Source organism: Nicotiana tomentosiformis, chromosome 2, assembly GCF_000390325.3.
Source record: "Nicotiana tomentosiformis chromosome 2, ASM39032v3, whole genome shotgun sequence".
In the NCBI taxonomy this organism is placed as follows: Eukaryota; Viridiplantae; Streptophyta; class Magnoliopsida; order Solanales; family Solanaceae; genus Nicotiana; species Nicotiana tomentosiformis.
The window spans coordinates 76,946,589-77,079,934 of NC_090813.1; the positions used below are offsets into that span (position 1 = coordinate 76,946,589).

General features: G+C 35.7%; 7 protein-coding genes, 1 long non-coding RNA gene and 1 pseudogene across 14 annotated transcripts; 8 read left to right on the plus strand and 1 right to left on the minus strand.

Annotated features, from left to right (window-relative positions):
• Window positions 1-1,804: 1,804 nt before the first annotated feature.
• On the plus strand, window positions 1,805-10,483 carry LOC104090084 (protein STRUBBELIG-RECEPTOR FAMILY 3). Of its 3 annotated transcripts, XM_018769037.3 has the most exons (17): window positions 1,808-2,017; window positions 2,449-2,627; window positions 2,843-2,972; window positions 3,063-3,134; window positions 3,261-3,326; window positions 3,434-3,505; window positions 3,593-3,664; window positions 3,763-3,834; window positions 4,274-4,339; window positions 4,448-4,513; window positions 5,367-5,743; window positions 5,848-6,233; window positions 6,633-6,904; window positions 7,122-7,260; window positions 7,780-7,901; window positions 8,009-8,165; window positions 10,068-10,483. In XM_018769037.3, the coding sequence occupies exons 2-17, from the start codon at window positions 2,528-2,530 to the stop codon at window positions 10,128-10,130; spliced, it is 2,232 nt and encodes a 743-aa protein (XP_018624553.1). In that variant the 5' UTR covers window positions 1,808-2,017; window positions 2,449-2,527; the 3' UTR covers window positions 10,131-10,483. The 3 variants fall into 3 exon arrangements, with proteins under 3 accessions (XP_018624571.1, XP_070051713.1, XP_018624553.1); XM_018769055.3 differs by lacking the exons at window positions 8,009-8,165; window positions 10,068-10,483 and having other exon boundaries at window positions 1,805-2,017; window positions 7,753-7,886; XM_070195612.1 differs by lacking the exons at window positions 7,780-7,901; window positions 8,009-8,165; window positions 10,068-10,483 and adding an exon at window positions 7,366-7,740 and having other exon boundaries at window positions 1,805-2,017; window positions 7,122-7,298.
• A 1,467-nt stretch (window positions 10,484-11,950) lies between these two features.
• LOC104089740 (E3 ubiquitin-protein ligase JMJ24) lies at window positions 11,951-25,732 on the plus strand. 2 transcript variants are annotated; one of them, XM_009594735.4, is made up of 14 exons: window positions 11,951-12,105; window positions 13,423-14,017; window positions 14,354-14,493; window positions 14,568-14,667; window positions 14,778-14,910; window positions 15,001-15,055; window positions 15,171-15,849; window positions 16,041-16,370; window positions 16,774-17,199; window positions 17,300-17,372; window positions 17,787-17,872; window positions 24,632-24,751; window positions 24,831-24,901; window positions 25,310-25,732. In XM_009594735.4, the coding sequence occupies exons 2-14, from the start codon at window positions 13,484-13,486 to the stop codon at window positions 25,407-25,409; spliced, it is 2,847 nt and encodes a 948-aa protein (XP_009593030.1). In that variant the 5' UTR covers window positions 11,951-12,105; window positions 13,423-13,483; the 3' UTR covers window positions 25,410-25,732. The 2 variants fall into 2 exon arrangements, with proteins under 2 accessions (XP_009593030.1, XP_009593098.1); XM_009594803.4 differs by lacking the exon at window positions 11,951-12,105 and adding an exon at window positions 12,112-12,192.
• A 5,507-nt stretch (window positions 25,733-31,239) lies between these two features.
• LOC104089957 (katanin p80 WD40 repeat-containing subunit B1 homolog KTN80.1) lies at window positions 31,240-43,780 on the plus strand. 3 transcript variants are annotated; one of them, XM_009595006.4, is made up of 18 exons: window positions 31,241-31,969; window positions 32,360-32,490; window positions 33,631-33,748; window positions 34,321-34,547; window positions 34,625-34,727; window positions 35,414-35,484; window positions 36,337-36,411; window positions 36,497-36,640; window positions 36,779-36,956; window positions 38,091-38,606; window positions 39,141-39,197; window positions 39,310-40,187; window positions 40,855-40,980; window positions 41,164-41,238; window positions 41,336-41,448; window positions 42,427-42,543; window positions 42,658-42,726; window positions 43,344-43,780. In XM_009595006.4, exons 1-18 carry the CDS (start codon window positions 31,945-31,947, stop codon window positions 43,402-43,404), a joined length of 3,084 nt encoding a protein of 1,027 aa, XP_009593301.1. In that variant the 5' UTR covers window positions 31,241-31,944; the 3' UTR covers window positions 43,405-43,780. The 3 variants fall into 3 exon arrangements, with proteins under 3 accessions (XP_070051714.1, XP_009593301.1, XP_009593363.1); XM_070195613.1 differs by lacking the exon at window positions 42,658-42,726 and having other exon boundaries at window positions 31,240-31,969; XM_009595068.3 differs by lacking the exon at window positions 31,241-31,969 and having other exon boundaries at window positions 34,316-34,547.
• Window positions 43,781-44,654: 874 nt separating this feature from the next.
• LOC104089556 (uncharacterized) lies at window positions 44,655-45,301 on the minus strand. The gene is made up of 2 exons (XR_684776.4): window positions 45,166-45,301; window positions 44,655-45,086 (listed from the first exon to the last, which is right to left on the minus strand). It is a non-coding gene; the product is annotated as an uncharacterized lncRNA (long non-coding RNA).
• Window positions 45,084-48,902, plus strand: LOC104089613 (uncharacterized). The gene is made up of 4 exons (XM_009594588.3): window positions 45,084-45,610; window positions 46,741-46,790; window positions 47,054-47,131; window positions 47,624-48,902. Exons 1-4 carry the CDS (start codon window positions 45,449-45,451, stop codon window positions 48,819-48,821), a joined length of 1,488 nt encoding a protein of 495 aa, XP_009592883.1. The 5' UTR covers window positions 45,084-45,448; the 3' UTR covers window positions 48,822-48,902.
• A 1,670-nt stretch (window positions 48,903-50,572) lies between these two features.
• On the plus strand, window positions 50,573-50,745 carry LOC117275623 (U2 spliceosomal RNA; annotated as a pseudogene).
• Window positions 50,746-105,279: 54,534 nt separating this feature from the next.
• On the plus strand, window positions 105,280-113,145 carry LOC104098641 (uncharacterized). Of its 2 annotated transcripts, none has more exons than XM_033656764.2 (16): window positions 105,280-105,301; window positions 107,320-107,418; window positions 107,516-107,623; window positions 107,857-107,892; window positions 108,195-108,311; window positions 108,490-108,573; window positions 108,679-108,797; window positions 109,236-109,337; window positions 109,947-110,063; window positions 110,220-110,285; window positions 110,560-110,626; window positions 111,230-111,283; window positions 112,093-112,182; window positions 112,360-112,386; window positions 112,505-112,531; window positions 112,706-113,145. In XM_033656764.2, exons 2-16 carry the CDS (start codon window positions 107,374-107,376, stop codon window positions 112,859-112,861), a joined length of 1,215 nt encoding a protein of 404 aa, XP_033512655.1. In that variant the 5' UTR covers window positions 105,280-105,301; window positions 107,320-107,373; the 3' UTR covers window positions 112,862-113,145. The 2 variants fall into 2 exon arrangements, with proteins under 2 accessions (XP_033512655.1, XP_009603719.1); XM_009605424.4 differs by lacking the exon at window positions 105,280-105,301 and adding an exon at window positions 105,308-105,591.
• Window positions 113,146-115,846: 2,701 nt separating this feature from the next.
• On the plus strand, window positions 115,847-116,785 carry LOC138905107 (uncharacterized). The gene is made up of 2 exons (XM_070193609.1): window positions 115,847-115,953; window positions 116,248-116,785. The coding sequence occupies exons 1-2, from the start codon at window positions 115,847-115,849 to the stop codon at window positions 116,783-116,785; spliced, it is 645 nt and encodes a 214-aa protein (XP_070049710.1).
• A 7,153-nt stretch (window positions 116,786-123,938) lies between these two features.
• LOC104098639 (secretory carrier-associated membrane protein 2-like) lies at window positions 123,939-130,544 on the plus strand. Its single transcript, XM_009605423.4, has 13 exons — window positions 123,939-124,272; window positions 125,406-125,471; window positions 125,960-126,070; window positions 126,166-126,228; window positions 127,076-127,109; window positions 127,546-127,668; window positions 128,777-128,839; window positions 128,926-129,019; window positions 129,310-129,355; window positions 129,557-129,624; window positions 129,836-129,884; window positions 129,998-130,063; window positions 130,158-130,544. The coding sequence occupies exons 1-13, from the start codon at window positions 124,213-124,215 to the stop codon at window positions 130,242-130,244; spliced, it is 930 nt and encodes a 309-aa protein (XP_009603718.1). The 5' UTR covers window positions 123,939-124,212; the 3' UTR covers window positions 130,245-130,544.
• Window positions 130,545-133,346: the final 2,802 nt, after the last annotated feature.

Consider the following 133,346-nt stretch of genomic DNA (forward strand, 5'->3'; position numbering starts at 1 on the left):
TTGTTTGGGTTAAAAAGAAAAAACACTTCCATGCCTGGTGAAATTGACGAGTTCACGTTACTTGTCACTGGTCACCATTTTTAACCATCAGATTCGACCTTAAAGTTTTGCCTTTTTTTTGTTTGAAAACTAGATATTTCAAAAATTATTTAGGCATAATTACATTTAGGCTGCAAAAAGTAAATAAATATAGAACATTTTACTATCAAAATTGACGTAGGACAGTTACGTACTTCATTCTGTTTTCTTGGAATGCTTGCAATTCTTCTATTCAAACGCTAGTGTAAGGGGAAAAAGACACTATTTGTGCCTACCAAATTTACTCCCTAATACGTAAGATATTAGTATAAATTTTGTTTCCAATTAAGCATAGCGATAGCCCGTTTGGCCGAGCTTTTAAAATCTAACTTATTTTGAAAAGTGATTTTTTAAAAGTGTTTATTTAAAAAAAGTATTTTATTTGACTAGAGTAATTGCTTTAGTGGTAAGCACCCTCTACTTCCAACCAAGATATTGTGAGTTCGAGTCACCCAAGAGTAAGGTGGGTAGTTCTTGGAGGGAGCAGAGGCTGCCCAACCCTAAAGCAAGTGAAGCACTTGCTTTAGGCTCCAAAGATTTAAGGGCCCCAAAATTACTAGTATTCTCTCTCTATATAGTAGTATATTATTTATATAATTATCTTTTATTTTTGATAAATTTATTTCTTTATTGTCATATTAATTTTTAATAACTCAATTTTTTCCTCTAATTAATATAACTAAAATAGTTTTCTGACAATCTTATTTTACTTTTTTACTTAAATATTTCTCTATTCATTAGTTGGTCACATAACTATCTATAATAATCTAACTTATTATTTATTTTCCTTACATAAATTACACTCTCTCCGTCCCAATTTATATGAAAGTGTTTGGCTGGACATGGATTTTATGAAATAAAGGAAGACTTTTGAAACTTGTAATCTTAAATAAATCATAGAAGTTTTTGGGCTAGAAATCATCTCATTAATGGTAAAAAGAAAAATCTAAAGTTGAATTGTTACCAAATATAGAAAGGGTCTTACTAAAACAAAGGAGTCACTTATGTTTTCTGGGTTCTCCCATTTCAGTTGTGATGCAATCAACGTTAAATTCATTTAATTTTCTTTATTTTATAAAACTAAGTTCTCATTTTTTTAATTCTACATCCTCACTTGTCTTGATATTCATTAAATTATATATATATATATATATATATATATATATATATATATATATATATATATATATATATATATATATATATATGCCTCTTATTAAGATTTTGCTTTAGGCCTCCGATGAGGTTGGGTCGCCCCTGGGAGGGAGGGAGGGAGCCGATGGTATATCGAAAATAGCCTCTCTACCTGGGTAAAGTCTGCGTACACACTACCCTCCCCAAACCCCACTAGTGGAATTATACTTGGTTATTGTTGTTTGTTGTATTTTATTTGACTAATTAATTTTAAAATATTTTTAAGCAATAATTAGTATTTGATCAAGCTTTTAAAAAGTATTTTTTTTAAAAAAAAATATTTAAAAGAAAAGTATTTTAGGAAAAAATTACTTTTTTCTACTTATAAAAAATTACTTCTATTCAAAAATATTTTCTTACCTTCTAAAAGTCTGATCCGACATATTGTTTTTAGAAAACAAAATATTTGTGACAAAAAAAATAAATAGCCAAACAGATTACTAGTCGGACTCATAGTGGGGCCATTGTAGAAACCCACCAGCACAACCATATAAGAGTATAAGTTATTTTCTACACAGCACCCAACGGTACAGTCGGTATAAGTTCAAATCAAATTATGGAAATTCTTGACGAACTTTAACGTTCTCTTAGGAAAAATTGTATATTTGGTTCCCTACATTAAAGGGATTAAACTAGGACTCTACTATGTACCAAACACAAAACAAGTTTTATCATATGAAAGAAGATATACTCAAACCTTAAAGCAGTGTTTATCTTTGTCCAGTTGGGAGACACAAAAGTAAAGGTAAAACACACATCCCAACTTTTCTTGTCTGTAATCAACTGTTTTGAAGTACTGCTTCTGTCTTGTGGCTGTGAGTTCTTCACTACTTCAAATTTACCAATTTTTACTCGTTTCTTTTAATACTGTTTTTTTTTTCTTCATAAAGTTTGAATCTTTTTGTATTGAAAGATGTGTTCTTTTCATGCCTTTTGAACTTCTCCATCACGGGTCTTCAGTATTCGACCGTCTTGCTTTTTTGATACTACTCTTTTTGCAGGTTTTTGTTTCGTATGTTTTTTTTTTTTTTTTATTTTTATTTTTATTTATATATATTTCTCTAACACTGTTTTTCTGCATTCTCTTTTTAAAGTATAGTTTTGAGTTATTGGTTCTTTTGGTTGTTGGAAGTCTTCTAATTTCTTTTGAAGTGAAGATTTTTGTGGGTTTTACAGAGGTTTAGCAAAGGTTTGAAGGGGAAAGGACAGAGGAAGAGGAAGCAGAAAATTTGAGTTCTTGGAGTTTCCACTACTGATGATTGGTTACATGATGCGTGGAATATATGTGAAGATTTTGTTGGTATTTGCAATTTTTGCTGTTCAAGATTGCAAAGGGTTTACTGATCCTCGTGATGGTAATAATAATTTCTCAGTGTTTTGAATTTTGTATACTTCAACTAATGGTTATGATGTGTGTGTGTGTTGTGTGGTAATGTCTCAATAATTTGAATTTGTTACTATCATTTATGTCATATTTTTGTGAAGTCACGGTTGGAATTTTTATGTAAAAAGAAAAAGGATAAGAAAGAAATTAGGTGAAGTTCATGATTTTTTTTTTCTTGCTCTGCAGTTTTTGCTATAAATAGTTTGTATACAAGTCTGGGCTACCCATTGCTTCCTGGATGGGTGCCATATGGATTAGACCCTTGTGGTGATAAGTGGCATGGTGTACTTTGTGTCAACTCCAATGTAACTGCAATGTAAGAATTCTCTCTCTTTTTCCTTTCTTGTGTTTCTCTCATGGTTATATGACAGTTTATGATAGATTTCCTTTTTTTCCTTTTTGGCAGAGTGCTAAATGATTCAAATTTGGGAGGTGAACTAAGTGAGGGCATAGGAAGCTTTGCTTCAATCATACAAATGTTGGTGCCTTGTTTATCTTTATGGATGCAATGATTTAATTCATGAATTTCACCTTGTCATGCTTTTCTGGCTTTAGCTAATTCCTATGTGTTAAATGTCTACACTTTGTGTGTTGATAAAATCAGAGATCTCAGTAACAACCATATTGGTGGCAGTATACCATCCAATTTGCCTGTTACCGTCAAGACCTTGTAAGTTGTTAAGCTTTGTCCTTGCCAAGCTTTTTCATCAGTTTATAGGTTATTAGCCCAACCTATATCCACATTTTTATCCTATTATGGTATTTGTGTATATATAGGTCTGTCTCAGGTAACCAGCTTACTGGGAGCATTCCAGACACCCTATCCTCGTTAGGGCAATTATCGGACTTGTAAGTTTTATTTACTTGACTTGTGTTGATATTCTTTTTTTAATGACCATATTTCTGTTTTCAGTACAATTATTTCTTTCCATGTAGGTCACTGAACAACAATCATCTTAGTGGAGTTATTCCAGATGCCTTTCAGCAGCTTAAGACTTTGATTAATATGTAGACATACTTCTTTTAGCTTTTAACCTTTTTCGCTAGTGATGAAGTTCCATTTTCAGTGCTGTTTATATTTATCCCTTCATGTTCTTATTCTGCAGGGACTTATCTGGGAACAGTTTAAGTGGTCAGCTGCCTCCTTCGATGGGGAATTTGTCGTCACTTACTACCTTGTATGTATTTCTCCTTGTTGGTATGATAATCAGGGGAAACTACTTTTCTGGGGAGTGCTATCTTCTTTGAGACACTGAATAGAAGTTCAAATATGTCCTTAATTCCTTCAGAAGTTGAACAAAAGTTTCGCTCGTACATATTTTAAAATGAGAAGTTTTATAAAGGTAAATATAGTTTGTGTTGCATATGGAACTATTGTATGGTTCTGCTGAGTGTTGGTTCGTCCAGATGTCTTTCTTGTGAAGAGGCTAAAGGATTGATATTGAAAAATGCTTTGCAACTGGTTGATTTTGTCTAGTATCTCAATTTGCAACCACTAAAATTAATAAACTTGAATGGTATCAGGATGTTAACTAATTGCTGAACTGAACTTGTGAATGTAGTATTGATTGTGAATTTTATACTCCAGTTTTGAGTATTATGTTTGGCTATTTGCAGACACTTGCAGAACAATCAGCTTTCTGGGATCCTGGATGTTTTGCAAGATCTTGCTCTAACAGATTTGTAATCTTCTCGACTAATAGTTTTTCCATCATTATGGATAATGCTTTTAACAATGTCATCATCTGCTCAATGTTGTGCTTATAATTTGGTCTCGTTCTTGTTCTGCAGAAACATAGAGAATAATTTGTTCTCTGGGCCAATACCAGCAAAATTGTTGAGCATCCCCACCTTCAGGTAAAACCTAGAAATTTTGGCCGTATTTATTGAGTTTTCTTTTAAACTGATTGAAATTCATTTCATTCAGTCTTCAAGTTCTGAATATGAACTGGAGTATCTTATTTCTCTTTGTTTTTATTTGGCTTCATCTCTCTGTATTTTATCCAAAAAATTTGAAGTTTCTTTGGCTAGAGATTGCACTATTTAGATCTGAAGAGATTTAATGTAGCTGTGCTTGTAATAGATTTTTCTGGGCGGCCGGTATAACTGCTGTTTCTCATGAACTGACAATTAGACCAAGAGTAGTTAGATTAAATAAATTGGCACAGTTGCTGGAAAAGGGGTAAAAGTAGCAAACTTGAAGATATGACATGCAAAGATATTACTGATATGCATGGTCTTTTTGATGAAGACTGCATGCATGTACCACCTGATGAATCACTCTTTAATCAATCAATCAACTACCTGCAATCCTAAATTAATTAGGGACGGCTGTAGTAATCGTCTTTATTCATTCTACTTTATGCATCATCCTGTAAATCACTCATAACTTTAGCTAAATTCTATTTTCTGCGAGAATGATCATAGATTGGTGGTGTTTGCCGTGGAAACTCTTTAGTTTTTTTAAAGACCTTTTTGATAAAACTAACAGTCTTGATCAATTTGATTGGTTAGATTGAGCTTAGAATGGCTGAATTATCAACATGGCACATTTCTTGATAGACTAGCCTTAGTCATGGCTTTAATAGTCAGTTGGTGCACTTTAGGGGAAGCCAATTAGGTTAGCTTTTTTCTTGTTTCATGAAAAGTTCTTTTTGCATACTTATTAAATGTGGTTACCTTACATGGTGAAATCTTTGTTTTTGGTCAGACGTGCAGGCAACCCCTTTAACACTACTATCATCCCTTCGCCCGTGATATCGCCTTCTCCAGCACCATTTGCGGTGCTTTCTCCAGATGTAGCCCCTTCACTGCCATCTACTGTACCATCGGGCCAAGGATTACAACACTCTGGAAGGCAAAAAAGTAGTAATTCAACCAAACACGTCAAATTTATTGCTATAGCCGGATTACTTACCCTTGTCATACTTGGATTGGGTGTTTGCCTTTTGATGTCACGATATTTAAAAAGAAGAAGACAGGCCCAAAAAGAAGCCAAGAGGCATCATGCATATGCATATAGTTCACCCAAGGGCACCCCTAAACATGATCAATCCGTGCAAAAACCTTATTATGATGCAGAAAAAGGTAAATAGTACATTTGTGTACTTTCTTCTTATGGATTTCTGTTTATCATTGCTTACTTATTGTTCTTAATGGCATTGTGATGACAATATGGATATGTCCAAAAGAAGCAGGTCTGAGGCCAGGGACTGGAAATGGGAAAGCTCAGGGTAGGAACATCTCACTGAATACTTCAGAGGCTGTGCAACATAAAGGCATGAAGAGTACAACATCATATACAGACAATGATCTCGATTCGGAGATGGAGTCGACCATATCTGATATTCTTCCACCACCGCCACCACCTTTTCTTTCAGCTCTTTCTGCTGAGAGGATGGTTGTAAATCCAATTTTGCCCCCAATTACATCAGACAGACATGCTAAGAAGAATGTAAATTCTGCAGAGTTCTTCACCATTGCCTCTCTTCAGCAGTATACAAATAGCTTTTCTCAAGATAATCTTATTGGAGGAGGCATGCTTGGCACAGTCTACAGAGCCGAGTCTCCCAAAAAAGTAAGCATCTTTATGTTTCACCAGCTTCACATCAGTAGATACTGTGTGACGTCTTCAGTTTCATTTCACCTTTTTAAGGTGGAAATTACTCGTTATTTGTATTAAAAGCATGGTTTTTGGTGGTAGACATTTCTATTTACATTGTACTGAAGATGTTTGATTGGCCCGTATTCGTTTGATTCGAGTTCTGCATAGTAGTAGTAGTCCAACCTTGTAGATGGCAACAGTTTCTTTTTGTAGACTGTAGATATACCTAACACGCCTCTTTATGTTCTGAATTAGTTTCCTGCTTTCCCATTACCTACTTGTATTCCTCATGTTTGTGTAACCTATTTAGTTTCTGTCACAACCAAGAAGGAGCTGACATTTAGCTATTTCTTGATGTTCTTTATTTGTTAGCTTTTGGCGGTCAAGAAACTGGATACGGCTGTGACCAGGCGTCAAAGTGATCAAGAATTTGTTGAGATGGTGTCCAATATATCTAGACTTAAGCATGAAAACATTGTCAAACTTGTGGGTTACTGTTCGGAGCATGGGCAAAGGCTACTTGTCTATGAGTACTGTAGAAATGGTACTCTCCACGAAGCATTGCACTTAGATGATGAGATCCACAGAAAACTTTCCTGGAGTACTCGTGTACGCATTGCACTTCAAGCAGCAAGAGCACTAGAGTAAGTATGAAAAAATACTGAATGATACTAGCTTTTAAGCGCTTGTAACTTGTTTTAATGATGTGTAGATATCGATTCTGCTGGTCAAGTGCCTGTTAACTCACCTCTGCTTGTTTCCGGCTTAAATCTTTGCTGTCACACAATTTATTCCTGTAGCACAATCCTTAGCTTGTAATCATTTAGGGATTGAGTTGCTTCTTGCTGTTTCAATGAAAAGGTACTTGCACGAAGTTTGTCACCCACCTATTGTCCACCAGAACTTCAAGTCCGCTAATGTTCTCCTCGATGATGAGCTTGCTGTGCGTATGTCAGATTGTGGTTTGGCACCTCTGATGTCATCTGATTCTACAACACAGGTGATCCATAAGTTAACATTTCTGATGATTAGTTGATTGTTTGAAAATAGAATCTGGAATCCAATTTCACATCTTCCCACAAAATAGAAACAATTATAACTGGAGATTCTAAAATAGAATCTGGAATCCAATTTCACATCTTCCCACAAAATAGAAACAATTATAACTGGAGATTCTTGGTACTTATTCTGAATTCATAATGGGCATGTTAGCCTTTTGGTATGTGATCTTCATTTAACTTGTAGTCACTTCTTATTAACTTTTTTAGAAACTACATTCTTCACTTCCTGGTTTCAACCAGCCGCCCCATTAATATGAAATTTTGGTGCTAAAGCATGAATTTAGCTCCTAAAAGTTGGTGCAATCTGTTAGAAAAGATTATCTGCTGCTAATTCGATGGCTTAAAATGAAAGGACAAGATCTGGTGTTTCTGCTAATTTTAGTTGGAAACAAAAGCTGACCATCTTATAATTTATTTGTGGATGAATAAAGTGTTGATGACTTCAGTGTAACTTTTAGTTGCAAGGATGCGGCTATGGTGCTCCTGAACTTGAACTGGGAAGCTATTCTTGTCAGAGTGATGTTTATAGCTTTGGAGTTATTATGCTAGAGCTTCTCACGGGAAGAAAATCTTACGACAGGTAAAGTTTGTTTCGACAAATGTATTTGAAAACTTTTTGTTATTGTTGAAACTGCATATACAATAATACACGTATTGACTTTGAGCTCATTAAAATATGATTTCCAGGTCCCGTCCTAGAGGGGAGCAGTTGCTAGTTCGATGGGCTATTCCACGGCTGCATGATATAGATTCACTATCTAGAATGGTTGATCCTTCCCTAAATGGTTCTTATCCATCGAAGTCTTTGTCTCGGTTTGCTGACATAATTTCCTTGTGTATTCAGGTTAGTTTCTTCTTATATAGGTTTTTCTTGTCCCTTTGATGAAGTGTTAACATTTTACTTACAGTGTTGAGTTCTGTGTGAGAGAAACTTTACTGGTTACTGTTCATAAAATGAATAAGAGGCTCTGATCCAGTTAAATTTCAGGGTTTTGATAAATCAGGGGCCAAGTATAGCAGTAGATTACTGACTCTGTTTTGGATTCAATTAATAAGAGGCTCTGATCCAGTTAAATTTCAGGGTTTTGATAAATCAGGGGCTAAGTATAGCAGTAGATCACTGACTCTGTTTTGGATTCAATTAATAAGAGGCTTTGATCCAGTTAAATTTCAGGGTTTTGATAAATCAGGGGCTAAGTATATCAGTAGATCACTGTCTCTGTTTTGGATTCAGTTACTTCGACGTAGACTGCATATAACTATGAGGAATGGTTTATAGAACACATTTTATTTTACCTGTAGCATTTTGCTCTCTTTTGGTTGATAGAATTATATGATTTGTCTAACATAAAGTTATGAAAGCAATAGTTAACTCCTTAATAATCAATAACCTTGGGAGAATGTTGTTTTTGATGTTAAAAAGTTATATGTTTGATTTCAATTTTTCCCTATTTGATTAAAACTTTTTAATAAATTGAAATTATGAATTTCTTACCAGAAACAATTTTTGGGAAGACTAACAAATATCCTCTCTTAATAAACAATCAACAAATATTTTCAGAAAGTGAATAATTTTAATTAATTATCTTAAAAATCATATACATAATTAATTGGAATTTTTTTTAGAATCCAGACCAAGCAGGCTAACCATTGAGATTCCTGATGTAATATGATGAACTTTGTTTAAAAGTTTTAATCAAATGGGGAAAAAATTGTTGATGTTACTAGCCCTACCGGCTTAGGTACTCCTGATGCTCTCAATGAGACGTCACTCCTATGTAATGTCACTAGTTAAGTATTAATAGTATTTCGTCTTTTAACCAAAAAAGAAATGATGAACTTTGTTTTCTGCTGAAGTGGTGCGATAACCATTATTGACAGTTTATGACTAATATATATAATATAATATAGCTGTATTTGTATTTCGTCCTGTCTTACTGATGTTGTAACTAGTCCAATGTGAAGGTGAAAGTGGGAAAGGTTTCAGTTTACGATCCCTGCATAGTATCCATTTTTTATTACTGAGATTGGTATAAGAGTGATGATATCCAAATTATAACTTGTATGGACCATTTTTACAAGGATATGTCCAAAAAGGTCATTGCTAATAGAAATTTCAGAGTGGTGATAGTTGTTTGGTTAATCCTAATAAATAGAAATCATTAGTTACTACAAAATTGTTGTTCTCCCAAGATATTTTAGTCCACTTTCTACTTGCTCGGCTTGTTTTCATGTTACCTGGTCAAGAGAATTGACAGAGCTACCTATAAGCCTTGAAGCCAATAAATTAGACCGAAGTCTAACAAAGCTGGCGCAGGAGTGATCAAAAGACCTATTATTTGTTTTCTGTTTTCTTATACCATTCAACTTCCTGTCTAGAATTCTGCAATTAATGAAATTCCTAGAGATGGGAAGTTAAGGAATTCCGTTTCTTCAATATTTCATGTTCCTTTCAGCTCAAAGTCCAACAAGAAAACAAGCTCTAATGTTGGAAGATCAGAACAAGGTCATTTGAGAGAAACCTCTTTCTAGTTAGTATTAGCTATTTAGGCTGAGTCAATCTTAAAATCAACTCAATCAAGGAAGAGGATATTCTTAAGCTATGCTAAAAGCTAAATTGCCACTATTTTTGGTAATAGGCTTAAAATTGCCATTTTGCTATAGCTAGAAAAACATAGTGAATGTCTGTGATTGAAGTTTTTCAAGCTGTCGGCTTTCGCTCATGTCCTTTCTCTTTGTTGGGCAGTCGGAACCTGAATTCAGGCCACCAATGTCCGAAATTGTGCAGAATCTCCTGCATATGATCTAAAGATGTCATCAAGGCAGCAATGCAGTGAAACTGCTCTAGTAGAGAAAACTAGCAATGCTGTTTCCGGCTAGTATCTTTTTAGCATCGAGGGATTTCAAGTAGTTCCCAAGGAGAAATCTTTACACTACATTTTCATTGTGTGCTAACATCAGTAATGTACTGTAAATAACACTATGCTGTTAAGTTGGTTTATGTGATTCTTTTTTACATCTCGATGAGAAAGAAGAAAAAAACGGTCATTCTTTTACCCTCGCCTTAGTGTAATCGAGGAGTTTGTAATCAGAAAGTTGTGCCTGTAGTTAATATATGGTGGTAACCGTATGTAATATATTTCCTGCAAATTCTTTCTTTAATATCTTGTAATCAGATTTCCTGCAAATTCTTTCTTTAATATCTTGTAATGACTCGAAGCACTTGTATTATTTACTGTGTAGCGGTTATCTCTGTTAGAATCTTAATAGATTCTATCTTTTTGTTTAATTTTCTGGGAAGGTGGTAAGTGGTAACAAGTTAAAAAGATGTAGTGAAAGAATTCCTTGGTGCAAGGCAGTGTTTTCAATTTTCCTGGTAACTTGGTTAATCTGTTGGAACTTGGAATGGTTAAATTATACTGAATTATAAAAAAGTTTGTATGAAACAGAGGTCATAACTAATATATCAAGAGCATTTTAGACAAGGTCATCATTCTGTGGTCGTTTAATGTAATTTTGGATCTCTTGCTAAATACTGCCTATTAAACAGTTCGTTATGTAAATAGCGTTAAATTGAACCCACTTTTATTTAGCGTTTTCCATGAGTGTTGTTTATTTCAAAATACGCATATTTCTCGGATAAAATGGTAAAAGACCATTTTTATATGCCTCTTTAATAGAGACTATCTTATATTCTGTTCTAATTATAATAAGGTATAAGCAACTAATGATTACCAAATCTTCTCAGCTTAATACTAGAACTATTCATCAGTTTCAAATGTCTACTTTTTGTGTCGAAGGTATTCATTTCCCTTAAAAGGAATTTTCAATGTATGATACTAATAATTTACTATAAGGAATTGTGTTTTCTCTCTCTCAATACTTCTGTGTTAAGGAATGTGGTGTGATGGTTGAGAAACCCTCCACACTTAATTGTAAGTCTCGGGTTTAAACTTTGGGAATGCAAATTTTTTAGTTGGCAACACCTTTCTTTCCTCAAAAATCAAGCGCTTATAAGATGGAAAAGGAGTGTATTTTTAATTTTCTCATTTTTAATTGTGTAAAATTAAAATAAATGAAAGAGTAATAAAAAGGCAGATTCAAATAAAGAATGTGAATCCTATTAGCATTGTGCAGAATGGAGAAATACTTTTAATTAGTGATTGGAAGATATGTGCTCATTTTCTGCTTAAGAATTTTAAAAGATTCACATTTTAGAGAACGTTAATTCTCATTTATAACAAACTCTATTAAATGGGTGACAAATCTTCTCTTTTGAACTTCATAAAAGTTATTATAAAGTTTTTCTCTTTACAACAGTTTGCTTCTTGGAGATTTAACTTTAATTTAGTTCAACTCACTTTGTTACACATTCCTTTTATTTAAAATAATAAACACTTCAACGGTGAAAAAAATTAATTAAGCAAATTTAAAAATTGTGCAGGCTCTCATACTATAAGGGTGTTTACTGCAATTATCAAGACTTCCAATATAAAATGGAATGAAGGAATATTTTTTGAAATTCGTTCTCGTATCATCAATAAATAAAATTTAATAATCTTTCAGAAGAGCCCAAATAAAATAATTTAGCCAAGCTAAGAAATTTGTTCCCTTTAACTTTTTTCTTTTCGGAAAAGGAAAAAAGAAAAATAAGGGACGAGAGAAGATGGAATATCAGCTGCAGTGCAGGACTTGTCACAGTAAGTCTTCCACGGCGTCGTTTTATTCTTCTCCTTCTCCTTCGCGTCTTCTGCAAATTACAGCTTCACCAATTACCCACCCAGGTTCTCTCTCTTAATTTCTCTCTCTACTTTTTTCTTCATTCACTGTTTACTCTTATTCATACTTCGTAGATAAATGTATAACAAGAGGTAGTTACTGATCTTCCTTTACTGTTAAAGAACTGTTATTTTTCACCCTAATTTTTTTTTTTTTTGATGAATTTTGAAACTTGACCCTCCATAATTCGCCGCTAATGTAAGGCTATTATGACTTTTTTCTGATTATAGCTGAAAATTGTCCCCGAATTTGCTTGCATGCTTTTTGTATTTAAAACAATCTCTGCCGCAGAATTTGGATTCTTTTGACATGATTTTTTTTGTTTCGTTTTACTGAGAGATGGATTTTTTCTGTTCTTTAATTTTAAATGGGCGAATTGAGCAGAATGCTTAAAGAGCATTGATATTACTTTGCAAGTATTAGTTTTCTGCAGGGAGGTGAAAAAGATTTTAAAAAAAAAAGGTTTTTTATAGAGGGAGAGAATCTATGTATTATCTTTCCCAATAATTGGCTAAGCTAAGAGAATTACTTTTTGAATTGGCTGAAGTCATTCCTCAACCCGGAGTATCTCATGAAATCTGTCCATGAAGATCAAGAGCTAGGTCGAATTTGAAAGGCGAGGAGAGATTGATCCCTTAAGTTTTATTCTTAACCATAGAATACGAATTGTGAACCAGGTTGCAATTTTTATTTTTTCTTGTTCTTTGTGATACTCTGAGATTAGTTTGGTGTTCTTATTTTGCTTTCTATGCGATGATTCTTTTTTTAGATGATACACTAGTGTATCCCTCATTATTACTAATCTATATTCTGAACGTTCTCTCATGTGAATGGGATTTAGAAAGACCCTGAATATCATGAGTTTTCATGTGAATTTAGCCCCTGAATATCATGAGTTTTCATGTGAATTTAGCTAAGTGCATAATACAATGGAAACAAAGGATCCATATAGGCAATACCAACTCATAGGGATTAGGGCTTAGTTGTTGTTACACTTACTTTAGGCTGGTGTTTGTCAGGAGTCTTTACATTGTTTATCCATGTAGGATAAGTGTGAGATTTATAGGAAGAAACTTAGGAGATCAAGATTGCATGTCATTCTTGTTCATCTATATAAAATATTAAGCAGCCTGAAGATGCACCCTACAGAACCTTGTGGTGCATATTTATGCATTATACTCGCTGCATTGTTGTAAATCTTTCTGTAAATTTTACTTAACTTTAATAAGCTTTTAGTACTTTTAAAGTTTTTGTGGTTTTCAAGTCCATGTAATTTGATTCCTCTTTCTGTTTTCCTGGCTACCTATCTTGTGAATGTTCAGGTTGTTCATCATATGGTTTTGGATGATAATTTAGCATCTTCACTTCATATTGCACATCTTGATGGATTATACACGATCATCCTCTGGGCCTGGTGAAGATAACATCGGGATTCCTGATGATTTGCGGTGTAAGAGGTCCGATGGGAAACAATGGAGATGCACTGCAATGTCTATGCCTGATAAGACTGTGTGTGAAAAGCACTACATACAGGCTAAGAAGAGGGCTGCAAATTCTGCAATGAGAGCCAACATGAAAAAAGGAAAGAGAAAATCATTGGATGAAAATGATGTATATTCAGAGAGTAAAAGTGATGATATGGATTTACCAGATGCGAACCAGAAAATTGAGGATTATTCTGGTGCAGTCTCTGGGAAGAGGCATAAGGAAAAGGTGTCAAAGAATCGGATGAGTTATTTATCTGAAACACCTCAAAGCAAGATGTTTTTAGTTCGCAGCATGAAGTCTGCTGATGATCTAGACATGGAAGGTATGCAGTATGATGAAAGCCATAGAGGTTACAGGACGCCACCCCCCTCTGGTATGGAGTCATCCAGAAGCAGATCGCAGAAGATGTTTGATTCAAGTCCTACGATGGTGAGTTTGAACTCATGGTTGAGTATCGCCGGGAATGAAGTTACTTTAGGAAGTGGACAATTGTATTTTAGTAAACCTGAGATTATTCTAGGACAATGTGATGCAGGGAAAGTTCATTAAGTAAAAAAATAATTCTAGTTAAGATAATAAATTGTGGTGATCTTTATGTAATCTGCACATTAAGCTTTATGTAGACATATCGCCTAGGATTCAATTAGAGTTTCTTAGACCTGAAATTTCATTAGCTTTCCAAGTATCATAAGTCAACAGTCCGTCATTGTTTTTTCTGGTTGTCTGTTGTATCCTCACTTGGGCTCCCTTAATTTTTGCCCCTAGGGAACTTCTGAAGCGAGCTCAGATTCTTCTGATAATACAGGGGGACAACGTTGTCACCAGTGTAGGCGGAACAATCAACAAGTAACTTGGTGCCTTAGATGTGATAGAAGAGGATACTGTGAAAGCTGCATCTCAACTTGGTGAGATTCACTAAAAAGAGTAACATGTCTAGTTTCTCCATTTCCTATGCAGTGACTACAGTGTTTAATGTCAGGTACTCCGACATGCCTGTTGAAGAGATACAGAGGATTTGTCCTGCGTGTCGTGGTAGTTGCAATTGTAAAGTGTGTTTGCGTGGAGGCAACTTGATAAAGGTATTTACCTATTAGGCTAAAAGAGCTTTACGGGAGGCATTCTATGGTTTTGCTTAATATTTATTAAGTATTGCTTTCTGATATGTGACTCATTATTGCTGTGAGCATAGGTTAGAATAAGGGAGATACCTGCACAAAACAAACTGCAGTTTCTCTATTCCCTTTTATCAGCAGTTCTTCCAGTAGTTAAGCACATTCATAATCAGCAGTGCTTTGAGGTAGAGTTGGAAAAAAAACTTCGAGGTATAAGTATGACCTTTGCATCTTTATTGAGGTATAGGGGGACTCCAAATTTGATAATGGTTGAACTATGAACTGAATTGTATTCTCCAGGAAATGGAATGGATCTCGGCCGGACCAAATTGAATGCAGATGAGCAAATGTGCTGGTAATATTTTCAAGTTAAAAAATGTTGCACTATTGCCCATTCCTGCTATTAGGAAATGCGCACTCTCAACCTCTTCTTGACAAAATATATATCACCAAGATGTTTCTGCTTGCAGTAATTTCTGCAGGATACCAATTATTGATTACCATAGACACTGCCCAAATTGCTCATATGACCTCTGCCTCAGCTGCTGCAAAGATATCAGAGATGCAACCGAGGTTATTCAGGAAGACAGGGGTAAGCAGTTCCCAGGAAGAGTTGATGGCAGAAAAGCCACGTCAAAGGAAGTGAAATTGTCAAACGTTCATCTAAATTTATTCACCAAGCTTTCTGATTGGAAAACAGATAGTAATGGCTACATACCATGTCCACCGAAGCAATATGGAGGCTGCAATTCCTCTGTCTTATCATTAAAGCGAATCTTTAAGATGAATTGGGTGGCTAAACTGGTGAAAAATGTAGAAGAAATGGTTAGTGGCTGTGAAGTATGTGATTCTGGTGATCTAGATAATATCTCTGAAGGGAAGTTGTTCCAGGCTGCTCATAGAGAGAATGGTGATGATAACTTTTTGTACCATCCATCTTCTGAAGATATTAGAAGTGAAGGGATTGAGAAATTCAGAAAGCAATGGAGCAGAGGTAAACCTGTTATCATCAAGGATGTTTATGATGTATCATCAATGTCAAACTGGGATCCAGTCGTAATATGGAGAGGAGTAAGGGAGACAACCGAGGAGAAAACAAAAGATGATAACAGAAATGTGAAGGCCATTGATTGCTTTGGTTGGAGTGAGGTTGGTACCAGTTGTCTCTAGCTTGCATTACTAGCTAGATCTAGTTTCAACTTGCTTTAGATTGGCATGAGGTTCATCTCCACTATCATATGTATGAAACAATTGTGTCCACTTTCAGCAGAAGTGGCCTGTTGATTTCCTTTTATCTTCGGCTGACCATACCACCGTATCTTGTACTTATTGTTTTACAGATTGATATTCAGCTTGGTCAGTTCATCAGAGGATACTCAGAGGGAAGAATTCATGAGAATGGTTGGCCAGAAATGCTCAAATTGAAAGATTGGCCTTCTCCTAGTGCTTCAGAAGAGTTTTTGTTATACCAGAGACCTGAGTTTATTAGTAAACTTCCTTTACTTGAATTCATCCACTCCAAGTGGGGTCTTCTAAATGTAGCTGCAAAATTGCCTCATTATTCCCTGCAGAATGATGTTGGTCCTAAGATTTTTATTTCTTATGGGATGTATGAAGAACTTGGTAGAGGTGACTCAGTGAACAATCTGCACATCAACATGCGTGACTTAGTGAGTACCATAATTTCCTTCTCATGCCATCCCTACTTCGATAAGATTGTTTCTTGTGGTTGTTTGAAGTCCATGCCACATGACATGCAAAGTAACTTGACTTCCACTATGAGGATGACGTGTACTCGTACTTGGAAATGCATCTGTGAATTAAATCTTCAAGATCATTTGTTTTTTCTCTGTAGTAAAAATTTTGAAGCTTGAGCTGTCAAGAAGAAATTTGATTGTTTAGTCAGTTTGATATGCCATTGATTTAATAATGGAACATTCCTGATCCTGGCCTTAATTTTTAAGTCTTCATGAACAAATATTAATTTGCACTTCTTCATTACATGGTCTTACAATACAAATCCTGATTTCAGCTGATAAATGATTTGGGTTGCTGTTTCTTCTCTGTAATTAGGTATTCCTTTTGGTCCATGTCAGTGAGGTCAAACTAAAAGGTTGGCAGAAGACAAAGATAGGAAAGATACAGAAAGCCTTTGCTGAATCTGATCACAGAGAATTTCCTGGTGCTGCGCTAAATGTCTCAAGCGAAGGAGATTTCTCCAAATTCTCACCTGGTGGAGATAAAGGGGATGATCATTATGCTGATACAGATTCAAATGCCAATAAAATGTTGGTCGACCAAGAGAGCAGAGCTTCTCAGATTGATGTAGATAACTTTAGTCATGAAGATCTGAATGGTTCCAATTTAAACAGCTCTGAGACGAGTCAGTCTGGGGCTCTTTGGGATGTCTTCCGCAGGCAGGATGTGCCGATGCTGATCGAGTATCTAAGATTTCATTGGAAGAAACATGGAGATTCAGACCGTGTAACAGATGATTCTGTACGTTTCTTCTCAAATGCAATAATTTGTCCAAGTACTTCTCTCTCTAGAATCTAGATATTGAGGTCATCGTATTTGCTTCCTACATTGTTGGTCTCAGGTGCCCAGTCCTCTCCACGATGGAATAGTATATTTGAATGAGCATCATAAGAGAAAGTTGAAAGAGATATTTGGTAAGAGTAATAATTTGTTATTAAAGTTGACAATGTGAGATTAAGATTTGTAATGCAATATGTCAGCCCTAGAAGATGTTTTCAAGCATCTTCATCATGTGCTGGCAATTTTGGGCTTACAGTATCTTCCCCTTGATATGCTTGCCTTGGAATTGTTTTTTTTTCTATCTTGATGAAAGTTTCCTTGAGTTCTTATTTTTGGGAACTGATTTGTTCTGCTTTTAGTTCTCAACTTGGGGATATTTAGTCAGGCCCTAAAACTGGACTCTGATATGCATATATTCTTCGAAACATCTAAATGCCTATCACTGATCTTAACATTTTCCTTCTCTGTCCTCTATTGTTTTTCTGTTGCTTGCTTCTATTTAATCTGTCACAAACTGATCCTTCGATTGAAACTCTGATTACTCTCAGGAATAGAGCCTTGGTCATTTGAACAGCAGTTAGGTGAAGCAATTTTCATTCCTGCTGGATGTCCTTTCCAAGTGAGGAATCTTCAGGTTAGTGGGCACGATGAATTTAAATAGTTGTCCTCATAAAAGAAACATGTTTATATATGTTAAATGAGGAACTTAGACCTTTTAAAAACACTCTCTACTCTACTGAGAAAGTAAGAAACTGCTCTCGGTGTACAATAAGCGTGCTTTGCTACTGTGCGCCTAGTCGGCAATGGGCAGAGGGAGACCAAAGAGGGTGCCGGGAAAGGCTCAAGCAACTCAACAGATGACGATGGAAGCTGTTAAACGTAGTGGGGGAGCAAACGAAGCAATTGCATCACTGGAACAATTGGGGGTTGCAAAGGAAGTTTGGCCACCATTGGTGCTTGGGGGGAGGAGATCCGAACCCCGACGAGTACTGGGGTGGAAGGAACAATGATCAGGAATCCCAATTCCGGCAAGAGTTTTGAAAATCAAATGGTAACTACTCGAACAGCGGCGCAGGTGACTAACTCAGGTATGATGAATCCGACTGCTACTACTTTAAATCTCGGCAGGCCAGCGAGCGATGTAGTCTCAGGCGCTCAGAGATGCTTAAATTTAGTGAAATCAGTGGATCGTAATCCTAGCTCTGGCGCGACCAAAGAGGGATCAAATCTGGTGATAACGAAACCTGTTGATGCCATTGTAATGCAAAATTCGGACAAAACAGAGGAGGAAGCACCTTTGGAGGCTCAAAGGGATAAAACCACAGATAATCCAACTGGAATGAAGGAATGGAAAACCATTTTTGCGGGTAATAGAATGGAGGCAAGGGGCATGAATTTGAGCTTTGTTGCCCCAGTTGTGAAGGATGAGGAGAAAATCATTGAACTAAACAAGGAGGAAATATAAAGAGAAAATGCTAAGTGGAGGCAAACGTTGATACTTAATGTGGTTGGTGATACCCCAACCATTTGAGCTCTTGAGAGGTTTATTTCAGCGCATTGGAACTTTGCCTCGAAACCAAAAGTGTTCTATCACAATGATGGGTACTTTGTAGTGAGATTCAATTGCATGGAAGACAGGGATGATGTACTTTACTCAGGTCCATACACAATCAGCAATAAGCCATTAATTATAAAACCATGGACAACTGAGTTCGATTTTCAGGCTGAAGTCCTACAAACTGTTCCAATATAGGCTAAACTCCCCAACCTTCCCCTAAGCTGTTGGGGAATGAATTCACTGAGCAGAATTAGAAGTGGGCTAGGGGTTCCTCTATATGCTGACGAATGCACAACAAAAGTGGAACGAATTTTGTATGCTAGGATCTTGGTTGAAATGGATGTTACCAGAGAACTACCAGCTATGATCAAAATGTTGGATCCAAATGAGAGGATATTTGAACAAGAAGTGGAGTATGATTGGGTACCAGCCTACTGTCTTCATTGCTTGCAGGTTGGCCATACTTGTAAACCAGCGTAAAAACATCCTCCAGCAATTGGTCCAAAGACAAGGAATACAAACCAAAAGCAAGCTTGGATAAAGAAGCCTGAGAAGCCTGCGGATACGCAGGTGGAAACTACAAAAGGTGATCAACTAGTACAAGTAGGAAAGTTAACCCAGGCCACAAAGGATTCCAATCCAGTAGGGAAACCAACAACAGATCAATGGCAACTTGCTAGGTGTGAACATCTGCTATGAAAGGAGTCCAGAATGTAGCTGAGCAGGTGGGGAATGTGTCAAATGGATTTAGTCCTCTTGGTGAGCATAATTCTCAGCACCTGGTGCATAACAGTTGTGATGAGAAGAACAGAGTTCAGAGTAGTTATAGTAAGGATCCTGGGGATTCAATCGCTCATTTTATCCCAATATGAATCTGGTAACTTGGAATGTGAGGGGCTTGAACAAGACCTATAAGCGAAAGGAGTTCAGGTCGTTTATGAAGAATAACAATGTAGTAATCATAGCTGTTCTTGAGCATAGAAAGAGCAAAATGCCGCTAAAACAATTGGAAAAATTGCTAGAGGCTGGGGCTGGTACCATAACTACAACTTTAGCAATAGAGGTAGAATCTTGATCCTATGGGATCCAAACTACATTAACTATCGTATGGTGAGTATGTCTGATCAATACATACATGGGGTGGTGACCATTCAGAGGCTGAATTTGATGTTCAATTTCACTGCCAATTGAGGACAGGAGAAAGATGTGGGATGATTTGAGATCACTGAACCATCTACAACTGGATCCCTAGTTAGTCATGGGTGATTTTAACACCATCCTACACATAGAGGATAGACAATGTGGAGCACCAGTTTAAGAGGTGGAAATAAGAGATTTTAATGATTACCTGGTGGATACTAGTATGAATGAAATGAGATACATTGGTAGGTGGTTTACATGGACAAATAGCCATGTATTCACTAAAATTGATAGGGCCTTAGTCAATGCTGAGTGGATGATCAGGTTCCCTCAAAATGAGGTTATTGTCATGGACCCAAATTGTTTTGATCATTCTCCTTTATGTATAAAACTGGATGAGGAAATCTTTCAGGGGCCAAGAACTTTTAGATTTCTAAATTGCATAGCTGAGCACAATGATTTCCTAAAAGTTGTTAATGATGCGTGGCAAATACCTATGAGAGGAGGTTGGATGAATAGCGTGTGGATGAGGCTGAAAGGTATGAAAGAGAGGCTGAAGCAGATCAATACAAAGGAATTCAGAGGGGTAGATATGAGAATCAAGACCTTGAGGCAGCAACTAACAGAGGTCCAAGCACAAATGAGTAGCCATGACCACAACCCAGCTTTCTTTGACTAGGAAAGAGATATCAAAAAACAACTGGAGAAGTGGGATAACATAGAGGAAAACATCTTTAGGCAGAAGTCACGGGTTCAGTGGTTAAAATTGGGGGATTCAAATAATGCTTTCTTCTTTGCAAACATGAAGAATAAGGTGACCCAAAATAAGATCAGGAATTTGATCAATGCAGATGGTGTTTTACTGCAGACTCAAGAAGCAATTACTGAGGAAATTACTACATTCTACAAAAGTTTATTGGGCTCAGCAACGCCTCACTTGCCAGCTATCAATCCAAGTGTTATGAAGGAAGGTAGTATCTTGGATAGACAGCACCAACTATATCTTATAGCACCAGTCACCAATGATGACGTGTTTCAAACTCTGAAGGGTATAAATGACCTAAAGGCACCGGGGTGCGATGGCTACAATGCTTTGTTCTTTAAAAGAGCTTGGCCAGTTGTTGGGAAGGACATTACTAAAGTTGTTTTAGAGTTCTTTTCATCAGGATGTATGCATGAACCTGTAAATTGCGCCATTACTCTCATACCTAAAGTAAAGAACCCTTCAAGAGTGTCGGAGTTCAGACCTATATATGATGTTGCACTATACTCTACAAGTTGATCTCGAAGATTTTAACCCACAGACTACAACAAGTCATGAATATGTTAGTTGATTCTAGCCCGTCTGCATTTGTGCCAGGAAGAGTAGGAAGAGTGATTACTGACAACATTATCATGAGTCACGAATTGGATAAGGGTACGGAAGGAAAGGAATCTCGCCTAGATGTATGTTGAAGATTGATACGAGGAAAGCATACGACTCGGTGGAATGGCCTTTTCTGGAGCAAATTCTTAACATCTTAAACTTTCCGTTATTGTTTGAGAGACGGATAATGGTATGTGTTAGTACTGTATCCTACTCAGTTATCATCAATGGTGTACCTACTGCCCCATTCCAAGCAAAGAAAGGACTCAGGCAAGGGGATCATCTATCCCCATTTCTATTTGTTTGGCTATGGAATATTTGAACAGGCGATTGAAGACACTGAGAAGGCAACCTGATTTTAATTTCCATCCGAAATGTGAGAAGCTGAATATAACCCATCTTGGGTTTGCAGATGATTTGTTGTTTTTCCGTAGAGGAGACCCTATATCTGTTAGAATGATGTTTGGCTGTTTTCAAGAGTTCTCCACAACCTCTGGTTTGTCTGTGAATGCCGAGAAAAGCTCCATTTATTTTGGAGGAGTATGTAGAGAAGATCAAACGGCCATCTTGCAGACCTTGGGGTTTTTACAAGGGGAGCTGCCTTTCAGGTATTTGGGGATCCCACCGAGTACTAAAAAGACTAATGTGATGCAATTCAAACCATTGTTGGACAGGATGGTGAGCAAAATCACATCATGGACTGCAAAATTCTTATCTTATGCCGGACGAGTGCAACTGATAAAATCTATATTATTTTCAATACAAATCTTCTGGTCGCAAGTTTTTGTCCTACCAAAGAAAGTCGTGCAATTGATTGAATCACTGTGTAGAAGGTTCCTATGGACTGGTGGGGCTGACATATCAAAGAAAGCATTAATTGCTTGGGACCGAATATGCTATCCAAAATCTGCTGGGGGTCTAGGACTACTTGATATATATGCTTGGAATAGAGCTACCATATACAAACATTTATGAAATGTGTGGGAAAAAGGACAAGCTTTGGATTCTATGAGTTCATGCCTACTATATCAAAACAAGATAGGATATGGGATGCAAAGGTTGATAAAGCTTCATGGGTGGTGAAAAAGATTTTGCATACAAAAACAGTATTTGAACAAGCTGGATATACTGAAAATTAGCTAACTCAAATGACTATTTTCTCCACAAAAGAAGTGTACTGCAAGATTAGGGGACTTCCAAAAAGTTGATTGGAAGAGACTAATTTGCAACAATCCTGGGTCGCCAAGGTGGGTGTTCATCCTTTACATTGATGTCCACATAAGACTACTCACCAAAGATAGAGCCGCGAAGTGGAGGCCTGTTGATGACTTGAAACGTCCTCTGTGCAATAATGAAGATGAATCTATTGATCACCTATTTTTCCACTGCCATTACTCTGCTACCATCTGGGACAGGATTTTGATGTGGCAAGGGATTGCTAGAAAGTCTATGGGGTGGAAGGAGGAGCTAGATTGGGCTGTGAGGTATGGGCAGGGGAAATCTACTGATGCAACTCTATATAGACCGACACTGGCTTGCTGTTTTATATTGTGTATGGCATGAGAGGAATATAAGACTGTTCCAGCACAAGTGGCGAACTGCTGAGATGCTGGTAAGGCAAGTTATCCAAGATGTTCATTGTAGAGGCGCGAGGGTACCTAGATTGAATAGGAGGTTGGATAGTCTGAGTTTTTACCCTTAGTGTTGGGTAATAGTTGTCTTAGCGTGTAGGTGATGTAGTGATGTTTGCTGGCTTGGGGCTGTATGTCCAAGTCTGCAGTTTGATTTTGATTTTGAGTTGTACATATTATACTTGGTAAACAAAATGTTATAGTTGTCAGAAACGGTACTTGTCAAAAGGCGGTAAGGAAGTGCTTATCAAAAGCAGAGTATCCCTACCTATTACTTGTTCCTGTTGCAAGCTCCTGTGAGCATCACAGAAAAGTTGGAGCGGCTTCAAAGGAATTTTCTTTGGGATGCGGCGGATGGAACTAGAAAGTTTCATCTAGTGAATTGGCAGACAGTCACTTCCCCAAAGAAGTGAGGTGGACTTGGAGTAAAAGATCTTAGGGTATTCAACAGAGCTTTGTTGGGGAAGTGACTGTGGAGTAGAAGAGCATGCTCTATGGAGGGAAGTCATCGTAGAAAAGTAGGATTCCACGGGAGGGGGTTGGAGGACCAAGGCAACCGCAACACCGTTCGGGTGTGGCATGTGGAGGTACATCATGAAGAACTGGGAAGCTTTCTATGGCAACATCACTTACAGGGTGGGAGATGGAAGGAGAATCAACTTTTGGAATCACAGGTGGTGTGGAGAGGATACTCTGAGGGTCTCTTTCCCCCACGTCTACAGAGTTTCAAACCAGAAGGAATTGATGGTGCAACAGATTCGCAAGGAGCATGAATGGGGTAGTATGAGACCTCTCTTTTAGAAGGAACATGCAAGATTGGGAGATTTCGGAGTTCCAAAATTTGTTGGCACTGCTATACGGGCAAGACATGCCCCATCCATCTTGCGATTCTTGGAGATGGGGGTTGTGTGGCGATGGTTTGTTCACCGTAAAGTCATTTTACCAGAGTATGTTGGCGAGAGAGGAGGCTACTTTTCCATACTCATCGATCTGGATTCCTAAGGCGCCCATGAAGGCGTGCTTTTTTGCATGACTAGCATCGAGGGGAGTGATCTTGACAGCTGAAAATCTGCGAAAGAGAGGAATTACATTTGTTAGTTGGCTACATGTGTAAAAGCTCAGGGGAAGAAGTTGATCATCTTCTGCTGCATTGCCCTGTGTCCTGGGGTTTGTGGAGGGCAATCTTGAATCTTTTTGGTGTTTAATGGGTGATGCCAAACACTGTAAAGGAAATGCTATATAGTTGAGCCGGTTTCCGTAGAAGAAGCAAGCAAAAGGCGTTGGAAGTTCGCCCCGTTAGCTCTCATGTGGATAGTCTGGGGAGAGAGAAATAGTAGAGTTTTTGAGGGGATTGAGTCTCCGTTTTCACATCTTAAGAATAGTCTTTTATCTTTGATCGCTTTTTGGTGCACACATATAGCCCCTACTTGTGTAGAAGATTGGGCGTCTTTTGTAAAGAATTATGTTCTGATGTAAATTCTCTACTTTTTGGTATACTTCTTGTATGCGGGAATTTTTTCTCCCTTTTGATTAATACAATTTACCTTATCAAAAAAAAAAATGTTTAGTTACAAAAAAAAAAAAAAAAAAAACACTCTACTAGAGCCATTGAAGAAACTGCATAAAGTACCTTCGTTAAGTGTGTGAGCTGATTGTCCTGCCTAATTGCATCTGATTCCTCTCCCCATTTTATTGCAGTCCACTGTTCAATTGGGCCTTGATTTTCTTTCTCCAGAAAGTTTAGGTGAGGCTGTTAGAATGGCTGAAGAAATCCGTGGCCTTCCTAATACTCATGATGCGAAGCTGCAAATGTTGGAGGTCTGAGTGATGATTCTTATTCTTTGCCTGCCTCAGCTCCCTTGGATTGGTATTAACTTTATTCTATCATTTCATACAGGTGGGGAAGATATCGCTCTATGCAGCAAGCTCAGCCATCAAAGAAGTTCAGAAGTTGGTTCTGGATCCTAAGTAAGCAGTTTCATGTGTTATTTTTTCTTTACAGCTTATCTTTCGATTTTCTTGTATAATAGGGATGTCTATGACAATTTTATCTAGAGGTTCTAGGTTGAGGTAGAAAAAACGATATTGACTTGTTTAATAAATCCTACTGCTGAGCTATGTGTCTATCATTGTTAATCTCGACTGCTTATACCATTTAGAGGCTTCTAAAGGCCTCTTTGGTTGAGTTCAACTGGAACGGCCAGATAAACTCCATCCATTAGAGTCCTTTCCTCAGTTGTTTGCTTTGCCTCTTCTGTTTTACTCGGAAAAAAGTTATAAAACCTAAACGGAAGGGGGAAAGACAAGGATTGTTATACTCTCTTTCCCATGAATCAGTTTTACTATAGCATTTCCTTTTGTAATTTTGTGGTGCAGAGTTGGTCCTGAGCTTGGATTTGAGGATCCCAATTTGACTGCATTGGTGTCAGAGAACCTGGAAAAGATGATTAAGAGACGTCAGGTAGCTTGCGTTTAAAGTGTTGCACAGAGGTTTCTATCTCTAAATTCTTATGTACAGAAGAGACAGCAAAACCCTTTAGGGGATGTGCATTGGAGTACTTGCTTTTGTTCTGCTAAATGCTAGCTTGCTCTCCGGGGATGTGCATTATAGTGTTCACATTTGTTATGCTATATTTTAGGTCGCTCTCGTGTTGTAGCTACTTTTATTTTCTGTCATATGAAAGAAGTCAAAAGCTCTGTATTTCAGTCTTGTAGTAAAAGTTATCAATAGATCTATTGTAATTGTAATGTCATATGAATGAGCTTTTATAGTCTATAACAACATCGATTCAAATGTCATTTTTTAATAGTTAGTATATGTTCAAAGTACAACAACATGCACCCTTGGTATGAAGCTTCTTTTGTTTTCATTTTATTTTCTTTTGTTATCTGTCTTTTTCATTCATGGGGGAGCAAAAATATATAATAAAAAGTCAGCTATGTTGGTTGCTTCTTGAACTTTGACAGGGACATAATTAGTATACTTGGTTGACAATAGTTTGGAAGGATTGGACGGGCGTAGGCTTGATGGTGAAAAGAAAACCACAGAAAAATAAAAAGATGTCCAGAGAAACTCTTAGTCTTATATTTCTGTATATTTGGATGAAAAACATGTCCAACTGAGAAACATTATCTTTAGGAAAAGCAAGTGTGTTGTTTGGAACATCTGAAGTTTAAGAAGGGAAATTCCTTTAATATTGTCAACAAATACACACTTCGTTTTCCTATCTTTAGTACCAAAAAGACCAAACGCAATCAATTCCTTGAGTAACTGCAAATGGTTTGGATTTTTATATCAAGATGATGACTTCTGTGTTTTTCTACCTCTCATTTCTTTGGTGCGTGTCATGTGCTTCAACTAAAAGAATACCAAGTTGGACTATCTGATGAATTTCAAGCGTCTGAAAATAACATTTTCTCTCTGAAACGCAAAAGAAAAAATTATCAAGTGAATATAAGTACTTATACATATCAAGATTGTCCTGCATTTCTTTCTAATCCAAGAAAAGATAGTGAGCAAATTCCCCCGTCTTGTCCAATGAAATACTCCTCCCATTACATTTTAATTGTCGCTTTAGCTCAAAAAATTTGTCCTAAAATAATTGCTACTTTATGATTTCAAGACTAAATTTGTTAGTTATTTCCAATTATACCCTTAATATTAAAGTAGTAGTAGTTCTTTTTAATATTGCTCCATTCTCAAAAAATATTTAATTGGGATAACTTAGTAAACTATATATTATATTTGTTATTTTTTCATTGAAGTCAAAAGAGTTAAAGCGACTCATAAAATAAGAGGGAGAGAGTAGTTTTTTTATTTAAACCGAACAGAATCGGGAAGAGAGTAGTTCACTGATCAAAAAGTAACACAAGCTATAATTTTGTGGCCTATTTACGTACACATTGCTTCCATTTTCTATGTTATTAACTAAACAAAGATGGGCGGGGTTGGGGGATTAAAAAGTGAAAAGAGTCATGTGGTCCAATATGGTACGAGAGTGGTATGTCGGTTGGCTTTTTTGACAGTCAACTGTCAATTGATCTCAGTCTCTTTGGAATTTATTCAATCATCTTAATAGTATTATATTTTACTATCTAGCTTTGTAATTTAATGTTGGACGTTTCCTTAATCAAAAAACAACAAAAGGAAAAAAGTTTTGGATGGCGGTGGATGAAAAAGGACAAGAACACATTTTTTGTGCTGCACATGAAGTACTCTTTGGTTATGTAATACCATTAAAAAAAAATTAAATTTCCTCGTGCAACTGTTGGAATTAATTCATTAATAAGTACTCAATTTAACTGTATTATAAAAGAAAAAAAGACTTTGTTACTCTAAGCACTGATAAGTTGTATGAATTGACAGAGCCATCAGATCATGGAACAAGGCACAATTTTAGCACATGAAAGATGGTTTTATGCTTTTTCAAAAAATTGAAAGGAAAAAGAAGAAAAAAGACACCTAGTATTGGATAAAGCTTATACCGTAACTGTCTTAGGTCTACCATATTTTTCTGTTTATTTCTTGTGGAACAATCACAAATATATATTTTTAACTATTGATTAATATGACCTAGTGGTTAATGAGGGGATAAAAATTATGAGAGACAAGAGCTTAGGGCATCTCCAACCCTTGCACCATCTTTTTACACCAAATGGTCCAAATTAATTCTAACCCATTACATTATTTTTTACACCAAAAAAGAATATCCTTTTTATATTCTTCTCTCTCTTCTATATTATTTTATTTTATTTTATTTAAATTTATTTTTTTATTTCATAAACAAATCCTTTCTTTTTTCCTTTTTACATATTCATCCCATATAACTCATATTCCTTTCTTATATAACCATTTAATATAAAGTTATTTTATACCATAAATTTCTAAATAATATAAATTTTAAGCAAATATTATATATTATACATATTACTGGATAATTCAAATAAAAATGAAATCATTGATAAGATATAGTTAAATAAATATTACATTATGATAAAATTTAGTTTAATTTCTACATAAATATTCAACTTTCAAGGTTAGTATGTTGCTCCCATAAATGCTCTATTAATGCATTACGAGGTGCAAAATGAGCATCTTTGTCCTAATTTTTTTGTGTCGAACTAAAAATTGTTCAAAATCGGTAATATTCATCTACTACCATTTCTACTGTTGGAGTTGAACCTTCCCAAGCGTCTTGAATTAGTGCATTAAGATCACGTTCATCCTCGATTATATGTCATGTTGTGCAGTATAATACATGTGGTTAATATATCATGTAGCCCTCCTTTTCTCCCAAACCATGACGACCATGCAATAATTGCAAGACGAGATTGCAAAACTCTGAATGCATGTTCAACATCTTTTCGACATGATTCTTGTTTCATTGCGAAATATTTCTTCTTTTGAGAACGTGGCTCACGAATAGTTTGCACAATAGTAGACCATTTTGGATGTATACCGTTAGCTAAATAATAACCCACATCATACATTCAATATTTTACTGATATTGGTGGATCTGGAAGCGACCTATCAGAGTACTAAATTATTGTTGTAAATTTCTAATCCCATTATGTTATTTAATATATTTTTAATTTTAACCTTGTCAGTCGCTACTGTATTAAATATTTATTTTTATATTATTTAATGAACATTATGTTATTTATAAATAACATATTATATTTTAGATTTGCAATTTTTATTTTTTTGATTGTTATATATTTTTATACAATTATAACTTATACTAAAATTAACTTATAATTTTATATAAAAATAATATATACAAAAATTAATTTATAAAAATTATGCACCAAAATTAAGATGTAAATTAATATTATAAATATATTACATAAAAAGTATATGTAATTACGAAATTTATAATATATTAAATTAAAAATATTATATAATAAAATATAATAATAAAATATGATGAATAGTAGTGGTGTTGATGAATAGCGTTACACCAAATTTGATGTAACACTATTCACATACCAAAATGGTGTACGAAATGTTGTTGGGTTGGAGTACCAAAATATCAAATCTTACACCAAAATAGCATTTGGCGTAAAAAATGATGTTGGGTTGGAGATGGTCTTAGAATTTTAATATAGACAAAAAAAATATAGTAGTAATTTCTTTCCAAAATATCTAAATTTTGGTGGACAAAAGTTATACCGGGCATGTACTAATAAAAAATAACAAATACCCTACGAAATAATTGCAGTGCGCAAAACTGACCTAAAAAACATTGATATGACAAAATGAAAAATAGAAAACATAATGGTAAGGGAACATGGCACATTGTTCACAGTGAAAAGCAATTCATTAAAAGGTAATACAATGAACATTCACAAACATGATGATCAACTATCATGAAACCTCCAAACAAGCAGGCAACAACACATTAGCTCAGATTTTGTTACAATCAATAATTGCTATACTTAAAAAAAGGTTACTACTGCAATTTCATCTAACTTTGAAATATTATTCTCAATCTTTTTTGTATTACAATTAAATGTTAGATCTACATTAAATCTCATCTATAATTTTGTTTGATATAATTCGTGCCGTAGAAAAGATCGAATTGTTCTTACATCTCTAATCTCTCCTACCAAATGATCATAACTCATATGTGTCAAACTTTTATACCAGTTGGTAATATCAAGAATTCATACTTTTGGAATTAAGTAGTTAAAATGAATTATTGTGTTTTAGAAATGCAGTCATAACTCATAAGTTAGTTTTGTTCCTTACTTCCTTTTACTTCAAGTCTAAGAGGTTTCAATGCCTCATACCTATTCTTACTTCTTAGCAAGTTATAATAATTGCACTAAGAATAGTTCACCCTCTCTATTGGCTATAACATTATGCATGGAAATCCCATAATTATTGTCCTAATGATGAAAACAATAGTGATGGTAAAAGTTTATTTCTTTAATTAGCCACATAACTAGTGAACCTACATTTTATTTTCTTTGACTATTAGAAATAACGATCATGTACTATTAAAATAACATTTTCAAAAAAGTTGGTAGATTATCACGATCTGGGATATTTGCAGATTATTTAACAATTAACCATTAATCTCGAGGCAACTATCTGTGAAAAAGAAGTCAAATGCATCAATGAATCATTATGGGGTTGACAATGACAGTTCACCACTTAATCCTCTTCCAATAAAGATGACATGAAAAAAATACGTAGTGCAATTACCAAACTCAGTAACTAATTTTATTTTTAATTGATAATTAAAGGTCACGATAACTTTTTAAATATTATTTTCTCTTGTTAGGAACATATATATGATTCGAATTATGTTCTAAGTCAGAAGTTTACAGCTAGTAGCTTATTGAAAAAATTGTAACCTTATATTTTTTAAGTATAGGTTTCAATTTTCTATCTTATTTTTTCTTTCCATTCTCATTTCTTGAATACCCTCATCTCATTAATTTTCACCTGATCTTTTTCTTCTCTTTCTCTTATCTCGAACTTCCTCATTTCATTTTTAAAAGAAATTAAAAAGAAAAACAATCAATTTAATTGATTATGAGTTTGTTGAATTGCCTCTATCTAAATGATGGATGAGTATTTTAATTAATTTTTAATTTATTACTCCATTAAAGTTGACTTGAAAGCTCAAAAATAATACTATTTTTTTTCCTGAAAAAGACAAAACTTAATTGAACATCTAATAGACATTACGTTGCTTTCTTAACAAAAACGAGGTCTTAAAGTACTTCTTCATCATTATTTAAACTCTCAAGTATTAAGAAAATCTCTGTTCCCTATATCATCGATCTTTAGAGGCACAAATTACGTATTTCTTATTTTGAAATATTGCCAATTTATTTATTTTCTTCTGGTAGGTAAAGGATGATATTGGAAGTTATAGTCTGCTAATTTAAATATTTATTCTTCTTAAAAGACTTCTATTTTATGCGTATATTTAATTATTTATATCCAGTGCATTCTATCTTTTAATCAAATATAAGTTTTTTTACACTAAAATGAAATTCCACCTACTATTTACGTGTTTCTACATTTTTCAAAATAATATTTTTGATATCAAAGACCAAAAACGATAAAGAAACGTTAAAAAGGGGACAAATGGTCCTTGACCACCAGAGCTGGTTTTTGTTAGTGGCTAGAATGTTTGGACAAGTCAATACAACTAACAATTTTTAATTCAAATTGAAAAACAAAGATTCTGCAATAATTGTATACCAGAAAATAATGTTAAATCACATGTCTTCCGGTTAAAAATGAGAATAAACAAATCTTAGTCTGAAAATTTTATCCAAACAGATCTAACAACTGGGTTTCGTTACATTTTTTTTTCTCTTCCTTTTTCTTAAATTCTTTTTGGGATGAGAGGGGATGGTAAATGGTATAGTAATTTACTTGTTGTATCACAACAACGGCATAATATTGACGATCTAACACAGATTGAAATTCAGAATTTACCAATCTCTGATTTTATAATATTTCTAAATATTTCTGCATTTATAATAAGAATAATTACTTTATATAAATTGTAATGATTGCGACTTCATTCTATATCAGCAAAATTTTGATGCTACCCAAACCCTCTCTTCCCTAAAATCCCAGGAAGAATTAATATAAATTTATAATTACAGAGAACAGTAAAAAACTAGGGGAGTAAATTAGTAAATCTGGAGTGACTGTTGTTTGAATCTTACCTTTATACTTTCGAGGAAAGAGAAGGGGTACCACAGAAGTTTGTAAAAACTAGTAGAGTATATTTTTTTGGCAATTCCTTTTTTCAGGTCCTCTTCTTTCTTCAAATCCTTGTGTGAATTTTCCCTTTCCCTTTTTAGCTGCTTTTCCTTTTCCCTCAGACAAATTGATTCCTAACTTTCTCTGTGGATTTTCCACTCACTTTTCCTTCCTCTCTGTCATCCACAACGGAACTCTTCTCTTCGCCGTCCACCGCTACGACGCCGTTTGTCGGTGCTCCAATCTCGTACCGACTTTTCCGATTTGCTGTACAGAAATGGCAAAACGTGGCTACAAATTGCGTATCCTTTTTGAAGTTTTCTTTTCGTTCTCCTTCTTTACTTAAATGCGGTTCAAATTTGAATCTTGCTTTGATGTTATAATTTTTATTTGATCTGAGATTATTATACAAAACTCTATAGTAAGTAGCTGAAAATTGAAGGAGGAATTTAGTAGTAACTTTTTTTTTTCTTCAAAATTTTGAATTTATTTGTGTATTAGTAAATTCTGTTTTTTTTTTTTTTTTTTGGTTTCCTATGCTTATTGATTGAGCTAATAGTTTTGTGTTGTAGGTGCATATTTTGAACTTCAATGTGTAAAATTTTTTCTTTTTTCTTTTAGTTTCAAGTATGTGGAGAAGTTTTTATTTTCGTACTCTGTTGTTTGTGATACTTGACTAATATGGAATATAGAGGAATTTGTGGCGCATTCGGGGAATGTAAACTGTTTAAGATTTGGGAAGAAGACACGTAGGCAGTTTCTCACTGGTGGAGATGATCAAACTGTGAATCTTTGGTCCATTGGTAAACCAACATCCACCGCCGTGAGTTCAAAAATTCCATCTTTTCTAGTTCACTTGCCTGAGAAATGTTGTTTTGCTTAATTGGGATATTTGAGTTTGCTTTAACAATGGGATCTTTCTTTTTCTATGAAATTTTAATTCAAATGCAAAATACAGTAAATGAGTGATCTATTGTGATTATGCCTTCTATGCTGGAAGAGCTACTGCTGCTTTTGCTGTTGAATCCTAGTCTAGCTAATTAGAATGAGTGATGATTGAGGAATCAAGTATAACGCGTGCAATTTGGATGGGAAGGGAACTGTTGAAATTGTTAGTGCTGCCATTTAGTTCTAAGTGAGGTGACATTACATTGTTCCTTTATTTGTGCCTTATAAGAGTCTTTACCAGTTGAGTTTTGAGCTGCCGCTTGAAAATGCCAGAGTCCTGTGGTTTCTTTTGAATGATCCGAAACAGGAAACATTGCATTTTTTCATTTGTTCGTCTTACTAATGTGTTGGTTACAACCTGTGCTATGAATGCAAATATAAAACATATCCCAGCAGAGGCAAAAAATACTTCTCCCTCCTTTCAGTTTATGTGGCAACATTTCTTACTTTGTCTGTTAAAACGGAATGACAACTTTCTAAATTTGTCAACAAATTAACTTCACTTCCCATCTTAGCCTTAATGGGAAGCTTTTATAGCCACACTAATGTTATGTAATGATTATGACCGCAAGTTTCAAATGTCTTAGAGCTACACAAATGTTATGGTATGCTTATGACCATTCAAGTCATCCTTTCTTTCTTAAACTCCGTGTTTATCCAAACTTTGCCACATAAATTGAAACATAGGGAGTAGGCGATTTCATCCCATTTTCCTAAGCCGAGGTGGTGAGTTGTTACCTGGTACCTTTGCTTGTGGGAGGTAGCAAGAACCCGGTGGAATAGCTGAGGTGCACGCAAACTAGCTCGGACACAACCCTCATTAAAAAAAGAACAAAAATATATGGAAACTGTAAACCTTTCGAGTGTCTTGGTAATTCATCTAACTATCAATGCATGAAATTATTTGTTGACTGACTGTGATGTTAAGGTGACTGCTACATGATCTTATTTTTATTTATTTTAATTCAGTTAGTTATCTGAGATTGATTAGGTCTGCCTTTGTACAATTGTGCAGAGCCTAAGTGGTCACACGAGTCCAGTAGAATCTGTAGCTTTTGACTCAGCAGAGGTTCTAGTGCTTGCTGGATCTTCATCAGGTGTAATAAAGCTATGGGATCTGGAAGAAACAAAAAGTAAGTTGATGTTTCTTTTTAACTCTATATTTTGTACTAGCTTTACTCTTAAGTGTTGCAGTGAATGTGCTCTAAATGTTTATTTGATGACTTTGATGTGTTATCCTCTAAGCATTTGGCCTACATATTAAGCACCTGCTAGACCTATAGTTATGAGAAAGCATTAACTAAAGTTGCCTTGGCTAGTTGGCCCAATGCTTTTGGTGTAAATGAGCCAAGCGTATGTCTTGACGGGAGTAAACGGCTAACAGCTTGTTGATTTGATTGCTTATGCAAGTAGAAAGCTAACTGCTTCACGATGGTATGCTGTACATTTAATTGCGATTAACACTTAGTGCATGGTCATGTATTTATGAACCAACTCGTATGGAACCGAAAGAGCATCTGTGTGGATCTTCAGTTTAGACAAGAAACTTGCTTTATGATTTCAGGATTGATATTAGTCATACTTAAATGAACGTATTCAAGCGTTGAATTATCTGCCTATTAACTAAAATATGTGATCCTATTTCTTAGATGAGCAAGTTATGTCTAGTTTGACTTCTAATCTGGTAAATGTTCTTGAAGTGTAGTGGTTCGCACTCTTAATGGACACAGATCGTATTGCACGGCTTGTGAATTCCATCCTTTTGGTGAATTTTTTGCATCTGGATCTATGGACACTAATCTTAAGTTATGGGATATAAGAAAGAAAGGGTGCATCCATACGTACAAAGGTCACACTCGAGGAATAAGTACCATTAGATTCTCTCCTGATGGCCGCTGGGTGGTTTCTGGTGGATTTGACAATGTTGTGAAGGTAATTCCTAAGTTGGCAAAAGATGTGACATTAGTAGACTCTTTTTTGCTAGAGTATTAACCTTTATTGTTAGTCAGGTATGGGACCTAACAGCTGGAAAGCTCTTGCATGATTTCAAGTCCCATGAAGGGCATGTTCGATCTATAGATTTCCATCCACTTGAGTTTCTTCTGGCAACAGGTACTTTTTTAAAATTCTGTGCCCGATCATAGATGGTTCCCTGAACAAATTTTTGTCTGGCTTTCTTCTTTCCATTACCTTTTTCTTTTGATGTAAATGATTCTCCTTACCTTTGTCCTTAACCTTTCTTTTGGTTTATTTCAAATTCCAGTTGTGTTTCTACATCTTCTAAAAATAGGATCCATTTTCATTACATTAGTGGTTAACATGCCGCTTAGTTTTATCGGCTTGCCAAAAGGCTCTGGGTTCTTGCCTTCCTTTGTCATAAATACTTGTACTTGCTTAACTTTTCGATTAGAAATGAGAATCTGGTCAATTTTAGATGAATAAAGGAATCACAGGAAGAAGGTGCGTGTTTAAGAAGCAATAGGGCTTGTTTCACTGTTACATTGGTCAGATTATGAGAATTTCAAAACAATTTGGGAAGTGGTGGTGTACTTGAGAGTTGAAAATGGTTATACCTATTTTTAAGCTCTCCATCTATTATAAGGAAAATGGTTGTAATGGTCCATTTATGGTGGTTTTTTTAAACCAGATCCATCATAAGATTGTATTGTTCAACCAGGATCAAATATTTTATTCTCAAATCTCAGTAAAGTTTTGTACCTAGTCTTTCTCCAAATAAAGATACTTTTTTTTCCAGCTCTTACCATGTGATCTTGTTTCAACACTTGAGTTGTTCTCAGGTTCTGCGGACCGTACTGTAAACTTTTGGGATTTGGAAACATTTGAATTGATTGGATCTACCAGACGTGAGGTATCTATGCCATTTTCTTTCAACTTTTTATTCTTTAAAAAAGAAAAATTTACACCTTGTGAAAACAAGATCTTGGAAGGTATTCCTAGTTGTGTGCTTGTTGGTTGTTAGATCATATCGAGATATTTGTCTACATTTCATGCTTTGAAGTAACTCTGACTACTTAGTACTTACCCCTAAAACTTATTTCCCTCTTGATGTTTGCCTTCTTGTTAGCTTTTCTGTTATGAGCTTGTATCAAAATGCTCATATAACTAAAATAAATATTCTTTTATTTTGCTGTTACAAACATGATTTAAAAGTTGCACCAGTAACTTGGTTATACTACATGAATTGATTGAAGCAGTTATTTAGTGAGCATAATTATGAGGTTCTTTCTTGGATAAGCATTATAGGATCTAAATGGTTATCTCATGCGAGTTTCTCTACCATGTCTCTCAGAGGATGATCGGAAGAGACTGTAGGGTACATAATGTCTTGGGATACCTACCTGGTAGAAATATTTCCTGCTGTCTTTGTGCCCCTTATGTTTCATTTTACTCTTGCATGCATTAGAAGGATAGGTGGGCTGAAGCCATTAGACTTGATTCCCCCTTCAAAATTTTATACTGGTCAATTGAATGTGGTGTTCTTCTCAGGTGTAGAACCAAGAATAACTGGCTATCTGAAAAAAAAATCTTATTCTCTTGCATGTATAATTTCTTTTCTGGGCATTATTGATATTGGTACATATTATTCTTTGTTATGAGACAGGACATTATGTTGCTTCCCAATATATTTGTTTTTATTATGTTAAAATTTAATCTACTCAGATACGTTATGTTTGTGGAAAGTTTTGACGTGCTCTTCTAGGCTGCAGGTGTACGATCAATGACCTTTCACCCTGATGGAAGGACTCTGTTCTGTGGACTGGATGATAGCTTGAAGGTTAATCTCCTGGCATTCTGCATTGCTCTAATTGTATTATTGAAACTAGCAATTCTGATGATTTTTGACCACCTTTGACCTGAAGGTTTATTCATGGGAGCCTGTAATTTGTCACGACTCCGTTGAAATGGGATGGTCAACTTTAAGTGATCTCTGCATACATGATGGGAAGCTTGTAGGTGGTGCCTATTACCAAAACTATGTTGGTGTTTGGGTTGCAGATATTTCGGTAATTACTTGATCACTGAAGCTTAAGTCAAACTTGTACATGGTTTCAGTTTTGGCTTACACTTGACCCTTATGTTTCAACATCAGTTTTCTCCATTGGTTTTACACTTTGTTTTACTTTTGTGCTCTTACCTGTCAGCTTATTGAGCCCTATGGAGCTGGTTTAACTCCAGAGAGACAAAGTAACTTGGAGCAGAAACAGGAACATGTGGAGTGTCGTCTAGAAAGAGTAGGAAGCAACAGAAGTTCTAATTCAAGTCTGCGCTGCACATCACCTGACATTGATTCCAAAGAAATAAAGAATATATATGTGGATAGTAAGTTGTTTTTACATCCTCCTCTCAAAAGCAAAAACAGACCATGAAAACTAAAAAGAAAATTAACAACCTGGCATTAAGGAACTCTAAAATTGTCATCTTCAAATGTGGAAATGGCATTAAGGAACACAGACCAATGACAATTGTTAATGGAAAGGAAATTATACCTTGACAGAACTTCCATTACTTAGATTATAAGCCTCAGGAAGCCTCTCATGCCAACTGCGTCTAACAGGCAGGTGATGACCCTCAGTTGTAAAAATGTAATTTTGATTAAGGAGAAACGAATCATCAAAAAGTGGATACAAATACTTGCACCTGCAGAAATCAGAAGAAAATTAAGCAGCCATAATTGCATGGACGATCATCACATTCGGAGGGAGACTTGATCAAACATCAGTCAGCTTCCATACTGCATATGTTATGCAAATAAGATGAAGATACAAAAGGCTTACGTTTCTGCCAGGAAGAAACTATGCTGATGGTCTTCTAATTGCATTGTAGTCACGTCCCTAATGCTGGCAAAGCCGCCTTTAATTCTTGTGTATGCATTCAGAGAATTTATTATTGATTCACCCACTTCCATGTACCGTGGATCTGTTAAGAGAAAAACTACTGTATTACTGAAAGTTTGAGAAAATACTGTCTTTATCACAAATTTTAGAAGCTAAACAATGGCTATTTTGAAGAAACCAAAATTATGACTAGGCAAAAAGAAGAGTCATACACCTTTGGTTGCTTGGTATAACTAAAATGTGGACAATCTTGTTCAAGTATAACCATACACATAGGGTGAAATAGAATGGTCTTGGGTAATTTATTACCTGAGATGTCTGTGTACTGATGGTTAGCTTGAATAAACTTGGTCATTAGGTTGAACCAACTTGTTCTGTCTTTTTAGGTTTAGTAGCTCTAACATGCCAATGTTGGGTAGTTAGAAGATCTGACCTTGCCACTGATGTACTCTTATATAGAAGGATTTTATGAATATCATCATAGTTCTTCATTAGTTGTTAAACTGCAACTTTTTATTGGATAACTTCTACTTCATCTGGTATCACAATTATCAATTTACTTGCCCACTATTAAATTAGCAGTTCTAATTTCTATGCATTTAAAAATTCCATATTGCAGGTGAAAATCCTGTAACCATAAAGAAAGTTACTTCTCATTCTCCAAAAGTGGCCCCCCCTTCAGATTATAAGGAAAACAAGAAACAGTCGAGCCAGAAGCTTAATTCTGCCAATGATTTACCTGCAAAAACTAATGGATTGGCAGTAAGTAAATCATTTATCGTCCCCAGTGTTGTGCCTCGTGATATTCCAGAGGCAAAGAACTTGGATACTTGTAGAAGGGAATCTATTACTGCAAACAGGGCAAGTGGTGGTATATCACAAAAGCCGTCTCACATAAAGCGCTTGTCCAACAACAAATTCGATATGGAGAAGATTTCTGTGACTCTTGAGTCTGAATCTGCTGACAAGTTGCCTTGTACAGTAGATTGTAAGAACGAATCAGATATTGATAGCAGGCGTATGACAGATAATAGTTCCAGGGAATGTTCTGAGGCAAAAGATTCAGCTGTCAAGCACGGTGGAGAAAAGCCAGAGAAAGTATCATTGCTATCACCGCCAAATAATCAGGAGAACCGTTAGTTCTAAAATGCTCTTTATTTGAATCGGCTTTTGAGCTCTATTGTTTGTTTCCATGTTGCACAGTGTTCTGCTTCTGCATTCTTCCTCTGTTATTCTTTTCTAGGGTTTCTGCTAATTTTGGATGCTGATTTTTACTCTAGTTGCAGGTTTCTTCATCTTGAAGGAAATAACAAAATTTAAAGTTTTAAACTATACATAATTCCAGTCTGGTCCGTGTTTAGAGATAAGATTGTCTTAATTTAATTATTTTATACCTGAGTAGTGATTTGATGTATGATGTTTTTTGAAAAATCATAATTAGCTTGCAAATCCTGCAGTCTGAATGATCATTGTTTGCTTTTGCCTGATACTTCGTAAGCCGCTGTGTCCACTTCCTGGTTTGGCGACATTTTAGTTCTCTAGCAATGGTTTAAAGTTGTAACTCTAAGTAATGCTTTAAAGTTTTGTATTTGGTCTTTCCCGTGCACATACAGATGCATAAGTTACAAGCATGACAACAAATATTGACTTTATTTCCATTATGTTTCAGGTAATGTGGCCTTGGAAGGCAGGAAAGAGTTAAATCCGGTTAAATTTGTGAATGGAGGTTGCTATCTGATAAAATTATGTTATAACAAAAGGAAATTTTAAAACATTCTTTTTTTTTTTGAAGTAAAAATTCAAAAGAATTCTAATCAATCCTTTGTTTAAAATGGCAGTGGCAGTAGTGCGAGGAAGGACACGCAGTTTGGTTGAGAGATTTGAGAAAAGAGAAGGGTTGAACATGGATGATATCCTTAAGCTAGATGCGGTGTCTCATTCTAAAACTGAGGAAGTAGAAATATCCCCTTTGGCACCTTCCTGTTGTAAAGATGAGGAACCAGAAACCTTTATCAAAAAAAAAGATGAGGAACCAGAAACAACCCCTTCGACAGCTTCTCGTTTTAAAGCAGAGGAAGCAACACGGCCTTTGCCTCCATCTCATTCTGGAATCGAGGAAGCAAATACATGTACTTTGCCAGCTTCTCAATATGAAGTTGAGGAATTAGAAGCATCCAATAAGCCAGATTCTAAGTTTAAATCTGAGGAAGTAAAAACAACCCATTTACCAGCTTCTCATGTTGAGAAGTTAGAAGCATCTCCTATGCCAGCTTCTCAGTTTGAATCTGAGGAAGTAAGAGCATCTCATTTACCAGTTTCTTGTTCCAAAGCTGAGGAATTTGAAGCTTCCCCTAAACCAGCTTCACAGGTTAAATCCGAGGATGTAAGAAAATCCCGTTTACCAGCTTCTCGTTCAAAAGCTGAGGAATTAGAAGCATCCCCTGTGCCATCTTCACAGATTAAACCTGAGAATGTAAGAAGATCCCGTTTGCCAGCTTCTCGTCCTAAAGCTGCGGAACTGGAAGCATCCCCAATGCCTGTTTCTAAGTTTAGAACCGGAGCAAGAACATCCCGTTTGTCAGCTTTTCGTTCAAAAACAGAGGAAGCTAAAACATCACGTTTATTAGCTTCTCGTTCTAAAGCTGAGGAAGCACAAACATTCCGCTTGTTGTCTTCTGGTTCTAATGCTGAGGAACCATTAACAGCCCCTTTGCTGGTATTGAGCTTGTGCCACCTATACTTGATTGTTTCTTACGTGGTTCTGTTTTGTGGATATGTTGATATTGCTTGGTTTATGTGTATCAGACATACCTTTATGTTCTAAGTAATGGTGCAAATGCTGATATACATGTCCTGCACTGTGCTAACTGCTAAGTAAATTGTGCAAGCCCAAAAAAAATCTTTAATAGCTAAAAGTGCTTGTTGATTTTGTGAACATAAGAAATTCTAGTTAGTGCAAGTAGAGAACTTAACAGATAATATACTTGTACAGTGTCTTAAAGAGTTACCGTTACAAAGAGTTAGTATATTTTCATTTTTTAAACTTTTTCTTCATGGTAGAACTCCACAAAACAATTCTTTGATTAAGCTTTGAATTGGATTATTTGGAAGCACGAACGATGTTTTAAATGAAGCTCTTTTTCTCATTTTCTCCATGTTTTAAATGAAGCTCTGCTTCCCAGCTTTGTTTCCCCTTCCATCTCGGAAGTTGAGACAGGGAAATGGAGGTGGAGTTAGGGTCAAAACTGATTTCACTTGTAACATTGACTGTATTGCAGCTTTCTCTTTCAATATTTCAATCTATATTTGGTAAACTAGATGATGGTTGGCCCGTGCAGCGATTACAACATTGGCCCAACTCTTTGTTTTTTGCATACATGCAGAATACAGATCAGCAGACTATTGCACAGTGTGAGTCAGCTCAGAATGATAATTTTGTTATTGAAGATCTTATGCAGAGCCATGATGTGCTACTAAGTTCGTTTAGATCTCGGCTGACAAAGCTGCAGGTAACATTTAGCTGATGATAGTTTGTAACTTGAGCTTCTGGTTACGCGTTTCAAAACAGTGTGGCATGCAGACTTCGTAGGAAATTTGAAGATCTTTCTGTTTGATACTTATGATATAGGAAATCTGTTTGTCATTTTGTAATGCTTGAAGCCTCTGACAAGTATAGTCTTTTAACCTCTCAGGTAGTTCGTCACTTTTGGGAACGGAATGACATTAGGGGTGCTATAAATGCCTTGAGGAAGTTGCCAGACCATTCCGTGAGCATTCATTGAAACTTCTCTGTCATGGCCTCTTCCCAAATATTATATTTGACAAATACTTTAACGTGTTTCTTAAATTTATATCCTGTTGCAGGTACAAGCCGATGTTGTTAGTGTCCTCGTAGATAAAATGGAGATTATCACATTGGATTTGTTTTCCTGCTTGCTGCCTGTACTGTTAACCTTACTTGATAGTAAGGTAGAAAGGTATGTAGTGATGCAGATTTAGTTGTTTGCTATGTATTAACTTATTTACCTCTTCAAAGTCATAATAGTTTACCTTCATACTCCCACTCTTGATTGTCGAAAATTGTGACATGTCGGCCTTTGCTTCCACTTTGACATTCCTTCAAATATTAACTAAAGTGCTGCTCTAATAATGACTACCTTATACGTGGTGATTATTTATTTCTTCATACCATCATCTAAGGGGTGACCAATCAAGCCATTTGTGGTTTTGTTTTTCTGGAAAATAACTTTATTGATTTTTTCCTCTCCATCTTGTGGAATTAAAAGTTTTATCAGATACGGAAATAAATAAATTTGGAAGGCTGGAACAAAAAAGAATGAGCAATGACATACAGGTCTTCTCAAACCTTGATATTTTATGTGGTTTTGTTATCAGTGTTTAATGTGGTTCTGAATAGGTCCAATTGAAGCTAAGAAGATAAAAGTGATTTTCTCAGATGGTTTAGTAGCTTTAATTGGGCCTTTTTGGCCATAAGAAATTTTTCATTTTTTCCATAAAATTTTCGCTTTTTTTTTCGAGATCAGTGTTTTGCCATGAAAATTTCAAAATTTTCACTTGAAGTTGAATTTTGGAAATTTTCCAAAATTTGAAAAACTCCAAAAAGCTGTTTTTCAAAATTCACTTCAAATCACTCAAAAACAACTCCAAATTATATTCATGTCCAAACACAACTCTAATTTTCAAATACCATTTTCACTTCAAAAAAATGTTTCACTTTTTTCGGGATTTCACAATTCTTATGTCCAAACGCCCACTAAGTTTCATGGTTTTGTCTATGTGGATGTGGTAGGGTTGCCTTACATTTATTTGATTTTATGGAATTCTACTGTTAACATTTTTCCCGATTTCACTGTTAAATTTCACAGTTCTCCCTTGTTTAAAAAAAAGTTCCTTCTTTACATGTTGAATGCTTCGTCCTTTTTGTCCTCCCACAGGCATGCAAATGTTTCCCTGGAGCTGCTGTTGAAACTTGTTGCAGTCTTTGGGCCGGTAGTTCGCTCAGCCATTTTAGCACCTCCATCTGTAGGGGTTGATCTTCATGCAGAAGAAAGGTAAGGTTGCTTAACTTGATTAGGCAGCTCACTTTTCATTTTTCTGCTTGGGTGATGGTAAATACAAACGACTTGCATGTCTGGTTGTCTCTAATTTCTTACACTCTAAAACAGAATCCAGTGCTGCAAACAGTGCTTCGTCTATCTCCAAGATATACAGAAAGTACTTCCAGCACTTATTAGGTAATTAAGAATCCACTTTTTACTTTTCATTATTATGATTACTATTATGATTTTATTTTATTGGTGGTCCAATTCAACCTCTCTGGATTTGGGATAGAGTTGCTAGATTTCAATTAGAATTTCTAAGTCAGAAAAATGACAAGTAGCGCCGCACTTTTTTTGAGAATCATCAATTTAAGTGTTGTAAGCAAGCTTCATATTCAATGATGCACAACAAACTTCAAACTAAGTAATGAACATCTTTAGGTTCTGGCTTCATTGGACAAGGGATATTATTAAAGAGGGTGGATTTCCAATCATTTTCATCTATCTTCAGTTTTGTACATTGAAAAATGTATACTTCCATCATGGAAGCTTACTGACCCGAGTCCTGAAGCTTCATGATGTGGTGTCTGAACATGTTTGGTTTGGAGGACAGGGGCCTAAGGCTTGATTTTCTAATCAATAGGTGTGCGTTGAACTTTTGAAATATTCAAGATTGATGCAACTTGTTGTCAATTAGAATTAGTTGATATCTTTACCTCCTTTTCTTACATATCTAAAGCAGCTAAAGCCCAGAGTCCTTGTGTCTTGATTTTGTTGGCTACTCAATTTTTGCTGACATTCTATTATTGTAGGAGAAGTGGTCTGTTGGCAAAAGGTGCATTACAATTAAATCTCCTACTTCAAGAATCGTAGTCCAGTTTAACAGAATGGAAGTTAGCTAAATAGATATTATCGAACTGATGGGCGCCTTTTGGACTCCTACAATTTTGTTCGTCGGATTTCCACGCTTGCTACCATTTTCAACAACCTTGTAATAGCGGAAAACAGGCAAGAAGGAGATGCAATGTCTGTCCTCTGCCACTGCAACTGGTTTGGGAGGCAACTGTAAAATTCTCGACATATAACCTTTTGGCGATGGCTGTCTTCTTTCAAATACGGCATGAACATATTTAAAGTTCCTGGCTGTATGTATCCATATGTAAGTTGTGTACATGTATCTGTAAACTGTAATAGTAAAAATTGGATGTATATTACATCATTTGATCAATGAAACATATGTTCATACGCCTTTTCTTCTCTTGCTATCGAAACTCAAAATATTGTATTTTGTTCTCAAGTTTACTATAGAGTTTCAGTTGCTATCGAAACTGGTGCAATATTAGAAGAAGAATTAAAGTTGCACAATTGAAATGGGAAGACACTAGACATCAATTGAAATGGACACCAAGCAAAAGGTCTCGGACATATAGAAGAAAATATAAATAGAAAGTACTTTCACAAACTTTAATCCCTTTGGCAAAATAGCGCAACAGAATCTGAGCTTAACTACAATTTTCCTTTGATCTTCTAAACATTTCAGATATTTTCTTGACTATTTTCCTAGATAAGTTTTGGAGAACCGTCTAAAATTTCGACAATGGTAGATCCAACAATGAGTTAGCGGGTTTGGCAGAATTCAGTGCTGTGGAATCAAAATATATGTGTATATCTGAGAGCTAAAAAAATCCGGAATTGCCCTTCTAGATCTGAAAGAAGTTAAAGAAGGCATTGGAGCATCAAATTACGCACCTTATTTGAAAGGTATTTTAATATTGACCCTAAAACGACCCAAGTCCAAACACAAAAGTATCACTGTAAACTAAGTTGGTTATCAATGTTTTTTTTTCCTTCATTTAAGTTTTACTCCGTCCCATTTGTGGGATTACACAGTATTGTTGGTGAAGTTGGTTACTCCGTATTATTATTTGTGCAGGAGTAATTAATTTATTTCTCTCCACAGATTAGACATATAAGTTTAAAGCTGTATATATATTTTTGGCATCATCGAATTATATTGATTTAGAATAACAAATTAATTTTTCTTAAATTTTTTAATAGGAACTTAAAAAATAAAATACTACGTATTAACTTACTATATAATCAGTTATATGGCACACTGTATATGTATGTAAAACTCAATCTCATTGGGCCATTAAATTCCAAATCACTCACATCATGACACGTGTAACACGACAATAGTCCATTCCACAAATGGATATACGTTATGGGGGACATACCTCATTTTTTAAACTTCAGGGATCATTTTAGTTTATAAAAATTAACACTTTGACCCCAAAAATAAAGAAAATGTCTTCCACTGTTCGTCCTGCAGAGGTGCAGAGCCTGAGAGAGGGAGAGAGATATTTCGATTTCAGGTAAACCAAAATTCTCGAGAAACAAACAGTAATCTCCATGTTTTTCTCTTCCAATAACAACCATTCTTCATCAATAATTTTCCTCCTTTTTCCTTTCTTTTCCATACTTCTTCACTTGAATTCCCTTATCTTCAACCTTCACAGAATTCCGTCAACCCCTTTTCTCTCGCTTTTTCTTCCCTAACCAAAATTACCACAAATTCTGAACACACAAAAAAGGAATTAAAAAACTGAACTTTTCAGAAATCAACCTTCTAACCTTGCATTTTACGTCCAGGAAACCACCTTTATTGGAAAAAAAGCATGATTTTCCATTATCTTCAACCCCCAAAAAGCAGCTTTTCCCCTCCTTTTTTTGTAATTTCCGGTGATATTTTGCCGCCGTGGTGGTTGTTACTAACGTGCGCCGGGTGCTGAGATTAGAGAAACTTGGTGTCAGGTCGGGTCGAGTCAAATTAGAAACTCTAAGGGTGGGACATTATTTTTGTCTAGAAATTATCTGAGCCGTACACGTGGAGGTTCTGGATTGTTTGAGCCGGTTAATGGAGGGGGAAATGGATGTGGGGCCCAGGAAGATGAATTGGGGTACGTGGGAAGAGCTTATACTCGGTGGCGCTGTTCGCCGACATGGGACGAGAGATTGGAACGTCGTCGCATCGGAGCTCCGTGCCCGGACTGTATATCCTTATTGCTTTACCCCCGAGGTTTACACTTATTTACGTTACGTGCCCCTATCACATTATGATAGCGACAACACTTCTTTTGTTTATATTTTGGTCTGTTCGTAATCTCCGCTTTTTTTTTCTTCTGTTATGGAAGAATTATTGTCCTTTGTCGGGTATTTGTTTTGTTTTCTTTTGTTGTGTATCTCCTTATCTATTTGATTTTGTGGGGCCTATCTCATAGGAATAATTAAATAGGATTAAATAATTAAATAAAAAAATATCAATTTAAACGAGACAACAACCTTAATTTTGAATTATGTCTGGTCCAGGGTGGATTTAGAGTTTTAAAATCTGTGCATCTTGACCACTTACACTCACTACATGCACCAAAGCAATAAGTAAATGACATGTTTTTTTGCACAAAGTTTATCACTTAATCATAATTAATTTACTATTTACAATGTACTCCTAGCTTAATTTATCATTGGCTATGTTAATATCATAGTTTGGCGCATGCATCGGGTCTGAGTAAATATTTCCCGTTGAGTATCACTCAATGCTACTACAAATCTTCTTTTGTAGCAGCAGTGGAAATTTCCTTGTAGGAAAACAATACTACGTTTTTGGATAAATAGTGAATTGTTTGGTTGTGTATTTGTGTCACTATCTGTCCTACTAAAATTGAGTAGATATAATTACATAAATATTGTTGATGTAGAGGGGTCGCCATTAGGAACCTAATTATGTGGCAGGAAGAATAGGTGGACCAGAATCTGAACTCTAAAGCTTTTGGTGTGTCATAATGGTGTTGGGGTAGCCTAAACTTTGTCTTTATTAGTTAATATGTGGCTGCCAAATAAAGAGGCGACCCCAATGAATATTGGGATCTTTTTAGTTTGTGGTTCAACACATTTTATATGTTTGTGATTCTTGGTTACTTTATGTTTTTGTTTCACTAACCAAAGATAAGGAAACCATGAAGTATAGTAACTTTTTCCCCCCATAATTTTAGTGCTTTTCTGACCTGTGACTAGCCAATGAATAGAACTGTAACAAAATCAACTTCACTGCATTTTCTCGACTTTGTGTTCTCCATTCCTAAGTTTTCCATACTTATCCATACTCTACGATATGCTGATATGATTCATTGACGAAAAACTTAACTACAGGCCTGCAGAACCAGGTACGAGGACTTACGTAAGCGCTACTCTGGCTGCAAGTGAGTCAACTTCTTCATCTTCATGAGCATATTAGTTTATTCATGAAACCGTTACCATCTCGACACATATGTGGAAGTTTTATATCCATCTTATGAGGTGTAAAATTTTTTGAGCTAATTTATCTTGTAAATGCACTACTAGCTTAATCCCTCGCCTTTTGGAATGGATTCGTGGTTTCTGTTAAGGTACTGATAATTGAGTGTAGTAGGATGTCATCCTTGCCGTAACCAATGTGCTTCTTGTTTAACTTTCTTTTGGCCAGTGCTTGGTTTGAAGAGTTACGAAAGCGACGAGTTGAAGAGCTGAAGCGGGAATTGGAGAGATCTGAAAGCTCCATTGGGTTAGTAAATATGCTGCTTCCTTGTTTTAAGTTGATAAGCAAATACTAGCTAATAAATCCTGGCATTTTGAAGTTCTTGGCCACACTGAATGCATTTCTATGGAGAAAATCTAAATAAAAAAATATTTGTGACCTCTGGTAATTATATTTTCTGCTCTCATACACCTCCTTCCCCACCCCCCACCCCCACAAAGCTCACTTTTCTCTGGCCCTAAATAAGAGAAAATAAATCTGGAAAAGTACGAGAAAGGAGAAAGAAGAAAGTATCAGGAAATGCGGAGTCATGTTATCTTGTGATGTTTGGCATAAACTTAGGCTCCATAAATGAATTCTGATGTTTTGTCACTTTTTTCTGCATCTGAATGGCATAAAACTCCTGTTCCATGAGCCAAATGGTTAATATATGTATGCAATGAGCAGTCTCTTGGTCCCATAATTTTCTGTTTCCTTAACACCGTGATTCCCATATTTTATCTCTATGCTCATTGTCAGATTTCTTGAGTCAAAGATTGAAAGCCTAAAGGCTGAGAGGGAACAATCTGATCAGATAGACTATGGGTTGAGTCGCACTGAATCTCCTGCTCCTCCGACAAAATCAGAAGATATTGAGTCTTTTGTGAAAGATGAAGCAAAAGATGGGCTGTCTGCTGGCAGCTTCACGCTTGATATTAGAACAAACCAGTCCCCTGAGTCTCAGGTTCCCACCATACCCCTGACAGATGTAAAGCTAGAACGTTCAGAGTCTTGTGAACGGGACAAAGTTCCAAGTACAAGCAAGGTGACAGAAGTTTCCAATGGAAATGGAGGGGCTGTAAGGAAGAGAAGAGGTAAGAGGAGAAGAAAAGACGCCGTTTGGGATGCCAAAGAAGGGAGCATTGAGGAGAGTGACAATGTATGTTCTACCAGTCTCGCCTCCACTTCTCACTGTAAAGAAGCATTAACCAGTTGTGAGCATAGTATTAGGCATTCTCCAGTAAACGATCATAGAGGAGGCTTATCTAGGTTTAGGAACGATGACTTGATGAGGATTTTCACTTCTATTACAGTGCATGAAGCTGCTATGGTCTTCAGGCATCGTCTTGATAGTCAGAAGAGAGCAAGATACAAGAAAATGATAAGGCGTCATATGGATATCGAGACAGTAAAATCAAGACTGGCCAGTTGGTCAATCAAAACACCAGGTGAACTCTTCAGAGATTTCCTTCTACTAGCCAATAATGCCATGGTATTTTACTCGAAGAGGACGAGAGAATACAAAGCAGCAATGGCTTTAAGAGACATTGTCACTAGGGCATATCGACAGCATTACAAAGGCTCTTACTACAAAGCTACATCTTCCCTCTTGCCCTTTCCAACAATTGGTAATCCACCTGGGAAGCCACGAAGTGTTCGCCCTCGCCCTTCTAAAGACAAACTTCAAGCCAAGTATGGCAACAATGTGAAAGACAATATTGCTGGAAAACTAGGAAGGCAGAATCATAGACCAGGTGATGCTGATTCTAAGGTACCATTGCAATCCTGGTTATCAGCTAAGAAGGGCTTCAAGAGGCCTGGAAAAATCAAGCGCGGACCGATTCTCGAGTCTGTTAATCCACAAGTTAAGGAATCCACACAACATAATATTAAGGTTAAAGAGGACCATCGAATTAAGCCTGTAACCAAAGAAAGGAAAAGGGCTCGGCAAAAGTGATTTGTAGTTTCCATAATCCTTAGTTACTTTATCCTCTCTCTTTTTTTTTTAATAGAAATTCCCTTCACTTTTTCATCTTTCTATTTTCTGTGACCATTTTGCGACCAGGCTTCATCTTGAAAGTGGAGAAATGCAGGTGTAATACTAATAAAGCTGTGATAATCAGCTTCAAATTAGTTTCCATGTAAGTACTATATTACTCATAAATCTGTAACTCGCCCAAAGTAATAATATTTATTTAAGGGTTAAAAATATATGTAAACAAAACATCAATCGATGAAAAAGGCTGGTTTAATGTGAGCTGCATCACTACCGTATGCCATCACAAGTGTGTGTCTAAAAAAAGATGAACAAATTTTTTTGCACACTTTTAAATAGGGACAATTTAAAAAGTGGCCTAAAAAGGGATATTGGTGTAAATCAGCCGCTCTGAAGGTAAATGGGCTTTTTGTGAAGCAAAATGTCCACTTGTCTTGTGTGTTGTGAACGGAAGCCCAATTGGTTTGGGAGTAAATTTGGGGGAGCTTTACACAAATAGCCGGCCATATTTACTGTTTACTTTTTTTAGCCATCTACATATATTATATATTATACATTCACCTGCTATTTTTAGTTTAAACGGTTAAGTGACGGCTATTTGGGTTAATTTTTCTAAATTAATTTGGAGGCACGGGCGATACCCATGTGTCCATGTGTGGCTTATTTGCTTGGACCTAAATTTATGTTTTGCGGCTTTCCTTTGCACAAGAAATCATGAGTACCTCTTTCAGTTTTTATTCTTCTACACAAACTTAGAATTGATGTTGTTGTTATTGGTACATTCTTTTACACAAAAAATCAGTAGTGAAACCTATCTTAATCGACTACTTTTTATAAGAAGGGGTAGCCAATGGGTGTAACCCTATTACATCCCCTTGTAATATGAGTCTCGAGTTGGTATAAGATATCAAATTTAACTTTTTTAAGAAAAGAATTTAAAGATTGATTGTTTTACATATTTGGAGTTTGAATTGTGCAAATTATGCAAATTTGACCAGATCCTGTGGTTTGCCTAATTAATAAGCGAGTGTAAAAAATATTAAAACTATATGATCAAAACCTTCTGCTGTGCGCCACTGTTAACAAGAATGTGATTTGTCATCAACAATCTAGTATTCACTATTTGATTTTCTCAATGAGATACGAATATAGGATCATGTTTCATTCTTTAAATCCAAACTCACGGATTGCAGTTCAAATTGTAACTTAGCTATTTAGGTTGTCCTTTCGAGACGAGTCCTCTTCATTGATTTACTATTTTGGCGTAGCAATTTGTTTCAATTTATGTGTCTTACTTTAACTAGAAACGAAGTTTAAGACTTTTAAATTTTGAGTTCTTAAATAAAAAATGTGTGTAATGTATAATATGGTCCTTGAATCTTGTAATCTTTAATATGTCATGTGGAAAGTTAGAATTAAAGATTAAATATAGAAAGATACATTTTTTTTATGGACTAAAAAGATAGTAAGACACATAAGTTTAAACGGATGGGGTATTATAGTAGACGTGGCACCAACTCTATGAACAAAACGTCACGAAATCACGTATCCTCATCAATAAACAAATAACTGCCACAACTGTGCCAATAGCCAAACACCTTAGGGCATAAATGATTAACGAATTGGTGAGAGAGACTATGGAATAAGATAGACACAAAAATAAAGGTTCCTTTAATTAATTAAATTAGTTCAATGGGGTCCACATGTCAAAGAAAACTAAAACTCTAGATCTGTTCTTATCAGTTTAATATCTAATATGTGGGTCATCGGCCCACACGATATTAACTCAATTGTTTAGGGGGAGAGTCCGTTAAGGTAGCTTGCTATCTGGGCTCTCGAGCGTCGCCTATGCGTTGCACTACAGCATGAGCCCAGCGCATCCCACAAAAAAAAAAAAAAAGATCTTTAATTTTGTGCAGAGTAAATTACGCTAACTACCCTTGTAATATTTACTCAATTTCAAATCCACCTCGTATATCTCTAAATTAAATATTTAACACCCCTATACAACAGTGTACTAACGTTTCGGGGATTATAAATCAGTTTTTTGTTAAAACTACTCAGATTAATTAAAAAAAACTAGGGATTGTTTTACATACAAAATCTAATCAGTTGAAAACTAATCCTAATGTAGACACCTGCCCTGCAAAAAATTATTTGTTTTACATACAAAATCTTTCCCTAGCCCTAGCCCCTAGGAGACTGCTGACAACACCAACTCTGAAATCTGAATGCCCTTTGTTTGCATTGGTTGTATCAAACAGTTGGAAAGAGTCAAATAGACAATATTGGCTATTAAATTATTGAAATTATTTTTCCTTTTTCTCAGTTTAACCATTTGATAAAGAAAATTTACTGGTTCCATTAAATTTAGGTGGAGTAGCTATTTTTGTGATCCGAATTGGGACATCTTCGTTATTTAACTGTTCTCATGAACGACCTCCCTTAGTTGATCCAACAGTTTCTTAGGAATTTTTATAGGGGTGCCACCAAATACATGAACAAAACATCATCAAATCTTTTTTTGTAACTAACTATTTATATTATCACTCAAAAAGATATTTACAATTCCGAAAATAAAAAACAAGCAGTTTGGACATTAAGTCCCAAACTTGCTGGACATCGATGCCAACACTCTACTGCTCCACAAACAACCTTTATGGATAGAAATTTAGTAACGATATGTGTCTATCTAGCCTATGCATTCTACGTGCTCTTTGATGTATCTCTCTTATCACTTGCTTTGTCACCTGATCAGCAGTTCTTTGTTGAGTCTTGAAGATCCTTGCATTCCTTTCTTGGCACAGGTGGTATACTCCACCAGCTAAAGTCATCCGATATCACTACTAGAAATTCGGTAAAAATTGATCACGGTCGACCGACCAATTTTGGTCGGTCAAAAAACCGGCCAAAAAATCAACCAAAGTTGATCGGTTTTTCAAAATATTTTATTTTTTACGAAACCGACCAACTTTGATCGGTTTTCTTAGGCACAAAAATGCGGGAAACTATTTTTGAGTCCCGCGAAATTTATTTTTCAAGAAACCGACCAACTTTGATCGGTTTTTTATTTAAAATAAATTAAAATTAATATTAAAAAATCGACCAAAATCGATCGGTTAATTCGTCCGGTCATTTTAAAAATCGACCGAATTTGGTCGGTAATTTTTTTTTTAATAAAATCGACCAACTTGGTCGGTTATTTTCATCCGAAAATACAATTAAAGAGTATAATTGAAATAAAAGACAATCTTAAAACAAAATGCACCAATGGTCTAGTGGTAGAATAGTATTCTGCCATAGTACAGACCCCGATTCGATTCCCAGATAGTGCATCTTTTAATTACATAGTTAAAAAACCGACCAACTTTGGTCAGTTTTTTCGGCAATTTTTTTTTTTGAATTTAATTGACCGACAAAAGTTGGTCGGTAATTTCCAACCAGCTTTGGTCGGTATGCCCTTCCGACCTTCAAAATACCGTTCACACGTAAATGGTCGCATTTTGGACGGTTATTGGCCATTACCGACTCACTTTGGTCGATTTTTTTGGACGTTTTTGCCCGAATTTTTAGTAGTGTATATCTCTTGATCTACAGTTTTCCTTCTTGCATATTCCATTTTCCATGTGACTTCATGCTGCCAATTACTAGCATTCCTAGTGATGCCTTGCCATTTCAACAATTTAGACCATACTTGCTTTGCATATTCACACTCGAACAATAGGTGATCAATGTCTTCATTTTCCTTCGAGCATAGGACACAATCCATGTCATCTAAATTAGCCCAGCAAGCAATTCTTTCTTTTGTTTGGAGTCTCCTATGTAATGCCAAGAACAGAATAAACGGCCACTTAGGTAATCCATCATTGTTACATATCAATCTTCTCCATGGTATTTTCTAAAAGTCTCCACGAATAAGCCCATACACCTTCTTGGTTGAATAGTTATTCATAGCTGCTACTTCATCTTCAGTTAATCCTATTTGATCAAATACTCCTCTTGTTTTGAAAATTTTCTACACCATCCATGAAGCTTGAATAGCATTTATTTCCCACACTGTGCCTCTTTTTATATAGTAAGAGTGAATCCATTTGTCCCATAAGTTGTCCTTTTTCCTGCAGACATTCCACAATAATTTTCCAATAGCAGCTAAGTTCCACACATATATATCTAGGATATTGAGGTCTCCTGCGGCCCTAGGAAGACAAAGTCTATCCCATGCTATAAGTACCTTCCTTGATATCTCACTTCCACCAGTCCATAGGAAGCTCCTACATGTAGCCTCCACCAGTTGGGTCACCTTTTTTGGTAGAACAAACACCTGCGACCAAAATACCTGTATAGAGAAAAGCACTGACTTTACAAGTTGTAGTTTGCCTACATATGATAAGTATCTTGTAGTCCATGACTTGATTCTGGCCAACATTTTGTCAATAAAAGGCTTGCACTGAATGAGTGATAGCCTTTTAGTACTCAGAGGAATCCCTATGTATCTAAATGGCATCTCTACTTTTGTGAATTGTAGTGCATGCAACATAGCCTACTGAACCTCTGGCTTCACCCCTCCAAAATATATTGAACTTTTGTCTACATTAGCAGCCAATCCAAATACCTGCGAGAAGTGTTGGAAATATTGGGATAGCAAGTTGACAGATTCTAGTTCTCCCTTGCAGAATAGTAGTAGGTCGTCAGCAAATCCCAATTGAATAATCTGCAGCTTCTTACATCTTGGATGGAATTTGAATATAGGTACAACATTGAGTTCCTTTAAACTTCGACTAAAATACTCTATAACTAGCACAAATAAGAAATGAGATAAGGGATCCCCTTGTCTTAGTCGTTTTTTGGCTTGGAATGGTGCCACAAGATCTCCATTAATAATAATTGAGTAGGAAACAGTCTGTATACAACACATAATCCATTTGAAAATCTTGTTAGGAACTGCAGGTAGTTAAGTATTTGCTCAATATATGGCCATTCCACGGAGTCGTAGGCTTTTCTCATATCAATTTTCAGCATACACCTAGGTGTGATGCCTTTCCTACCATAACTCTTCACAAGTTCATGACTCAGTATAACCACTCCTCTAGAAAGCCATGTGCACCCTCTGAAGCCAAACCACTGAAGGTAGGAGAGTCATAATTCTTGAACCTTGCAAGTCTAAGTTGTTCTTCCTCAAATGTTGCGGCCCTAACCATGGGCTGAACTGGGACCACATGCGGAGTTATCATGACTCCTGGAACCTGATCAATGTGGACTCGCTTTTTTGGAGTACGGGCGGCGGGGGTTCGAGTTCCTCCCCCGGTCTGTGAAGTTGCTGGTGCGACCGGAATCAACTCCGCCCGAGTTAATGAACCAAACATGCTCAGGAACTGTGCTAAGGTCTCCTGAAGTTTAGGGGTAACAGCAGGCGCCTCTATTACCTGTCCCCCAACCGGAGCAACTAGTGGCTCCTCAACTGCTGCTCTAGTAGGTGTCCTAGCTACGACACGTGCTCCCCTTCGGCCTCTGCCTCTAGCGTTACCTGCTTTGGGAGTAGCGTCATCGGTAACTGCAGCTCATGTCCTCACTATCTCTGAGAGAATAGAATGGTAAAACTCAAACTCCAAGATCAATAAACTCGCACGATAGGAATGAAGGAAGTAAAACTATCCTAATAGTCCCTTAGCCTCTAGAAGATAAGTACAGACGTCTCCGTACCGATCCGCAAGACTCTACTAAACTCGCTTATGACTCGTAGCACCTATGAACCTAGAGCTTTGATACCAACTAGGCACGACCCAAATCTCCCTCCGTAGGATATCGTGATGGCACCTAGTCTTAAGGACTAGGGAAGCCTAACATTTACTGAAATAATAACAATATTAATTAACGACTGACAAATACGAAATAGAAATCTCTATACAATACTTACAATCCCAAAATCGGTCGTACAAGTCATAAGCTCTACTGAGTTACTAGAAAGCCTATAAATACAACTGTTTTAAAGTAGAGATAAAACAGTGCGAGAACAATATCAGAATGTGACTCCGAAGCCTGTGAACGCAACAACAGGTTTACCTTGAGTCTCCACAGCAAGATCCGTACAGCTAGCTAGCGATCACCTGACTCCAATTTACCTGGCTCTGCATAAAAATATGCTGAACTGTAGTATGAGTACACCATAGTTGGTACCTAGTAAGTATCAAGACTAACCTCGGTGGAGTAGTGACGAGGTACAGTTAAGACACTCACTAGTCAAATAACTTGTGCTATATAGCATACAAAAATAATAAGGAACAAATAGCAATGATAGCAACAATAACCAACTAGTGACATAAACAGCAAGGCAGCAAGAACATCATAATTATTACTCAGACAAGTAAGAAACACAAGTAAAACCAATTAAACAAGTCCTTCAAATATAAATCTTTCACATATAATTCCTTCAAATAAATATTCTCCAAATATATTCCTTCAAATAAGTATCCTTCGAATATAAAACTCTTTCAAATAAATATCTTATATCATAATCATAAAATACGGGTCTCAGTCCCTTTTCATATTCTCGCGGCACCTCGTGCCCATATCTCTATCACAACCGCACGGACAACTCTCGTGTTAAATATGTCAATACATAAAATCCTCACAATCAATTTATTTTCAATAAAGTAAGGTAACAAATTTTAAACCAAATAAAAATTCAACAAAGAAATGAGTTTGTCTTAGAAATAGTTTGAGTGAAGAAAATGACATTTCAAATTAAATAAAGCATCAGATAAGCTACGAATTTGGATGTACAACTTATTAAATTAAAATAAAATAGTAATTTTTTTTATTTAAAACAACTCAATCATAAAGAACAAGTACAAACCAGAAATACAAATCCTCAAAGTCTCATATGAAAAAGCCAAAGCCAAAACAAACCATAAGAAATACAAAACACTTAATATTAAATCAAATAATACATCACGGAGAACACATGAATCTATATATTTCGGAAAAATAAAATAACCAAAGGCAAGTGCAGCCACAGAGAAATATCAACAAAAGGGCACTCCCGAGGTACCGCCTCGTAGTCCCAAATCATAAATAAATTTCAACAAACAACAATGCCCCTAGGCCATGACGAGTCATCACAAATCAATCCCCGATACAGCCCACCTTGTCTCGCCACGTGCGCAATAATAAAGTAAATACCCGCCTTGTCTCGCCGCACGTGCATAACGATATTCTCACCTTGTCTCTCCATATTCGCAACCCCCCTACACACACACACACACACACACACACACACACACACACACACATATATATATATATATATATATATATATATATATATATATATATATATAGCCCGCCTTGTCACGCCACATGTGCATATATCAATAGTAACAATAGCATGACAGAAACCTCGTGCACACACCTGAACAAACCTCCCAACAATATCACGTGTCAATATCACAACATCTCATAAATTGCACCTCAAGTTTGCTCATCAAGTGCTCAAATATTACAACTTGCCACAGAAATCAAAAATATATTAATTTTTCACAACAAGGAGCCCATGGCTCGATCATAATGTGCACAAAATCTTAGCAAAATAAACAGGAATGATTTACGACCTTTACAACTCAATACCAATTTCAGCAATATGAATTAGAAAGTAATTTATCAAGGAACAATACCTTCTTAAATCTAAATTTTTATATAATTATATTAATGTCTCGATTTAAACTTATTTAATTAATTATTTGTCGATGAAAAATCCATAAGGTGATTATTTACAAGAAATATCAAATCAACAAACACACAGAATTCACATACAAATCCATATGCCAATCACGCCAAATTATCATATAAAAATAAGCTCGGCAAACAAGGAATGAGGCATGACATATAAAGGATTTAATAAGTGCCAACAAATTTATAATTTAACATATAAGGGCGTCTACGAATTTCAACCAATGTAATTTGCACATATAAACCAAGTACGTACTCGTCACCTCGCGTACATGGTTTTCATTTCACAATTTTCACATAAGACTCAATGCCTAAGGGGTAATTCTCCCCCCTCCCCCTATTACAAGATACTTATCTCGAACTGGGTAATTCTTTACTCTGTTATGTCTTTGCCTCGTGAATTAGCCTCCGAAAGTTTCGTATCTAGTCATAATTAATTCGATTCAATCAATACAAATTATTAGAATCTATTCCATACGAAAATACAAATTTTCCAGCAAAATCTGAAATTTAACTCAAAAATTGCCTGTGGGGCCCATGTCTCGGAATCCGATGAAACTCAACAAATCTGAAAACTCATTCAATTACGAGTCCAACCATACTAGTTTCGCTCAAATCCGACTCCGAATCGATATCGAAATCTCAAAAATCCGTTTTATGAAATTTCTATAATCTTCCCCAAGTTTCCATCTCAAAACAACTAATTAAATGATGAAAACAATGATATATTCGTGTATATTGACCAAATCCGATTTAGAATCACTTACCGATATTTTCCTTTGAAAATCTCTCAAAAATCGCCTCTCCCCCAAGCTCCAATTTGTCAAAAATGGAAAATGGGACGAAATCCCCTTTTTATAACTTAAAGTTTCTATCCAGGCGCTGCCCTCGATTTCCAACCTCGATTTCCAACATCGATTTCCAACCCCAATTTCCAACAGAATAATTCCAGCAGCTGTTTAAGTCCAAGTTTTGATCTGTTAACCATCTGAAACTCACCCGAGGCCCTCGGGACCTCAACCAAATACACCAACAAGTCCTAAAATATCATACGAACTTAGTTGAAACCTCAAATCACATAAAAAAAATGCTAAAATCACGAATCATACCCCAATTCAAGCTTAAGGAACTTAAGAATTTCCAACTTTTACATTCGATGGCAAAACCTATCAAATCAAATCCGATTGACCTCAAATTTTGCACACAAGTCGTAAATGACATAACAGAGCTGTAAAAATTTTCAGAATTGGATTTTGACCACGATATCAAAAAGTCAATTCCCCTGTTAAACTTCCAAACTAAAATTTTTATTTTAGCCATTTCAAGCCTAATTTAGCTACGGGCTTCCAAATAATTTTTCGGGCACGCTCCTAAGTCCAAAATTATCATACGGAGCTATTGAAATTATCAAAACTCTATTACGGAGTCGTTTGTTCAAAAATCAAACTCCGATCAACTCTTTTCACTTAAGCTTTAAAAATAAGAATTGTTCTTTCAATTTAATCATGTATCATCCGAAGACCAAACTCGACCATACACGCAAGTCATAATACACGTTACAAAGCTGCTCGGGACCTTAAGTCACTGAACGGAACGTAGATTCTCAAAACGACAAGTCGGGTCGTTACAGAGTCTCCTACTACATACAAAACAATTGCATGCTTCCATTTTGCCATTTCTCGATCGACTTTCTCATTATCTAGTTCGACTACTTTTTCACCATCCTTTATCATAGGTGCGACAAATTTGAGATCCATACCTCTTGCCGCTAAATTATTCCCAGCAAATAGGTTCACCCATTCCCTTTTGTTCTTTTGTTGCTCTGCATCCAATTGTTTGTGGATATGGGCTTCCTGGATCGTGATTGGCTTGTGTGTACTAAGCTGTTCTGCAACTTTCATCTAATTCTCCATATCATCCTCAATCGTCTCTGCAATTGGAGCCCTAGTTGATGTCACCTTTATTTGGTTTCGCATTGAATTTTGGCTTCCACGTCCTGCTGGAGTTGATTGAGTTGAGCTCGCTCCTTGCAGAAGCGGCCACATCTCACCCATCTGTTGCAACTGTTCCATTGAAATATGAGGGTTATGCATTTCCTCATTATCCCTCACCTTATCCTTTCCAGTAACCGTAGTTTTGCTTATTATTTCCTTGATCGGTTTTGTGATCGGAACCACTCTCTTAGGTCTCCCTCTACCCATGGCGGCAGAGGCGCACGTTAGGTCACCGTCAGTGCGTCAACGACGATTTTCTAGAGAGAGAAATTCTAGAGAGAAGTCAGAGCTTTTTTGAATGATAAAAAAAATCATCAAATAAAATTAATAAATGAATAAACAAAAATAAATTAATTAAATAAATAGAGAAATAGACTTGTCCACATACACCTGTATTCACGCATGTTACACATAGTTGAACTTTGTAAAGAGAATATGGAAACTGGAACAAGATAGATATTAAAGTAAAGCATCCCTTAATTATGCTACTTAGTTAATCAATAAAGAAAAACAGTATGTCATAGATCAACTTTAGATTTTAAATTGTTTTTAGTGTAAGATTTGTCACTTAAATGATGTTACCACCTAGAGGGAAGGTTTATAAATTATTTTTTGTAGTAAACTACTAGGAGTAGCAATTAGATTGAAAACTAAGGCTGCATCCGGGCATATAGGGCATAACTAACTGGTCAATGAATATTTGGGCGGTTAGCTGGTAATGTCAGATGATATAGTAATAAAAACAAATTAGGGGTGAATAGATATTTATTTTCCTAATGTCGAGGAGTTATTTCTCTCACGCCTTCCCATAAATCCATATGAGGCACATTACGGAAATGCTAATAAATAAACGTGAACATATCTAGAATTTCGTTAGCTTCTCGTATAATACTAGGATGTTTGGCTTAACAAGGAATAGAGAAGGAACGAAAAAAGAAAAAAAAACTGTATTATAACGTTTTTTTTGTTCGAAAATGTAAATACACCAGTTGGGACCTAAAAAAGAAACTGTACATACCTAACCCTAAATCAACGGTGTTAGGTTCAATAATGCAGATTGCAGAGGAAACAAAAACCAAAAAAATACCAAAATCTCTTTTCCCTCACTTTTCTCATGTGCCACAAACTCCCACCCCACCCCGGCCACGAAAATAAAAATATGAATTGTTACAAGGTCAAATTCAAAAATATCCCAATTTTTCTCCCACTATCATCCATTTGCTAACAAGGAAGGATTGTTGGTGGAGAAATAAGTTATTCCAGAATTAATTAGTTCGGGATTGATTATTATGGAATTATTACTCTACTCTCCTATAGAAATAAAAATATTACTATAATCCCGAGATTAGTTGTACCGTAATTTCATCTCAATCAATAAACTCATCTCTTATTTAATTACGAAATTAATTATCTTTTATCTGTCGTACCAAACGAGGCTAAGGGTTATGTTTTTGGCCTCAAAATGTTTGCTCTCGTTTATGTAGTCAAAATACAAAGATAAAAAATGAAGAAGATTGAAGTATCAACAGTATCATAAATCCCATCAATAAAATCATATTAAGCACTTGAATAGTTAGTGAAGGAGCTCTAATAATTTTACCTTTCTTCCATAGACTAAACTCCATGCACAAAAAATACTAAATGACAATAAAAGGAGTGTAATGTTTTTCCAAAATGATATGTTTAAATGCATCCTTAAATATTTATAGCCATTTCTTACTCTTGTAGTATGTAATAGTAGTGATTAGTGAAAAATGAAAAGCAACACATGAGAAGAAAGTCCAAAATGGCGTAATCAGAAAGTCACAAGTTTAGGTCCCTAGCTAGCTGCTAGTAGAAAAGGAAAAACCCACACACGCGCCTTGAATTTCAATTATAATTCACATGGTTTATGTGACTATATGTTGTAATCTTTCAGCAAGCCATCAGTCACGTTCACGTCCCTCTATATTAAACCAAGACTAGATTCTGCTAATCTATCCCTCCTTTTCACTTGACGCTATTGTAATTATAATAATCCCATTCATACTTGTTCAGGTTTAATTCGACCTCTTTTTTCTTCTTTGTAATATAAAATATAAATTCTTTATTGATAAACACCGATTTTTAAAAAGACCTATAAGTTAAATTACTCTGTTTTTTTTTTTTTGCTGCTCTGTTATATATACTTGGTAAATAAATATTTACCAAAAAAAGTAATATCCCTCCATCAATATATGTGAAGGTATATGACTGCCTGGACACGAAATTTAATAAATAAAATAAGAGTTATGAAATTTGTGGTTTCACATAAATTATAGAAATTCGTTTGGCTAGAAATCATCTTATTTAGAGTAAAATATAAGATTTAAAAAGATTTTTTTTTGTAGCGACTAAAAAGGGAAGGTTGTCACATGAATTGAGACGGGGATTAGTATTAATTAAAAAAAATACCAAAACAAGGTGAAAATGAAACAAACATATTCTTGGGAACGGAAAAGGTCCAAATATGCCCTTTTACTATACGAAATTGAGCACATTTGCCCTTTGTTAATATCTTAACTCAAATATGCCATTACTGTCACATAGTTGGTCCATATATGCCCTTAGAGTTACACAATTGGCCCATATATGCCCTTTTCGAAATGGAATCCACCCAAATTAATTAGTTATTTCATTAATTATATTAAAGTGTATTACAAACACTATTTTCTTTTTATTAGTACTTTTTTTCTTTACATTTCTCTTTTCTTTCTTCTTTTTTCTTTTCTTCTCTTTTTTTTCTTTTTCTTTCTCCCTTATCCTATTTCCTCCATTACTGATGTCCTCTCCATTTTCGTCACCAATTTCACTTGACAAAACTCATGAATTCCAATTACTAAGAAAATTCTCCCATAAGAATATTTTTATAGATCATATGTATGTCAATTTTTTAATTTTTACTGAACATATATTTAGTTCTAAAAAATTTAACAAAGTAAGATTGAAATAATATTTATGTAACAAAAAACTCGAAAAATTTAACAAAACCGAACAATCCAAACCGATATAATTGGTTTGGTTTGGTTTTGATAAAAATCGAACCAACCCGTTCCATGTACACCCCTAATTTACATAGTTAATAAAAAAATAGAAAATGTCCAGCTGAGAAAAGATGAAAAAGGACTAACAACTCAAATTTATAACACTACAATTTGAACTCTAGACTTTTAATCATTAAATTATCTTTCTGTAAATAATTTAAATATTTTGATCTTTTGAGTATTGTTAAAGGTTGAGATGTTTTTATTATTTTAAAGTTTAAACCATAATTTTTGGAATAATTTAATTTCGTTTATTTAGAGGGCCAGTGAAATTGGAACTTGATTACCTTATGGGAGAATAGTGTTTGTAATACACTTTAATACAGTTAACGAAATAACTAATTAATTTGGGTGGATTACGTTTCGAAAAGGGCATATGTGGGCTAACTGTGTAACTCTAAGGGCATATATGGACCAACTATGTGTCGGTAAGGTCATATTTAAGCTAAAGTATTAATGAAGGGCAAATATGCTCAATTTCATATAGTAGAAAGGCATATTTGGACCTCTTACGTCTTGGGAATGGAGCACCGTGAACAAAATATATATAATTATTAAAATGTCACACCATGTAGCAGGAAAATCCAAAGGGATAATTACAATATTAATTTCAGCGACAGACATTTCACCCCTTTCACTATCGTCAGTAGGTGTTCGAAAGATGTATTATTCGTTAATATTGACAAACACAAAATTTAAAAAGGAAAAGGAATATACACTAGAATTTGTTTGGCAAACATTTAAACTTAGCTTGGATGTATGTTCTATCAGTTAGGTACAAAAATAACACACAATATTATAGATGCCTTTCTTCCAAACAAGTCTATATTTGACACTCAACCAAATTGTTGAAATTTTTCATAAAAATAAAAATAATGACCACGAGGATCCGTGCCTTTTTCATTTTATTTTTTTGGGTCAAACATAGGATTTATTTCTTTCTCTTTTATTTTTTTTGGTTGAACCAGGCTATGCAACTGTAATAATAGTGATGAATCACACTGCTGTTTATAATTTGCTCAAGTGTTCTTATTAGTAAAAAAACGATAAAATGTGCATATACGGCTCTGCTGAACAGAACTATGTGGCCGCGAAGGCTATTAATAGCTTGTTTGGCCAAGTATTTTTTTGGCCAAAAGTATTTTTTTTCTTTTCAAAATTAAGGTATTTGATCAAGTTTTTTGAGAATAAAAAGTGTTTTTGAGTAGAAGCAGAAGCAATTTTGGATAAACAGAAAAAAATAGTTTATCTCTAAAAGTACTTTTGAGAAAAATAACTTAGAAACACTTTTTAAAAGTTTGATCAAACACTAATTGTTGTTCAAAAGTGCTTTTTAAATTAAGAGATTTTTAGCTTCTTATACCACATATGAAACTTATTTACCATTCATAATCAAGTTTTAACTTAATTACTTGGGCATATACAATTTACCAATTATATATAAATTAGTATTAATGAGTATCCCTTTATATTAGGAATTTAATGTGGAATCGTAATTATTTCCCCATCCCTCTGTTTGACCAAAAAGTATGACTTTCGGCTAAAACAGTTGAGTTTGTATAATAATGGGTTAAACCTAATTAAAAATAATATCTCTAGATATGAGTTCCGAAAACATGAGTAATATTAGACAGATCTGAAAATGTTTTGACAATAACATAGCATTGATTGTTCTGAAAGGTGTGAGTAATAATTGAGGGGGAGAACTAACAATAAATAACATTAAATGGCATTTAAGTAAATAGGAAAAGTGGTTCATCCAATAAAGGATGAACTAGATGATTGTCCCTTCTGACAATGATGAATGACAGATAAATCCTCGAATGTTCGAATTATTCTCGGATCTGATGGAAAAATGTGGAATAATATGAACATGAATCTTGATGAAAAGGTAGTGTTTGTATCTTTATAAAAGAGAGAGAATCTTTTTTCAAAAGTCTGTTATTATCAAAATGAATATCGCATGCCCTACATCATTGTCTCTTTTTCTATATGTGAAACATACCCCATAACGCACCCTAATAGTACAAGTGCAGAGAATATTCTCTTTAATATTCCATTTTAAAAACTAGTCGTTACAACTCTGCAAATGGTGTTCGATCTCGCCCGTTGTTGACATCTCGACCACAAACCTTGTTATTTCTTGGTCGACCTTGACTAACCCATTCCTTAGTGCTATATCGCCCTAAATATTTTAGAATAGATTTTGACCTATATAGTTAGTCCCTCCGCTTATTGAGGCCGGCCTCAGACGACCTTGATGATAGGATTCTGTTTTCCATGGTCGAGAAGGTGGGGCGAGTTGGCGACGTGGTCTTTCGCGAGCCGCAACTTTTGGGATTGCGTCGTTTCTCGATCAAAGTAATGTCATGGCATCATGTGTCATTATGGTGCATTTCGATGCTTTGCGTCATTTCGCGTGCGTCTGTTGTTTGGATCTGCCGCTTCGATATCTATACTAGGTAATGATGGCATAATTTCTTTGTGTTGTAATGACCCGTCTTGTCATTTTGAGAATTAGCGTCTCGTTCGTTGGTTTAAAGACTCAAGCAGCTTCGCATTAGGTACTATGACTTGCGTGTACGGTCGAATTTGGTTTTCGGATGATACGACATTAAATTGAAAGATCAATTCTTATTTTTTTGAAGCTTAAATGAAAAGAGTTGACCGGAGCTTGACTTTTGAGCAAACGACTCCGGAATTAGATTTTAATGATGTCAATAGTTTCGTATGGTGATTTCGAACTTAGACGTATGTCCGGATTTGGATTTGGAAGTCAGTAGGACAATTTGACGCATTTTGGCGAAACTTGGAAAATGGAAGATTTTTAGAAAGTTTGACCGGGAATTGACTTTATTGATATCGGGGTCGAAATTCGATTCTGAAAATTGAAACAGGTCCACTATGTCATTTATGACTTGTGTGCAAAATTTGAAGTCAATCAGACTTGATTTGATAGGTTTCGGCATCGAATGTAGAAGTTGGAATTCGATAGTTTCATTTAAGCTTGAATTGGGATGTGATTCATGTTGTTAGTATTTTTTGATGTGATTTAAGGCATCGACTAAGTTCGTATAATATTTTAGGACTTGTTGGTATATTTGGTTGAGGTCCCAAGGGTCTCGGGTAGATTTCGGATGGTTAATGGAATTTAATTTGGATATTTCTAGAATATTTCGACGTCGTTTGTTCAAGAATAAGTGGTATTACATTAATCAAATGAGCTCCAAATTCTGTTTTAATTGAAGCATTAGATCCGTATTGAAATTTTGGAGCCATAGCAAAAAGAATCGTCGAATTCGACATAGTATGAGAGAGTTATGCCCATTTCTGTGTCAGAAAATATTTCCCGTCAGCGTCCAGGGTAGCGTGGGGCGCTATCCCTGGCGCTGGGACTTCTGGAGTTCTGGAAACGGCGCTACAGGCAGAGCGCCCTACGCCACCTGTGGCTCTACAAACAGCAGAGGTTCTATATTTCTGCCATTTTTGACAAAAATAGAGTTAGAGAGCTCGGTTTGGGCGATTTGTAGAGGAAAATTTCACCACACAACTTGGGTTAAGTGTTCTTGACTCCCTTATGATTATATTTCATGAATATATAGTTATATTCATCGTTTAATTCGAGCTTTGATGGAAGAAATTGATATTTTTGCAAAATCTTTCAAAAAACAAAAAATTTAAATTTGGAGGTCGATTCGTTATCGGAATTTGAGAAAATTAGTATGGTTGAACTCGTATCAGAATGGGTGTTCGGATTTCGTAAAAATTCTGGGTTCCGAGAGGCAAGCCCCGCGTTGACTTTTTAATGTGAAAATTTTAAGTCGACGTTTTATTATCCGAAATTATTTTCGATGAATTTTAATGAAGTTATACAATAAATTTGGATAAATTTGAGTTGTCCAAAGGTCAATTCAAGCAAGAAGGCTATTTTGGAATATCGACTTAACTACGAAAAGGTAAGTATCTTGCCTAACCTTGAGTGAGGGAATTACCCCTTAGGCATTGAGTCTTATATAAAAATTGTGTAATTGAAAACCATGTACGCGAGGTGATGAGTACGTATTTGGTTTATATGTGCAAATTATATCGGTTGAAATTTGTAGACGCCCTTATATACTAAATTGAAAAATTATTGGAACTTAGTAAATCCTTGATTTGTCATGCCTCATTCCTTGTTTGTCGAGTTTGTATTTTATATGATAATTTGGTGTGATTACCACCTGAATTTTTATGTGAATTCCGTGTGTTTGTTGATTTGATATTTTTTGAAAATAATCACATTATGAATTTTTCATCTGCAAATAATTAATTAAATAAGTTTAAATTGAGGCGTTTATATATTTATCTAAAATTTGGATTAAAGAAGGTGTTGTCCTATGATGAGTTATTTTCCATCCTTGTGATTGTTTTTGAGATTTTATATACATTGTGTTGAGCCGTGGACTATCTGTTATGAAATTAATTGACTTTGTTGTACCTTTGGAATGGTTGTGGCCTACGGAAAATTTGTAAATACGAGTTGATGATGTTGTGATAATATTCTGTGTGAATTGTTGTGTGATTTGGGTTACTGTTATGCGACGCATAAGGGTGGCATTCCACTGTTGACATTATGTGGGCATACGGGTGACATTTTACTGTGCTTATGTATGTTGAGATATTATCTGGGCGGAGTCATAAGAGTGGCTATTATATGGAGCAATAAGGGTGTTAATAAGAGCTATAAGGGTGGCTATAGGAGCGATAAGGGTGGCTATTGATATTGTCAGGGCGGAGGGATGAGGGTTGCTATTATTATGGAGTGATATGGGTGGCTATAAGAGAGATAAGGGTGGCTATTGTCGGGGATGATATGTGATGATGTGGGATTATTGTGTTGGTGATTTTTATGTGATGTTGTGATTTTTCTTGTGTTTATTTTATCTCATGTGCAACTTGTCTTATTGTTTCGGTAAAATTGATAATAGTTTGATTCATGTTGAAATTATGAGCATGTGGCTATTGTCAGGCGGTTTATATTTAATAAGTGTATTTTACCACGTGTTAACCACATAATTTCTCTCATAAAACATATAAATTATCATGTTTCCTCCATATTTTTAACTTTATTTTGCAGGAATAATTATAGAAGAATTGTTGTGCAAAACATGAAAAAAAAATATTCAAAAAAAATATTCAAGAAAAATACAACAAAGAAGTGTAAGATCGAGCTATGATTCATTACTTTCATGACAATGCACCAATTCTCGATTTGCCATGATGAAATCGATGAAATCTAAACTTAGAATGACAGAATTCTCATCTCTGCAAATTCAAAATCTAGATTTGTAATGGAAATCTAGCACCAAATCGAGAATTCAAATTCTCATATTTGCAAATGCAAAATCTAGATTTGTCATGAAAATCTAGCACCAAATCGAGAAGTCATCATGAAATTTTCTTATATAAGAAGATGGTGCCCGATCAGAGGAGGGCAGTAAAGAGAAAGCTTAGAGCTAGAAGTCTGAATCCAAATTCTTAATAAGCTTCTCTATTTTATTTCTTTCACTGGTATCGAGTTATCTTTTCTTTTAAATCACAATAGTGGTTCAGTTGTTGTTTCTAAATAAATTTTAGTGTAGGAAATTACTCTAGTTCCTGCTTTTAATTAAATAGGAGAAATTATTCTTCTTGGATATTTCTTTCTATTTTCTTATTTAATGGACACGAATATTTTTATTGTTAGTACTAATACTAGAATGGAGTAATTTTTCTTATGTTGGGAGAAAGACAGATCTTAATATTTCTATATAATAGTAGATATTATTCCTCAAATTCACATGCTTGAGCTAAAATTTATTTAACTTTTATCTGCTTTTACAATTAGACATTATTTAATTTAATAACATCTATCTATCTTGTACTACATATTAACTATTTATTAATTATGTAATCGAGAGAGGCGGAAGAAATAATATAGTTAAGTGTAGTATTGATAAATATTAATATTTATTCAGTAACATCTATCTCTTTTATATTATAATTAATTTTACACTTATTTGTAATGGAGAGAGGTGAATAGTGTAACAATCAGTTATAACAAGTAGGGTAACCGAAAGGGACTTACTAATAAGAGCGTGTTTTACTTCAATCATATATTTATGGTTCTTCAATATTACTAGTTTGAAGATTAATTTGTATAACCAAGAGGAGTGCAATAAATTATTCACTTAAGTAATAATATATATTTATAATCGTGAGAGACATTTATACATTTTTGAGAAATAGAAATTGAAGAATAATAATTCTATTATATAATAGAAATACTAAGTAAAGTTAAGATCCCAACTCCTTTTTATTATATTTATGAAAAACAAAATATTTTTTATTGCTCTATTCATGCATTTTTAGTTAGTTAATTTACAACTCAATTCTTTCTAATTTTCTCAAATAGTAATTAAAACAAGAAACGCCTGTAGAATAGATAAACCAATCTTTGTGGGTTCGACATCTTTCTATACTATTATTTGACAAAGTACGAGTTAGAATTTTATATACGCTAGACACTCGTCAAATTTTTGGCGCCGTTGCCGGGGATTGGCTAAAATCTACTACATATTAATTGTTTTACTACTAATTTGAGATTTTTTTGTCTAATTATTTTAACTTTTTTGCAGAAATTTCAGAAAGTGTATGACCCGTTCCTCTTCTAGAGAACTAGTCGAATACGATCCTGAAATTGAAAAATCCTTACTGTTGTAGCGAAAAGAACAAACCTCACGACCTCAAATTTTCACATCAGAGGAAATGGAGAACGAAGAACTCAATAACCAACTTCCACCACATCAAGTAGAAGAGCAGTTTGATGAGGTGGCACCACGATGTGATAGAATACTCCGTGATTATGCAAGGCCAGATCATTTTGAAGGAGAATCAAGTGTGAGGAGACCACCAATTGCAGCAAACAACTTTGAAATCTGCACAGGCTTGATTCAAACCATTCAACAGTCATGTCAGTTTGTTGGTGATGCAAGTGAAGATCCTCACACCCATCTAATTGATTTTCTTGAATTAGTCAAAACTTACAGGTACAATGGAGTTACGACAGTTGCTATCAGGTTGCGGCTTTTTCCTTTTTCATTAAAAGGTGAAGCCAAAACATGGTTGCGAAGCCTACCTAGAGGTTCCATTATAACATGGGACCAAATGACCCAAAAAATTCTTAATAAATATTTTTCACCTGCAAAAACAATTAAAATGAAGCAAGAAATCAATAATTTTATGCAAACAGATACTGAATCCATGAGAATGTGTATTGATTACAAGCAGTTGAACAAGGTCACAGTCAAGAACAAGTATCCTTTGCCTCGTATTGATGATTTATTCGACCAGCTTCAGGGAGCGAGGGTGTTCTCCAAGATTGATTTGAGGTCCGATTATCACCAGCTGAAAATTCGGGATTCAGATATTTCTAAAACAGCTTTCAGGACCCGATATGGCCATTATGAGTTCTTGGTGATGTCTTTTGGGCTGACCAATGCCCCAGCAGCATTCATGCATCTGATGAACAGTGTATTCCAGCCCTATTTGGACTCATTCGTCGTTGTATTCATTGACGACATCCTGGTGTACTCTCGTAGCCAGAAAGAGCACGCTCAGCATTTGAGGGTTGTATTGCAGAGATTGAGGGAGAGGAAACTTTATGCAAAGTTCTCTAAATGTGAGTTTTGGCTTAGTTCAATAGCATTCTTGGGGCACGTGGTGTACAATGAGGGTATTCAGTTAGATCTGAAGAAGATAGAGGCTGTGCAGAGTTGGCCCAGACCGTCCTCAGCCACAGAGATTAGGAGCTTTCTTGGTTTGGCGGGTTACTACCGTCGCTTTGTGAAAGGATTTTCATCTATTGCATCGCCCTTGACCAAATTGACCCAAAAGGGTGCTCCATTCAGGTGGTTGGATGAATGTGAGGAGAGCTTTCAGAAGCTCAAGACTGCTTTGACCACAGCTCCAGTGTTAGTTTTGCCATCAACTTTAGGTTCTTACACCGTGTATTGTGATGCCTCAAGGATAGGCATTGGTTGTGTTTTGATGCAGGAGGGTAGGGTGACTGCCTATGCCTCGCACCAGTTGAAGACCCATGAGAAGAACTATCCTATCCATGATCTTGAGTTAGCAGCCATTGTTCACGCCTTGAAGATTTGGTGTAATTATTTGTATGGGGTTCATTGTGAGATCTATACTGATCACCGGAGTCTGCAGTATCTGTTAAAGCAGAAGGATCTTAATTTGCATCAGCGGAGATGGTTGGAGCTTCTTAAGGAATATGATATCACTATCTTGTACCATCCGGGGAAGGCCAATGTGGTGGCCGATGCTTTGAGTCGTCGGGCAGAGAGTTTGTGGAGTTTAGCCTATCTTCCAGCAGTAGAGAGACCTTTGGCATTAGATGTTCAGACCTTGGCAGGCCATCTTGTCAGATTGGATATTTCGGAGCCTAGTAGGGTATTGGCTTGTGTGGTCTCCAGGTCTTCTCTTTATGACCATATCAGGGAGCGTCAGTATGATGACCCTCACTTGCTCGTTCTTCAAGACAGGGTTCGGAGAAGTGATGCTAGGGATGTGACTATTGGTGATGACGAGGTGCTGAGAATGCAGGGCCGGATATGTGTGCCTAATGTAGATGGGCTTCGAGAGCTGATTCTTGAAGAGGCCCACAGCTCGCGGTATTCCATCCATCTGGGTACCGCGAAGATGTACCATGATTTGAGGCAGCACTATTGGTGGAGGCGAATGAAGAAGGATATAGTTGGGTTTGTGGCTCGATGTCTAAACTGTCAGCAAGTTAAGTATGAGCATCAGAGACCGGGTGGCTTGCTTCAGAGGCTAGAGATCCCAGAGTGGAAATGGGAACAGATCACTATGAACTTTGTAGTTGGGCTCCCACGGACTTCGAGGAAGTTCGATGCTATTTGGGTTATTGTGGATCGGTTGACCAAGTCTGCGCACTTCATTCCAATTGGTACTACTTACTCTTCAGAGCAGTTGGCTGAAATTTACATCCGAGAGATCATTCGCCTACATGGTGTCCCGGTTACCATCATTTCAGATAGGGGTACCCAGTTCACATCGCAGTTTTGGAGGGCCGTGCAGCGAGAGTTGCGTACTCAGGTTGAGTTAAGCACAGCTTTTCACCCTCAGACGGACGGGCAGTCCGAGCGCACTATTCAGATATTGGAGGACATGTTGCGTGCTTGTGTCATTGATTTTGGGGGTTCATGGGACCAGTTTTTGCCACTCGCGGAGTTTGCATATAACAACAGTTATCAGTCGAGTATTCAGATGGCTCCGTACGAGGCTTTATATAGGAGGAGGTGTAGATCTCCGGTTGGATGGTTTGAGCCGGGTGAGGCTAGTCTCCTAGGTACAGACTTGGTCCAGGATGCATTAGATAAGGTGAAATTGATTCAGGAGCGGCTTCACACGGCGCAGTCTAGGCAGAAGAGCTACGCGGATAGGAAGGTCCTTGATGTGTCTTTTATGGTTGGGGAGAAGGTTTTGCTGAAGGTATCACCCATGAAGGGTGTTATGAGGTTTGGGAAGAGGGGCAAGTTGAGCCCCCAGTTCATTGGGCCTTTTGAGGTGCTTCAGAGGATAGGAGAGGTGGCTTATAAGCTTGCCTTGCCACCCAACTTGTCGAGTGTGCATCCAGTGTTTCATGTTTCCATGCTCCAGAAGTATATTGGAGATCCGTCCCATGTTTTGGATTTCAGCACGGTTCAGTTAGAGGGTGATATGACTTATGAGGTGGAGCCGGTGACTATTTTGGATCGGCAGGTTCGAAGGTTGAGGTCAAAGAATATAACTTCAGTGAAGGTGCAATGGAGAGGTCAGCCTGTGGAGGAGTCCACTTGGGAGACCGAGCAGGAGATGCGGAGCAGATATCCACGCCTATTCGAGACTCCAGGTATGTTTCTAGACCCGTTCGAGGACGAACGGATTTTTAAGAGGCGGAGGATGTAACGACCCGGCCGGTCGTTTCGAGAGTTGTAACCCTGTTTTCCCCATTTCTACTTCTTTTGGTGTTATTCAACAATATTAGATTATATTGGGTTAGTTAGTTCGAGTCCAGAAGGAACTCAGAGTGAAATGGGACACTTAGTCTCATAATTGAAAATTTTAAGTTAGAAATGTGGACCGGATATGGACCTATGTATAAACGGCCTCGGATTTGAATTTTGATGATTCCAATAGCTCCGTATGGTGATTTTGGGTTTAGGAGCATGTACGGAATATTATTTGGAAGTTCGTAGAGGAATTAGGCTTGAAATGCCGAAAGTTTAATTTTTGAGAAGTTTGACCACAGGGTTGACTTTTTGATATCGTGGTCGGAATCAGATTCTGAAAATTGGAATAGCTCCGTTATATCATTTATGACTTGTGTGCCAAATTTGAAGTCATTCCGGATTCATTTAACATGTTTTGGCACAAGATTTGTAAATTGAAAAGTTTGGAAACTCAAAAGATCGAACCGAGGTGTGAATTGTAATTTTAGCGTCGTTTGACATGATATGAGACCCCGAGTAAGTCCATATGATGTTATAGGACTTGTTGGTATATTTGGTTGAGATCCCGAGGGTCTCGGGATGAATTTCGGATGGTCAACGAAATTTAATTTTGGCATTTCAAGAACGTTCGACGTCATTTCTTCGAGAATAAGTGGTATCACATTAAGAAAATGAGTTCTAAATTAATATTTGATTGAAGAATTAGATCCTTATTGAAATTTCTGAGCCATACCAAAAAGAATCGTCGAATTCGGACATCGTATAAGAGAGTTATGCCCATTTTCATATCGGAAAGGATTTTCCATCGCCGCGAGCGCCCAGGGAGCATGGGGCGCTAGCCCTGGCGCTGGGATATTTAAGAGTATTGGAAAGTGTGCCACAGGTAGCGCCCCACGCTACCTGTGACGCTCAAAAACATCAGAGGCTCTATAAACGGGTCTTTTGGCCATTTTTGACATAAAAATAGTTGGGGAGCTCGGTTTGGGCAATTTTCAGAGGCAAACTTCACAAATTGGACTGGGGTAAGTGATCTTAACTTGATTTGGTCCGTTATTCATGAATCTAACATTATTTCCAGCACTTATTTCATGATTTGGGGGATTAGAATAGAAATGTTTCAAAAATTGATTTGAGGGTTTGAAGGCCGAATCGGAGTCGGAATTTAGAAAATTTTGTATGGTTGGACTCGTGGTTGAATGGGCATTAATATTTTGTAACTTTTGTTGGGTTCCGAGACATGGTCCCCACTGTTGATTTTTGAGTTAATTTCGGATTTATTTGTGAAATTTGGCATTTTCATATTGAATTGATTCCTACACCTCGTGTTGATTGTATCGAATTATTTTGACTAAGATTCGAGGCGTTTGGAGGCCGAATCGCGAGGAAAAGGCTTATTGGAATAAAGAATTGCTCGGATTGAGGTAAGTAACGATTGTAAATCTAGTCCTGAGGGTATGAAACCCCGGATTTTGTATCATTCTACTATTTTTAGTGACGCACATGCTAGGTGATGGGCGTGTGGGCATGCAATGTTTGGGGATTTATGACTTGGTCCGCCCCGTAGCAACTGTAAAGTTGCATACTTTGTTGAAACCATTGATACTTATATGATTTAGAAAGATTTATGTAAATTGGGCTGAATGCCATGTTTGAGCCTTGCGCCAATGCTGTTTGAACCCTTAGGGGCTGTTTCTTACCAGAGCCTCATTATTTTCGACTGAAAATCTATACTCAGTCATGTTTATGCTTGTTTACCGGATAACTCAGTTTATGACTCTATTTTGATGCACATAAATATTTTGGGCCGAATGCCCTGTTTTACTGAAATGCCCGAGTGGCTTGAGATACTTATGACTAAGTGAGGCCGAGGGCCTGATTTGTGAGGATGAGTGTGGATCGGGGCTGCCCGCCTGCAGTATACCTGAGTGAGGCCGAGGGCCTGATTTGTGAGGATGAGTGTGGATCGGGGCTGTCCGCCTGCAACATACTTTATTATTATCGCACGTGAGTTGTCCGTGCAGATTATAGTGCTTGGGATGAAGGATCCCCTCCGGAGTCTGTACACACCCCCAGTAAGGGCAGGTACCTACTGAGTGCGAGTGCCAAGTGCTGAGTGACTGGGAGGCATGAGTGACTGTGAGGTATGCCCGAGTGGAAAGAGTGATTGTGAGATATGCCCGAGTGGCAAGAGTGATTGTGAGGTATGCCCGAGTGGCAAGAGTGACTGTGAGGTTTGCCCGAGGGGCTGTTTATGATTTCATTATTTTTGCTCACCTTTGCATTGAGCCTTTGTTTGAAAAATTGTTGGAAAGATGTCTTTAAATGATTTTCTTTTTACTGGAACTGGGTTTAAACGAGATGTTTGATTCAAATCGTGATTTTTAAAAGCATGTGGTATTTTACTGAGATTTCCTGATATGAACGTTATATGCTTTATTGCTCGTCACTACTGCTCAATCTTTATTTATTATTGTTACTTACTGGATTGGCGTACTCACGTTACTCCCTACACCTTGTGTGCAGAATCAGGTGTGGCTGGACACGGTAGCGGTTATTGAGTGTTCTGGTTGCAGATTTTCTTGGAGATAGCAAGGTAGCTGTTTGGCAATCGCAGCCCCTGCTCTTCTCCCTCTTGTCTTCCTCTAGTTGTATTTAGCTATTTTTCAGGCTGAGTTAGCCTTGACGTTGTTAGACAGATCATAGTAGATGCTCATGACTAGTGACACCCCAATGTCGGGCTTTTCTTTTTCGCACATTTGTTTTTCTTTGATTTAAAATCTTTAATTGGAGGTTTTATGTTAAATAACCTTGAAATTATCTTTGAAATGAAATTATCGTTTTATTTTGGAAATGAGTTGGCTTGCCTAGTTCCACGATAGGCGCCATCACGACAGGTTAGGTTTTTGGGTCGTGACATTAAAGAAAATGAATTTCGTCAAAATTTGATATTTTGGGACAAAATACGGTCTAAGCAATAATACCCGATAATTATGGACTAGTGTTATACAAGGTACCACATGACCATGATAGTGAGGTGTATAAGGTGTCCTAAAAATGAGCAATATTTTAAGCAATTTGAGATAATTATTAATTATGTGGACAATTGGTTAATTATTAAATTAGTGGGGGATTAATAAACTAATTAAAGAAAGGGGTGAATTATTTTGGATAAACTTGATAAATTTAAACACCCCCAACGCCCCCCAAATGTGGCTAGCCAAAGAGGCCATGAAAATGAGTCTTTAACTCACAAGACAAGGTGGCACATTTTGGAGAAACTCTTGGCTTAGCTATCTTATCAAAGTGGGGTCCACACCTAAGGATTTAATACTTCTCTAATTCACTTTGTCTACAAGGTAATAATGGAAAGCTTCAGCAGGGATAAACTTTGCAATAGCAATGTTATCAATTGTTCATCTCTTAAGAAAAGGTTTCAAGCAAAATCAAAGTGGGGTCCATACCTAAGGATTTAATACTTCTCTAATTCACTTTGTCTATAAGGTTATAATGGATGAGCTAATACGTGGCAGCCCAAAGAGGCTGTGATGGTGAGTCTTAACTCACAAAGAAAGGTGGCATAATTAAGATGACTACGTGGCTTAGTCATACAAAGAGTGGGGCCCACTCTCTTTAATAAAGGCTTCAACATAATTCATTAAAATACATATGATACATTTGCACTTTGAAGAGATTTGCAATTTTGTATGGATTTAAGGCAAACGGATGGAGCTCGCAACATTTAAAGATCTCTTTACTTCATTAAAGAGAGATATCTACTTATTTGCAATTCATACAAACGTGACTACTTAATGATTTGCTTCAACATTCTAGTAAAGAGATGTATCATACAAAGAGAGGTATCATTTTGGTAACCTGATTTTCTTCAACAAATTCATACGGGACTCCATATTGTAATAGCAACGGGACTTTGCGATTCTAAGGGAGTACGGTGCAATCTTTCTCAATAATATCATATGCATATGCATGGTATGACATTTATACGCATATGCGTGGTATTGTAAATATTAATGATTCACATAGTTATTCAGACATATATGTCGAGTTTTTTACTCCATGTTTTTCTCATGTCTATTGTTTACTGATTTTCATTCCTTACATACTCGGTACATTATTTGTACTGACGTCCCTTTTGTCTGGGGAAGGTAATGGTGCGCTCCATTTGCTCCGGAGTTGCTTATTTGGTAGGTATAATTTAGACGTGTATTGTTTGGTATGGCAGGGCTGTCCCGACTGTAATGACCCAACCGATCATTTTAACTTTTAGAACCCTTCTCGTATGTGCTTTTAATGATTTATGACTTGCGTGGATGGTTGGTTCGGGATTTGGAAGTGTTTGGGTTGTAATCGGAACACTTGGTTCCTTATGTTGGCTTTAAAAGGTCAAGTTTGACTTCGGTTAATATTTTTGAGAAAATGACCCCGGAATAGAATTTTGACGATTCCAACAGCTCTGTATGGTGATTTTGGACTTAGGAGCGTGTTCGAAATTTTACTTGGAAGTCCGTAGTTAAATTAGGTTTGAAATGGCCAAAACAGGAATTTAAGTTTGGAAGTTTGACCGGGGAGTTGACTTTTTGATATCGGGGTTGGAATTCGTTTTCGAAAATTTACATAGCTCTATTATGTCATTTATGACTTGTGTGCAAAATTTAAGGTCAATCGGACTTGATTTGATAGATTTCGGTACCGAATGAAGAAATTGAAAATTTTAAGTTTCATTAAGCTTGAATTGGAGGATGATTCGTGGTTTTAGCATTGTTTGATGTAATTTGAGGTTTCGACTAAGTTCGTATGATATTTTAGGACTTATTGGTATAATTGGTTGAGGTCCCGAGGGGCTCGGGTGAGTTTCGGACGGATAACAAATCATTTTTGGCTTTTGGAACATTGCTGATAGTTGATGAAAATTTTCTTCTGATTTCCTTATACGCGATCGCGTGGATTGGGTTGCGATCGCGTAGGCTTAATTTGGCAGCTGAGAATTTGTTCTATGTGATCGCATGGGAAAGTCCGCGATCGTGTAGGTTGGATTCAGTTGTGCTATGTGAACGCGTGTCTAATCTTTTATTGATTATATCAAATTATTTTGGCTCGATTCAAGCCAGACAGAGTTGGATAATCGTGAAAAAGGCCTTCTAGTGGATTAAATTGGAGCAAATTGAGGTAAGTCTCTTGTCTAATCTTGTGAGGGGAAAATTACCTCATAGGTGATTAAATTAAATAATTGTTGCTAATTGTGGGGGCTACGCACGCACGAGGTGACGAGAGTCCGTACGTAGCTACTATGGTAGTTTAGGACTCAAAGCATGAATTACTTATGTAAATTATATTCTTTGTTTAATTAATATTAATTGATATATATGAATATATTGTGAATTTTTTTTGATAAAAATATTAAATGATGGAAATCTCATATGCTAGTCTTTCTGTTTAAATTAATTAATTGTTAAGAAAATTTTTTCTTCCTCCCGAATTTATCTTATAATAAATATACTCTCCTTCCTGAGATACATAAGAAAATGTCATCCTTTCTTGTGGAGTGAGTCGAACGCCTCGGCATGATAGATGCATCTATGATTGTGCCGCACGTCCCTTGGCAGTATACACGAAACTCTGGATCGGGTCGTACGACCTCGTCAAAAATCGTGCTTAATAATAATAATTACACGATACTTTGATAGTTTATTTCAGATTGCGAAACTAATTGATAAATTGGAGAATTCTTAGAATTTAAAGAATTATTATTTCTGCTTGCTAAGGAATTACTGGTTATTCCTATAAATGAGATTAATTGATAAATTGGAAATTATTTGAATTGAAGGAATTTAATTAACATATTGAGAATTATTGCATTTGAAGGAATTTGATTATTTTTGCTAGTTAAATAAATTATTGTAAATTCTGTGAATCATGCTGATTAAAATATTCTAGTTTTATTTCAATTATTATTATTGACCCATAGTGAGTGTCAAGTCGGCCATCTCGTCTCTACCCTTTCGAGATTAGGCTTGATACTTACTGGGTACACGTTATTTACGTACCCAACATACACTTGCTGCACTTTTTGTGCAGGGCCTGAGGCAAGTACTAGTGGGGGATCTATCGTCTTATACCCACGTTATCTGAGGGCATAGTGGTGAGCTGCCTTTCTGAGTCGTTCTGCAGCTACCAGTGTCTCTCCTTGTATTTTTCATTCTGTCTATTTTTATTTCAGACAGTAGTAGAGGTTTTGTATAATCTACTAGATGCTCATACACTTGTCACTCCAGGGCTTGGCACACACATTGACAGAATTTGATGTCTTATATTTTTTTTTCTTGGATTCAAATTTTAACGATATATGTCTAATTTATTAGTTGGCTTGCCTAGCTATGGTGTTGGGCGCCATCATGATCTATAAGTGAAATTGGGTCGTGACACCGACCTTTATGTCAATTATATATTCTTAGAGGCTTGTAGACAGATGTCATGTACGTAAAAGATTATATGGCCTTGTCGGCCTATGTTCAGTGTACGAGTGGTTATTTTGGTCTTATAGGCCTGTATATCTTATGTATAAGTTGGTATTATATGTTTTATTCTACTTATCTCACGGCAGCCTCTCCGGCTCAGTTATCTATGATAGTATGATACGTTATGTTGGTACTCGGTTGAGTAAGGTACCGGGTGCCCGTCGCAGCCCATCGGTTTGGGTCGTGACAAAAGTGGTATCATAGCAGTTCTGTCCTAGGGAGTCTTCAAGCCATGTCTAGTAGAGTCTTGTTTATGGGTGTGTTGTGTGCCACACTTATAAGCAGGAGGCTACATGGCATTTAGGACTGTCACTCTTTCATCTTACTCTAGATCGTGTGGTAGAGCTCAGTTGTAAGAACTCAATTTCCTTAAACTCTATCTTATTCATAATACAACGATACCTACATCCAAAAAGATGGCTGGTAAGAGATATAGATGTGGAAGAGTTGAGTCATAGGAACTCAATTTTTGCATCATGCTTATGATGGATAAATATGAGGTATTCAGCAGATCATGTGTGTAGTAAGACGTGTAAGCTTCTTGATAAGGATCCCTAAGGAAAGAATGTCTATCCACTCTTACGGTAAAAAGGAATAAGAGAATCGGAAGGTAGACACAAGTTTCAGCAAGTAAAAGAAGCAAGGTGAAGAAGGGTACGAGGTACCAGTTAATGAAGATTAACAGTATTTAAAATTAAAGCAGAGAAATATAAGCATTTTTGAGTTACCTTCAATTGTAACAGAGGCATGTACAATTAGTCACACTCATCTCAGTTATGCTCCATGGGAGCCAACAGATATAATTTAAGAGAAGAACGGGATATCAGGATCCAACTGGGGTTAAAGTAACCCAAAATGTTTGATGGATTGTTAGCGTTAGCTTACATTCCGAAGGATATTGCGAATGTGCTAATAGATCTCCTTGTGAGACATCCAGATGGTGCACTCTAAAATAGTACAGGTAGATATAAGTACTGTAAAGACACGCACTGGAAGCCTTGAAGGGATAAATATTACCTTAGTGTGGCTCCCGTCCCTAGTAGAGAAAGAATGTTAGGCAACCCGAAGAGATAGTGTATGGAGCAATGGGAGGTAAAAGCAAAAGAATGTCTTGTTCGAGTTTTCAGAATAAAGTGATAGACATAAATATTAGTGGTAAATAAGAAGAGAGTTAATGAAGCATTATGAGTAAGCTGTGATACATGTATGACAACGGTAGATCAAGAAGATGACAGTATTACTGAGTCTATAGTCAAGTGAAGGAAAGGACGAGAGGTGACAGGCCTGGAGACAACAAAAGAGTATATGCCATAAAGTCATATCTTCATTTAGAGAAATAAGTTCGTGACTCTAACGCAACTACCAAAAGGAAAAGTGAGACCCAGAGTGATAAGAAATCAGCATGGACTGATGAACAAGATAAACTAAACATGAACTAGGGACTCAGTAATAATCGGCATCATGAGAATTTTAGAGATTGTGTCCCGGCGATAATAGAATGGACGACACAAGAATACCCTTTAAAGGTCATTTAGGAAGACGCTTCCCTAAAGCAAGCAAGGCGAGCAAAGTTAAGCTTAAGGAATTGTATGTGCCAGTTATACTAAGTGTCACCCTCGCGAATAAGGAAATTTATTATCCTTGGTACAGAAGGATTACCGTGAGGTGAGTAAGGATCATCGATGATGTGAAAAGACACCAAAGATGAAGATTTAAAACATCTATAGGTAGATCATTGTAGCACTAAATCTTAGTACTCCCCTAAAGGGGGAAATATGGAGTAATGTGGCATGAAGTCAGAATTAAATGGTTCTTGTAATTATGGAATGGTAAAGAAAGAATGTGGAAAAAAATGAAAAAGGAATGAGCGTGCACTTACCCAAATCCTACAGATATGCTACGATTCTAGAACATTATGCAAGCACGAGGTCAAGTAGAGAAAGTAAGGGTTCCTGCCCGAGATGTTATTGATAGAGAAGGAGCTAGTGCGAGACGTAAGTTAAGACAAAGGAAATAACCCAAGAAAGATTACACGGAATGTTGATATGAGAATGTGCCAACGAATAGATAGCAGTTGATTCAGGAAGAGCCTAGTTATGGCTAGACAAGAGGATGCAAGCAAATCAACAGATCGTGTAAGATAAACATAGAGAACCCTAACATGGGGAATTCAGTCTTGCAGGTATGACATTGTGATCCTTGAGAAATATTCAGATAGGAGTTGGGGTAGTAAAAGTACCGCATGAGTGTTACGTAAATAAAAGAGAGTCCCACTGGGAAGACGGTCAAAATATTAGTTCAGAAGTAACCCTACAAGCACAAGGGTGTGGAAATAAGTAACTACGAATAATTATAGGCGGGGAAGATATAAAAAATTCCCTCAAATATACGATGTGATAAGCTTGTAACTTTACAAGAGCCAGAAGGTCTCCCTAAGTACTACAACGAAAGACTAACTGAGAAAATAAGGAATAAGGCTTCAACCTAAGCACAGTGACCTAAAGAGAAAATGGTCATGTAACAACAGTCTCACTACAACATTGTATACACTCCATGAGAAAGTGGTACCTAGCATGGCTAATGAACGGGAAGTAAAAGCAACTGTAATACTCGAGATCATATGAGTTGCACATGGGAACTAAGATAAGCTAAGTATGCACGCAATAAGGGGGCAGAAAGACCAGGAAAAGTAATTGCTTACGTTTAAAGAAAGCTGAGATGGAACGAAAGGAATTATTCCATCAATAATCCAGAGTTAGTTATGTTATGAACGCACTTAAAATTTCGGAGTATTCTCCATGCAGCATATACATTGACATTCATACAGCCGTAGAAGACTCCGGTATAAGTTAAAAGAAATAATTGAGCCTAGGGTATAGACAAGGGATTGAATTGCTAGAGGATTGTATCATGGATACTCCATAGCGTCCATAAAGGGCTAAAGCAATAACTAAATGCCATGATCCACAGATCGCAATATAGCTTAAGCCTACATAAAGGCTGATCAGAAGGAAGAGGAAACTAAAGAGTTACATCAACCAAGTAAATCAGGAGTTTGATTATTGGACCCAAAAAATTATATAAATTGTGATTGAGAACATTGTAGGATTATCCTTAATGTTAGAGGTTCAAGAGAAATAGTACAACAACCATATTATATAACGGCTCTACGAGAAAACTAGTTAGAAGAGTACCAGCCTCATAAAAAGTCAGTATGAAGCTCCCACCGGATTATGTATGCACCAGAGGTGCAAGTATTATAATAGATGTTCAAGTTGTGGATGTGAATCATACCTATATGGAAGGGAGGTCATGAAGGAAATAGAAGATGTGATGCGAGATTTTAAGGCAAGTAAGGTAAAGGTGAACAACGTACGAGATACTCAGGTACAGAAGATTGTGAATAATCTATAACTTCAAGATGAAGGGCTAGAAGCATTGGGATTCAGTATCCAGGAATGATAGTGTCGTCGTCAGAGGCATATCTTCTAACCTATGGTTTCTAGGTACCGAGAGATCTAGTCAAGAGAGTAAAGAAGAGTTAGAGATAATATGATGTCTCGCGTGATATTCTAGAATGACATAAGGAAATCTATGATGCAAGCAAGTTAAAGGACGGTTGCGGGTAGTATAACTAGATATGTGTAGGTCGCAAGCTAAATTATGGTAAAGCGACAAGGTTTTAGGAAGACATGAATAAGGATAAGAAAGGGCGAGTAAGAAGGTGATGAGAATGGATAAGTCCTTAGGATTAAGCCCATGAAAACAAGAGAGCTAAAGGTCTCTCTAAGTTATAGAAAGCTTAGTATAGCCTGAGTGAAGTCAAAAGAGTCTAAGACTAGTAGCATTTAGAAGAGATGGGATGCTGCCCTGGTAGTAGAATGAGGGTGTAATTGTGATAAATGAAGGATGACGTTTGGGCCTTCGATTGAGTAATGATTTCATGAATTGTATAGGATTAAAATACTCACGTGAGGAAAATCACATTGGGATGCTATGAAATATGGTTATGAGAGTATAGTATCGCCCCCATGTGAGTCAAGAAAATCACTTCAGATGTTCCCCGATGAGACGTGACCCCTAGCGTAGTGTTACAAAAGAGGTCAAGTTATCGGTATTAAGGTAAATCAATAATGGATGGATAAAATCTACAAAGTACAAGATGAGATTAGGTCATCTGTCTTAAGATGAACAGTAATGAAGAAGCATTAAAAGACTTAGCTTTATGCATATAGGATAAGCAACGAGAGTAATTGTCACGACCCGGAATTTCCCACCGACGAGACCATGATGGCGCCTAACATTTCACTTGCTAGGCAAGCCAACGTTAGAGAATCTTTAAACCAATTCCTTATTTTCATTCTGTAAATAACAATAATTAACTAAGATAAAATATAATAAGTGCGGAATATTATTAAAACTGTATTAATTACTACCACCCGGATCTGGAGTCACAATTTACGAGCATTCTAGAATTTACTACAAGTAATAGTCTGAAAGAAATACAATTGTTTGAATAAAAGAAAAAAATAGGACATAAAAGATAGACGGGGACTTCAAGATCTGTCAATGCCGATAGATCTACCTTGAGTCTCCGGACAGCGGACCAATAGAAAAATCTCGATCAACCTGAGCCGGTACCAAAATCTGCACAAAAAGTGAAGAGTGCAGCATCAGTACAACCGACCCCATGTACTGGTAAGTATCGAGCCTAACCTCGGCGAAGTAGTGACGAGGCTAGGACAAGACACCCACATATAACCTGAACAGTATAATCATGCTAGTGGAAACAACAGTAAATAAAGAAATAACACAAAAATAATAGGAAGAGGACATACAGTAGGGGAATACAATATAAAGAGTGAGAATAATAAAAAGACAGAATTAAACCGAAAATCCTTAGATAAATTGAGCAAATAAACAACAAAGGAAAACTGCAGGGTATGACCCTTCGTGCTTTTACTCTCAACCTCACCAAATAAATAAATAGAATGGCACGGCATCACCCTTCGTGATTTTACTCTCAACCTCGCCAAATAAATAAATAGAACGGCACAGCATCACCCTTCGTGCTTTTACTCTCAACCTCGCCAAATAAATAAATAGAACGGCACAGCATCACCCTTCGTGCATTAAACCTCTCAAAATATATATGGCATCACACTTCGTGCTTTACACTCTTCCTCACAAATATAAATAATGCATGTACGACATCACCTTTCATGCTTTACACTACTCCTCACAAATCACAGAATCAATAACAACGGATAGATAGGAGTATCACAAAGAAACCAGTATTTTACCCATAATCAATAGCACAATGTAACCTCAACCTTGAATCAATATTCGAAAGTTACGAAATCTCAATGAAACCAGATATAAGTCACCCAACATTTCAAATAACCCGCTAAGCATGGATAGTAGAATTTAAGGCTACAAAATAGACAAGAATAGAATTTCACTCGCATGCTATGACTCGACAACAACGCATAGATGCTCATCACCTCACCTATACATCGTATTTAACAACCAAACACGTAGCAAATAAACACATAATACCTATTCCCTCAAGCCAAAGTTAGACACGACACTTACCCCGCTCTGAAGGCCACTTAATTCTCAATCACACCTTTTCCTTTGGGATTCAACTCCAAACCACTCGTATCTATTCAGAATTGACTTAATAATATCAAATATTGCTAAAGAAATCAATTATATTGCATAAATTAAATTTTTCAAATTTTTCTCCAAAAAGTCGAAAAATCGACCCTAGGCCCGCTAGGTCACAACCCGAGGTTCGGACCAAAATCTATTTATCCATTCAACCCCGAGCCCGAATATATAGTTGGTTTTGGAATCCGACCTCAAATTGAGGTCTAGGTCCCCAAATTTCCGAAATTTCTAGTTTCTACCCTAAGCCCTAATTCTACCATGAAAACTCTAGATTTTAGGTTGATAATTCAAGAAATGTAATGAGTAATTGAAAGAAAATAGTTTAGAATCACTTACCAACACGTTGGGGAAGAAGATGACTCTTGAAAATCGCCTCTACCCGTTTGGTTCTTGAAAAATATTGAAGAAATGGCTTAAACTTGTGTTTGATTCTATTTTATGCACTGTGCGACAGTGTGCATCGCGTTCGCGAGGCCACTGTCGAGTTCGCAAAGGGTAACGCCCCCTCTTCGCATTCACGAGAATACCTTCGCGAACGCGAAGAAGGACCTGCTAGAACACCTGCTGCAGCAAAATACCAAATTTTCAAAGTCCAAAATATCTCGTGGCTACACGAAACTCACCCGAGCCCTCTGAGGTCCAAACCAAACATGCACACAAGTCTAAAAACATTATACAAACTTGCGTGATCAAATCGCCAAAATAACACCTGGAACTACGAATTTAGTACCAAATTAAATGAAATTCTCAAGAACACTTTAAAATTCATATCTTCTCAACTGGATGTCCGAATCACGTCAAATCAACTTTGTTTCTCACCAAATTTCACAGACAAGTCTTAAATATCATAATGAACCTGTAACGGGCTCCGGAACCAGAATACGGTTCCGGCACTAACAATGCCAAACATCAATCAATTCTTAAAAATAATTAATTTTCAGACTTTTAATTTTTATCAAAAATTCATAACTTGAGTTAGGGACCTCCGAATTCGATTCCGAGCATACGCCCAGGTCCCATAATTCGATACGGACCCACCGGGACTATCAAAATATGGATCTGGGCCCGTTTACCAAAAATATTGACCGAAGTCAACAAAAATCATCTTTTAAGGCATAAGTTCTTATTTTCATCAATTTTCAACATTAAAGCTTTCCGTAAACATGCCCGGACTGCGCACACAAATCGAGGAGAGTAAAATTGAGATTTTTTAGGCTTAAGAGCACAGATTCGAGTTCTAAAACATAAGATGACCTTTTGGGTCATCACAGTAACCTGAGGTTTGGTAGCAGACCTCAGTAATAATAAATCGAAGTAAGAATTATGGTAAATTACGGCCTACTTAGATGAAGCAAAGTTAATGATGCCCAGAGGGACAGCTTGACATAATTTTATATATGAACACAAAGTGAATCCTAGAGATTGGCTAAAAGTTGGAGGAAAGAGAGGAGAAGAGTCGTATAGGCGCACATACAAAGTTAGAATCGTACAGGCTGCATGATAGAAGGTAGTGACAGTTACGAGATTAGAAGGATTCTGACTACAAGTCGTGGTGTGAGAAAGAGGCTTAAAGGGGGGATGCCCTGGCTTTTGGATTTATTCAAAGAACAGTTGCCTGAATGGCAAGGAGAATATTAAAGTATTCGAAAGACATAAGTTATGAAAATGATAAGTGCATCAGTCAACATTCGAGGACGAATGTTCCAAAGGGGGGGGAATGATGTTACACCCTATGTTTTCGTATGTGAAAGTACGCCATAAATAAATTGATGGAAGCTCGGAAATGAGAAGTTACATCCCCCATTTGCGTACGTTAAAGTTTCATCGTAAGTTAATCGACGTAAGTTCGGGAATGAGATTATTTTGGGATTATAAGTATTACGCTATTTCAAACAAGTGATGAGTAAATTCGTGAAGGTGAGAGGGAAAGCAAATCAAAGAAAATGAATTTCGTCAAAATTTGACATTTGGGGACAAAATACGGTCTAAGCTATAATGCCCGGTAATTATGGACTAGTGTCATACAAGGTACCACATGACCATGATAGTGAGGTATATAAGGTGTGCTAAAAATGAGCAATATTTTAAGTAGTTTGAGATAATTCTTAATTATGTGGATAATTGGTTAATTATTAAATTAGTAAGAGATTAATAAACTAATTAAGGAAAGGGGTGAATTATTTTGGATAAACTTGATAAATTTAAACACCCCTCCCCCTCCCCCTCCCCCAACGTGGCTGGCCAAAGAGGCCATGATAATGAGTATTTAACTCACAAGACAAGGTGGCATATTTTGGAGGAACTCTTGGCTTAGTTATCTCATCAAAGTGGGATCTACACCTAAGGATTTAATATTTCTCTAATTCACTTTGTCTACAAGGTAATAATGGAAAGCTTCAGCAAGGATAAACTTTGCAATAGCAACGTTATCAATTGTTCATCTCTTAAGAAAAAGCTTCAAGCAAAATTAAAGTGGGGTCCACACCTAAGAATTTAATACTTCTCTAATTCACTTTGTCTACAAGGTAATAATGGATGAGCTAATACATGGCAGTCCAAAGAGGCTATGATAGTGAGTCTTAACTCACAAATAAAGGTGGCATAATTAAGATGACTATGTGGCTTAGTCATACAAAGAGTGGGGCCCACTCTCTTTAATAAAGACTTCAACATATTCATTAAAATACATATGATACATTTGCACTTTGAAGAGATTTACAATTCTGTATGGATTGAAGGCAAACGGATGGAGCTCACAATATTTAAAGATCATTTTACTTCATTAAAGAGAGGTATCTACTTATTTGCAATTCATACAAACGTGACTACTTAATGATTTGCTTCAACATTTCAACATTCTAGTAAAGAGATGTATCATACAAAGAGAGGTATCATTCTGGTAACCTGATTTTCTTCAACAAATTCATACGGGACTCCATATTGTAATAGCAATGGGATTTTGCGATTCTAAGGGAGTACGGTACAATCTTTCTCAAGAATATCATACGGATTTTCCCTACTCCAGGTATGTTAAGGCTATCCCTTCTCTTTTTTTGGCATGATCAATACGATACAAACGAAACAAGCAAATGCACAATTTTCATAAATGACTCTATTCATAGAAGTACTAGGAGTGTCTATATTCTTGATTCCCCATGTGAATTATTATTATATCTTATGTTCATGGGTCTCAGAAAAATACATATTTGATAAAGTTTATCCGAAAGGCATATTAATTTTATGACATTCCGAGAAATCTTATTAACGTATTTCTTATGCATTTCATGCATTTATACATGTACATTGACCCATGACCAGATGGCATTATATACGCGTATATTATATGTATATGGGATATGGAAAAATGTTATGGCGTTATATACGCACCACCACCTGATCAACTGGTATACGTTGATGAATTGCCCACAGTGGCCGAGATGATATGATGGGATGCCCTCAGAGGCTCGATGATATTATGAACACATATACCTATGCACGGTATGACATTTATACCCATATCCATGGCATTGTAAATATTAATGATTCACAGAGTTATTCAGACATACATATCGAGTCTTTTACTCCATATTTTTCTCATGTCTATTGTTTACTGATTTTTATTCCTTACATACTCGGTATATTATTTGTACTGACGTGCCTTTTGCTTGGGGATGCTGCATTTCATGCCCGCAGGTCCCGTTAGACAGGTTGAAAGTCCTCTAAGTAGACTATCAGCTCAGCGGAAGGTATCGGTGTGCTCCATTTGCTCCGGAGTTGCTTGTTTGGTCGGTATGATTTAGACCTGTATTGTTTGTTATGGCAGGGCTCTGTTCCGACCTTTATGACAATTATGTATTCTTAGGCTTGTAGACAGATGTCATGTACGTAAAAGATTGTATGGCCTTGTCGGCCTATGTTCAGTATACGAGTGGTTATTTTGGTCTAATAGGCCTGTATATCTTATGTATAAGTTGGTATTACATGTTGTATTCTACTTATCTCACGGCAGCCTCTCTGGCTCAGTTATCTATAATAGTATGATACGAAAAGATACGTTATATTGGTACTCAGTTGAGTAAGGTACCTGGTGCCCGTCGCGGCCCATCGGTTTGGGTCGTGACATAATTTACAACTCAACTCTTTCTAATTTTCTCAAATAGTAATTAAAACAAGAAACGTATATAGAATAGATAAACCAATCTCTGTGGGTTCGACATCTTTCTATACTATTATTTGATAGAGTACGAGTTTTATATACGCTAGACACTCATCAATATTATTGGCACGTAAACTGTCCGTGCAGATGTGATATGAAATATGGGCACGAGGTACCGTAAAAATATGATGATTTAATTATTGGCACGTGAATTGTCCATGCGGTTATGAAAGAAATATTGGCACGAGGTGCCGGGAAAAATATAATGATTTTATTATTGGCACGTGAGTTGTCCGTTCGGTTGTGATAGAAATATGGGCACGAGGTGCCGTGAAAATATGAAAGTGGGCTGAGACCCGTGTTATGAAAAATATGAAAGTGGGCTGAGACCCGTATTTTTTTATTATGAAATGATGTATCACAGGGTGACATTTATTTAAAAGAATTATATTCGAAAGATATATATTTGAAGGAATTATATTTGAAAGATATTTATTTGAAGGAAGTATATTCGAAATATATTTATTGGAAAGGATTATACTTTAAAGATTTTTATTTGAAAAACTTATAGATGAAAGATGTATATTTTGAAGCACTTGATTATTGATTGTACTTGTGTTCATTATTTGTTTGAGCAATATTTATGGTGTTCTTGCTGCCTTGTTGTTTACATCACAAGTTGATTATTGTTGCTATCACTGCTATTTATTTTCTATTATTTTTGTATGCTATATTGCACAATTTATTAGACTAGTGAGTGTCTTGATTTTACCTCGTCACTACTCCACCGAGGTTAGTCTTGATACTTATTGGGTACCGACTGTGGTGTACTCATACTACACTTCTGCACATTTTTGTGTAGAGCCAGGTATTGGAGATATCGGATTCGGACAGTGGTTAGAGTGTGATGGTAAGGATTTAAGGTAGAGTTGCTTGGTCGTCGCAGTCCCTTGGAGTCTTTCTATTTTATTGTATTGTCGACTCTTATTCGAATAATATTGTATATTCGATCCTTGAGATCATTGCATGTATTCAGTTAGAGTTCGTGACTCAGTATTATCAGTATTGGGAGGTTGTTATGAATATTTCCGCTGTTAGTTTTGACACTTGTGTTGAATTCAAAAAAAAAAAGGCTTGAATTGTTATTATAGTCGATTTATCTAGTCTTAGAGACTAGGTTCTATCACGACGCATGTGATGGAATTTTAGGTCATGATAGGTGTTGATGCCCGAATTCTTATAAATAGGGATGTGAGGGCATATATTCGTGTTTCACAAATTCCCCGTATCGAAACCTTGTGCCTTTTTCTTCCTATTCCATTGTTGCGTATCTTCCTTCCCTTCTCTATAGATCCTTTTTGCGTTTAACTTTCCGTTATTCGAATACACTTTGTCTCTTCAGAACTATGGTTAAAGTATCATCTGGTCCCAGTGAGGGGAAATGACCCGGTTCCCCAAGCGATGGTTTTGCCTCGCGGAGGGCGCCTCTGTGGCCGTGGAAGATGAGAACTTTCCCACTATGGAGGAGATAATTCCTCGTGGTGATAAAGTTAGGTCTGACTTTACAAAGGCGTCTGAGGCTGAGCTTGAGATCTCTGAGTCGGCGATGAAAGAGGCCGATTTATCAGAGCTTGGGGCCAAATATGACGTTCCCGCTCACATCGAGGTGATCCCTGCAGGGCGGGATGTGGTACAAGTTCATTGTCGTGGGTATTGTGCGTTCTACGCCTACCCCTTTTATGTTGGCTACACTCTTTCCCTTCTCCCCTTGGCGGAGGAGTTCTGCTGTTTCTATGGCGTTTGTCCGGCTCATCTCGCGCCATATATATACAAGCTCATTAGGATGTTCACTAAGTTCGCGGAATTGGCCGGGGTCGAGATCACCCTTCGGCATTTGATGCATCTCTTCGCTCCTAGTTTCTATATGGGGGGACAATGTTAAACCTTCATCATCGAGGGGGCAAGAGCCTGGTGGTGAAGATGGGTGATAAGGCGAGCCGAGAGTTCTGGCACAATTGTTTCTTTGTCAGAACCGAGGACGTGGTGGCCAACGTAAACGGCTTCCCCGAGACGTGGAATGATACTCGTAAGCGTCTAACCGTTATTCATTGAAATAATGGGTTAAACCCAATAAATAATGAACTAGATGATTGTCCCTCCTGACAAAGATGAATGACAGATAAATCCTCGATTTTCGAATTATTCTCGGATCTGATGGAAAAGTGTGGAATAATATGAACAAGAATCTTGATGAAAATGTAGTGTTTGTATCTTTTTAAAAGAGAGAGGATCTTTTTTGAGAAGTGTGTTCTTATCAAAATGAATATCACATGCCCTACATCACTATCTCTTTTTCTATATATATGAGAATACCCCTAACACACCATAATAGTACAAGTGCAGAGAATATTTTCCAGAATATTCTCTTTAATATCCCATTTGAAAACTAGTCATTACAACTCTGCAAATAGTGTTCGATCTCGTCCGTTGTTGACATCTCGACCCCAAACCTCGCTATTTCCTGGTCGACCTCGACTGACCCATTCCTTAGTGCTATATCGCCCTAAATATTTTAGAGCAGATTTTGACCTATACACCCTCCTCTCTCTCTCTCTCTCTCTCTCTCTCTCTCTCTCTCTCTCTCTCTCTCTTTCTCTCTCTCTTTCTTTGTTCTTTCCCCAATTTTCCTTCCTTCGTTTTTCTATGCTTTTATCCTCTCTTTTTATCAATGAAGTTTAATTATTTTAATATAGAGTTTTAACTTAGCAATTTCCTTTCATATTGCACAATTGGTGTTCAGATTAAAATTGTTAATCAATAAATTTTGAAGGTGTTTGATTCTCCACCATTGACAGCCATTAAAAAGTTCAAAGCTTTGAATTTAAATTTAGGTTTTCAAAAACTATTGTTTGTTTGGATTGGGTATTGTTGCATATAATTGGGCATATTCTTTGGAGTTTATACCTCAATTTTGAGGGTGTTTGGTGAAGAAAAAGAAGAAAAAGAAGAAGAAGAAGAAATACAATATACATACATTTTGTATTAAAATTGTATTATAGTTGTATATAAACTGTATTTAAGTTGTATTTTGTTGTATTTTCATATTTGTTTTTTATTAAGATGTTGTATGAAAGTTAAAAATTAGTTGTATATTATATGAATCGTTGTATAAAATTTATATTTAAGTTATAAATACTATTTTTTACATATAAGTTGTTGATGTGTATCAAAATTATATTATGAAAGGAGTTTTAGTTGGAATTTCAAAGAGAGAAAAGCACACCACATACAAAATATATACAAATCATATATAAAATGCATACACAAGATATATTATATAAAAATTGTATATAAGTAGTATAATGTTGTAGTTATATTTAACTCGTAAGAATAGTGTATGAAAGTTGTAAATAAGTTATATATTGTATAATTAGTTTGTATGAAATTGATTTTTAGTTTGCATGTTTTTATAAATGTATCAAATTTGTAACGTTTGCCAATTGGTTTACATGAAAGCTGGTTATAACTTATATCCAGATTTTTGCATATGAAATTTTGAATCTGTAATTTAAGCGTAATAATATCCGATGATTCCACAACAACTCTTTAACTTAAGAATTGGTCAATTTTTTTTTTTAATGAGGAAGCAAGCACTAAGCAATAAAGAGTACAAGTAGAATTGTGTCGACTCACAAAGATCCACAAAACGAGCAGAGTAACCATCTTTTTAATATGATGACGCCATGTAATGTGAACTAATCAATATGTTTAACTGTTCGAGCATTGAGGATGGACAATTAAGGCACTATTGGAAAGAGGAGATGAGAGAAAAAAGAAAAAAAAAGTGTGTAACTAAATCCCCTAATTTATGATATTAATAATGAATTGTACATGGAGAGAGGCGGCAGAGAATAGGGAAAGAAGAGGAGCGGAAAAAGGAAAAGTTATAACTGAATCCCCTAATTTAAGACTCTAATAATAGATTGTATATAAATTATAACCAGTCTTAGTTTAGGACGAGTAATATACAAAATTATGATATTTTGGTATATATATTTTAAATATTATATAGGGACGAAAAAATTCCTTAAAGTAATTAACTAAACACAATTTACTTTTTTGAAAAACACTTTTACAAAAAGCGCTTTTCAAAATAATCAATTTTGAAAAGTGCCAAAAAAGCTATAACAACAAACCCAAAACTGTTACTCCTACTCCAACAAGTCTGTAAAAGCTCTGCTACCTAACCACTAGTATCCCGTACGTCTCTATCTCTATATGGAGGGATATAAAGTTTCAATTAATTATGAGTAATATACTCTCCATACTTAAATTCATTCCGCGTTTGTTTTACAAATCTAAGATGTCTAAATCTGAAGACATATTTAATTATTAAGATATATATATGAAAAGTAATTTTTAACCTACATAGAAAGTATATTTTTTTTATATATTCAGTATAAATTTTTCAATTAATGGTGAACTTTAGCTTATATACTTAATATAATTTCGATGAAGAATGTTCAATTGATCATACTTCACGTGGTTATGCCGTTGAGTACCCTCTACCCTCTTAGGTCCACATGTGGGATAACATTGGATATGCTATTTTCGTTGTCGTTGACAACTAGTTTATGCAATGGATAGAGATATTTAAAAACAAACTCGACGGGTTTTTAATTTCAACCTACATTTCTGTTATGATCATTAAAACAAATTCGTTTTTGAGAAATATTTTTCCTTAATTTTGTCTAAAAAAAAAAAGAGGAAAGGTTTCATGACTTTTATGTTGTAACTTGGTGAATGTTTTACCATCAACTTGTATTCCACCCACACTATATGAAGAAGATTTATTTTATTATGTTATGACTGTCACATCTCTTTTTTCCCGCAACTCTTATTGGGAGGTTGAGTTAGAAGAGTTTTTTCAATTAAAGTGACGTTTTGAAAAGGGATTATTTATTATTCAGAGTCGCCACTTGGAATTGAGTTTTGGTGTTCCAAGTCACCTTTTATTGAATCCCTTATCAAAAGGAAGATTTGACTCCTAATTTATGATCTACGAAAATAGAAGACTGAGTAAGGAATTCTGTTGATTGAGGGGAAGGTGTAAGGCACCCCTCGAGTCCCGTAGTTCTAGCACGGTCGCTTTATTGACTAATGTAAGGCTTAAATCAATTTTTAGCTATTCTTGTATTTTATTAATTATGGCTTATTTATTACCGTTTAATTAATTATTAATTTTTTTTAATTGTTTGGACCTAGATGCGATACGCACACAAGGTATTTCTTTAAAGTTAGATATTAAACCAAAGTACGGAATGTACACATGGTTAAGATATAATTATTTTAAATTTAAAGGCATTAAGGCGCGGAATGCACACATGATCCGTTTATTATTTAAGCATATCAATCTAAGGTTCGAGTATGAACACATAGGCTAATATTTAAAGTACGTCTAAACTTTTTCTAGTGTATTTAGAGTTATTCTAATTATTTTGTCTCTTTTAGATTCGAGATATATATTTGTATATTTTTATTATATTTTAATTGCTTATTGTAACTAGTCTTGAATTAATTCATGGCTTATGTCGCTCCCTCGCAATTATTCTTTTATTCTAATAATTTTCTTTTATAGAGAGCTTTGAATTAATTTGCAACCCCCATTTATCTATTAATAGGCCTTACAATGTGTCTAAACCCAATTAGTTATATTCTCCCTTGAATCTATTCTCGGTGAGAATGTGAAAGAAATATACTCAACAGTTTAATATGAAATATCCGATTAATTTACCAAGGAAAATACTTATGATAATAAAACAAAAAAAAAAAAAAATAACAACAACAAAAATTATTCAAATGAAGTTCATGAAATGAAGATAAAACTCATGAATCCAATTTATTCTTCAACAGTGAAACAAAGAAGAAATCTATATCCGTAGACTAATTTAAAATAGCTATTCATAATACTAAAATAACTTACAGTGGAGTTAAGGCATAAAGAAATTAATACAATTAATAATTTATTTTTTAAAGGAATTCCTACTAAAATTAATACCTGAAACTTTAGTTTTCATGTCCATGTAGTTAACAGTTGTAAACATTTATTCAAAGAAGAAAAAGTTTTCTTTATATAAAAAAAACTTACTAGAATCTTATAAGAAAAAATTTATTATAATTTATGGTCTATTCACAAGAATGACTGAAAAAATTAACTCGTTTCTAATGAACCTCATAGCACAATTTTGTGCAAACTTAACTGACCGCTAAATTAACATTAGGAAAATATTTATAGCATCACCATAGTCATTTTAACCTTAATCTCTTATGAATTCTCTCTTTTTAGTCTTTCACTAAATAAATTAAATGATATCAATTATCCAGAAACATATGCTCAAAAAGAAAAATGACGGATTAAGGAAATAAATTACTAATAAAAGGAACCAAATCCTAATGCTCTGAATTTATTCAAAGAAAACTAAGAAATAACAGTGAAGAAGGATAAAATCAAAACCTTAGCAAAAGAGTTCCAGTAATACAAGAAAAAGAACCAGTACAAACTCCAATCCAATGCCAAAACTCAGGCCGGACAAAGTAGCAGCAACGTCGAACCCGAAGCCACGAACGGAAACTCGACCTCCTAATCACACGAAAATCTCTCAAACTTTTATCTAGAAAAACTCTCTTTCCTTTTGTTTTTGAATCTTCTTTGTTTCTTCCTCTCACTTTTCACGTTATTTTTCTTATTCAAAGATCTCCCCCATTTACTAAAGTGTGTATGTGCTATATATAGAATGTGTGTGTGTAACGGATATGTGGGTTAAGGAGATGAATGGGGGAAGTGGAGAATAGGACGTGAGGGAGTTAGGATTAATGTGAGCAGTATGAGAGAATTAGGAAAATAGGGGATTGGGAGGAGAAAGTCGTGGTGTTAGCGTTAGGATAGGAAGAAATCATTTCATTTTTTTTTTCTTATCCTCATCTTTTTTTTTTTGAAAGCAAAAGCCAATTAACAAGACAAAAAAATCAAATGTTAAAAAAAAACTACTTATACTAATATCTTATATCTCTAAAAGAAATTACTGGAAAAAAAAGTACTATATACTAAGGCTTAGAATACTAAAAGAAGCGTACTTATTTTTTTTTATAAGATAAAACAAAATAACTAAGTAAGAATACTAATTAAGTATATATTAAAAAGATATAAGAAAATTAAATATTTAAACTATAATTTAAATGACACTAAAAAAAATACCATAACTTAAATATTAAAGATTCTAATTAAAAGAAACCAAATATTTTTTGTAAATCTTCTTTTTCTCTTTACAGATAGAAATAAAATTTGTATTCTAAAAATGTGAATATTTTTGTAGTTTTTGTAAGCTCTACTAAAAGTGAGATAAAATACATATTTATACTAAAATAGTATAAAATTTGGGTGTGATCAAAAATTAGTTGTTCACAATGACGCTTATGTGTCTGAGTCATATTATAAGGTGTTTAATTTAATTTAATCTAGATTATTATATTATTGATAGTTGATACTAAGTATACGAGCCTAAAACCGCACCAATCTGCTGGCACCCATCAGATCACGAAAGAACACACCGACACATACTAATGTGATTCACACAACTTTTTAGAAATATTTTTTAAAGTATTTATTAGGCAAAAGTTGGCACTAAACAAATTTCGATATATACAATTATTGATTTTATAAAATTATGTGAGTGTTTTCACAAGGTTTTTTCACAGGTGCACTTTTCAACCAAAAAAGGAATCTTTTTTTTTAGTAAACCTTAACCAGGCAATTAGTTTGGTAATTAATTGAACTTAATGAGAAATTTCCTAGTTAAAGATGTTTATTTAACGAAAGTTATGCTACTGTAGATGTTTATGATGCAGAACTTTGCAAAATAAAGTTTTTAAAGTAATTTTCCAAAAATAAACGTTGAATTTTTATTTAACTTCAATTTTATGAGGGGCCGTTTCAAAACTTCTAACTAATTTTATGAGGGGCCGTTTCAAAACTTTCTATTTCAATCTATATATATATATATATTAAAGGAATAAAATTATCATATATAATTAGCATTGTGGTTAAGCCAAGTGGCAAGCTAATAAATGCCAATATTATATGATAACTTTATTATATATTTTACTATGTTAGTCAAATAGATATAAATATAAATATAAATATATATTGAATTTGAATTAAAAGATAATTTTAAATTTATAGATAAAGTTTTAAAAATTTGAATTAAAATAAAAAAAAATTATCTTTTGTTATCATGTTATCATACTTAATTCAAATGATCATATGCAATCATGTTAGGAACTTTTGTTATCTTTTTTAATTATTTAAATGCTACTTCGCCTCTAGCAAAAAAAACAACAAGTGCATGTAACTATAAAACCCTTTCACATTTAAAACCCTATAATTATAGTTCTTTAAAACACTATAGCTAGATTTGAATAAAGTGAATTTCTTTCAAAATAAATATAATATATAGGCTACACGCCTATATTTTTGTAATGACCCGGCCGGTCGTTTTGAGAGTAATAGCCCTGATCTCCTATTAACTGCTTTTTCCAAATCTTTTTCTGTTATTGTGACTTGCCGGGATGATTGGTTTTGAGTTTCAGAGTGTTTTGGGACACTTAGTCCCTAAATGAGAGCTTAAGCCCTAGGATTTGGACTGTAGTCGGAACTATGTGAAAACGACTCCGGAATGGAATTCTGTCAGTTTCGTTAGCTCCGTTAGGTGATTTTGGGTTTAGAAGCATGTCCAGATTGTATTTTGGAGGTTCGTAATTCACTTAGACTTGAAATGGCGAAAGTCGAATTTTTGGAGTTTTGGGCCGGTAGTGGAATTTTTGATATCGGGGTCGTTTTCTGATTCCGGAAGTTGGAGTAGGTCCGTAATATTGATTATAACTTGTACGCAAAATTTGAGGTCAATCGGACGTGATTTGATAGGTTTCGACATCAGTTGTAGAATTTTGAAGTTTCAAGTTCTTTAAGTTTGAATTGGAGAGTGATTCGTGATTTTAGCGTTATTTGATGGGATTTGAGAGCTCGACTAAGTTTGTATGGTGTTTTAGGATTGGTTGGTATATTTGGTCGAGGTCCCGAGGGCCTCGGGTGTGTTTCGGATGCTTAACGGGTGAAAACTTGGACTTAGAGGAATTTCTGAACTTTGTTGGTTATGGTGTTTTCATACCTGCGGAAAAGAGACCGCAGGTGCGCTAGCCGCACATGCGGAGATGGAAGCGCAGATGCAATAAATTGAGAGTTGGCCTGGGGTCACAGGTGCGTGGAAGTTTCCGCATCTGCGATGCCCGTAAATGCGCAAGGATGCTCGCACATGCGCAACATGCGCAGAAGCGGAAGGGACTCCGCAGGAGCGAAGGCGCAGATGCGGCCCTTTCGTCGCAGGTGCGAAGGCAGAGAGGGTAAGTGAGTTGCGCAGATGCGCACGTTTTCCGCACAAGCGCACCCGCAGGTGCGAGCCCAGGTATTTCCGCACTTCCGCACAAGCGCACCCGCAGGTGCGAGCCCAGGTTCCGCGGGTGCGGAAATACCTGGGCAGTGATTAAAACCGAAGGGCTTCGCGATTTTTACCATTTTTGGCTTTGCAAACTCGGGTTGGGGCAATTTTTGAGTGCATTTTCGAGGCATTTTTTATAGTAAGTTCCTTGTGCTTATTTTTGGTCAATAATCTTGCCTTGCCATGTATTTTTTCACTTAATTAATGTGTATTTAAGGTGAAAATTAAAAGTTGGAGACTAGGGATTAGGGAGTTTGAATTGTGGATTGGAGGACCATTTGGTGTCGGATTTTAGTAAATTTGATATGGTTAGATTCGTGAGTGAATGAGATTTCTAGTTTCGTGAATTTTGTCGGGTTTTGAGGCGAGGGCCCCGGGGGCCGGGTTTGAGCCAATTTCGGATTTTTGCCTAATTTTATAGTTTTTCTTGTGGGATTCATTCCATTAGCGCGTATTGATAGTATTGTACTGTTTTGAATAGATTTGGGTCATTTAGAGTCGGATATTCGTGGCAATAACGTAATATCAAGTTGATTTGAGCGGTTCGAGGTAAGTGGTTTGCCTAATCTTGTGTTGGGGACTTTCTCCTTAGGATATCTTGATATTATTTGGTGTGTGGGCACCGTGTACATGAGGTGACGAGTACGTACACGGGCTATTATTGCAAAAATCATGTTTAACCTATTTAAATCATAAATTGCTTCTCTTATTAATTGTACCAATATGTTTAATTGAGTAGTTTAAACTAGAAAAGCATGCTTACGTGTTTTAACTGCCTAATTGACATTCTGTGCGTCATGTTCAGTTAAGTCCTTATTTGCCTTATCTATGTCCAGTATAAACTGTATAACTCGATGGCATACCTGTCATTTCATCGTGCGTTGCATATTTAAATTGGGACTACGGACGTATTCCGGGAGATCCCCCTGTACTGCATATTTACTTTGGGACTACGGACGTATTCCGGGAGATCCCCCTGTACTGCATATTTACTTTGGGACTACGGACGTATTCCGGGAGATCCCCCTGTACTGCATATTTACTTTGGGACTACAGACGTATTCCGGGAGATCCCCCTGTACTGCATATTTATTTGAAACTACGGGATGGTATCCCAAAAGATTTTTCACTGTGTTTACCTTGTTTTGAGCCGAATGCTCCCTTAACTGTTAAATTTTTGAGAATTTCTTTAACTGTGTTACCGTAAATTCTACTTATATCTTTTACTGTTTAATTTATTATATTTACTCTGGTAGGACCTTGACCTGACCTCGTCACTACTCGACCGAGGTTAGGCTTGGCACTTACTGGGTACTATTGTGGTGTACTCATGCCCTTCCCTGCACATGTTTTCGTGTGCAGATCCAGGTGCGAGCTATCAGCCTCATGGTTAGTACGTACTGCTGATTCTAGGAGACTTCAAGGTACCTCTGCTTGCGTCCGCAGATCTTCGGAGTCTCCTTCTACTCCCTCGTCTAGAGATTTTTTTTTCCTTATTATCTTCAGACTTTTGTATAGAGCTACATAGATTATTGCAGCTTGTGATTTAGTGATATTCCGGGTCTTGGAAAATTATTTTGTGTATGCCGAGTGGTACTACTCTTGGCTATTTAAAATATACTGTTTAACTTAAAAATGTTGTGTTTTCTTTATATTTTTCCGCAAATGTTAGGCTTACCTAGTTGTAAAGACTATGTGCCATCACGACTCCTTACGGAGGGTTAATTTAGGTCCTGACAGTTTTGCAGATAAAAAAAGAGTTTAAAAATCGAATAAAAATTTACTTACATATATAATAAAGTAAATCTACATGCTGGAGAAAGAAATATCACAAAAATCAGTCAATATTCAAAAAATATATATATTTTTTCCTTTTGAAGAATGTTTGTTTGAAGAGTCAATTTGTATAAATGGACATCAAACAAAAAATAAAACGTTGGCTATACAATTGCTATCATATATTTTAATTTAGCACCTTCAGGAAATTGAAGGGTATGAGCTGAAATCTCTTCATTTAGCTGCAGTCAAGCCAACATTGCAAGGGTATAATATTTTTTTTTACTCTTTCCTAACTCATATTTTCTTCTCTGGACTGAGTTTCCCCCGGTGTCGTTGAAGAATTTAGATTATGTGAAAGATTTTTTTTCTCGAATTCAACAAGAGGGATGTTGATTTTCTAATTGATAGTTTCTATAGCGCTTTTCAAGTGTAACATAAAGTATATTTAAAAAAATCGGTATGACGTGAATTGTTTTTTTAAAAATGTAAACAAACTATTTCAAAATGGGATTGTTTTTTAAAATATAATATAATTTTAAATATAAAAAGATAAGATATTTTTCAATTTTAGTAGAGAGTTTTTACAATTATTATAATAGAAGTCATACCATGGATAAACTCAAAAAAACGAAATCTTATGGAATATTTACATAAATATCCGGCCAAATATTGGAAAAGTTTAAAAATTTCAAACAATTTTGATCGGTATTCAACTAAGGGCCCCGTTAAGTAAGATGGGAGGCACGACCCGGCGATCAAATTCTTGGTGGGAATCATCAACTTTATATTAATTATTTACTTTTTATAGCTAATATAAATAGATTATATACCGACAACACACGATTATACACATATTATATATGGATTATATATAAATTATATATGCTTTGATTTTTAAATTTTAGTGGTTGGGCGAATACCCATTTAGGTTGATTAGAAAAAGGTAAAAGAAAATTATGAAAGAATTTCAACCAAAGACTAAAATATAAATAAAGTACTTATGTGGACAATTTCAATTAAAACTCATCCTTTTGTAGTGAAATAAATTAATTTTTTTGTAATAAAAGAAAGAAATATAGCAAAAATTAGATAAAAGAAAATAAATATGGAAAAAAATATATGTAAAATCTAAAAGCCAGAAATAGGAGATGACAACGCATTTCTTCTTCTGTTTCATCTTTATTGAGTATAAAAAATTGAAAGATGATCTCATCGATTTCAAATATTTTTTTTCAACTCAAATACATAGATTATAAGATACAGATATTCTAGAATATGTTTTTTCATTTACATTGTGTGTCATTTTAAAAAAATCACTATTACTAACAAACTGTTATGATATTCAAATTTGAATTTAAATACAATTTGAGTAGTTTGCAATGAGGTTAACCCAAATATGGTGTCGAGAATTACTTGGCAATTTTAAGACAATATATGCAATGTTATATAATAACAATCAACTAATTTAACATTTAATGATTCAAAGAGCAAAAAAATATGTATATATATAGGGTATTCAAAATTCAAAATATGTGGCTAAAGATATCAATAAACTCAAAATGGATTCATATTGAAATAAAATTTCACCGGCTAAAGAATCATTTAAATTTTTAGATAGTCGATTAAAGTGAATTTTAAATTAAGGATAATATCTACGCTTGCATCATTATAAAGATAATTATCATTGCAATATATATATAAAGTCTTAGAAATTGAAATTTCAAAATAGAGACACTTTTTTTTTAAAAAAAATAACATACCAAATTAGAGTTCAAGTCGTAGTAAAAGAGTCGCGTCGTAACCAAAGAATCGTTCATATTGTGTCAACCTTTGTGCTTTGCCATAAATACTTATTATTTCGCTTTGTGGCTATTTTTAGGTTCCAATGAAACCAATGAGAATGGTGCAAAAATAAAATTACCACTACGAGATTTGAGAAAAAGTTAGTTTTGAACTAAAGGATAATTTTGAATTTATACATAAAGTTTTTGAATTTGAATTAAAATAAAATAAAAAAATCTTTTGTTATCATGTTATCATACTTAATTCGGCTAATGATCATGTGCAATCATGCTAGAAACTTTTGTTATCTTTTCTAATTATTTAAATACTACTTTACCCTTTGACATAAAAAAAATCGCATATAACTATAAAATCCTTTCACATTTAAAACCCCATAATATAGTTCTTTAAAACACTATAGCTAGATTTGAATAAAGCGAATTTCTTTTAAAATAAACGTAATATATAAGGTACACGTCTATGTTTATCCAAATAATAAAAAATAGTTTAAAAATCGAATAAAAGTTTGCTTACATATATAATGAAGTAACCCTACATGCTGGAGAAAAATTATTTTTTCCCTTCTTGAAGAATATTTGTTTAAAGAGTCAATTTGCATAAATGAACATCAAACAAATAACAAAACTTTGGCTATACAATTGCTATCATTAATTTCAATTTAGCATCTTCAAGGAATTGAAGGGTATAAGCTGAAACCTCTTCACTCCAACATTGCAAGGGTATAATATTTTTTTCGTTGAAGAATATTAGTTTTGAATCATTAGATTATGTGAAAGGTTTTTTTTCTCTAATTCAACATGAGGGATATTGGTTTCTAATTGATAGTTTCTATAGCGATTTTCAAGCGTAACAAAAAGTACTTTTTAAAATCTGTATATATAGGTTATTCAAAATTGAAAATCTGTGGCTAGAGATATCGATAAACTCAAAATGGAATCATACTGAAATAAAGTTTCACCAACTAAAGAATCATTTAAAATTTTAGATAGCCAATTAAAGTGAATTTTAAATTAAGGATAATATCTTCACTTGCATCATCATAAAGATAATCATTATTGAAATATATATAAATTTTTAGAAATTAAAATTTTAAAATAGAAATACTTTAAAAAAAAAATAATAACATACCAAATAAGAGTTCAAGTCGTAGTAAAAGAGTCGTATCGTAACCAAAGAATCTTTCATATTGTGTCAACCTTTGTGCTTTGCCATAAATATGAGTTATTATTTCGCTTTGTGAAACTTTAGGTTCCAATGACACGAATGAGAATGGTGCAAAAATAAATTATCAATACTAGATTAGAAAAAAATGTTAGTCTTTTTTCATATAGTGTTTCCTAATTAATATCTAACGATTATCTATAATTATCTAGAAGGTTTAAATTTTAAGGTTATTTATATATAATTCAAATAACTCAGATATTTATCATGGTTAATGTCAAATATCAAAATGGAGTCATACTGGGAAAACAAATTCACTGGCTAATTTTTTTTTTTTTTTTTTTAGATAGCCGACTAAAATGAGTTTTGAATTAAGGATAATATTTTCACTTACATTGTTATAAAAATAATTATTATTGACAAAAAAAGTTTTAGAAACTGAAATTTTAAAATAAAAATATTTTTTGAAAGATATTAACACACCAAATAAGAGTTCAAGTAGTAGTGAAAGAGTCAAGTCGTATCCAAAGTGTCCTTCATAGTCTCAACCTTTGATTGTTTTACCATAAGTATGCATTATTATTTTGCTTCCTGACTATTTTTAAGATTCAATGACACCGGCAAGAATTGTACCCAAAAAGAAAAATAGAATTATAACTAGGAGATTTGAGAAATGGTTAATATTTTTCATGTAGTGTTTCTTAATTAATATTCAATGATTATCTATATTTATTGAGAAGGTTTAAATTTTAAGATTATTTACATATGATCCAAATAACTCAAATATTTGACATGATTAGTGTCCGCGCATCCGCGAGTGCTAATACTAGTTTGTGAATACAGAAATCATCAACACTCGTTAATAGTGCACGAATATTTTTAAGTTCATGACCAGTTACTTATAAGTCATTTAATTCCCAATTTGCAAACATATACTAAGGTTACTTCCCAAATTGGTAGTTAGATAGTTATTTTATTTATACTGCTGAATTTATTAAGACTAAATTGATGTTAAAATTTTCATACAAACATATACTATAATCTTTTCGCATATTTCAACAAATATTGAATCTCAACTCCCACAAACTTTTCCTAACCCACAACTAGCATTTAATTTGCCCATGTCACAATCTTTGGTAGATTATTTCATTATAACGGCCAAGATGCCATGTATGGGCGGGGGAGTGTGTGTATGTATTTCCATTGTATCTTAATACACACACACACATATTATAGTTGTCAATTGATTAAAAATAATCCGAAAACGAACAACTAAGGTGAAGTTAGTTTATGTAACACTATCACACAAAGATAAAAACCAAAAAGGAAAATTGTGAAAAAATGATGTAACGCTAACAATTTGTTTGGATAGTTGTTACCTGTTGTATTGTATTGTATTGTATTGTATTGTATTGTTACTTTAACTAAAATGTTTGTTTTGATTGTTACTTAAATTTATTGTATCATATCGTTAAATTCATCGTTACGTAACGACAAAAAATATCACTTTATGGAACGACGAATTTAGTGTGGTCACATCGTTACCTTATTTTTTTTCTCTCATATTGCCCTTCTTTATTATTAAATAATTATATATTTATTCCTTATTTTTTTTCTCTCATATTGCCCTTCTTTATTATTAAATAATTATATATTTATTCTTACCCTACTTTTTATATAATAATTTTACTATATATCATATTTTTTCTTAATAATATTGCAAGTTTATTTTTTATATTGTTGGTGCGTGACATCATGAAACGACGACAAACGATACAATCTATTAAAATATTGTATTCATCAAACAATACAATATAATGCAATACAATACGACTACATGTAATAACAATAAAGGGTCGTTTTGTTGGAGGGATTAGTAGATTTCAGTATAAAACATGGTGTCGTTTATCCCTTTTTTGGGGTTGTGGTCAAGATATGTTAGTGATGAAATCAATTTATTTCTATGTCTGGCGTGAGTAATCAATTAGAATAAATTTTTATCAAGTATCAATTAGATTAGGGTCATTTTTATTTTTAATTCTTAAAAATATGTGAATTAAGCAACTTAGTTAGATATGATCTTAATTTAAATGTATTATTTATAACTGATCTTCCCCGATAGTACGTGAAAGGAGGGAGAAAGATTTTGCATTTACTAAAGCCATAACTAATACTTGTATAATTTATACATAAATTTAGGTGTTATCTTGTATCTTATACAACACGGAACAACTAATTAACTACAACAACAACAACAACTTAGTGGAATCCCATATGTATTAGTGTTAACTATACATATGTATTAATTTCTATATAATAATAACTATATTAAAATTTTGGAATTTACATTCACTGACGCCGTAAATTTTTTTCACTATTTATGTATTTTAACTTTTCGTAATAATTAATTTGTCCGATTTTTTAAGTTATTATTTTCACTTTCTCCAAATGATTATTATTTGATATAATTATTCTTAAGTTACATGATAATGTTAGAACTTTTTTAGTATATAAAAGATAAACTCAATGATTTATATATAACTAATCTATAATACAAATGACTCCTAAGTCCTAACACCACGTTGACACTACTTCCTTCAACAAAAAGGAAAACGAAACTCACTCCAATTAAAAGACCAAAAAATTGTTTTAAAACAAAGAGAAAGTGTATACTATATGAATCATAATGATGTACTACGTCTATACGTTGTCGATATTCCGAGGACACATACGCACAAATCACTTTAGCAAACAACATACCAACAATATTTTATTATTTATGTAATTTAATAGTCCAATGTACAGTAACATTGTTTGAATATTTTAATTAAAAGACTAATAAAGTATAACAGGAAAAGAAAGTGTTGAATAGAAAAATTAAAAGGAAAAAGGAGGTGATTACAGGTGCATTATTCCAGTAGTAGTAGAACACAGCAAAGGAAAGACCCTCCTTAAAACGAGGTACTCCCCGACAATTTCGTCTCTCTCTCTCTACAAGACTCTTTCCTTTCTCCTTTAACCCCACCCCCTTCACCCTATACCCCCATACCCACTGCCACCCTTGTATTCACTTCTCTCCATAGCTACTGCTTACCTATACATACATATTGCTTTTGTCCCTAATATTCTGTTTTGTGACAAATACTGAACTTGGTTCTTTAAAGTTTACTCTTTTTTCACTTTCAAGAATCTGAAGCTGTTTTTTTTTTTTGGTTCAAACCCTTGTTGGGTTTTCAATTCCTGAGCCTGAGGTATGTTTTTCAATCTTTTTCTTGGTTTTTGGTGCTGCCATGGAGTTTGTTGTGCAATGACAATTAAGCACATGGTGTTGTTGCGTGAGCTGATCAGATTTATTAATAGCTTTTTAGTTGTATTGATGCGAGTGTGTGCTTAATTAATTGTTATTTAAGTATGCATTTAATGTTTCAGTGTTGTAATCTTGAAAACAAATTCTCCAAGTAACGTTTTCCTGTTCATTTAATTTTCTCCCCTATTTTTCTGAATTCCTTTTAGTTTTTTGGATCCTGTTGAAAACATCAGTTTCTTTCATTAATACTTTGAATTCGTTATGGGGTCGTGATCTTATTTGTAAAACGTAGAAAAAAAGTAGAGCGTTAGGAATTTCACTGTCCTTTCTTTTATTTTTGTTTGGAATTACGAAGCTCTCAATTAAAATTATCTTTTTTGTAGAAAGACTGATGTTTTTTTTTCCTGGTTCAATCATAGATAAATATAGAACAATTCCTATTTGTTAGTTTAAAACTTAAGTTGTCGGTTGGACCTTTTTAGAGGAGTCTTGATGCCATGTGAACTACAATTGTTGTTCAGAGAAAAATTGTGCCATACATGAAAATCAAACAAGGTGGCAACTGGTAGTGGAGTTTGTCAACTTTGCAAAACTCCCGCGCGTCACTTTATTGTCATATTCTCTATTATATGCAAATTAGTCATCTTCCCAATTAGTCTTTTTCCGGTCGGTTTGTGGGTGGGGTTGGATGGAGGTGAGTGAATGATTTGCCTGGTAATAGTTGCCTACTGTCTGAACTTGCAACTACTTTGTTTTTGTTGATAACGGTGGTGTAGTTTCCGAATTCTAGTTCAAGGCAGGGCAGGACGGGACTCATGGGGGTTGGGGGGAGCCTCCCCCCCAGGGAAAACGCGTCAATTTGGACACCTCGATTATTCCACATGTTATCTTCCACCCGGTAAATTTATCCACTAACACTTAGGCAGATGGAAAGAAGTTACCTAACCTTTTTATCTTTGCTGGTTCTCCCATACTTTTGACCTACTTCATTCACTTAATTGCTGGTCTCCCATAGTTTTCACCCACGTCATTCACCGCTAGGCCACACCAAGCAACCAATAGGGACCCTAGAATGCAAAATGACCTGTCATTTCACGGCATATATCGCGTCCTGAGTCTTGATTATGTACTTGTGTGGGTGGTAACTCGTCATTTTATGACCTGTTCAGGTTTTAGAATGTTGGTGGCTAGAGCCTTTTTGGTTTGTCCATAAAAGGTACCATAAAAAAGACTATTTAGAGATTTTATGTGCTTTGGTAACAGGTTAAATAGGACGAGTGAGGAGAGCTACTAGGCCATCTTATGCAGATTTTAATATCTTCTAGTATTCCAACAACAACAACCCAGTGTAATCCCATAAGTGGGGTTCGAGGAGGTTAGGATGCACACAGCCTTACCCCTACCCTGGAAGGGCAGAGAGACTATTTTTGATAGACCCTTGGCTAAGAAATCATTTAGCATTCCAGTTGTGATCAAACTAACAGCTAGCACAACATTCTTTTCCTTATGTACGTTGTTTGCTAGATTGGGAATTCCTTTGGAGATCCTATACTAGAAACAATGTTTATCAGCTTATGGATTAAAGAAAGGAGATAATTGTCAATGTCTTTGTATATATTTTGCGTAGATTCTTTGTTAACATTAGTAGTTCATAAGTGTGTTTTTGGTGCAGCTTACAATGAGAGCTTTTTCGATTTTATATTCGCCCTCAACAGGCATTTAAGTTATGGCGGTGCTTCTGATGAAGAAGAGGAGTGTGTTCCTTGATGGGGTAGGTTAATGCATTGTGGTTAGGAATTACTATTGACCTGATTATCCGGGCAAATAATGCATATGTTTATTAAATGTAACTTGTAAAAAAATCGCAGGGAGCATGTGGAGTAAAGATGAGACAGCTACCGTTTATGTGGATCATCTGTATAGTTATGTTGTTTATTGTATATAGGACCACTAATTATCAGTATCAACAGACAGAGGTATGAGTGCTTGTACTTGTATTGATTTGCTAACATTTGCTACTTCTGTTTTTGATATTTGAACTGTTGAATGTGAAAGAATAAGAGATATGTTTCCTTTTATGAAATACAGAGAAGCTGGCTGATACATTTTTGGCATTTAAGTTTCTATTTTGACCTTCTAATTCTGCTTTACCTGAACCTTGATACAGTTTTGCTGATGAACATTTTCTCTTCCCTGTTTACCTTTTCAGATAGAGTCGAGGTTGGATCCATTTTATTCTTCGCAGGTAGTTATGTTTTTGTTTCGTACTTAACATTTTCTAGCTTTCTATACCTTACAGCACAAGGTAGTGGCAATAGGATTGGCTTTTCGAAGCCAAAAATTTTAATTCATCAATGGCATTTCTTGCTATCTAAATTGACTGATGCTGAACATAAATAAGCAACGGAGCACTGTAAGCGGTAGAGTGGCCTTGGCATGATCTGCTTAGGTTCAGCACCTAAAATAGAACTTTCTGGCTTTTGTGTGAACTAGCTTGCCCATATAAAATTCTCATGTCACTTGGATGCCATTTATTCTTTCAACCAGGACCCTAGTTTGGATATGAGAAGTTTGAACAGTTTGCCTCGTGGTATTATCCAAGCAAGATCAGATCTTGAGTTAAAGCCTCTGTGGTCAACAAGTAGTTCGAAGTCAAAGGCAAAGGTCTTACTCTACCCTTTCTATGAAAAATAGAGCAACCTTCTTTTGATACTGATATGTTATTTGTTACCATGCTTATCCAAGATATTAGACCATCTCTTCCCCTCGCTGGGTTGTCTATCACTCTTTCCTCCAGGCTGCATTCATCTAATTTGTGGCAATGTTGTGCCTCCATTTTCAGGCTAGCAATTCTAGCTGCCATAACTTGTTGGCAGTTCCAGTTGGCATTAATCAGAAGAGCAATGTTGATGCTCTGGTCCAAAAGGTATAACATCTAATTTAAGTTTCTTATGGACAGCAGTTATGTTTTAGTATTTTCTGACTTTACTACCTTGTTATTTATATCTGCAGCTAATTTTGTGATATTCAGTTTCTTTCAGAGAATTTTACTGTCATTCTATTCCACTATGATGGTAATGTTGATGGGTGGGAGGACCTCCAATGGAGTAAAGATGCCATTCATATTGTTGCTCACAATCAGACGAAATGGTAAGGAACACACTCTATATTTTATAGTGGATTAAATTGACATGTGCAGTTTAAGGACAATAAAAGGAAAATTTTAAGCACTTGACTTGCAATTTTGCCGTGATTTAGAGGTGCCGTTCAACTGACGTGCAGTGTGATTCCAGTGAAAGCAGAGTAATCCTTAGGCCACTAGTTGCTGGAAATTAGTCTGTGCTGTTCATTAATATAAAACTTATTGTTTAGTAATCCAGAAAAAGTTGCTGGTAATTAGTCTGCATCATAATAACCATCCATGATACCTTGCGGCCCTTTGCTGAACAAATGATGACATATTGTTCTTTAATGTCCTAATATGGCCTCCTTTTTATGCAAAATTTTCTTCCTGTGGAGCTTTGCGTGTAGCTTGTATGGTTTATGCTAAATAATATCTCCCCATTGGTGTGCATTAATTTGATGCAGGTGGTTTGCAAAGAGATTTTTACATCCTGCAGTTGTTTCAATCTATGATTACATCTTCCTTTGGGATGAAGATTTGGGTGTGGAGAATTTCCATCCTGGAAGGTAGAATGATTAAACAAGTTTGCTGTTGGCCTTTTGTTTATCTTAATTTTTTTAAATCTACGAATAGATATATTTGATACAAGTCATTCTCTCCTGGTGAGTATTTTTAATAATGATCCTATGAACTTGTTGTATAGAAATAAGCAGAGATGTAATCATTTGATATCCAATATATGCACTTGACAAGTCAATTACTCCTGGAGGATTACTGTGAATAATGATTCCATGAACACCTTTTTTAAAGAAATAAGCAAATGTAACCATTTTAAACATAAATCAGTAGTGATTCTGTTTCTGTAATCCTGAATATTTTTCCTGTCTTCTTTTATTTCAAGCATTTGGCTATCAAAAATCATGACATGTTTCCCTGTCATTTAAGCTTTTAGGAGATGAACTGTTTGCAGTTGCTTCATTTAGTATCTACAGTTTATTGCATTTACATTATCAAGTCAATGGGTGTTTTCTGTTGCTTACTCTATTAACCATGCTTCCTTTTTTAGGGGGCTTCTTGCCCTAGAAGGATGGTTGTTACTTACATAATAACACCAATTTCTGTACGTCTCTTTGCTAATTGTAATTTTCGTTCAATTGCATCCTTTTGTTATTTAGGTACCTTGAAATTGTGAAATCTGAAGGACTGGAGATTTCTCAGCCTGCTTTAGACCCGAATTCTACTGGTATCCACCATAGAATCACAATACGAAGCAGAACAAACAGGTTCCACAGGTACGCCTGTCTGGTGATCCAACCGGTCACATTCAACCTTTTAATATACCTCAACAACAACAACAACAACACACACCCAGTGTATCCCCACAAGTGGGTTTTGGCTTTTAATCTGCCTCCTTAGGGTGAATACTGATGCACAATTTCTTCTTGCAGAAGGGTCTACGATATTAGAGGTAGTACAAAGTGTTCAGACGAAAGCGAAGGCCCCCCATGCAGCGGGTAAGCATAATTGCGATTATTGGATCAGACTGTTATTAGCCTTTGGGCATTCGTTGGTTAGGATAAGCGTTTGAGTTCAGTTCTTGATTTTCAAGTTGACCGGTGCATGGCAAGTTGACCCTTTGTTATATACTCTCTTCCTGCAATTTTGTTCTACAAAAAATATTTGGAGAATATTTAACTTCTCTTGTGTCTTGAGTTAGATGAGAATTCTTCCGGAAATTTTCTGTATTATGGCTTTAACAGAATGGGCTTGTTCACTGTCGTTTTACAGATTTGTGGAGGGAATGGCTCCGGTCTTTTCAAGATCTGCGTGGCTTTGTGCCTGGCATCTTATACAGGTAGAACTTGTTTTCTTTAGACCTTTTCCAAAGAATACGCTTAAGGATAACATAATTGGTAATAGGAATGTAAATTTGAGAAGGGTGTTGGATTTTGATACTTTATTATTTCGATTTGAAAGAAGCAGGCAAAGTATTCTAGAAGTGTTTGGATTTAGTGGCTGAGTGTTTGTTACTTTATCTTGTTGATCATCCCAATGAGTGGTAGCTTTTAAGAATTCTGGCAACTAAAGATTAGAATTCAATTATGTGTGTGTTCTATGTTACATTTTTCTTATTGGGGTGGGGAGCAGTGTTCTCTATGAGATGATGGCTATGTCTTGTTTGCATTGGAACTTAAACAGTTATTTAAATTGTTGTATCTTCTCATCTTATGATCATGTTTGTTTTCATTTTGGGTTGAAATGCTCTTATTCTGTTAATGTGCTTTAAGTTAAATTAGCAAAGCTCAACTAGGTACTTGGATTACTTTTCACTTGCACTTTTGGCATGTCACGAGAACACACTGTCTGCTTGTTCACACCCCAAAATAAGTTCTGTTTCCGCTCTCGTACTGATTCATCATGTTTAATTAAGCTTATAATGGTTGCTCTTTCCTGTCAGAATGATCTTGTTCATGGGTGGGGAATGGACATGAAACTTGGTTATTGTGCACAGGTGAGTTTATTTCTTCGTGGCTGCTAAATTTGGTTTACTTCTTTTCGACTTGTTAATTTACAATATGGACCTTTCATCCATTCCTGTGAATGCTTTTATGTTCATTTCCTCTGATGGTAGACTAGCTTTCATGCGTGTCTTCTCTACAGTGTACATAGAAGTTCTGGAATTTAAATTGCTATACATTTCTCTTTCCACTCTGAAACTGTAGTTTCAAGTTTAATGTTCTTGAATCATTCCCAATTCATCGAACTCCTCAAAAAATCATCATCAGCTTATCTCTTTGTTAAATTTGGTAGTTGCCTTGTTTAGGTGTTACAAAACATTATTCTATGTTTATGTATTAGCTTGTAATGTTAGCTCTTTCAGTGTGGAAACAACCAATTGCTAGTCTTTGCTGGCTCTCTGAGATGAATAGCTGGGACTAGAGGTCCCGATAATTTTCTTTTATGGGGCGTAAATTTTAGTACAGTTAAACAGCCTGACTGCTTAACATCGCTAGACTTTTTCTGTTCTCATATCACCTGATATGTCGACTTCTTCATCATGGCCACTTCCTCTAGACTTAGATGCTATTAGGCGTAGCAGAGATTGATTGGATACTTGATATGTAGATGTTGCTATTGTTGTCACCTTCAGGTGCCGTGGGGATGGGTTAATGTATTATTATTGCAGTTTAACTATTAGCTACTTGGGTTTTATGTATGCTGAGGTTGTATAGTAGAACTTTATTAATAGTTTCATCATTTTTTCTCTTGAAGTATGAGCTCATTAACAGCCCTAAATCTTCTTTTATTTAAATATTGTAGGGAGACCGATCCAAAAAGGTGGGAGTAGTTGACAGTGAATATGTAGTTCACCAGAGCATTCAAACTTTGGGTGGGCAGTCTTTGAAGAAGGTAATTTTCCGTTTCCATTCTTCAAGGCTAAAGGCTCATTTTTGTGATTCTCCTCTTTAATTGTCTCAAGTATATCAGATAAGGTGTACTTACAGTCTACTACAGATAGAGGCTATGGTGTAATTGTGTTGTTTGCTTCAATGTACCTCCGTTAACCATACTTTTGTCTTTGTGCAGGATTCAAACCCTGAAGAGTCTGTGAAGGTATATGCCATTCTACTCTGTGCTTCGGCAGTTTGATTTTCTCAATATATATATCTGCTGCTGATGTTTTTGCTAATTCTTGTCCTTGATTTTCATTCTCTTTTCCTTTGACCTACAGAGACACGTTGTTGACGTGAGATCTGAGGTGGGCGTCTTGCTTTATACAACTTGTGTATTTTTGTCCATTCAGTTATCTCTTCTGTATTTGATGACATTTCAAAGCTTTGCTTGTTTTAAGATGACATTTGTAAGCTTTGCATGGTATAGCATCCATTGCTCGTGTTGTCTGCATTACAATCTGCCTTCCATGATTTTACAGATTCGGAGACAATCAACGTATGAACTGCAAATATTCAAGGACCGGTGGGCACGAGCTGTGAAGGAGGACAAGAACTGGTCAGATCCATTTAAAACAAGGCAGAGACGTAGACAATGGTATAAACAAAGGAGAAAATCAAAGGTTAAGCGTCGATGAGGTTTAAAGGTTATCTGAAATTCAATCAATGGGCTAACAAAGACTAGAACAAATCGGTTATCGTCTGTTGCATTGTGGCATTCAATCACAACCAGTTCCTGTCAGATTCATACCTTGCAGTTTGTTCTTAAATTAGTCCCCATAATCCAATGATTAGTTCATTATTTGGATAGGTTTAGTTTCTCCTAGTTTTTGTGCTGAATGTATTTATTAATTTTCTTCTTTAACATTTATCTCTTTCATGTACATCATTTTTTTGTAACTAGGCTTGGTTGGTGACCTCATATTGCCGTTGGTTTTAATTTCCATTTTCTTGTGTGGTAGGTAGGTTTTATTTCAATCGTGAGCCTTGTCTTATGGGTGAATCTGATAACGTAGAGGGGGGGGGAAAATCACAATATTGAATTGAGAGGGCAGAAAAGATTTATATCTGTAGTTAGAAGTTAAGTTGATATTCCCAGCAACGTTGAAGGATAGAAAAGACAAGGAAAAAAGTAATGAGAAAACAAACGAGGCGACAGCTGCCATAGTCAAAGATCATCTAGAAGGGTAATCCTAAGATTGACGATGAAATCTGATTTTATTGATTTGTCATTCTAACGTGGGAATTGGGATGTACCGTTAATTACAACTATTGAATATGAAGTTCTAGATTGGAATGAATTCTGCTTTTTGACTCGTGATTTACTCTTGAAATTAGATATGGTTCGATAAAATCTTCGCGTCCTACTAATTCACTAGGTAGGCTCACCATATCAAGGGACAACAAAGGCTAAAACTTATTCAATTATGCTAAGTTGCTAACAATGAATTATATTATGAATTACCAATTATTTGTCATAAGTATTACTCTATACCATTGTCTTTTTTGAGACATATTTTTAGAATACGAGTGTTTATTAAAGAACTGCAAAATAAATGGAGTTATTGAAATAAGTACTCTTTGAGGAAATGCACTAAAAACGAAGCCGAACTTTGGAAGTTCGATTGTTTTGTAATCTGTTTTCGGACAAATGAATTGTAAGAAGTATGGACAATAACACAGGCTGGCTTTGTCTTAAACATTGTGGTGGTTTGAATTTTCGTCAATCCCCCATTATTCGGTAGACTTGCCCTTTTTTTTTTCTCTGACTTTGCTGGAAATTTAGGAATGAAAAGCAGTTTACTTGAGTGTTTTCTACCACTTCATAAATTTCTTTGCTAAGTTAATAATATTCGGATCTTTAAAAACGAATGTCAATTTCTGAAGTCTGAATCTTCTTTTGTTTTCTTTTACTTTTTAAAGATAATTCGGACAAGAAGATGCTATGAATTGGAGAACTACGGGCCCATCAGCACCAAAAAGTTGGTGTATTTTGATAAGAAAACACTAATAATTTGAAAAACATTAAGCAATTAGCAATCTAGCTGATGCAATAAAATATTTTAACTTATCATACTTTGTAAATGCAGCAAGGTAACGGGGTGAGGCTTCATACACAAGTCATCCCCAAGAGAGGTAGTTTCAAGTATCTTGGATCTATAATATAAGGTAACAGAGAGATTGATGAAGATGTCATGCATCGTATTGGAGCAGGATGGATGAAGTGGAGGCTCGCTTCCGGTGTCTTGTGTGATAAGAATATGCCGCTGAGACTTAAAGGTAAGTTCTACAAGGTTGTAGTTAGACGACTATATTGTATGGAGCAAAGTGTTGGCCGGTCAAGAACTCTCATACCCAGAAGCTAAAAGTAGCTGAGATGAGGATGTTGAGGTGGATGTGTGGGCATACCCGGTTGGATAAGATTAGGAATGAAGTTATTCGGGAAAAGGTGGGAGTGACCCTGTGGAGGATAAGATGCAGGAAGCGAGGTTGAGATGGTTGGGGCATGTTAAGAGGAGAAGTATAGAAGCCCCAATTAGAAGGTGCGAGCGGTTAGCCTCGGTGGGCAGCATGAGGGGTAGAGGTAGGCCTAAGAAGTCTTGGGGAGAAGTTATTAGGCAGGACATGGCATAGCTGGAGCTGATTGAGGACATGACCCTAAACATGAGGGTGTGAAGGTCAAAGATTAGAGTAGAAGGTTCGTAGGTAGTCGAGCATTTCTCTGTGTCTTACTCAGTTCGCTAGCAATAGTGCTAATATGATATCTTTTATTCATAGATGACTATTACTGCCTAGAGTTTAACTGCATTCTTGGATTCGATCTTATTTCATCTTGCTGTTATTCCTACTTGTCGCAATTACCTTTTCTTTTTCGGTCGTTCTCTAGCCGAGAGTCTATCGGAAACAACCTCTTTGCCCCTTCCAAGGGTAGGGTTAAGGTTGCGTACATCTTACTCTTCCCAGACCCCACTTTGTTAGAATAGCTGGCCCAAACCAAATAGGCTAAAAACCTTCCGAAGAAGAAATGGATCCAGGCCCACATACTTGACAATATTAAGTCTTGTAATATTATTGTAGAAATAGCCACAATTGTAATAGATAGCCATTTTTTATGGTTTTAGTATAAATAGATGAATAATGGTTAAGTTGTATAAGAGAGACATATTATCAATACACACATATTTTTCATCTCTGTCTTTTCTCTTTAGAATATTCGATCTAGGGTTTTCTATCAAAGAAAAATCATGGATTTTGGCTCGATTATTTCCATTCTAACATGGTATCAGAGCGAATCCTGCTGATTACTACTCTAATCTGAGTGTTCATCGGAGAAATTATCAGAAATTCTCGAGTTCTCTGGTTCCGACGAGTTCAAAAGGTTTTCGTTTTCTATTTGATTCAGATCCTTCGGCTGGGTTTTTCGTTCAAAGGTCTCATTCAACAATTTCTATGGAGATTCTGAGCCATTTTCATCGATCGATTTCACTGCAATTGCGCCATGAAGGTCAACTCGAAAATTAGGGATTTCTGTCATCATCAGTCTTAGCATGCGATGACATCCTTCTAGCCCTATCTTTTTGAGTTTTCTAGTTGATCGTTTTAGATATTTGCTTATAGAAACTATGACTTTAAGTAATGATTCAACTGAACCTCCTGGTGTTTCAACAACATCAGTCATCGATCCCTTTCACCCTCTCTATCTTCACCCTTCCGATACTCCAGGAACCATGTTAGTATTTGTGCCCTTCGCTGGCACATGATTTGGGAATTAGAAGGAAGGGATGCTAATTTCTCTGTCCGCAAAGAACAAAGTCCAGTTAATTGATGGATCTATAATTGAACCTATAACTAACTCTTTCCTATATCCTTATTGGCAACGATGTAATAATATGGTTAAAGCATAGATAATGAATTCACTTTCTAAGGACATAGCTAAAACAATCCTTTAATATAAGACTGCTAGAGAAGCCTGGAATACCCTTGTGGAAAGATATGGTGTTGCCAATATTTCCCAATATTACAGTCTTCAACAATTCATTTCCTCTGCATCCCAAGGCTCATATGATATTGCCACATATTATACTAAACTCAAGGGGTACTGGGATGAATTCTATACAATCTCTTTAGGGAAGCCTTGTACATGTGGTGCCATGCATGAATTCAATGAAGCACAAAAACTTATTCAGTTCCTATCAGGGTTAAATGAAACCTATTCTACTGTTAAGAGTAACATTTTAATGATAGGCCCTATTTCAAGTGTGGAAAAAACATATTCTATTCTGATTAGAGATGAGAAGCAAAGGGAAATTAATTCTGGTTCCCAACCTTTTTCTTCTGATTCCACTTCCTTTATAGCCAACTCCAACTCCAATTCTGGTTCTAATCAACCAAACACCACTAGAAATTGTACTCAAATGATGAATTTTGAACCCAGAAGATCCATACTCTCTTGCAAGTATTGCAAGAATCCTGGTCATACTGTAAACAAGTTATACAAGCTACATGGCTTCCCATCAGATTTTAAATTCACCAAAGGAAAAAGAGATGCTGCATGTGTTTAAGTTGAATCTACAGATCAAACTCCACCCAATCTTGATTTACCTCAAACTGAAGACATTCTGCATAGGGTTTTCAAGGAATAGTATGCTCATCTTATGTCTCTAATCCATCAGATGCAAATGTCTCTTTAAATCGCCAGTCTACTGTCACGACTCAAACTAACCCCTGTCGTGATGGCGCCTATCGTGGAACTAGGCAAGCCGATTCATTTCCAAAACAAATTGATATTTTCATTTCAAAGATAATTTAAATGTTATTTAACATAAAAACCTTCGTAAGGGAGTTCCAATCAAAATAAAAGTGAGGAAGGAAAAGCCCGACATCAGGGTGTCACTAGTCATGAGCATCTACTGCAATCTGTCTAACAATATCAAGGCTAACTCAGCCTGGAAAATAGCTAAATACAACTAGAGGAAGATAAGAGGAAGAAGAGCAGGGGCTGCGGTCGCCAAGCAGCTACCTTGTTATCCCCGAGAAATCTGCAACCAAAATAATCAACAATCACTACCATGTCCAGCTACATCTGGATCTGCACACAAGGTGCAGGGAGTAATGTGAGTACGCCAACTCAGTAAGTAACAACAATAAATAAAGATTGAGTAGTAGTGACGAGCAATAAAGCATATAACGTTCATATCAGGAAATCTCAGTAAAATGCCACATGTTTTTAAAATCAGGATTTGAATCAAAAGCGTTTAAACCCAGTTCCAGTAAAAATCATTTAAAGATATTTTTCAACAGTTTTCAAATAGAGGAAAAATGCAAAGGTGAGCAAAAATGATGAAATCATAAACAGTCCCTCGGACAAAACATCACTCATATACAGTCCATCGGGCAAACTTCAGAGTTACTCGTGCCACTCGGACATACCTCACAATCACTCTTGCTACTCGGGCATACCTCACAATCACTCATGCCTCCCAGTCACTCAGCACTCGGCACTCGCACTCAGTAGATACCTGCGCTCACTAGGGTGTGTACAGACTCCGGAAGGGCTCCTTCAGCCCAAGCGCTATAATCTGTATGGACAACTCACGTGCTGCACGGACCACTCACATGCTATAATAATAAAGTATGTTGCAGGCGGGCAGCCCCGATCCACACTCATTCTCACAATCAGGCCCTCGACCGATATCAAACATGCTACGGCGTGCAGCTCGATCCCATAAATATCCTCACAAATCAAGCCCTCGGCCTCACTTAGTCATAAACCTCTCAAGCCACTCGGGCATTTCAGTAAAACAGGGCATTCGGCCCAAAACATTTATATGCATCAAAATAGAGTCATAAAATTGAGTTATGCGGTAAACTAGTATAAACATGACTGAGTATAGATTTTCAATCGAAAAAAATGAGAGGATAGTAAAAAAAGGCCCCTAAGGGTCCAAACAACACTGGCACAAGGCCCAAACATGGCATTCAACCCAATTTACAGAAACTCTTTCTAAAACATATAAGTATCATATAGTTTCAACAAAGTTTGCAACTTTACAGTTGCTACGGGACGGACCAAGTTACAATTCCTAACAGTCCACGCCCACACGCCTGTCACTTAGCATGTGCATCACTAAAAATAGTAGAATGATACAAAATCCGGGGTTTCATACCCTCAAGACTAGATTTACAATCGTTACTTACCTCAAACCGGTCAAATCTCTATCCTGCAATGCTCTTGCCTCTGGACTCGGCCTCTAAATGCTCCAAATCTATTCACAATCAGTACAATACCATCAATATACGCTAATGGAATGAATTCCAATAGAAAAGCTACAAAATTAGACCAAAACCCAAAATTGGCTCAAACCCGGCCCCCGGGCCCACATCTCGAAATCCGACAAAATTTACAAAACTAGATATCCCATTCACTCACGAGTCTAACCATACTAAATTCATCAAAATCCGACATCGTTTGGTCCTTCAAATCCTTAAATTACTTCTCCAAAAATCCCAAGCCCTAACCCCTCATTTTCACTAATTACAATGACTAAATAACGGAAAATCACCATATAAACAAGTATTAGGACTCAAGCAACTTACCTCACTGATAGCCCTTAAATCACCCTTCAAAAATCACTCCAAAGGCTCCACAAACCGACTTGAAAATGGTGGAAATGAACCAAATTCGCGAAGGGTTCTATTTATGGTTTCTGCCCAGGTTTTCGCACCTGCGGGGTCTTTTTCCGCGCATGCGGGACCGCACTTACGGTCAAGGTGCCGCATCCGCGAACTCCACTTAATTCCCCAGCTTTCGCACCTGCGCTCCAGGCCTCGCAGGTGCGGCTAAATCCTTCACGCCTGCGCAAGCGTACCTGCGCTCTCATACTCCACTTCTGCGAAGCCTGCCCAGTATCCCCTTTCCGCATCTGCGCCCCAGGTTTCGCACCTGCGGGCTCGCAGATGCGACCTCCAACTCGCACCTGTGCAACCTACCTAGACCAGCATTGCCCGCACTTGCGAACTCCCCATGCGCACCAGCGGCCTCGCACCTGCAACTTTTTCTTCCACATGTGCGAAAATAGCAGTAGCAGCAGCTTCAACTGCATTTTCCAACTTCGACAAATCCGTTAACCACCCGGAATCACCCCGAGGCCCTCGGGACCTCAACCAAAAATACAAACAAGTCATATATCAACATACAAACTTAGTCGAACCTTCGAATCACTCAAAACAACAACAAATCATCGAATTACCCTCGGATTCAAGCCTAAGAACTTTTAAATTTCTAAATTTAACAACTGATGCCGAAACCAACCAAACCACGTCCGAATGACCTTAATTTTTTCACACACATTACAAATGACACTACGAACCTACTCCAACTTCCAGAATCGACCCCGATATTAAATTTTCCACTGCCGACCGAAATCGCCAAATTTCGCCAATTCAAGCCTAATTCTACCACGGACCTCCAAATCATATTCCGGATGCACTTCTAAGTTCAAAATCACCTAACTGAGCTAACGGAACCATCAGAATTCAAATTCGAGATCATTTACACATAGGCCAATATCCGGTTGACTTTTCCAACTTAATATTTTGAATAAGAGACTAAGTGTCTCATTCCACTCCAAAACCACTCCGGGCTCAAACCAATTAACCTGGTATATTATAATAGAGCTTAAGAGCATAAAGGAAATAGAAATGGGGAAAATGGGACTATAACTCCCGAAATAACTGGCCGGGTCATTACATCTACCTCCCAAGACTCTCCAATCTATGCAAATTTTGCAGGTTGGTATGATAATCCTGTTAGTAGGTTATATGGTTATCTTGTATGTTATACTAGTCATAACAATTTCAGCTCCTGGATCCTAGATTCAGGAGCAACCAATCACATGACACCTCATAAACACTTACTTCATAACATATAACCTTAATCTCTCCTTCTCTTGTCACTTTACCAAATGGTTATAAAGTAAAAGTTACTTCTTTTGGATATCTTTCTCTATCCTATAGTATCATTCTAACTAATGTACTATTAGTACCTTCCTTTCATTACAACTTAATTTCTACACATCAGCTTCTTTCTCAACTCAAATGCTATGCACTCCTTACTAATATTTCCTGTTGGTTATAGGGCCCTTCTCTGAAGAGGCCATTGAAAATTGTTAAGGTTGAACATGGACTGTACATTCTGAGATTGTCATCTCATTGTATTGCTGCAGCTGATGATACTTAAGTCAATGACTGTATAATTTCTTCTTTTCCTAAGTCTACTTCAACCTCTGTTTTTCCTACTCATAATTCTGTACTTGATACTTTTAATGTTATTCCAGTTGCTTGTAATTCTAGTTCTATCAATAAAAATGATGTACTTTGGCATCAAAGAATGTGACATATGCCTTTTGTAAAAATGATTTCTATTCCTCATCTATCTAGCAAATTTTCTTCTAGACAATCTTTTACATGTACTATATGTCCAATGGTTAGACAACAAAGACTCTCATTTCCTGAAAGTTCATCACACTCTAACAGACCTTTTCAACTTGTCCACATTGACCTTTGGGGGCCTTACCACACTGACACATACAATGGTTTCAGATACTTTCTGACCATTGTAGATGACTACAACATGGTCACCTGGACACATCTTCTTTCTTTTAAAGGCAATGCCTTCTCTATTATCAAATCCTTTATTGCCATGGCATCTACTCAATTTCATACTTCAATTGAAACCATCAGAACTGATAATGCATTTGAATTGGGATCTACTCATTCCCATGCTACATACCTCACTTCTCTTGGCATTTCTCACCAAACTTCTTGTCCACACACACCTCAACAAAATGACATAGTAGAAAGGAAACATAAGCATTTGTTAGAGACTGCTACGGCCCTTATATTTCAATCCAAACTGCCTACCAAATACTGGGGGAGTATGTACTTACTGCAACCTACCTCATCAACATATTTCCTTGTACTATTCTTTCTAACAAAATACCCTATAAAGTATTACTTGATCATCTTCCTACCTATGATCACCTCAGATCATTTGGATGCCTAGCATATGCCACTATTCCTCATCCTTCCAATGATAAACTACAATCTAGAGTTATCCCTTATGTGTTTCTAGGTTATGGTTTTGGTAAAAAGAGTTACAAGTTACTGAACTTAGGAACCAAATCTATATTCTATTCTAGGGATGTCACCTTTGTTGAGCATATCTTTCCTTCTACCTCTACACCTTCTGGTTTCTTTCCTTCTTCTACTTCCTCCTTTTCTGATCACTTCACCCCTAATCATGCTCCTTCTTCACCCCATCATTCTCCTATTTCTTCCCTTGATCATGCTCATGTTCCTTCACTAATTATTGAACCACAAACACAAATTCCTCTTTCTGCTTCTTCATCTCCTCTTCCTTTGAGAAGATCCTCTAGGACTACAGTCACTCCTGCTCATCTTAAGGACTACATCTATTATCCTGTACCTCCAATTACTTCTGCCATCTTTTCATCATCTTCTCAATCTTCTTCTCCTACTCCTTTACTTGAGCCTTCTTTCTACCATCAAGCTTCCTCCAATCCTGCCTGGCAAGAGGCAATGTTGAAAGAATTTCAAGCTTTGGAGTCTAATCAAACATGGGATATTTTTCCTTTACCACCTGGCAAGAAGGCCATTCCTTGCAAATGGGTGTATAAGATTAAGTAAAAATTAGATGGTAGCATTAAGAGATACAAGGCTAGGTTGGTCATAAGGGGGGATACTCAACAGGCCGGTGTTGATTATTTTGAAACATTCTCACCAGTGGTCAAGTTCACTACTATTAAATGTCTTCTTGCCTTGGCTGCCAAACACTCCTGGCCTGTATACCAGCTTGATGTAAATAATGCATTCTTGCATGAGGATCTATTTGAGGAAGTCTACATGAAAGTTTCTCTTGGTCTCACTGTCTCTTCCTCTTCTTATGTCCCTCCTTTGATATGCAAACTCAAGAAGTCATTGTATAGTCTCAAGCAAGCATCAAGACAATAGTTTGCCAAATTATCCATTGTTCTAACTTCTATGGGGTATTCGTCCAGCCTAAATGACTATTCACTATTCACTAAAATCACTATTTCCTCTACTGTTTTTATTGTTATATATGTGGATGACATATTGTTGGTTGAAAATGATGTTTTTGAGTTAGACTCTATCAAATCTTTCTTAGACCATCAATTCAAAATCAAAGATTTAGGATCTGTTCACTATTTTCTAGGTCTTGAGGTTTCCCACATACCTCAAGGTCTCCTTATTAATCAACATAAATATCTCAAGGAGCTCCTTATTGAGTTCCATTGTGACTCTGCTTCTTCTGTTGTTACACCATTGGACATGTCTATTAAGCTCACCCCCTCTTCTGGTGATCCTTTGGTTGATCCTTCTCCTTATAGAAGGCTCATAGGCAAACTGGATTTTCTGCAACACACCAGGCCTGATATCTCATTCTCTGTTCAGCACCTTAGTCAGTTCCTCAATGCTCCTCGAACTGCTCATATGCAGGCAGGTCTACATGTTTTGAGATACTTGGTTAAGGACCCTGCTAGAGGCCTTCTACTAAACAACAGTCAGAATTTTTCTGTTATTGCCTATTCAGACTCTGACTGGACAGGGTGTCCTTCCTTTAGGAAGTATGTGCCTGGTTATTTTGTTACTCTTGGGGGCAGTCCTGTTACATGAAAGTCAAAGAAACAACCTACAATATCATTGTCATCTGCAGAAGCTGAATACATGGCCCTTAGGAAGACTGTTGGTGAACTTACTTGGCTTGTTAGGCTGTTAGCAAACTTGGGTCTCTCTATCTCTGCTCCTATTCCTTTGTATTGTGACAACAAATCAGCCATCAATATTGCCAAAAATTCTGTTTCTCATGAGAGGACCAAGCATATTGAGCTTGATTGTCATTTTGTCCGAAAAAAGCTTGCTAGTGGTCTCATCTCTCTGCATTATATTTCTACTGAGTCTCAACTGGCAGACATTTTTACCAAACCTCCAAGTTCTCTTGTGCAAGCCGGGAGTGTTCTCACCCTCCAGCTTGAGGGGGTGGGGGGTGGGGTGTTAGAATAGCTGTCCCAAACCATATAGGCCCAAAAGCTTCTGAAGAAGAAATGGATCCAGGCCCACATACTTGACAATATTAAGTCTTGTAATATTATTGTAGAAATAGCCACAACTGTAATAGATAGCCATTTTTTTTAATGGTTTTAGTATGAATAAATGAATAATGGTTAAGTTGTATAAGAAAGACATATTATCAATACACACATATTTTTCATCCCTGTATTTTCTCTCTAGAATATTTGATCTAGGGTTTTCTATCAAAGAAAAATCATGGATTTTGACTCGATTATCTCCATTCTAACATACTTGTGGGAAACTACTGGTTTTGTTGTTGTTGTTGTTATTGTTGTTGTTGTTATTATACTTTATAAATAGTTCCTGCTAAAAAATAGAAGCATATTACTATTTGTTCTCTTTCTCTTAGCTGGCCTTCTCACTCAAGTTTAGTAATGCAAGTAATTCTAGCACTAACAATAAAGTTTAATTTTTACTAAACATTAATTGTATTTTTAATTAGTAATATATACACAGTTTACTGTAGTTTGTATTCAATACTAGTATATTTTTAGTAATAATATGAGGGTGTTATATATTAAATATTAAAACCATGAATATTTCAAGAGGGGGAACAGCACAAAACCGAGAAGAGAAAAAAGTCTACTAAAATCAAAACTGACCAAAACCAAAACCAAAACCACCTTAATTTTACTTTTCTCTTTCTATCTCTATCTCTAGAATTGGAGTAGAACTTTTTCCTCTTCTTCTTGATTTTCTCGAATAATTTTTGGTCTTCTCAAGACACTTACCCTTTTTGCCTTCTCTGCTAAGCTTTTCTTCTATTTTTGCTACTATTCGGATCTCATCTTTAAAGCAAATTTCAGAGTTGGTTGAAATGGCGGGCCGTTATGATCGAAACCCTTTTGACGAAGAAGAAGAAGTTAATCCTTTTGCTGTAAGTTCCTTCTCTGTTTTGTGGTTTTATTTTGTAAAGTTTCTCTTTTCCCTTTGTGGAGTTTCCTATTTTGTTTCTATGCAAGTAAAGATTTCATTTTTCTGTAACTTGCTCAAGTTTTGAGTGAAGGGTCGGTACTTTACTTGTCTGTTTGGGGGGGGGGGTGTTGTAATTTGTGGTATGCTGTAACTTGTTTAAGTTTTGGGTGATAGGTATGTACGTTCAGTGGTTCCTTGAAAAGAGTATACCTTGAAGTTGACTTATGTTGAATTTGGTGTTTCGGTTTTCATATAATTTGGAGTTGAATTTTTAATTGTAGAAGTGCAGTTGCAGCTTATTAATTGCGGAAAAAGGTGTTCTTGGAGCTTCATATTTCCTATAGTTTGTTGGATCGACTAATTTTCCACCGTCTTGGTTTGTGTTATTGATTTTTGTGTAAGTCAACGTTTTCTTTTGGAAATATTGAAATATATGATAGGCTTGTTATATAATATGATTGGGGGAGTGGGGGGGTGGGGGCTGTTGGAGAATTGTTGAGTTTTGGTATTCTGAAGTATGAGGGGAAAATCTTTACTTTCCCTGAGTCAAACTCTTTATCTGCAATGTGGCTATTAACCGTGTCTGAACATTTTAAGACTTGAATGTCTAAAGGAAAATGGTTCCTCGTTTTAATCTTGGAATGTATTCCATTACGCAATTGGTAATTATTGTTTCTAATGGCAATAGATAAGGAATTGTGGACCATTCCATGGCTTAATGCTCATAGTGCTCTGTCAGATGTATGCAATTTAATATAACTTGGCAAAATAATTAGGGTAATAGAAGTGACAAGTGATTTTTTTTTGGTTATAGTGTAAAAGCTGGACACGTCTTGGAGAAAAAAATTCCATCATATTTGAATACGAGAACCCTCTAATCCATGATGTGTTCTTTGCATAAGATCTTTTGTCCATAGTTTCATGAGTATAGTGAATGATGACGCAGACTCATGTTAGGCAACATGTCACAGGATTTTTAATATTTTCTATTGATCTCCTGTGAAGGAACATAAAATGACATCTATGTGTTCACGTTTCGGATAGTGTAATTCTTTTGATATAATTCTCTCAATTATCTTCTGAAATTTGCTGCAGGATGGTGGAGGCAGAGGGAAATCTTCAGGGCAATCAAAATTTAGTGGAGGTGCATTTAATATCACAGTAAGTTGGATATACTTTTCTCTATCATATCTCCTATTTCAGTCTGTTTACATCAAGGCCATAAAACCGGATTTCTATATTTTGGTAAAGAGATCAATATTTCTGCTTTTACAAATTGCTGTTATATCTGAACTAGGCATTTATTTATGCTTACGCTTCATATTCTGTAATCTTCCTTTTATTGGTATCTTGTTTTTTTTTTTTTGGGGGGGGGGGGGGGGGGGTTAGTGGAAGTAAAGTAGAAAGGAAGGAAGAAGGGGTAAATAGTTGGATTGCATAACATGAGAACCTTTTAGATGTGTGTGTGTTCGCTACAAATTTTCTTCTAATGATCAATTCTACTTTATATATCAAAGTTTTAGTTTACTTTGTTCTTGAGTTACATTTCTTCTGTTTAGTGCTTAGAATTGTTATGTAGTTGACATGTTTTGCAACTTTCTCTTGATACATTATATTACTAATTTTTTTTTTTTTAATCAACATTTCAGTCTGGAAGTGTGCCTCCAGCAACAAACTCCAGGCTTTCACCCCTTCCACCAGAGCCGGCTGACTTCTATGACCGCGATGCGCCAATTGATATTCCTCTTGATAGTGCTTCGGTAGTTGGAACTTTGTGATTTGTTGAATGTGCATGCTTATTCGTCATCGTTAAATAACTATGATGATTTTTAATTGAAGTTAGTCTGAATTGTAGGACTTGAAAAAGAAAGAAAAAGAATTACAGGCTAAGGAGAGTGAATTGCGACGAAGGGAACAGGTATTATAATGAAATTTTGAACTAATGTTAAATATTCACACCCTTCTTCATGGTGATGTATGTTTCTTGCTTTGTAAATTTCCTGTATAAGATGGTGAGGTTTGTTAGTTTCCCTCGGTAATCCACCACGAATTTTCTTTTCTTTTCCTCTTTCTTTTTTGTGCTTCCAAATTTTGTATTTTATTTTGGTTTATTTCTCTTCACTAGAGTTGCACTACTTATGTCACTGATGAACATGGACGAAGTGCAAACTTGTATGCAGTATATTCTCGAAATAACATAGGGGCATTCCTAGAGCATCTGTCCCAGAAATTGTGAGTCTACTGTTTGTGGTATAGTTATGCTTGCAGCCAAGGGGCTTCTCTCTGCCTTCCTCCTCTCATTGAAATGGTGTGATTGAGAGACTGGTTGGAGGCGTTTATTCTGATATCTGAAGATAGCTTCAACGCGCTTAATGAAAATTTAGGCGAGGGGGATAGGAGGTCTGTAGATGCTTCTATTACTTCCCAGTTTACAATGTGTTGTTGCTATCAGCTATCCTCTGAGGGCCCTTACTCTGACAATCAAATCAAGAAGTCCTTCTACTTGTTTTGAGCCAGAGGTTTTGGGTTAATTCGTCTGTGAACTTGTCACTAGTATTGCAGCCGTCTACTCTCTCTATCATTTGGAATGAATTGCCTTCTATTATGGCTCTTGGTGCCTATGTCTATTCTTTTCTCCTCTTCTCATTGAATAATTATTGATCTATTTAAGCTGAAAATGTCATTTCCCTCTACTTTCACCTTTGCTCTTCTTTGCTGGTGTATCAAAGTTATTTTCACTCATCTGGTTTCCCGTTGCTGTACAGGAACTAAAAAGGAGAGAAGATGCTGCAGCAAGAGGTGCTTTTTTGGGTTTTCTTTTAATCTTTTTGTGGGTCTTTTACCCTTTATCTTTCTTTTTGATCTTCTAGGATATTTCACTCTTGCAAAGGTTTATAGACATTTAAACTATTAAAATGAAGGGAGAAAACCATATACAATTTCTAACTGCATAGGAAGAAAGAAAGATAGCGGGACCTTCTTCCTCTATGTTCCTGATTGAGCCTTCAGATTTTGATCTAGGGCTACTTCTTTTTGCTTTTTTCTTCTTATACGTCTCATATGGTGTTGTCCATCATCCTTTCACATTTGATGTAATCAGTTGTTCAATGCAACTTTCAATTCTCTGACTTCGTGGAGTAACTTTCAAGTTCTTTAGAATATTGTATTTCAGATGGAACTTCTATCCTGTGATTTGTGCAGTATCTTACAAGATTAATTCCTATGTGAGTTGCAGCTGGCATTGTTATCGAGGAGAAAAATTGGCCTCCGTTCTTCCCAATTATCCATCATGATATTGCAAATGAAATACCAATTCATCTTCAAAAGCTACAATATGTTGCATTTACAACATTCTTGGGTATGTTAAGTATTGCTTACCATGTGTTTGGTTGTTCTACTTTGAAATACCGTGTATGATGCATTATTTATTTAGGTTTTGTTCTTATATAGCACTCCATTCGTCCAAAAATGATGGCGTTCGTGTAGGAGTGTCAATGCATCTAATAATTCGAACATCAATTCCTTTATTTCTTAAATTAATTCGAACTATTTTTCTTAAAGTACTATAAATCACTATTTTTTGTAGTTGAAAATCAGAAAAGTTTTGATAAAATCGTCAGAAAAATAGGACTCCTCAAATAGTAATAGTTTCAACCAATTGGGACAAAGGAAATAGTTCTTTTGACTTTATTCATTGCATTCTACAATTGGTTGGCTTTATTCAGTGTCAACCAATTGTTGCATGCTTTTCTTTTCGCACGTTTAGTAGGCTTGGGACCTAAAACCTTTGTTGTTTGTTTTTCTCTTTGATTGATTTTCTTCTCATCTTTCCTTTTTCATCCATCCTTGAAGCATATCCCGCGTCAACCAAAAGAGTATAAACTTCATTATGAGAAAATGAGGACCAAGAAAAGTCAGATCCACATTTAATGCATTTTTTGGAGACCTTCAATGAATTAGTACAATAATGTAGAAATTAAAAAGGCCCTATTTTAGTCCGCATAGAAAGAAAACTGATTTGGTAACCCTTTCACATTTTTCTTCCCTCTTTCTTTTGTACATGGACTCGGAAATGTGTACGTGTATCCAGTAACAGTATAAGTGTCCAGTAGATCTGCGGCAATTTTTCGCTAATTTCTAGTGTTTTTTGAATAGTCTTCCCGTAGTTATCAATAGCTATGCCAAACTTGATTGTACCGACAGACAAATAAGGGATCCATATGCATAGCTCCTTCTTTATAAACATCTTAACTGCATCTTTTCATGCATATTGCAAACTCAAACAAGCTTTTGTTAGTATTTAATTGTTTTGTTCGTTGAATAAAAATTCTTTGCATGTTATAACTTGATAGATCTATCTGGAATAAAAAATTTAAAGATTATTTTGATTACTTTTACTCATTTTATACTGTATACGAGTTTCTTGTTTATCTCTTGCTGATGAGATATATGCTGATTGTGAGCAGGACTTGTTGCATGCCTTTTGTGGAACATTGTAGCTACCACTACAGCATGGATTAAAGAAGGAGGTACATTGAATCAGCATGTTCCCTATCTCTACGTGTCTTTACTTATCCGATGGAGCCGGAGTACTAACTTTAGCTTTTGGCTTTAGATGTAAAGATCTGGTTCCTTTCTATCATTTACTTCATATCGGCGGTTCCTGGAGCCTATTTCATGTGGTATCGTCCTCTGTATCGCGCTTTTAGGTAATTTTCCTGTCTTTCGGAGAAGTGAATAGAGCTACTTCAGAAATCATCAGGCCAGTTTTGAATGGAAACAGTGTTTTTTTGTCAGTTGGTTTTTGTTATTGCCGAAGTATTATATTCTCAAAATTTTGTCAATGTGGCCTAAAAATATTCTTTACTTAAGATCTTACCGGTTGGTCGGTTAGGTCCATTTCCTGGATCACAGGCAAAATGTTGCCTGTGCCTTTTATCTCCCTGTTTGTGCTCTTTTTCTTTCCTCCCCTGCTAATGGAGATGCTACTTGGTCACAGAACTGAGGGTGCCATGAAGTTTGCGTGGTTTTTCTTGTTTTACATGGTAAGTTCCCTACATAATTGTCTTTCTCTTTTATATAAACTATTTTTTTGCCTCGTCATATGCCAAACGTGAATGACATAGGAATGGGTACTTCACAAGAATCCTTCAAAAAATACACACATGTACCTGAATCCATGTTACCAAGGTTTTCTTTGAAAGTGACTCAATTGTGCAGCTGTCTTAGACTTTGCTCTTTTACAGGTTCACATTATATTCTGTATCTTTGCTGCTGTTGCTCCTCCAGTAGTCTTCCGAGGAAAATCTCTTACGTAAGTTCCATATTGCATATGACTTCTTTATGAAAGTTCTAAAAGTTCTTCCTCTAAAGTTAATCGATTAGCTTCCTTCCGAATCCCATATAGGAGAAAATAAGGGAGGAAAAATGAGTTTCGGTAATAAATTTTCTCATTTTGAACTTGCTTTCCTGACATAGTAGCTAACTGTTAAAATGATCTGATGTTTGATTATTTATTGGAACAGAGGCATCCTGCCTGCAGTAGATCTCATCGGCAAAAATGTACTTGTTGGGGTGAGTTAAAGACTTGAGTAATAATCTAGTATCTCTATCATAATGCATAATATCTCTATCAAGCTACAAAAATTCTGCCTATTAACATGTATCTATTGTCTTTCCCTTCTTAGATTTTCTACTTCATCGGTTTCGGGCTTTTTTGTCTCGAGTCAGTGCTTAGCATTTGGGTTATCCAGGTCCGACTCATTTTCTATTTCTCGATGTTCCAGAATATTTTTTTACTCAAGCTCTGAATCTTACCTTTTGTTTACTTGTAATGTCAAAATGCAGCAAGTATACATGTATTTCCGAGGAAGTGGAAAAGCTGCACAGATGAAACAAGAAGCTGCTAGAGGGGCCTTGAGAGCAGCAATATAATAAAGGATTGATTTTGGAGAAGGATGTGATTTTGGAGAAGGATGTGATTTTGCATGCGCAGATATAGAAATTGGCGACTTCAGTTGGGCAGATATGCTTGTTTTCATTGATATGTTTTGGTTACCTCAGTTGCGCAGATATGCTTGTTTTAATATGTTGTAGTACTTCACTTAGGCAAATATGGTTGTTTCATATGTTTGTAGTGGTCATTTTTGTGATGTATGTTGATTTACTGCTACTTTGACCAAAGTGTTATCTGAAAAAAGATAGAATACATACCCCTTGTATTTCTGGACACAATCTTTGCATGTTTTAATTTTTTTTTTTTTTTTTCGGCGTTCGTATGTCTAGTTCGTTTGTGTCCCTGTTGGATTTAGAGTGTAGTGTTCGACAAATGTTCTTTGACGGCCTATAGGAAGTCACTGACCATGCGAATGTAGATTTACGGATAATATTTCGTTGAAGTAGAAAAAAGAGTTGTTGAATTTAAAGGTTACAAAAGAGTATTTGAAAGATAATGCTTCATCATATATTCAAGTGCTTAATTTAGTTGTGTATCAGAGCGATTTTTTGTTTTTGGTGATTTAAATAAAAATGAAAATATTTACGAAGCATGTTTCAGAGTTGAAAAACAGCACAATGAACATTGTGAAAAGAATATGATTAGGCACAAGCGGCACAACACACAAGTCATAAGTTCAAACCACTAAAAGTTTGATGGTCAAGGAAAGAAAAATAGAATGGGCACATTTACAGACCAATTAATTGGTTGAATGTTTGGCATAATAAGGCGATAGGCATCCAACACCTTGCCTTTTGTGTAGACATTTAAAAACATATTACCTATGTCCAGAAATAACATTAAGGCCATAATTATTGAGGAAATGAAGCATCAATTTACATTTCTAATTTTTGATGGGCAACGGGCAATGCAGTAGTCTTCGAGAGCAAGGAATATCTAATTTTTGGTCTATCCACAGTAATGTCTACGTTACATTTCTAACCTAAGTAAACTCAATTATCGATTGATGAAAAAATAAGAGTTAATACCCTAAAATCTCATTTTATTATTATATTTTTGTCAGTTTTCTACTTAAACTATTCGGTGTCCCCAAAACTCCCATGAACTATATTGTCCTTCATATTAAAACCCCTCGTTGCTGACCTGACATAACGTGTGTAAACACTTGCTTGGGAGCGCGACATCTGAAAAAAGCCATCAAAATGGCTCACATGACAGAAAATAAGCTAATTAGCCTAACCCTCTTTCACATTTATTTATTTATTTAATAAATACTCCTTATTTCAGTTATATCCACCTTTCTTCCTCATTTTTTCACTATTCTTCCTTATTTTTTTTTTTTACCTTTCTGCTTTATTTTTCACCTTCTTTTTTAACCCTTTTTCTTCAATTCTCCGTATGAGTTTTCTCTGAAAATTTTTTCCCCTCTCTTGTTTCCTCTGAAATGATTTATTCTCTTTCTTGTTTTAGTCTTCTTTCATGTCTTACACATATTGTTGAAAGAATACCAATTTAAATCTTCTTATTAAACCCAATACCTTATAGAGAATAAAGTTGAATCTCTTGAACCTTCTTTATGTAATCTGGAATTAGAGAATATAATTGTTGGTCAATTGATTTTTTATTTGCGAAATTTTATTTTATGTAATCTTTTTTATTTAATATAAGATAATTTTTAAGAAATGCTACACTATATGCCTTTATTTATATTTTTACTGCGCTGCTAAGTGAATATAAATAAGGACTTATTCAATTGGAGTTTAGCATTAAACACAATCACAATTAAATATAAAATTAACACAGTGTATTAGATATTATTTTGGCCAAAACTCCTAAAATTAGTCAATCATCCGAGAGTAATACATCATGAGTAAATTGTATAAAAATTTTTGTACAAGCCATAAGTTAATATAGTTAGACAGACGTACCTTTAAAAGTCCAATATGGGGTTTTAACATAGAGGGGGATATAGTTAATTAAGGGGGAGTTTTGAAGACATCAGATAGTTTGAGTAGGTAACTGACAAAAACATGAAAGTTTAGGCGGGTTTTAGGCTGAGTTAAATAGCCACGTGTAGTGCTACATAGTACATTTTTTAGATAATTAGGAGCGTGTACTAAACGCGCCTCTAATAATACAATGAAGGATTTTTAATATGAAGGGCAATATAATTCAGGGGAATTTTGGGGACACCTAATAATTTAAGTAAGAAACTCATAAAAATATTATAATTTAGGGGGATTTTAGAGTATTAACTCAAAAAATAATACAATTCTCGATTAAACTAAAAATACATATCATTTTACCATAATTAAGTGATGAATATGTGTACAAAAGATAAATATCTTGTATTTTGATGTAAATATTGAATACGGATAAGCACGTTGCAAGTTGCAACCGATTTATATTTGGTTGAAGTCCCTTCTGGATTTGGATTTCTTAGTGTCATCCCCTTAGAATTGATATTTGCCCAACTGTCGGGTGAGAATCATCTTCTCCCAGCTTCAGTTTTACTTTAAAAATTTTGACTATATTTTCACCTAATCGTTTTACATTATGGGTGTTTTGGTACCAATTTTCTCATGTTTGGTTGGTTTAAATGGTTTGAAAAATATTTTTCTCCAATTGAAGGAAAAACATTTTCTAAACTCTTTTACAACTTTTCCCACCCTATTCCCCATTCCCACCAATCACCCCCGCCCCATCCCACCCAGTGGCGTAGGCAATATATTTTGCAAGTGGTGTCAATATTTGAAGAAATGAACAAAAGAATAAATCACTACAATGATAAGTGGCATTTTCTATATTTATACCCAATAATTTTATTTTTTTATATGTATATTTAGTAAAATTCTGGACCAAGCGGTGTCACGTGACACCGCTTGCCGGCCCTTGGGAAAGGGTGTGTCCGCCCCTGATATCCATCCCACCCCCAAACCACCCTACCCCACCCACCCCTACGCCCACTCACACCCATCCCCTACCCCCACTCTAAATAGAATTATTATTAAGAGAACATTTTTTTTTATGTTGTAGATAGAGTACTTTCTTTTTTATTTCAACAAAATGAATATTTTCTT

What these genes read in the sequence shown, in the direction of transcription:
- LOC104089613 (XM_009594588.3), top strand. Translation starts at nt 45,449, where the DNA reads ATGGAGGGGGAAATGGATGTGGGGCCCAGGAAGATGAATTGGGGTACG. An exon ending in AAGCGCTACTCTGGCTGCAA is followed by an intron (nt 46,791 to 47,053) that starts GTGAGTCAACTT and finishes TCTTTTGGCCAG; the next exon opens with TGCTTGGTTTGAAGAGTTAC. An exon ending in AGATCTGAAAGCTCCATTGG is followed by an intron (nt 47,132 to 47,623) that starts GTTAGTAAATAT and finishes GCTCATTGTCAG; the next exon opens with ATTTCTTGAGTCAAAGATTG.
- LOC104098639 (XM_009605423.4), top strand. Translation starts at nt 124,213, where the DNA reads ATGGCGGGCCGTTATGATCGAAACCCTTTTGACGAAGAAGAAGAAGTT. An exon ending in TTCCTCTTGATAGTGCTTCG is followed by an intron (nt 126,071 to 126,165) that starts GTAGTTGGAACT and finishes TCTGAATTGTAG; the next exon opens with GACTTGAAAAAGAAAGAAAA. An exon ending in GCAAAAATGTACTTGTTGGG is followed by an intron (nt 129,885 to 129,997) that starts GTGAGTTAAAGA and finishes TTCCCTTCTTAG; the next exon opens with ATTTTCTACTTCATCGGTTT.
- LOC104098641 (XM_033656764.2), top strand. Translation starts at nt 107,374, where the DNA reads ATGGCGGTGCTTCTGATGAAGAAGAGGAGTGTGTTCCTTGATGGG. An exon ending in GAGAATTTCCATCCTGGAAG is followed by an intron (nt 109,338 to 109,946) that starts GTAGAATGATTA and finishes TTTGTTATTTAG; the next exon opens with GTACCTTGAAATTGTGAAAT. An exon ending in AGAACAAACAGGTTCCACAG is followed by an intron (nt 110,064 to 110,219) that starts GTACGCCTGTCT and finishes TTCTTCTTGCAG; the next exon opens with AAGGGTCTACGATATTAGAG.
- LOC104090084 (XM_018769037.3), top strand. Translation starts at nt 2,528, where the DNA reads ATGATTGGTTACATGATGCGTGGAATATATGTGAAGATTTTGTTGGTA. An exon ending in GTTTACTGATCCTCGTGATG is followed by an intron (nt 2,628 to 2,842) that starts GTAATAATAATT and finishes CTTGCTCTGCAG; the next exon opens with TTTTTGCTATAAATAGTTTG. An exon ending in TTAGGGCAATTATCGGACTT is followed by an intron (nt 3,506 to 3,592) that starts GTAAGTTTTATT and finishes CTTTCCATGTAG; the next exon opens with GTCACTGAACAACAATCATC.
- LOC104089957 (XM_009595006.4), top strand. Translation starts at nt 31,945, where the DNA reads ATGGCAAAACGTGGCTACAAATTGC. An exon ending in GATCTTCATGCAGAAGAAAG is followed by an intron (nt 42,544 to 42,657) that starts GTAAGGTTGCTT and finishes ACTCTAAAACAG; the next exon opens with AATCCAGTGCTGCAAACAGT. An exon ending in GTACTTCCAGCACTTATTAG is followed by an intron (nt 42,727 to 43,343) that starts GTAATTAAGAAT and finishes CTATTATTGTAG; the next exon opens with GAGAAGTGGTCTGTTGGCAA.
- LOC138905107 (XM_070193609.1), top strand. Translation starts at nt 115,847, where the DNA reads ATGACTTTAAGTAATGATTCAACTGAACCTCCTGGTGTTTCAACAACA. An exon ending in TCCGATACTCCAGGAACCAT is followed by an intron (nt 115,954 to 116,247) that starts GTTAGTATTTGT and finishes CCAATATTACAG; the next exon opens with TCTTCAACAATTCATTTCCT.
- LOC104089740 (XM_009594735.4), top strand. Translation starts at nt 13,484, where the DNA reads ATGGATTATACACGATCATCCTCTGGGCCTGGTGAAGATAACATCGGG. An exon ending in GTTGGAAAAAAAACTTCGAG is followed by an intron (nt 14,911 to 15,000) that starts GTATAAGTATGA and finishes TGTATTCTCCAG; the next exon opens with GAAATGGAATGGATCTCGGC. An exon ending in ACCGTGTAACAGATGATTCT is followed by an intron (nt 17,200 to 17,299) that starts GTACGTTTCTTC and finishes TGTTGGTCTCAG; the next exon opens with GTGCCCAGTCCTCTCCACGA.